Raw genomic sequence first — 106,503 nt, 5'->3', positions numbered from 1 at the left:
CACAAAGGCAAATATTAAGAAATATCCTGCCACAAAAATCAAATAGTTCAGGAGAAGCTGAGAAAGTGAAAACAGCATAGAGTCTAATTTAATTGCCACTCATTGTGGGGAACCATTAGGTATTATCTAAATAAATGGGGAAAAATATAAATGCAGGTAAAATTACAAAAATAACAACCAGAAAACTACATCTTTCTTATCAATAAAGATAAATTATCATTTAACAATATAAAGTATTTAATAATAATAAAAAATACTAAATTTTATGATACATATACAAGAAATACACCAAAATCAAATAGAGCCAATTTTTTTTAAATAAAATGGTCAACAAATACCAAACAGACAAATGCTAACAAATGAATTATCAACCTACTTTTATTCTGTCTTCTCCTTGCTTATTTTTTTAAATTCCTTTTTAAAATTTTGTTTAGATACTTTAAAATTACTCTTTTCATATTATTTTCTCTAATAATTCTAACCTTCTGGTTCTGTTTTTCGACATTTCTGCTGTTTCTATCACAATATCTATTTTCCTTGAGTGTTTTCTTGTTGGTGGTGTTCTTTTCTGGTTTTTGTTTGTTTTGTTTGTTTGTTTTGGTTTTGATTGAAAGAAATACAACAATGGAAGCTCACACTACTGCAGGGTGCTTCTCCAGATTTTGCTTATCACTCATAATTCTACTTTTATTTACTTTTCAGTTTCCTCAGTTAGTTGCTTATTGTACTTTTCATAGTTGTAGTTGTAATCAACATGTAAGATAGGCTACAGGGAGTTTATCCTGCCACAAAATACCGGAAATCCATCATTTTTTTCTTAAAAAAAGTCATTTTGAACTCGTGATTTGTAGGAAGGAATGCAGATTTAGAGGCATACATTTTCCATGACATGGAAAAATCATTTAACAATGTTAAGTCTCTATTTCAGCAAATACAGAAAAGATACGATTCACAGGACAAGAAAACTGACAGTTAACAACTTACATGGAAAGGCATTTCGACAAATAATATAATCCATCCTACTCCTAAGAGAGGAAAATTTGTATTAATGAAACTTCTACCAGGTATCACTTTCACCTCAGTTAATCCACGAAAATTAAGTCAGCAACGTTTTGTGATAAACCATATCCAAAAGAGTTGATTGATGAAATGTCATTAATAGAACAGCAGTTATCCATCATTCAGTAAAAATTCATCTATCACCCATACACCAAACTTAATTCCATCTTATACAAAGCACATACACTACACTGAAAACTGTCAACTTCTGATGATCTAAAAATGTCTCTTCTATGACCATGTGATCACACTGAAATAAAGAATACAGAAAATTCATAGATGGTCAGTTAAAAAAAAAGATTCCACGAAGCAATAAACTTTCCTTAAAAATGCCAAAATAATAACATAGACTGCATAATATAACACTCATTTTACTGACGTAATCTGTTGAGGCATTTTGTTAATCAAATACTTTCTTTTATTTATACTCATAAATGTCATACTAGAATTACACATTTTCTAATGAAATACAAAAGCATAAAAGAATCATATTCATAAGTTGATTTTAATCATTGTCTCGAGTTCAATATTACAAACAAGTGTAATTATGGTACAAGTACAAAACAAACGGTGATTAAAGCATGTCAGAAAACAGATGTTCCTGCATACAGATGGACAATCCAATGAACACTTCTCAAATAGAAAACAGCTATTTACTCCTTACTAATGAGTGATATAATTATTTATCATTAATGCAGCTTGGTTTTTTAATGTCTCCATGAAGAGCTTAAATATAATTTTCCTAAAGATGCATTTGGGCCGGGCGCCGAGGCTCAGGCCTGTAATCCCAGCACTTTGGGAGGCCAAGGCAGGCGGATAACGAGGTCAGGAGATTGAGCCCATCCTGGCTAACATGGTGAAACCCCTTCTCTACTAAAAATACAAAAAAATTAGCTGGGTGTGGTGGCGGGCGCTTGTAGTCCCAGCTATTCGGGAGGCTGAGGCAGGAGAATGGCGGGAACCCGGGAGGTGGAGCTTGCAGTGAGCTGAGATCCCACCACTGCACTCCAGCCTGGGTGACAGAGCGAGACTCCGTCTCAAAAATAAAAAATAAAAAATAAAAATAAATAAATAAATAAGAAAAATGATGTATTTGGATGGTTAATGTATTTTTAATGTATAATTATCTATTGTAGTTAAAAGATGATCAAATATGCTGATTCACTCAGTGTCTATGTTTTAAATGCAGGACTTAAGGAACAATTTGCCATAAGGCACCAACTTATTGTTTTCTTTTAAATTATATATCTAACACGCATACACACACCCACTATATATATACAAAACATTAATAATGATGAAAATTTTGAGAATCATGAAGAATAGTATATATGTAATACATATATTTTTTTCACAAGAGTTTTCCAACTACTCTACTTTTTTTTTTTAGTAGAATACATTAGATACTACAAAAGAAATGAAAACAAAATGATGTGGAATAGCATGTAAACAATAGAAAGAAGTTTTTGAAGATTGTTACAACACAGCTTCCCTAGCTAATAATATCTGAGAAAACCTGCACATGTGGCATATATGTGTAGGTACCTTTTAGCATATACAATGGATTTATTAATATTTCTTCATTGCATTGATGGGATGAATATATAAAATAGTAAGTATAAATACCTAGACCTTTGCTTGGTGTATAGTAAACATTGTGTTAAAATAGAACTCTTCTATCTTTCTACAGAAATACTCTATGCAGTGATTACTTCTGGCTGTGATACATAAAAACAGGAAAATCTCAATAGAGAAAAAATATGTATTCATGATCATGATTTGGATTTTTCCAAAGAACAAAAACTATGAATTGGGTTGCAAAGATTTCCTGTTAAGACAACAGTAGAAATAAAGACATGGAGTAGAAGATACACACATTGAGTAGGTTTAACAGGCCTAAGCAAAAGATGCACATAATGAAACATCAGGAGAACAGACTAGAAATTCCTCTAAGCCTGTTGTGAGAGCCAAAGAAAATACATCTGGGTTTGACTGTTGATAATGAGGAATTTCTGAAAGGTTGACCTATAGAAGTTCTGAAAAAATGCTTCTAAACAAACCAGATTCCTTTGTCAAATAGATAAGGGAAATTATGGATATGTAATGCCACTTTAGAAATTTCAAATGCACATTAACAAGCAACAGCAAAAAGTAAACCCCATTTAACTTTATTTAACCTAGATTTTATGAACTTATTTACTAAGCAAACTCTCCCATCTGTATTTCCCTACTTGTAATACTTATTAAGAATCACTGTTCTGGTGTCGTTGGAATTTACTTAGAGAAATGCAGTCTAACCTCTGGTTTAAGAAGCCAACTCTGGCAGAACTATCAATTGGAAAAAAGGAGAGTTTAGATGCTAGGAGGCCATTATAAAGCTCACTTGAGAGCTAATCTGTGCATGACTCTGACAGGAGAAAATAAAATTGAGAAAAAGGCCTGCATTGGAGGCAACAATCCTTGGAATGTGATTGACCGTAGATAATAATGAATGTGGAAGACCCAGAACAGACTTTAAAATGTTAAGCCCAAATGACTGTCTGACAGGTGGTATCTGTAATGAAAACTGGAAAGTCTGGAAGGAGAACAAGATTCTGAGGAAAAGACTAATTTTTTAATGTGTTGAGTTTGAGGGCCTGCTTTGGAACTAACGGGCAGCTGAAGATTTCATTTCATGTCAAAGAAACCTAATTTAAAATCCAGCAAGTACTAAACTCAGAGCTAAATGTGAAAGACTGAAATATGAACTTGCCCACCATGTTAGAGAGGTTTATGACAGCTCAATGCAGAAATGCCTCTGAAGTGGGAAAATCTATAATTTCTCTGAAGAAGCACTGTCTGTGCTCTGGAGGTCAGAAATTTCCTAGACTCATGCCCTCTTTAGAGCAGATCCAGAAGTCTTTTAGAAATGAAATGTTGGACATGCCCATATGCCCTCTGAGCCTGTCCTTTTTGTCAGAAGTCATGCAGAGACCCAAATGTCAAAAAGGGACACCTTGTTTTGTTGATGCACAAGATTGTGGCATTCCAGTCTCTTTCTGAAAATACATTATTGGATTCTTTGCAGCCAAATTCTTTTTTTTTTTTTTTATTCTGTTTTACTTTTCTTTTTTTTTTTTCTTTTTATTATTATTATTATTATACTTTAGGCTCTATGGTACATGTGCGCAACGTGCAGGTAAGTTACATATGTATACATGTGCCATGCTCTTAATAAAAGTTTGGTATTGGAGACTAATATTCCATGAAGAATTACCTAAAGCATGAGGAAATCATCCCTTTAGATAAGTGGATTTTTTGCTTTAATTTTTAAATTGACACATCATTGTACATATTTATAGGGTATAGGGTGATATTTTGATTAGATCCGTGTTTTATAGCATGTTATGTAAAGCTTCTGAGAAGAGTTAGGGAGCATCTTAGAAAGCAAAATGGAGTCTGTAAACAGACATGTAATGAATACTCAGCAAATATTCATGCACTCCCAGATATTTCAGAGACTTCCAGTTATGTTGGGATCACGTGGAAAGATCTAAGAGACTCTGAGGGGAAGTGCCATGAATCACTCTGGGGCTAAGGCAATAAAAAGCCCCTGCCTCATTCCAAGTTCTCTCCTTTTCCACTGCCAGTACTTTGAAGGTTACGTGCAATGTGTGTTATAGGTTAAGGCTAGAGGAGTTTATTCTGACTGACATTGAACTTTATGGGAGCAACCAACAAATTTTGGTTTGGTTGAGCCACTGAGAATTCAAGCTTAGTATCTTCTGGTTGCTGTTGCTGTTTACCAACACAGTGGGATTTCTACAGGGCTCAAGCGGGCAGAGAAATTCCATGTGAACCAGAATGTCTCATGCTGGGCTTCTGTATAAATTGTGCTGATGAAAAATGTTAAGCAGATAAAAATGTTAGAAATTCATTGCTCCACACTGTATCGAAGGTATTTTTGTTTCAGTTGAAGCCATCCTAAAATTATATAATTAGTTCATACTATCTTCAATAGAATTGTTTTTACTGAGTTGCTTTTTGATGTTATACATGAGCCTTTTGTAGTTCACAACTGAATTCATACACAAATGTTGCTGAGTCTATTGCCCACCATGTTAGAGAGGTTTATGAGAGCTCAATGCAGAAATGCCTCTGAAGCGGAAAAATCTGTCATTTCTCTGCAGAAACTATTGTAGTTTTAACAGAATGAATGATGGAAAATAATAATATAGAAAATCATATGAAGGAGTATGGAAGATGGGGCACTATTAAAGGGATTATTTGATGGCAATAAGGATGAAAATGTGTCATTGAAATTCTTTAGGTTTCACATAGAAATTGCACCAGTTTATCCCGGCAGACATATTGTTTAGAAGTGTTTAAGAAAAGAAATCTCTGAATCATGCTTTACATTGTTTTAGGTCATGGGAACTAGTAAACATGTTTCACTATGCAGACTATTAGTCAACATTTAGATCATGCGTTTCAATATAGAATGTCAAATTGTGAGAGGAGAATGAATAAATCTAATTGTTACAGTCACTCAGCTGACATGCTGAAGTGCCTGGAAAATTTCTCACATGAATAATGGATGAAGAGTCAAAGAATGATTCGTTTGGGGAAAAGAAGATCTGCCGGGTTTTGGAAAGGGTGCATGTATGCATTTAGTAGTGTTTAGTGTGGTAGCTCTATGATCCTGAACTTCACATATTTATTGGGCTGCCATGTGTTAGGTGGAAACACAAAACTGTCATTTTTTTGTAGGACAGAAAAGGCTGAATACTGACAATTTCATATGGTTCCACTTAATAGAATAGGAAACAGAGTTATCTCTGAATTGTTTATCTAAGGTAGAATTTGGGGAAGTACTTAGAATTTATAAAAATTAAATTTTAGACTAAAATATATAGATATATCTAGAGTTGTTCAAAAATGAAAATAGAGCTGAAATATCAAGTGCTATAATGGAGTTCATATAAGAATTCCATGCTTTATATTTGAGGTTGGATACGTGCTTTTTCTTTATCCCTTTCATTTATATGGATCTAATCTTCTATAATGTTTAAAACATTTTGATAGAGATGTTCTTTGGTGTTCTTTTTTCTCTTGATTTAAAGATCTGCTTTACAACCAAACAGCAAGATTAAACAAAACAAAACAATGCCCATGGCTTCATGGTCACTGTACGCATTTAGAAAGGCCTCGTGCATGACCTATTATGGTCATCTGAAAATTCTTTGTAATTTTTTATCAAAGGGCTCTACATTTTCACTTTGTACTGGGCCCTGACAATTATGCACCCAATCCTCAATCCATGGTCTTCTTAAATTCACATGCAGATTAGAATTATAAAGGTACATTAATTCTAGGCCATCAAAGGCTAGCTTATAACTTTCAAATTACATTTGGGAATTGTTCTTATATAACAGCATTTATTGCTCCAAAGATCATTATGTAATAACTACTAAATAATCTATATGAATGTACATTTGGGAAACCATGAAAACTTTCTCAAAGAGCTCTGCTGTTTTAAGTAACAACCATGAAATATTTCCAAAGGCATAAATAAAAATAATTACGACAGAAAATCTGAGAGACAAAAAGAAAATCTATGACAACATACCAATGCAATTTATTGAAAATAGATACACATGAAACAAAGAATAAAGAACAGCAGGAAAATGTGCCACTATTGTGGTTACAGCTTCGAGGCAACACATTAAAATGCCAACCAGACACAGGTGGCAACAGATGTATCTACCACCAAAAAATAAAGTTAAATTAAATCAAGTCAAAAATTTCAAATGAAGTAACTGTTCAATGAAAATGAAAAAGAATAAAAATCACATCTGCTTACATGGCAATGAAACATGAAAGATTCTGCTAAAAGTTTATGTTGAAAATTAAGATGGAGGTGATCTATGCACACTCATCCAAAAATAGAAAACAAGGAATTAGTGGACCAATGCCAATGTAAATTTTGAAAACCTGAAAAAGAAGAAAATTAAGATATGGTTGATAGGTTCTCTACAATATAGCAAGAAAATTCTGCCCAAATTCTAAAGGATACAAAGTCTACTCAATTTAATAACAAATGGCACGTTTCTTTTTCTTAAAAACATATGCATCATCTGTGAGTGCATTTTCTACTTTAGGGACCATTTGAATTAAAATCCTGAAGTTCTTATGAATGTTTTAGAAATACATACAGTAAATGAATAAAGCCCATAGTTATTTAAGGATAACATTTAAAATTATTTACTAAATGTTTACTATTAAAATAATAGTACATGCCGTCCAGTCATAATCAAAAAAGCCAAGGTGATTATGGAGTATTGAGGCTGAAAAGAACTAGATCTAAACCAACCTATTCTGGACTTCACCGTCAAGGAAAAGAACTGAGAGGAAAATTTTCAAAAAATACTTATACTTGTGAGATTGGTGATGAGAAACAATCTGTGAAATATTGCCATTTCTCTGGAGTAAAAATTTTAAATGATTGATTAGCACGATGTCCCTTTCTCTTCACACTCACATCTTTCTGATTTGCTCCTCACATCTCAGGCATGCTGGGGCTATAATGTCTTTCCGTCTACCTTAGGTTTACTATTTTAAAATTGATTTTTGATGTTGTGAACATGAATTGTGTATTAATACAGGAGAATGGGGTGTGTATTTCTGAAAGTCCAGAGTTGTAGGGGCAAAGAAGAGATTTCTGGAGTCCCCTGCGTGCCTGCTTACAGAGGTTTCCTTCCTGATATTGTCAACTTCCAGAATTCTTGCTCTGGCTCCATTTTAAAGCCCTGACCACAGTTAAGTGTCTTTTCCTGACCCTCATTTATACTACCATGAAGCTCCTTTGTAACATGAAATGTGCAATGTGACCAATTGTTGGCTGTCCAGACAAACATATGTTAGGACTTTTCACTCTGGCTTCATGCTGAAACATCATTCACATTTAGTAAAGGAAGGGGCACTCTGTTAAACTCACCACATTCTTTACTTTCTGGAGTCATATAGAGATATTCCACTAAGTCCTTTTGCTTGATCCCATAGAGACCATCCTATGAAAACTGAATTAATATGAAAGCAGGTAGAGTGAATATTCATTTAAGTCATTTACAACAACATCCAATAGTGTCTCCAAGTGGAACAGATATTTAGAGACCAGTTTGGCAGGAGATAGGATGGGAAAAAGAGTGGCTGATGCATGCTGAGAAGTAGTAGGAACAATCCAGTTTTTTAAATATTGTTCTTCTTGTTAAGAGTCTGTTTATCAGGTTAAACACAGTCAAGTGATCACTCAGTCGAGTCTAATAATTCAGTAACTGAGAACAGATGGAGAATACATGGATATGTGTCTGTGTGTACACTCACATGCAAAATCAGTTGCCCTGACTTTATCTTACTTACATCAATCTATTTATTGATTTTGATAGGAAGAGTATGTATTTTAGATACCTCAAGAATATCTGCTGAAATACTTCCATATTCTTGCCTTTTGAAGAATCTTTTTAAAGGAAGAAAAATAATTATTAGCAAAGAATCCACATTCCCAGTGGCTCCATTTTCATCTCCTTAATCCAGTGTTAAAATTCATGGCTTGGGAAAAGTGGGATGTTTACAATGCCTTTCTATACCATTCATCTATACCATTAGTTTTAATAGCCTGTTCACTTGAACAATTTCTAAGTATGTGGTAAAAGAAACTAAACTAAAATAATAATGCATTATATTTGAAAACATCAGTATCCTGTACACAAAACTTCCATAAGTAGTTCTTCCTAGATTGAAACTAGAACTAATCCATTTCCAAAAAAATCTATATTTTTCTGAAGACAAAAAAAAATGTTGCTACAGATAATTGCCATGGGCTGCAAATATTCTAATTCATCCAATATTTCTCTCTTGTTGCATGTTGTATAGATAAATATAATGCATCAATATTAGGATAGCATATATTTTATTAAATGTTAATGCAGAATTCTAAATTTTCTAGCATTCACAGAAAAGCAAGCTGCTGATAATAAGTAGTATTTAAAGAGAAATCTTATCTACTACAATGAATTGAGAAATCCAGGATATTAAGACCACAAAAATGATTGTTTAGATGATTTAATTATAGCACAACAGGCTTTTCTGCTGATAGTTATAATTATGTTTTAATAACCCAATCTCAACAAACATAACTACAGTACAAATGATGAGCACAAAAATCCATCTCATTTGTAGCTCAGACTAGTATTTCAAATGGAATTTCTCTATTAGTAATTTAGTCTGATTTTTATAATTCATTAGAATAAATCAATAACTGACTTAGAAATCACTTCTATGATTTTAAGTATTTTCCACAGAAACATTAACAATACCACAAGCATTAAAATATTGAGAAATGTTTGTATATGATGATGTCAGTGGATATTCCTTTCCTCAGCTAATAAATTCTAGTATAAAGTTTTCAGATCTGTACACAAAAATGGATCATAAAAATATAATCATGGTAGAAACTATGTAGCAATTTTATGAATGTGGAGAAAGAGTTCAAATAGTACTTTTCTACTGTACTGTGTCCATGCAAAGCTTCATTCAAACAAACAAAAACAATACTGAATTCATTATGTTACAATCTTTCAGGACACTGCATTTGTTCACTCTCCCCTATCTCCATCTCTAAGGGACAGATATAATTCCCCACTCCTTGACTTTGATCCTTGCTGTGTGACTTTGCTTAAGTCAAAGGGGTATCTTAGAGGATTTAAGGCAACAGAAGCCTGGCATGTTTTTGCACAGGCAGGTTGCACTCCTGACTTTCGCCATAACAATAACATGCTTCAAGTACCCGGGAGGGCTGAGGAGGATAACAAATACATGGAACAGATCTGGACACCAGCTGCAGCTTCAAGCCAATGCTAGCCAAGCCCAGCCTAGATCAGCTGAACTGTGTCTGACCAGAGGTGCACGAACAAGAAAGGCAACGCCGTGGACCTGGGCCAGATGGGCAGCTTCTACATCGGCCTGGGTTCCCGCCTCCACTGCAACATCTTCTCCTACGACTACTCCGGCTACGGTGCCAGTTCCGGCAGGCCCTCCGAGACCAACCTCTACGCCGACATGGACGCCGCCTGGCAGGCCCTGCGCACCAGGTGAGGGCGGCCCTGGGGGGAGCTCAGCCTGGGCACACCCGAGAGGGGACCAGGTCGGCGGCCGAGGGGAGGGTCGGGCTTCCCCGGGAGGAAGGTGGGCGGCCCTGCAGGAGGGGAGCCACAGTGGACGCATGCGGCCAGAGAACCGGACAGGTGAGCTCAGGCGCGCGGGTGCAGCCTCCACACGGCTGAGGTGTGGCCAAGAGGTCCCCCCACACCCTGGCCTGTGGAGCCAGGCTCCCTGGGATCCCCTGGCCTGAGAACAAGAAGGGGCTGAGCTTGTCACAGGGGCGTGGACACCACGCGGCGGGAGGGGGTGGGTGGTGTCGGGGGGTCTGTGCACGTGTGGCCGGGAGCCCACGGGCCGAGGCAGCACTTGGGGCCAGGTGAGGCGAGGCTGCTGCATCGAGGTCCCGAGGCCTGGTCCATGAGGCCCTGTGGCTGTGGAGATCGGCCATCCCGGGGCAGAGCCTGCAGGTTCAGGTGCAGACCCCCAGCACACACCCGAGGTCTGGGCCAGCCTCGATTCCAGATCCAGCCCTCCTAATCATCCAGGTCCCCAGCCCTGCGCTTGCTTGGGCCCTTCTCTCGTGTTTGAGCGCCGCCCGGGCCAGTGCTGCTCTGGACCAGAAGACCCGCGTGGGCCTCTGGAGGCCTTTCTTGCTCGCCACCCACTGGGGCTGTCTCGTCCTGGCCCTGCCCTGCCCAGCCCAGCCCAGTGGTCTGACCCGCTCCTGCAGGGGCCAGGCGCAGCTCTGAGAAGTCAGAGACGCTGGGGAGGTAGGGTCCTCATTGCCTTGGCGATATCCCAGGCAGTCCCTGCTGTGGGCCTGGAGCTGGGTCCCCTGCACCACCCTGGCTCTGGGGGGCTCCCGGCAGTGTGGGGCGCTGAAACCAAGCACCACTTCATGCAGCTTCCTCGGCCCCCTTCTGTCTCTACTTCCCGGGGCACCGGCAGAGTCACATCCACCATGGCCAGCTCTGAGCTCTGTCTGCTCGGCCTTCTGTCCTGCTGCCGCTTTGTCCTGCAGGAACCTCGGCCCAGAGCCGTGAGGGGGAGGCCAGATCGCACTCAGGGCCTCCACTGAGGATGTGTCTTGTTTGATTGTCTGAGTGGTGACAACCAGGTGGCAGCTGGGGCTCCTGCCTGGAGCAGGTGACAGGGCTGGGCTGGCTCAGCACACTACTGGCCTTGGCTGCCAGGGAGCAGGCCAGGGAGGCTGAGGCAGAGCTGGGGCCACAGGCACAAGCCAGGCAGCATCCTTTGGGCCATGGGTGAGCAGTGAGCTGTGGAGTGCTGCCAGGAGGCTGGGATTCCAGGCCAAGGAGGGGGACAGCCCTGCTGGTGGAGTCCGAATGCCAGGCAGACGGGACGCACACCTGCCCATGCTCCTGCCTCGCAGGAGGGCATCTGCCTAGGATCAGAGCCTGGAGCGTGTGGGAGAGTTCTGGGGTCGCGGCATCGACTGGGTGGCAGGTGGGTCCCGCGTGGTTGGGACTGGGCACGAAGAGGCCTTGGGACTGGTGCTGGATCAGCTGGGCCAGGGGCCGCACACCAGTGACCTGGGGGTGGGGGTGGCCCTGGGTGGGAGCTGGTGGTGCTGAGGTGGCCGAGGACTTGTCCACTCCCAAGAGAAGGCGCTGGTGGGAGGAGGTGCTGCCCCCGCAGCCGCCACCCTCGATGCTGACCTGGGTTGGGCTGGCACCTCATTGGGCATGGGACTCCGAGAGTCCAAAATTGGGTGGAGACATCTGGGGACACAGCTGCCTGAATTCCTCATGGCCAAGGGGGTGGGCAAGGGCTGCAGGGAGGAAGAGTGTACCCTGCCCCGGCCAGTGTACCAGGAAAGGCTTTCTAACCTGGGCAGGAAGGCGTGAAGCATTCAGGATGTGGGGGAGCACACAGTTCCCAGTGTGCGCCCAGGAGTGACCAGGAGAAGGAGAGGCGCCAGGGCTTCCCCTACCTTAGCCCGAGGGGGACTCCCTAGCCAGCATCCAGCAGATCCTGGCTAGGAAACGCCAGTGAACCATAGCGCCAGGGAACAGGACCAGGCCGCCGGCTCCGCCCACCGCTGCGGTGTTGGGGGACTGGGGGTGGCCCTTTGGACTGGTGTGGAGCCTGGGACTGACCCACTGACTTGGCTGAGCAGGGAGACTGGAGAGTCGCATCCGGAGCTGGGCCCGGGGACGCCCGCTGGCGGGAGGGGTGCGCGCGAGTCGGAGGCCGCGGCTGACCCTGCTCCGGTGCCTCCAGGTACCGCATCAGCCCGGACAGCATCATCCTGTACCGGCAGAGCACCGGCACAGCGCCCACGGTGGACCTGGCCTCGCGCTACGAGTCCCCCGCGGTGGTGCTGCACTCGCCGCTCACCTTGGACCTGAGCGTCGCCTTCCTGACACCAAGACGACCTACTGCTTCGACGCCTTCCCCAAGTGAGCAGGCTGGGGCGGGGACAGGGGCGGTGACGGGGATGGGGTCGGGGACGGGGGCGGCGCCCGGGCCGGGCGAGGTCTCACCCGCCCCACGCCCCTCCCGCAGAATCCAGAAGGTGTCCAAGATCACGTCGCCCGTGCTCATCATCCACGGCACGAAAGACGAGGTGATCGACTTCTCGCACGGGCTGGCGCTCTACCAGCGCTGCCCCAAGGCGGTGGAGCCGCTGTGGGTGGAGAGCGCCAGGCACAAAGACATCCAGCTCTACAGCCAGTACCCGGAGCGCCTGCGCCGCTTCATCTCCCAGGAGCTGCCAAGCAGAGCGCCTAGCAGCCGCCGGGGCCCCAACCGGCCGGACCTCAGCAATGAGGCGGCCCCCGGACCTCATCCCGCACCGGCCTCCCAGGGGCTGCATGTGGACCCCCGGGGGGCCCGGGGGATCCCGCCCCGACCCAGGGGCCGTGGACGATGTACAGGCAAGAGAGCTACGCACTCCTTTCCTTTCGGAAGTAAGAAGAAAAATCGTGAAAACGGAAATTAAAGATTTAAATTTTTTTTAAAAAACACAATGTTTATTAATATACCCCAAAGTTTTTTTTTTTTTTTTGAGACGGAGTCTCACTCTGTCGCCCAGGCTGGAGTGCAGTGGCGCGATCTCAGCTTACTGCAGCCTCCGTCTCCCAGGTTCAAGCGATTCTCCTGCCTCAGCCTCCCGAGTAGCTGGGACTACAGGCGCGTGCCACCATGCCCGGCTAATGTTTTGTATTTTTAGTAGTTACGGGGTTGCACCGTGTTAGCCAGGATGGTCTCAATTTCCCAACCTCGTGATCCGCCCGCCTCGGCCTCCCAAAGTGCTGGGATTACAGGCGTGAGCCCACCGTGCCCGGCCGTTTTGCACAGATTTTTTAATGCAAAATCATGGTGGCAATGGGTAATGGCTACCAAGGTGCCCTCGTTCAACAATCCTCTTATTCAGTCATCACATCTGCTATGTGTAAGCCATAATATCTTCTAAAATGAATTATAACTATATTCTAATTGTTATTTCACTAAGTAATCTCTGCTAGTTTAGTCTCTATTTCATCTCAACGGAATGCCTTCTGAGTTCCTATAATTGTGACTAATTCTCTGAGACGACATCAGAAATATCACTATAAACTATGAAACCTACAAAGGGGATTCCTCTTTTTCCTTTTTATTATAAAGATGCTTTTTTGTTTGTTTTCTGCAAGCAAGCATGGTCTTAATCAATTTTGTATGCCCATACCTAGGAGAGCCCCTGATTCATAAGACCTCAATAAGATTTGTTGAATAAAGTGCAAATATGATTTTCAGCTTTCCCTCACCACTTTCTTCAAAACAGACTAGTTCATAACTGAAACAGGCATTGTTTCTAGAAAACAGTCACTCCAACTGATCCCCTCGTTTAATCATTTTTGTACTGCCTGAATCTGTCATAATACCTGGCACGCAGTGGGTAAGTAATCAATATTTGTTCACTGAACTAATAGAAGGATGAGTGAATGGAACAATACAGGCATTTTAAAATTATAATTCAAGATTGAAAGCATATTACTTGTCATTAGAGTGATTTTAAACAGTTAAGTATATGATAATTAGGAAGATTTACTTTCCTGCTTCATTTAAATTTTAAATATAGTGATCAAGGTAATTATGATTTCCATTCATTTATTCAATAAATGTATATTTAATATTTTTTATCTCACATGATAGATTGATACTGGTCAAAGACATCACAATGGTATTATACATAAAGATTTGTTTTAAATTTATAATATCTTGAAATTTTTCTCTTGTTAATCCACAAAGTATATTTATAGGTTGGGAAATAAACTTTTTAAGATGTTAGATAATGATATTTTTATTTTCTATTTTATCTTATTATTATTATTTTTGACACAAGATCTCACTATGTCACCCACGCTGGAATACAGTGACATAATCATGGCTCAGCACAACCTCAACCTCCCAGGCCCAGGTGATCCTGCTACCTCAGCCTCCTGAGTTGCTAGGACAACAGGTGCCTGCCACCTTGCCCGGCTAACTTTTTAATTTTTTTTTTTTTGGTAGAGATGAGTTTTCACCATGTTGCCCAGGCTGGTCTTGAACTCCTGGGCTCAAGCAAAATGCCAGCCTCGGCCTCCCAAAGTGTTAAGATTGCAGGCATGAGTCACCACTATGGGGCAGATAATGATAGTTTTTCAAGAATCGGTAAAACATTGTCCTTCAATGAATTAGTGCAGAAGCATGAAAAAAATCTATTATGAGCAAATCTGTGAAACAGACATTGAAGTTAGTATTCTAATAAGGCTTTGTGCTTTTTGATGACATAAAATAATTGTGCTATGACAATACAGTTACTTAAATGAGAAGTATGAATAACTTGCTTTGATATGTTTGTGGTATGTTTCACTTATTTCTTAAGAAGGGAAATTATTAAATTGAAACTATATATGTAAAGAGTGCATATCAAGTATTTTAAAAGCCTGAAGAATTAGGTTTTCATTTCAAGAATTATTAAGTGTCTTAAGAACATATTTATTTTCTAGAAATATTGAGACTCTTCTTGTGTAATGTGATTCTTTTAAAAATTTTGAAAGGATTTTCTTATTAAATTAAAAATGAATGTATACAGTAAGAAGCTACTAGGATAGAGTGAATTTAGCAGCTATCTTGCTTTGTTATATGTCTTATACATTAAAACTATATTTTCATAATTAAAAGCCAAGCTCATTTGCTTTCATAAGACTAAGAGAAAAGGAGTATTAAATGAAGTTAAATTAGATTTTACCATCTTCTTAATAAATTTCAGGCCTGGTTTGATAATATATTCCCAGATACATAATTTAAAAATGATCCTTTGGCCGGGCGCAGTGGCTCACGCCTGTAATCCCAGCACTTTGGGAGGCCGAGGCGGGCGGATCACGAGGTCAGGAGATCAAGACCATCCTGGTTAACACGGTGAAACCCCATCTCTACTAAAAATACAAAAAATTATCTGGGTGTGGTGGTGGACGCCCATAGTCCTAGCTACTAGGGAGGCTGAGGCAGGAGAATGGGGTGAACCCAGGAGGCAGAGCTTGCAGTGAGCCAAGATCGCGCCACTGCACTCCAGCCTGGGCGACAGAGCAAGACTCTGTCCCAAAAATAAATAAAAAAATATGAATTTAGTGACAACTAGTTATAGTTTGGAACCTCATTTGTGAAATAAACCATATTTCAAAATATTTTAAGCAGAAATACATTTAAGTTTTAGCCTATAAATTACCAGAATTTGTCCTAGCCACCTAAATAAAAAATATAAAAGTTCTACATTTTAATCTCCTTTCAACACTTTATAACCAGAAAACCCAGCAGATAAACAGCTGAAGTCTTAATGGGAAATGATAACATATAAGATCAGCAGCATCTGCATAAATCAATTTTTATCCAACACAAAATAATTACATACGCTTTAATCAAAAAGAAATTACCAATGGCCAACCCCAATCCCATTACTTTCAAAAAAAAAGTCCTCAAACATTCCTTTCCAGTTGAATGTACACTGATTGAAATGGTTGTTTTATACAGACAATTGATTTTTTTAAATGAAATGTCTAATAGGGAATTCAGTGCATTACACTTACCCATTCCAGACAGCAGCCTTCCATTGAATTTACTCAGACAAACTAATTGCTGAATTAGTTGACCATGGAAAGTTATTGAGGGCATATCCAGCACTTTCTTCTGAACCAAAACTAAATCTGTTTTGGTCAGTACTGCATTGCTATTCAAAATCAAGAACTGTTCGTCTCTCTGGAATATAGTATCATAAGCCTGGGGAGGTGACAATGTTATGTAATGGAGTTGTGGGGAAAGGAGTGAGTGTTGTGGCATTTCCCTGATCAAGGGAAAGAGTCTGTATTAGTTCACAGAATCAGCTGACATGCTATGCTCAAAGAATTCACAATTAGCAATTGACCAATCAATTTTGATTAACTCATTCTGTATGACTATCACAGGCTATTAAAAATAGGAAAGTGTGTTTCTAAAATGTGTTTCATAACAAGTGATTTAATGATAAAAGCTTGGACAGTTTTCAGAATTCAAAAATTCTGAGATACTAATATCTTTAAAAACTCCTGTCGTGTGTGTGTGTGTGTGTGTAAACACTACCTGTGTAATCATCTATTGAGATTTAAATTAGAACATTTTCTCAATGTATCACAGTTCTAAAGTTACTATTTATTATATTGGTATCCTAGGAACAGAGTGAAAAAAGGCAAAGAGGTAATTTACCACAGTCTTTTTCTGCTAAAATCAGTGTCTCTCATCTCTGCCTGAATCCACTACATTGTGATTACTGAAATACATATTATAGAATATCTACTTATTTTGTGGATTTAGGCAATGATTATGATTATTGCTTTTCTCACATCTAAAAATCAAATTTATATTATACATGAAGACATTTTGTAAAGAAGTTTTGGTCTCTATAAAAATGAATACTTAATAGAAATGTAATATTATTTTGTGTTATTTTAATTGTTAAGTTTAAGAAAATAAAATGTTTTTTAAATCTATTACTTTTAACAACACTGTAACATTTATTGGTTTTGGAATAAAATAAATCCAGAAAATTGCTGTGATATTACTTTTTATGTTTCTTATTGAAAGTAGGTCAATTAATTTCTAAGCAATGGGGCATTACAATTGTCAACTAACAGTGCTCAAGCAGTTAGGATTTTAACTGCTGACATTTTCTTTGAAAAATGATAGATGTCATTTAGTGTTTAAAGATAAATTGCTGCATAACTGTGACTTTTTTGCTGATAACTTTGCCATAAGCAAACATAACACGACCAAGAAGTTTCAAAGTAAGTTTGCTAGGTGAGCAAATCTAAATTAAAAAGGCTCTCATATTTCCTCAATCAGATATACTAAGATCAACCAAATGTTGTTTTCAATCTATAGTATGAAAGGGCAATTGAGTCTGACTCAAACTTCTGAAAAAGTTAATGTTAACACTTAGGAATATGTCTCCCTGTAGGAAAATTTTCACTGGCCATGGGCTATACCACATTTATCGCAGGTGATTTTCAAAGGGACAAATATTGCCCATTTCAGAAACAGGTCTGGAATGCAGGAAACTGCCAGAAAGTAACTGTGAGAGTTTGCGCAATGGCTGACCTGGAGGAAGATGTCAGAGTCACAGATGGAAAAGGGAGGTGCATGACTCCCCTCTGTTGCCAAGATTCCCAGTCTCAATTCAGAAGGATTTGCAGAGGGGGTGAAGGAACATTGAAGTTTCTGAGATATTCCTTAAGGACCAAGCTATAATCCAGTTATCTATTTACATCAGATCTCAGCTTTTTTTTTTTTTTTTTTTTTTTTTTTTTTTTTTTTTTAGGAGGGTGTGGGAGGGGATGTGTGCAGAACATACATATAGGGCTTGCCCCAAATGATGAAATAAAATTGTGTATGCTATGACCTCTCTAGGAAGCCTCTAAACTTTTCTTATAAATTGTCTTCTAACTATAATATTTCTTTTGGCCATCCTTGGAGTACTCCCAGGTGACACACAGCTCAGGCTAACATTTCTACAGGACTGCTACCTTGATCTCTGGAGAGTCCAGTGATGTTCCATACCAATATGTCTCAGGGTCTCTGCTGACCTTCCACCCATACCCTTAACACGCAGAGAAAGCTGACACTTTCTGTTAGCTCTAATTTTCCTTGAAAAAAAGTGGCAATATGTATCAAAATACAATTATTAGTTTCAATATGTAGAACGTATTACAAGAAAAAACAGATGCCAAAAACATTTTATGTCTACTGATATTCCTATTAGTCTTTATTATCATGAAAAACTGGTCACAACCTAAATATCCAACTTTAGGTGACTGGGTGAAGTAAGACTGTAATCTTTCATATGATAGAATAATATGCCAGCACTAACAACCAGATAGCAGACTATTTAATGCCATGGTGAAGTATTTGTTTTGTGTGGTCAGGTGAGCAGTTCAGATCATAAAATCAAATGTGCCCTATGATCTTATTTTTTAAGTAAAGTACTGATGTATTTATATGTATAATTAAGTATAGAGAAAAGCCTAAATGGCTTCTCTTATAAGTCTTCTCATTGTTTTATAAATGGTATGAATATTTATTTTTCACTTTTTCCATCGTATTTCCTAGAATAATAAAATTCAATTCCCTCTGATAAGCATTCATTATTCTTTTTTTTTTTTTTTTTTTTTGAGAGGGGGTCTCACTCTGTCTCCTGGTGATAGAGTGCAGTGGCCTGATCTTGGCTCACTGCAGCCTCCGCCTCTTGGGTCATTATTCTTACAGTAAGAAAAAATGAATGTTACTAAGTATCTTCTCTGTCCTAGATCAACTAAGTATATACAAGGTGCCAAATACATTTAATAAAATGTTTTATGCACTCATAGGTTTTTGCAGTACAATTTTTTTTGTATGATTCCCTTGTCTTATCTCCACCAATAGTTTTGGTGTGAATTTATACTCTAAAGGAAAGGTGACAACCTTATACAATCTCAGGGCTTAAATACTATCCATGTGCTGATGCTTACAAACATACACCTCCAGTTGTGTGGTCTCTCTGAGTTCTGCACATCCCTCTTGGGTATCTAATAAGCATCTCACAGTTAACAAAACCACGGATTTCTAATCGATCTCAGGGACCCTCCGCCAGGCCTGCTCCTCTCTCAGAATTCCTTTTCTCACTTAGTGACACTATCATCCCACCAAACCTCACTATCATTTTTCTTCTGTCTCCCAAATTTCCAATCCATTAACAAATCCCAATAACCCCGCTTCCAATATTTGTGTAAATCTATGCACTTCTCAGCTTCTCCACTCTTATTATTCTAGTTCCAATTATGTGGTCTTCTGTCTGTGTTACTTTCTTTTTTCCATTCTTGTACGCAGGGTCCAGTTTTCACAGTGAAGTCCTCGTAAAACATATATTAAATTTTGTCAACTTCTCTTACAGTTTTTTATTTATTTGTTAAATTTGTGATGTATTTTTATTTATTTATTTATTTTGAGAAGGGGTCTTGCTCTGTCATCCAGGCTGGAGTGCAGTGGTGCGATCTTGGCTCACTGCAAGCTCCGACTCCTGGGTTCAAGCGATTCTCCTTCCTCAGCCTCCTCAGTAGCTGGGATTACAGGCATGTTCCACCATGCTGGGCTAATTTTTGTATTTTTAGTAGAGACGGGGTTTCACCATGTTGGCCAGGCTGGTCTCAAACTCCTGACTTAAGGTGATGCACCCGCCTCAGCCTCCCAAAGTGCTGAGATTACAGGCATGAACCACTGCGCCCAGCTAGTTTCTGCTTACAGTTTTAAAATGACTTCTTAGTCTATTTAGGAGAAAATATAAACTCTTTACCGGAGCCTACTGGACTCCCCAAAACATGATGTATGTTTATCTCCTCCCTTTAACTCACTCTGTTTTAGCCGCCTGGCCTTCTGTTCTCTGAGTAAAATAAACTTATTCCTGCCACAGGGCCTTTACACCTACTTTGCCTTCTGCCCCAGACACAGTTCTCACAGGTTTTCCCATGACTCATTTCTTCTCCTTGTTCAGTATCAACCCAAACATTTCCCCCTGAGTGGCCTTCACCAGCACATTCTTCTTAAATATCTTTCCTTACCTCATCCTGTTTGGTTTTGTGTATAACAGGTATCAGCTACAACACTGGTTTTATTTGTTTGTTTACTTTTTTCTTACAATGGAAAGCCCATGACAGCAGGGTTGTGTCTGCTTTATTCACAACTTTAACCTCAGTGCCTGTGCAGAACAGGACCATACTAGAAACTCAGTGAGCATTTGTTGAGTATTTTGAATGAATTAATTCTTAAAACATTAAAAAGTGCCATTTTCCAAGTAAAAATCTTTATCTACTTCCTTAAGGACTCTAACTGCCGACAATTCAAGGTAGAAATGAGGTTCCGATCAATGGCAGGCCGAGAAAGGCATGTTTGGGTGAGTGTATGCAGGCAATTTTTGCTATTGTGGCTGATTTACTTCTATACACTTTAATACAGGTATGTCCCTATTGTGAGACACGGCATTTTTCATAGTAGAAAGGTGGAAGCCAACTTAATATTATAATAAAAAATAAAGTAAATTTTATACAAACACTAAGAAGTGATCATCTAAATCTACAGTTTAGAATCTGAAACATATTCCTATGTTGACATCTTCCATGGCCCTACTCCTAAATTAATAAATTCTGACTTACAGAAGGCTATTTTCTGAATCCTTTCATAGCTGACATTGTGGTGGGTGCTGTTAGCCATCCCTTGATACTGACAGTACAATGGCCATCCCTGCCAGGGCACGCGTACATTATCAGTAGTCAAAAGTTTGGCAAAGTAGGCCGGACACCATGGCTCATGCCTGTAATCAGCATTTTGGGGAGACCGAGGCAGGTGGAGCACCTGAGGTCTGGAGTTCGAGACCAGCCTGAGCAACATGGAGAAACCCTGTCTCTACTAAAAATACAACAAAAATTAGCCAGGCCATGGTGGCGTATGCCTGTAATCCCAGCTACTCTGGAGGCTGAGGCAGGAGAATCGCCTGAATCCAGGAGGCGGAGGTTGCAGTGAGCCAAGATCGCGCCATTGCACTCCAGCCTGGGCAATAAGAGCGAAACTCCGTCTCAAAAAAAAACACTTCTCTTCATCTCCAGGAGAGCAGTTCATGAAAGAGCATATTCTTAGACATTAAAGGTGAATGTTTCAGTGACACCTGTGCAAGATAGGACTTTCTGCTGTCCTCTATAAAAATCTAAATTTCTATCATATAATTCTAGCAGAACTTAAAAGGATAGGCCTCAAAGGTAGCATTGCATTTGATATTCTCTTGCAACCCCAGAATGAAACTTAAGCATGAATAATTGGAGATCTGCACACTCCTATAAAGAATAAAGAATGGGACTCAAGTTCACACAGAAGTTAAAAAAGAAAGGCAGGATGACTTCCCTCTGCCACCTTGAAAAGGCTTTGAACCCTACAAAACAAGAAATGGGGAGGGGGGGTTGCTGAATGGGTAATAAATATATGAACCCTCCTCCTAAGGGTTTTTATAATCCTTTCTATCTTGGGTATCCATGTGTTCCTCTGTGAATGTGTTTTCTTAAAACTGCACTTCTTATGGAACAGCTCCATCCTTATTATCTGTAACAGGGTTTCTGTTCTGCTTTCATCATGTATATATCTTAGAAAAACAATCTGAACAAATGTCCAGTTAATATGTGTATTTATGTATTTATAAATTATATGTATGTGCTATTGCACTAATATATTACATATTTTATATACCTTACTACAACCAAAGAAATATAAAAGAATGAGATGGAATAAATATATACTTAAGGTCTAGTTTTTCTTCCTCCACCCTCTGTGGAATGCTTACTCCACTTAAGACACCCCTAAGATTTCACCGTGTCCTCACAGTGAGATTGTACTCACTCTTCAATGAGAGGAGCTGATGAATATTAAAGCTCTTTTGGTTTTATTATCAATTATGCACTTGAATTTTCAAATAATCTAGCTGTACATATCATACTACAGTGGATGATACTGTGAGGTACCAACTGGACCAGCTCAGCAGAGGCTGGGAGGTTTAACTCATCAGTGGTCATGATACCACTTTTCTCTTAGACTTTTCCAATAGAATTTATTTTTGGTTTTGCCAGCCAGGGTGAGCGCTTGTTTTCTATAGGCATCAATGGCAGAATAAGCATTGTTGCCTCACAGAAGGGAGAAGTCTATGGTATTGGACACCAACCCCCAAGTCCTTCTTACATATCCTCTCCTTGACATACAGGGACTCTTGTGAAAAATGGAAACCCAGGAACTGGCTCTGCATAAACTTAAGCTTTGTCTTTGCAGAACAATTAGGAGAAGCCTACTACTGACTCTGGAATATGTTGCATGCAATAAAAACTCTGTACTATTTAGGTATTGTTTCTGGCCCACGATACTAGAAATAAGCATCAACTAGCCATACAAAGTTTTACTTAGGAAAAATGAAAGTATACTCAAATATAAATTTTTATAAAATGACTATTAACTAAAAAAAAAATAGCCTTTCTTTCCCCAAACATCAATAGATGCAGAATGGAGGGTAATATTTACAACATGCAACATCATGTTTGGTTGTAATTAATAGACTATTTCAATGAAATATTATTTTGATAAATATGTTCATGCTTCATTTGCCATGTATTAAAAACAGCAATACACACTCACTTGATGAAAAATATTATCAAAGATAAAACAGAAGTATTTCATAAACAACCATTAGGTAGATTATAAGATAACATATAAAAGGTGATATAGGAAATAAATATTAGAAATACATATTATTCATCTATGACCTAACTTGTATTGAAATGCTGCAAAAACCTTCATAGCAACATTCAGAGAATTACCTGAAACATAACTCTGGCATCTTCTATGGTCTTCTATGTGCTTTCTTTAATGGTCACAGTGATTCCCATGTTCAAACTTATTCACTGAAGACAACGCGTGTCCTGAGATTCTCATTATTGAAATGCTGAGGCTGAGGCCTGCTTTTCACATATACACATTGTCCAACATTAAAATACCATTGCGTATTGACTGCATACAAAAATCATTAAACTAAATATTTCCAAAAGTCCTGATACAAATAACGTGTTACAATATTTTAGGTAGGATTATCTGATAGGATTAACAAATTTATCAAGTATAACAGAAAGTAACCACTTATTATTTATTATTGGCTATACCAAAAAATATAGGATCAGGACTTACCTGAATGACATGCTTCAGTTTGTCAATAATCTGATTTATCACAGGATCAGTTCCTTTGACTATGACTTCAGGATTTCCAGACTGGGCTTTGATTCCATTTCCAACCACACGCTGAGTATGACTAGCAAAGGGAAATGTGAAAGATATATGACTTAGTACCTGATCAGAGTATTATCTGCCACAGCTATCTGAACATAGTTGAGGTCAGAATTTCCTCCTTTAGAGAATACACCAATGTATTTTTTTCTTGGAACAGAAAATGGCACAGCTATAATGTTTTTCCAGGTAAAATGATAAAATGCTTATCGTGCCATTAGATCATTCTAAAAATAGTGTTATTCTCTCAATGGATCCAACCAAAAATTACTTGTTTTTTAATACTACTTAACAATATGCTACAAAGAGTTAACATATATCTCACTTTATTACCAGTTCTTGCTGAATTATACATACGTCTGTACCCCTGTTGTCTGGGTCAGCTTATTTTATGCAGTCCCAATATTATTTTTTAAATATTAGGCTACTATATATGTGTGTGTGTATATATATATGGAATCTATATATAGAATTTATATATAGAATATATATACTATATACATACAACATACATAGAATATATGGACAGAATATATAGAGAATATAGATATAGAATATATATAGAATATAGATATAGAATGTAGATATATAGAATATATATACACACACATATATATATTTCCTAATTAGGTCCTTCAAGAAATAAGTGATTAAACTTTTTAATAATGATAGTATCAATTGGACATGATTAAAATAATATTATTAATAAACTTTTTGATTTTTAAAATAACCTTGAACCCATTTCTTTTTGTAGGCATAGAGAGATTATCCATTAGGGATCTGGCAGTGTACACCAATAACAAATAGTAGAAGGAAAACAATTATATCTACTTTGTTAATGTGTAATAGTATTCTTTATTTTACAAAAATAAAGTTATATATAACTATATATAATATATAATATAATATATATCATATGTAAAAATATATATAACTGTACAAGTCAATATCATAAACTATAACTGTACAAATTAAAATCATCAAATTTATAAGCAACTAAAATGTGCAAAGTATTTCCTAAGGAGAGGAAACAATCCGCTTTCACCTAGGTTCGCCTAAACAAAATCTGGTAAATCATGTGGTATGTAAAAGGGTCATTTCACAGGTGGTCAAAGCCATTTGAAATTTCACTACCTAAGGAATTCTAAGGAATTAATAAAAGTATTTAAATTCATTAGTCACAAAGATGTCTTCAGTGTATGCTATATTCCAAGTCCTGTACTAGGTCTTTAGGATTATAAGAAGGTGTAAGGCTCAATTTTTGTCCTCATAATGCTCATTACTTAACCAAGAATGTAATATATTAATTAACTCATTCATTTGTATGTTTATTCATTACATTTTATTACATTTAAAAAACTATAGATTTCAGCCATATACTCTTGTTTGTCTGACAGAATAGTGTAATATAAACACAACTGAACAGTTAAAATACAACATTATAAAGTAGCTGGAAAGAACTGCACGTGCCGGGTGTGAGGAAAGATAAGACAAGTGTAGATATTCTGGATATAGAGAAGTCCATTTGGACTCACACACTAGGGAAAAACTAAAGGAGAAGTTATAACTTGAGGTAGCCTTGGATATATTGAGGTAAGAAGAGGACATCTATGGTATGGTTAATGAGAACTTCAGGGCCAAGGATGTCATCCCAGCAAGGAAAACGGCAAAGGTACGTGAACAAGGCAGACAGGGAGAACAGACCTCTATTTACAAAGCAGAGAGTACAAACGGTGGAAAGCAATGGATAGAGGGCCACACCCTGAAGATTCCACCCTGAATGTTGAAGACTCTCCACTGAGTGATATCATGGGTTCTGGAGATTCATAACGGGGAAGTTGGCAGGTGGGTGTGGAATAAAAAAACTACATGTTTGGTACAATGTACACTACTCAGGTGACAGGTGCGATAAAATCTCAGACTTCACCACTATAGAAATTATCCATGTTACCTAAACCACTTGTGCTCCAAAAGCTATTGAAGTAAGACTTTATTTATTTATTTATTTTTATTTATTTATTTTTTTGAGACAGAGTCTGGCTTTGTCGCCCAGGCTGGAGTGCAGTGGTGCAATCTCGGCTCACTGCAAGCTCCGCCTCCCAGGTTCACGCCATTCTCCTGCCTCAGCCTCCCGAGTAGCTGGGACTACAGGCTCCCGCCAGTATGCCCGGCTAATTTTTGTATTTTTAGTAGAGACGGGGTTTCACCGTGTTAGCCAGGATGGTCTCGATCTCCTGACCTCGTGCTCCACCCGCCTCAGCCTCCCAAAGTGCTGGGATTACAGGCTTGAGCCACCGCGCCCGGCGAAGGGAGGGGAGGGGATCATCACACATTGGGGCCTGTGGGGTTGGGGGGGTGGGGGGTAGGGGAGGGATAACATTAGGAGAAATATCTAATGTAGGTGACGGGTTGATGGGTGCAGCAAACCACCATGGCACGCATATACCTATGTAACAAAACTGCAGGTTCTGCACATGTAACCCAGAGCTTCAAGTATAATTTATGAAAGTATAATTTATGAAAACAAAACACTATCATCTGAGTCATTTGTTTGCTTACTTTAAATATCATAATACTTTTCAGCAAAAAATATTATCACTTTAATGTAACTTTCGTTCCCTATATTTGAGCAGAGTACTGCACGATCCATAAACACCCTCTGAATTTTCTACAGTAATGGAAAAAATCTTTGAAAAAAATAAAAGAAGGTTCTATGTTTGAGAATATGGCTATATGAAAGGGGTTTCAAGAAATATCCAGTTCTTCCCAAGACGATGTACTTCCAGTGACCAGTTTTAAGAAGTGGAACAGGCCGGGCATGGTGGCTCACGCCTGTAATCCCAGCACTTTGGGAGGCTGAGGCGGGCAGAGCAGGAGGTCAGGAGATCGAGACCATCCTGGCTAACACGGTGAAACCCCGTCTGTACTAAAAATACAACAAATTAGCCGGGCGTGCTGGCGGGAGCCTGTAGTCCCAGCTACCCGGGAGGCTGAGGCAGGAGAATAGCGTGAACCCGGGAGGCGGAGCTTGCAGTGAGCCGAGATCGCGGCACTACACTCCAGCCTGGGCGACAGAGGGAGACTCCGTCTCAAAAAAAAAAACAAAAAGAAGTGGATCGAACATTTCCTAACGAGGTCCTTCAAGTAATAATAAGTGATTAAACTTTTTGATAATGATAATATCAATTGGACATGATAAAAATAATATTAATAAATCTTTTGATTTAAAAAATAACCTTGAACCTACTTCTTTTGTAGGCATGGGGGGAGCTTAGAGTTAAGTATTCTAGTATCCGTTAGGGATTTGGCAGTATACATCAATAACAAATAGTAGAAGGAAAATAATTATACCTGGGTCTCATATATATATACATATATATATATAGAGAGAGAGAGAGAGAGAGAGAAACCATCTCTTAAATTACCTGTAGCACCACTATGTTATTCTTTACTCTCCCAATACCCTAAGTAGATTGCACATGTGGCTCTTTTATTAATGTGTTGAATATTCATAATGATAATAAATAATACGAATAAATAAATTGATAAGTGCATAACTATGAATTAGGCATTGCTTTACTCTATCTGGAGATTTCAATTCATGATAAACATCCTTTAGTGACCATGAATAAGAAACTCATAGACCTGCATTAGAGAAATGCAAATCTAAACCACAATGAGATACCATCTCACTCTAGTTAGAATGGCGGTCCTTAAAAAGTCAGGAAATAACAGATGCTGGAGAGGTTGTGGAAAAATAGGAATGCTTTTACACTATTGGTGGGAGTGTAAATTACTTCAACCATTGTGGAAGACAGTGTGTCAATTCCTCAAGGATCTAGAACTAGAAATACCCTTTGACCCAGCAATCCCATTACTGGGCATATACTCAAAGGATTATAAATCATTCTACGATAAAGACACATGCACACGTATGTTTATTGTGGCACTATTCACAATAGCAAAGACTTGGAACCAACCCAAATGTCCATCAATGATAGACTGGATTAAGAAAATGTGGCACATATACACCGTGGAATACTATGCAGCCATTAAAAAAGGACATGAGTTCACATCCTTTGCAGGGACATGGATGAAACTGGATACCATCATTCTCAGCCAACTATCACAAGATCACAAAACCAAACGATGCATGTTCTCACTCATAAGTGGGAGTTGAACAATGAGAACACATGGACACAGGGAGGGGATCATCACACATTGGGGCCTGTGGGGGGTGGGGAGTAGGGGAGGGATAACATTAGGAGAAATATCTAATGTAGGTGACGGGTTGATGGGTGCAGCAAACCACCATGGCACGTGTATACCTATGTAACAAAACTGCAGGTTCTGCACATGTAACCCAGAGCTTAAAGTATAATTTAAATAAATAAATAATAAATAAATAAACTCATAGACCTCAAAGTATGGGAAGGCTAACTGACTATGGCCACTTGCTGCTTCACTCTAAAATCTGTTTCTGCATCTGCCCCTCAGTCAATGACTTAGGGCCGCAGGGTAGCTAATGCAGATCCCTCTTTAGGAGACACAGTGCTTCTCTGAGGACCACTCTTGGCTCAGGATTCCCTGAAGCCTTTTCTGACCCTTCCTTAGACTGTACATTACGCTCCAAAGCTTCCACTCAACCTTCCTTTCCTCTTTCCTTCATTCTAGGTCAGACTTGCCTCATAACTGAGAGCTCTTCCAGGCTTACTCAGCTTCCTCTCCATTTTCTCTCATAGGGATTTCCCTTAATAAAATCCTCTTGTGTTTAACTCGTTTTCAACATCTACCTCTTGGAGGACCTGGACTAACCCACCACATAATATTTGTATTATAATTACTTCCATTCTACAGGTTGAGAATCTGGGATCTGGAGAAGTTAAGTAACTTAAGTTACTCAAGTAAGGCCACACAGTGTATATAAAGTGTGCTGCAAGGAGTTAAACCCAGGGAACACGTGCTCCAAAACAGAACCATCAACAAGCATCAATCCTGCAACCAACTAATAAAAGGTAAAGATACAATTAGCTTGGTGCAAAATGTTATTTTTTCTCTAATTACATTTTCTAAGGTTTCACTCTTTGTAATTAAGAAGGGATGCATGATTTTCATCAAAACTCTCCTCAGCAAGCGGGTGTGGTGGCATGCACCTGTACTCCCAGCTACTCAGGAAGCAGAGGCAGGGAGATCACGTGAGCCCAGGAGATTAAGGCTGCAGTGAGCTGTATATTGACAATGTGACCATGAGTATAAAATTCATAGACCTCAAGCCTGGGCAACAGAGCAAGACTCTGCCTTAAAAAGTAAAACTAAGCAAAACAAAACAATCCTCCTCAACAAATGGTTGCATATAACCAGCTAAACAGTAATATAACAGTTGTTGGCAGGGTGAGAAGAAACTAGCAGACTGTAGGTTTGTCATACGGTTTTTCTGTTTCTCCAGAAACACAGATATAATATAGGCAATGAAAACTGAGACTCATCTCTTAATTTCAGTTAAGCTATTAATTGATTTACATCATTTACTTATAGGCCAGAAAAGTTTTTCCAAAGGCAGGAATGTTGTTTCATGTCAATCTGAGGAATTGCTTTTGTTTTTGTTCTTAATGATCACAGTTACTAATACAGTAAAATAATATTTAGATAAAATACATTAGAATTATAGCTGATCAAAAATCTCATTCCAAGCTGTTATACTGTTGAATATCTCACGATCACTCTTCTTATGAATCATGTAAATAAGGAAAAATACTGCAAAGTAGACACACATTACTTCAAATGAAATATGATTTAATAAAATCAGTTATTCTTTGCCAATTTTGTAATGTTCAAAATAACCACAATTGAAATAGTGATACATACACACCGGAACAGTTCAAATGAAAAAGAGAAATGATACCAAGCGTTGGCAAAGATGTGGAGCAACTGGAACTCTCTCCCAATGTGGATGGAAATGTAAGCTGACAGACACCACCATTTCCCATGTATGCTAAATCTAACCATATTCTATGACCCTGAGCATATACCCAGCAATATTTGCCAAAAGACAAATACATGAATGCTCAGAGAAGCACCATTCAAAATAACCACAAACTGAACATTATATTTGTATAATGATGTAGTCTATAGCAATGAGAACTAACAAATTACAACTATATGCAAAAAGATTGACAAATCTTATAAACTAAATATTGAATGAAAGAAGCAAGATACAGAACATATTCTATGATCTAATTTAATAAAAATTGTAAAACTCATCAGTTATGTTCCAAATCACCATAAGAGGTACCTTATGAAATAGTGTCTAGAAGAAGTAATAATACAAAATTTCCTGATTTGAGTACTGGATACAAAGAAGGGCTAAATTTGTTTAAAAACAAAAAAAGTATTAAGCTGTACAGTTAAGATTTGGGTATTTTACTGTTTGTATGTATTTTCAGCCTCAGAAAATTATGTTAAAAAGTCTTTATGCTCTTTTTCTTAATATATTTACAATACACAAATTTTCTTTTTTTTTTTTTTTTTTTTATTTTATTATTATTATTATTATTATTATTATTATACTTTAGGTTTTATGGTACATGTGCGCAATGTGCAGGTAAGTTACATATGTATACATGTGCCATGCTGGTGCGCTGCACCCACCAACTCGTCATCTAGCATTAGGTATATCTTCCAATGCTATCCCTCCCCCCTCCCCCCACCCCACAACAGTCCCCAGAGTGTGATGTTCCCCTTCCTGTGTCCATGTGTTCTCATTGTTCAATTCCCACCTATGAGTGAGAATATGCGGTGTTTGGTTTTTTGTTCTTGCGATAGTTTACTGAGAATGATGATTTCCAATTTCATCCATGTCCCTACAAAGGACGTGAACTCATCATTTTTTATGGCTGCATAGTATTCCATGGTGTATATGTGCCACATTTTCTTAATCCAGTCTATCATTGTTGGACATTTGGGTTGGTTCCAAGTCTTTGCTATTGTGAATAATGCCGCAATAAACATACGTGTGCATGTGTCTTTATAGCAGCATGATTTATAGTCCTTTGGGTATATACCCAGTAATGGGATGGCTGGGTCGAATGGAATTTCTAGTTCTAGATCCCTGAGGAATCGCCACACTGACTTCCACAAGGGCTGAACTAGTTTACAGTCCCACCAACAGTGTAAAAGTGTTCCTATTTCTCCACATCCTCTCCAGCACCTGTTGTTTCCTGACTTTTTAATGATTGCCATTCTAACTGGTGTGAGATGGTATCTCATTGTGGTTTTGATTTGCATTTCTCTGATGGCCAGTGATGGTGAGCATTTTTTCATGTGTTTTTTGGCTGCATAAATGTCTTCTTTTGAGAAGTGTCTGTTCATGTCCTTCACCCACTTTTTGATGGGGTTGTTTGTTTTTTTCTTGTAAATTTGTTGGAGTTCATTGTAGATTCTGGATATTAGCCCTTTGTCAGATGAGTAGGTTGCGAAAATTTTCTCCCATTTTGTAGGTTGCCTGTTCACTCTGATGGTAGTTTCTTTTGCTGTGCAGAAGCTCTTGAGTTTAATTAGATCCCATTTGTCAATTTTGGCTTTTGTTGCCATTGCTTTTGGTGTTTTAGACATGAAGTCCTTGCCCATGCCTATGTCCTGAATGGTAATGCCTAGGTTTTCTTCTAGGGTTTTTATGGTTTTAGGTCTAACATTTAAGTCTTTAATCCATCTTGAATTGATTTTTGTATAAGGTGTAAGGAAGGGATCCAGTTTCAGCTTTCTACATATGGCTAGCCAGTTTTCCCAGCACCATTTATTAAATAGGGAATCCTTTCCCCATTTCTTGTTTTTGTCAGGTTTGTCAAAGATCAGATACTTGTAGATATGTGGCATTATTTCTGACGGCTCTGTTCTGTTCCATTGATCTATATCTCTGTTTTGGTACCAGTACCATGCTGTTTTGGTTACTGTAGCCTTGTAGTATAGTTTGAAGTCAGGTAGTGTGATGCCTCCAGCTTTGTTCTTTTGGCTGAGGATTGACTTGGCGATGCGGGCTTTTTTTTGGTTCCATATGAACTTTAAAGTAGTTTTTTCCAATTCTGTGAAGAAAGTCATTGGTAACTTGATGGGGATGGCATTGAATCTGTAAATTACCTTGGGAAGGATGGCCATTTTCATGATGTTGATTCTTCCTACCCATGAGCATGGAATGTTCTTCCATTTGTTTGTATCCTCTTTTATTTCCTTGAGCAGTGGTTTGTAGTTCTCCTTGAAGAGGTCTTTCACATCCCTTGTAAGTTGGATTCCTAGGTATTTTATTCTCTTTGAAGCAATTGTGAATGGGAGTTCACTCATGATTTGGCTCTCTGTTTGTCTGTTATTGGTGTATAAGAATGCTTGTGATTTATGATGTTTGATAATCACCACGTTGTACTGATTTGCTGTCTCACTTCACTGTTTGATATCAACATATGAAAGTAAAAATGCTATTTAGGGGATAACTATTATCTGAGCACTAATAAATTAAATGCTATTTTAAGCCAACAACAAAATTGTTTGGGGTACAATTTTTATTTAACCAACTTTCCATTATAAACATTATAAAATTCTGAAAGATCCTAGAATCTTATATAGCTTTCTTGTATTTTTTCAAATGTAATTGACACCAGCATGAATTAAATTTCATATTTAAAAAGCTTCTGACTACATTACAACATAATTTAAAATTACTTGCAAGATATGATAATTCTAAGATTACCAACATATCATGCAAATGAAACACCCAGGTACTTCCTACCAACACATGATATAATAAAATCCAGAAGAACTTCTGAATTAGAGTGTAGTAGTTGCCTAGGGCCATCATACCTAATTATCACACACTTGGTGGGTTAAGAGGACAGAAATATATTCTCTCATAGTTCTGAAGCCTGGACCTCTGAAATCAAGATGATGGCGGGGCCATACTCCCTCTGAAGATCCTAGGGAGGAATTCCCCCTCACTTCTTCCCGGCTTCCAGCAGCTCCTGGCAATGCTTGGCCTTCTTTGATTTATGACTGCATAACTCCAATTTCTGTCTCCATCTTCACATCACCTTCTCTGCGTGTGTCTTTTCCTGTATCTTATAAGGACATTTACATTGGATTTAGGGCCCACCTTCATCCAGGATGACCTCATCTCAATCATTGGGTTAATTATATCTGCAAAGACCCTACTTCCAAATAAAGTCACATTCTAAAGTTCCTAGTGGACATAAATTTTGGAGGTACGGTATTTAAATCACTACACAGAACATGTAAAGACAAAAATCTGGAAGCTACCTGAATGAAAATGGATATTCCCTTGAACTTCAACAAAATCATATTCTATTTTTCCATGAGAAACATTTTATTACTCTAAATATTCATATTTCACAAGTACACCTCTTAAATTATAGCTTGGCCTTAAGAAAAATAATTAGCTTTGGAAATTATCAGTACATGATATCTAGTATTTCCTATATTTTTAATAACTTCTACCTCTTAGCAAAAATAAATAATGCAATGGACAATTTCTGTGTTCTAAATTCACACACACAAACAGGAAAGGCACTTTAAAAATGATTTGTTCTCTTTCAAAGCAGAAGCCCAACCACCTGCTCTGAATCTAAAAGTTTCCCGAAAGCAAAGAAGGGCTAGTTTATTATGAAGGTGTTGATAGCTGATTCTGTGGAGACTCACACAGAAACAAAGAATAAATTTTAATCACACTTAATGGCAATGTGATAGTAAGGTTGTGACAATATCCAAATATGACTAATGTCATTGAATTAACTACACTCAGGCTTAGCTTAGTTGTCCAAATTTATTACAAATAGCTCAAAATAAATAATTAACTCTTCTGTTTTCTATTTATTTTTTGTTGATGCTTAAGAGTAAAAAGGTATTTCAACTGAAATTTTTTTTTTTTAGCAATCAGTTCTCTTGTTTTATCACCATAAGACTGTAAACGGCCATAACAGCTCACTGAATCTAGCACTGCCTTCAACAAGAAATGCACCTAGAGCAGGAATATAGTACTTGGCACTCATCTCTAGGCCTATAACCTAATAGATTTTTTTGTCTGTCTTTGGTGACAGTAACATAAATTTAGAGCTGGAAAGGACCTTAGAGGTCCTCTAGTCCCACCCAAGCATCTTTTAAAACAAAACAAGTGTATTGGCCTGGTGCAGTGGCTCACGCCTGTAATCCCAGCACTTTGGGAGGCCAAGGCGGGCAGATCACAAGGTCAGGAGATCGAGACCATCCTGGCTAACATGGTGAAACCCCATCTCTACTAAAAATACAAAAAATTAGCCGGACATGGTGGCAGGTGGCTGTAGTCCCAGCTACTCAGGAGGCTGAGGCAGGAGAATGGAGTGAACCTGGGAGGTGGAGCTTACAGTGAGCCGAGATTGCGCCATTGCACTCCAGCCTGGGCAACAGAGCAAGACTCCATCTTAAAAAAATAAATAAATAAAAAAATAAAGAAGCATGTTTATTTCATCGTTTTATACTTATACACTGTGTATTTCCAGAAAAGCCTCTGAGACAGCTTAGAATGAAAGGCACAGACACTACAAAACAAGGGCAAAATGACAGAATAATGAAGAGAAGGAGGTGACAATTACATGGGACAACCTAGGGAAGGAAACACTACCCTTCAGCCTAAAATTTAGTCCTAAGCCTCTTGTTCTCAAAGGCCAAAAGGAAAACCAGAATTCAAATAGGTGTCATTAGTTAATAAAATAGTATCTGCATATGTCAGCAGCTATTTTTTGGTAACTCTAAACTCTTCAGCAAAATATATATGTCTTTAAGCAACACACAATGGACAATATAATAAAAATAATCATCAATAGCAATTTCAAAACTTTTAAAGATGTAAGTACAAATGATCTTTTCTTATGGGATGCTTTGTGAAAGCTGCCCGCATGATGGTATTTTAAATTACATGATGTTAAACTGCCTACATGATGGTGTTTTATTGGGACCTGGTTCTATGACTTGGTGAAGAATGTAACCTCTGAGAACTTAGAAGAGTGAATGGTTAATACTTCTCTGAACTTTTTTGTTTTTAATTGATATTTTATTTTATCCCTCATAGACAATATATATTCTGGGAAATATACTGAAGTATAGTAAAAAAGGAATCTCAGGGTTAAAATATTGCGGTAAATGACAAAGCAGAGGTTGTGTCTGAAGAACCATGTGGTCGCACTGCACCACACAGCAAACAGAAATATGGGTGAGCACTTTACCAGCAGATAAACACCTATGAGAGAGGAAACAGCAGTCACAAGATGTGTTTTAACAGAGAGATATTTAATTAAATATTTTCTAATAAACTGATTGAACCTACATTTAATGGAATTTTTTTCCTTTCCTCACTTTCGCAAATGTGTGTATTTTTATAGAGAACATGGTTTTACAGATGTAATTTTCAGACTTTAAGTCAGGCCCATCACCAATGCTCTATGAATTGGATGGCCTTGATATGTGGTCCATGTATTTTTGAATCAGGGATGGGAGCCGTCAAATGAGTCAAAAGCTGATTTTTGTAGCTTTCATTATGAACACCTCTCTGGCTGCTCTTCTTTTTGACTTTACCAAACAAACTAGTTAGTATTCTTAAATGCAAGGCATATTAACATAAGAACTAAATAAATTTTTAAAATAAACACACATACACACACACACACAGCACTCTCTATATTTTTAATTTCCACTTAAATAGCAAACAAGCTGTGTTCATAGGCCTGTGGAAGAAATATGAAGTTTGAAAAGATTTGTAAATAACTTTTTCTTAATGAAAATAACTCTGTAGTAATTACTGTTTTAAAAAGCCATTAGAATTTGAGCATAACACAGTTTCAATCGTGTCTCTATTCCAACTTAAAGTCCTGTCCAATGATTCTATCTTATGGTCTATTGAATCACAAAATAAAAAATTGTATATTTTAAAGTATTTGATGAAGGAGGAGGAGGAGGGAAGAAAGAAGAGGAGGAGGAAGTGGAGGAGTTGGGAAAATAACTAGGATTCCTGTTCTTGCCTCACCTTAAGTACACTACAGCCAAACTCCTGCTACAAAACAGTCCTCAGACAACAATCCTCGTATGTAACAAAATTTAATTTGTGTCCACTTATATATATGAGAAAATTGCTCCTCCAGCTATGTCTTGGCAAACTCGGTTACACAGAAAACAGCGGGACTTGGTTCCATAAAAGTATATGTGCCTAGGGACTTTTAGATTCCTAATAGTGGCAATCACCCAACAAACATATTTGGCTGACTCAGTATAGGAAAAATGTGCGTACACAGGATTGCAGAAGACCTCTGAAGTCCAAATAGAGTGGAATTTTCCAGTCTAGATGACCTAGAGATTCCACACGTACAGAGACACTTGGCCAATCTCTCCCTCACCCTTTATACTTCCCCCATTCTCCTCTCTCAGTCCTTTCATGATTTCTTCCAGGTCCGTCAGTGTTTATGTACTCTGTCCTCCCTGTCTGGAAAGTTCTACACCTTCAGACCCTTTCCTCAGTCATCTGTACTAAGCTTACAAAGGGGGTTTACAGATGTGATTAAATTAAGGATCTTAAAATGGGGGGCCTGGTGTGGTGGCTCACGCCTGTAATCCCAGCACTTTGAGAGGCTGAGGCGGGCGGATCACGAGATCAGGAGATCGAGACCATCCTGGCTAACACGGTGAAAACCCGTCTCCACTAAAAATACATAAAATTAGCCTGGCGTGGTGGCGGGCGCCTGCAGTCCCAGCTACTCGGGAGGCTGAGGCAGGAGATGGCGTGAACCCGTGAGGCGGAGCTTGCAGTGAGCTGAGATCGCGCCACTGCACTCCAGCCTGGGCGACAGAGGGAGATGCCGTCTCAAAATAATAATAATAATAATGATAATGATAATAATAATTAGCAAAAACCTCAATAACTTTTGTACTGGCCTAACATTTGTAAAGAAACTATAAGCAAGTTCACAAAAGTTAAAACAAAAAATCAGCTATGAGAAACAAATATGAATTACATCACTAACTGCTGAAAAGAAAGACTCTAAGACTGAAATTACCAAAAAAAAAAAAACTCAGCTGAAAACAAAACAAAAAATCAAACTCTATTACTCTATTCTATTTCCATTAAGTGTACAAACTGTTCCTGTAAGTTTAACAATATTAAAATGTACAAAGATTAATAAAGTAAAAATCAAAGTCTGTTTCTAACATCATTGATTTCCCATAAAGTAGAATTTAAAGGAAAAGGTATCACATGGAAAACAATAAAATATTTAATATTACAAAGCAAAACACCAAATGAATGTCACATTTAATTGTGAAATCATTAGCATGTTTTTCCGTTATGACTTATTAAAGATAAAATTTGAGCATTATAATGTATAAGATTTTTTGGCCGGGCGCGGTGGCTCACGCCTGTAATCCCCGCACTTTGAGAGGCCTAGGCAGGTGGATCATGCGGTCAGGAAATCAAGACTATCCTGGCTAACACGGTGAAACCCCGTCTCTACTAAAAAAATACAAAAAAATTAGCCAGGCGTGGTGGCGGGCACCTGTAGTCCCAGCTACTCAGGAGGCTGAGGCAGGAGAATGGCGTGAACCTGGGAGGCGGAGCTTGCGGTGAGCCCAGATCGCGCCACTGCACTCCAGCCTGGGCGACAGAGTGAGACTCCATTTCAAAAAATACAAAAAAATTTCCCGGGAAAGAAAAGCCCAAGACCCGACGGCTTTACTCCTGAATTTTACCAAATATTTTTAAAAGAACTAATACCAATTCTACCCAACCTACTGTGAAAAATAGAGGAGGAGGGAATATTTCCAAACTCATTCTACAAGGACAGTATTACTCTGATACCAAAACTGAAGACACATAAATAAAAAACAACAGGCCAATATCCCTGGTGAGCACTGATGCAAAAATGTTCAGCAACACGCTAGCAAACTGCATTCAACAACACATTACAAAGATCATTCATCATGACCAAGTGGGATTTATCCCAGGGATGCAAGGATGGTTAAACATATGCAAATCATTATCATCATCTCACATCAAATCACATCATATCAATAGAATGAAGCACAAAAACTGTATGATAATTTCAATTGATACTAAAAAAGCATTTGATAAAATTCAACACCCCTACATGATCAAAGCCTTCAGAAAACTGTATAGAAGGAACACACCTCAACATAATTAAAGCATATAGAACAGACACTCAGTTAGTTTCATATTAAATGGGGGGAAACTGAAAGCTTTTCCTCTAAGACCTGGAACAAGAGAAGGATGCCCTCTTTCATCACTGCCATTCAACGTAGTATTAGAAGTCCTAAGCAAGTCCTAGTTAGAGCAATCAGTCAAAAGAAAGAAAGAAGGGGACACACAAATTGGAAATAAAGTAATCAAATTATCCTTGTTTGCAAAAATTAGTAAAGACATTACCAAAAACAATAATAAGCCACCATAACTTATGAACAGATACAAAATTTAAAAATATATATTAGCAAATCAATTCTAGTAATATGTAAGAAATATATAATGATTAACTGTGGTTTACTGTGATAATAAAAAGTAATTTTAACATCCAAAAATTAAGCAATGTATTTGAACTGATCAATAGCATTAAAAAGACAGTTCCATATAGTGATCTGAATAGATGTAGAAAATTCTACTGACAAAATTCTATAAGTATTCTTGATAAAACGTCAGAGTAGACCAAGAATAGAGGCAAACCTTTTTTCTATATTAGGCAGGAGCATCTACATAATCATACATCAAATGTCATACTTAATGACTATATATCGAATGTGTTCTTCCTAACATTGGGAACAAGGCAAGTATTATGCCCCTGTAACTTTTATTTAACATCGTACTGAGGTTTGAGCCAGTAGTAAAAAGCAACAAAAAAGAATGAAATACAAAATTTGGAAGAAGAAAAAACAGCCATAGAAATCTTTATGCACAGACAACACAATCACTTATGTACAAAATCATAAGAAATTTATAAAACAAGACATAAGACCAATATGTGAAAATAAATTATATTTCTTTTAAAATTGTGCTTGCTAACATTAAAACATAATAAAATGTATACAATAATACCATCCTGAAAACTACTAAGCATTTCTGAGAAAAATTATATATGACCTAAACCCATGTTCATAAATTAGAAGACTCAATCATGTTAAGATGCCAATTTTCTATTTGGTTATTAGATTAAATTTCAATGAAAATCCCATCTGCTATTTGGAAAAAACTGATAGGTTGTTTTTAAAAATTTATATAAAATTTATATAGACATGCACAAGACTTATAATAAAAAGATAAAAACCATAATGAAGCATAAATTGGGAGAAATTATTATTCCTGGTTGAATACTTGTCAAAAGCTATCCTGAACAAGACAAAGCAACATTGGTGTAAGGGAAAATGAATACACTAATAGAGAAGAATAGAAACGTACAAATACATATTTGATCATTCAATTTAAACAAAGGCACCAAGGCAATTCAAATTGGAAAGAAAAATCTTTCTAATAAATGATGGAACCACTTCCTAAGTCAAAAAAAAAACAACTAAAAACCTTAAGCCCTACATCATAACACATAAATTAATTTCAGGTATATAATAGATTTAGGTGTATGGTCTAAAGCTATAAAAATTCCAATATAAAGCACAGGAGAAAATCTGCCCCATCTTCAAGAAAAAAATATTTCTTAGGACATAGAGAACAAAAATGTATATTCACAAGGTTTCTTTACAAATGAAAAAGAAATAATTATAAATATTAAGAAAATAAAAGAGCAAGCTACAGACTAGAATAAGATATTCAAAAATATATACCTGAAAAAGAGCTTGACTACATAAAGGAATCCTACACATCAATAAGAAAAAGATATCCTAATGTCTAACTTGAACAGATGCTTCAAAAAAAAGATATACAAATGGCCAAGATGCACATGAAAATACACCTAACATCTTTAATTGTGTGTAAATACAAATTGAAACCACAGAGTTACTAATTGTGGAATGCAAAAAAATGACAACACTAAATGATGAACATATGGTGAACAACTCAACCTCTCATAATTTGCTGATGGAAGACTACAATAAAATACACACTTTTGAAAACTAATCCAGTTTCTTACAAAGTTCAACATAAAAATATTTCATCATTTATCAATTACACTCCTAGGCCTTTACACGACATCAACTGAATGGGCACAAAAAGACTTTTACATACCTGTTTATAGCAGTATTACTGAAAGTAGTAGAAACTTTGAAAAAAATCAAATATTCATCCAAAAAAACCCAGATTTTTTAAAAAAAGTATATATCTACACAATGGAATACTACTTAGCAATGAAAACAATGAACTACACAATGGAACTTAACAAAGAAAATAATGAGAAACCAATACACACAACATGAAAGGATCTCAAGAATATATATTAAACAATAATAGTGAGACACAAAATATACAAAGTCCAAGAACAGACAAAAGTAATACATGGATATAGACTTCAGAAAGCACGTTGCCTATTGGAGCTGGGAAATGACTGAAAGTGGACAAAGGGAACTTTCTAGCAAGTAGAAATATTGTATATCCTGATTTAGGTTTTGGCTACATGAATTTATATATATTTGTCATTGAATTATATATCTAAAATCTATGCGTTTATATACAATTTCCCTCAATACATAATACATAAAAAAACTAAAATTGAAAACTCAGTACTAGATTGAATGATCAAGAAAATCCTAACATTTAAGGTATAGGTCATGCCGGCATCAGAGATCTAGAGTAGCGGAATTGATGTCATCAGAGTTAAGGCATTTTGAAATACCATGAAACTTGACACCTGTATCATGAAAAAACATCCTGCTTTCTATTTCTTATGTCCTGACAGTAACTTGTTTGGTCGTATTAATCAAGGATTTGATTCTACATGTTAATTTCATATTATTAGAGAATATTGCCAATTTTGCTTCTCATTCACATTTCCATTTAGAATTTCACTATTTTTTCATAGTAGTAAAGTACAATGCTTCGTATAAAATAGGCATTATGACTAATTTTCCATATCTCTATAATGTCAGGAACAGACTAATTTTATATGCATGTTTGAATGTAGATTGCCATGGTTGTAATGGCTAGTGGGAAAGTAGACATTTTACAGATATTTTAAGGTAGACTAAACAAAATTTCTTTGCTTAGATATGACTATTCTCTTAGGAGCTGAAAAGCCAATGAAAGTTGAAGTTGTACCTGTTCTTTGGTTTCATTCCATGGTTACTAGGAGCTAGTTAGAAAAGCATGTTAAAACTCACCTGTACAGAAGATAAAGTCTGTCAACATCAATTAGCTATTGTCTTTATCAAATTTCACCGTGGCATTTTCCAAAATTTAGACTATAAAGTTTCAAAACAGGATTAAAAAATTTAAATAAGGCTGGGAGCCGTGGCTCACGCCTGTAATCCCCGCATTTTGGGAGGCCGAGGTGGGCGGATCACGAGGTCAAGAGATGGAGACCATCCTGGCTAACACCGTGAAACCCCGTCTCCACTAAAAATACAAAAAAATTAGGCGTGGTGGCGGGCGCCTGTAGTCCCAGCTACTCGGGAGGCTGAGGTGGGAGAATGACGTGAACCCTGGAGGCGGAGCTTGCAGTGAGCCGAGATTGTGCCACTGTACTCCAGCCTGGGTGACAGAGCCAGACTTCCATCTCAAAATAAATAAATAAAAAACTAGAAAGAATGAATCAGACAGACCAGGCGCAGTGGCTCATGCCTGTAATCCCAGCACTTTTGGGAGGCCGAGGAGGGCGGATCACGAGGTCAGGAGACGGCGACCATCCTGGCTAACACAATGAAACATTGTCTCTACTAAATATACCAAAAAAATTAGCCTGGGACCTGTAGTCCCAGCTACTGGGGAGGCTGAGGCAGAAGAATGGCGTGAACCCGGGAGGCGGAGCTGGCAGTGAGCCAAGAACGTGCCACTGCACTCCAGCCTGGGCGACAGAGTGATACTCCTTCTCAGAAAAAAAAAAAAAATTCAAATGAGTATATTTTAAAAATAGTAACAGAGATGCTTCAATTTAATTACCATCAATTGGCATATGCAATGAGATTGCTATTTAATACATTTATTCACATTTCCAGGTAAAATAAAATAGTTAACATCTAGAGAATAGAAAAAAATCAAGTGTGACTTGAAAGTGCAGAATTCTCATTTTAACCATCATATGTTAAGTCTAGAGACTAAACTATTTTTTAAACAAATGTTGAAAACATGTTTATTAACAGTATAAATTTGAGGGTTAGATTTCACATATATATAAGTGAAAATAAGCAATTGAAACATTTCAGTTTATTAAAAATTAATTTAATTTCTAGTGTGATTGGATGAGGGAATACTTGCTTATTTTTGCCTTTCTTGGTTGAAATGTTCAGTATCTTTTAAAAATCAAAACAATGGAACTCATGGAAATAGAGAATGGAAAGTTAGTTACTAGAGGCCGGGAAGGGTAGTTTGGGGAGGGGGAAGAAGAGAGGAAGTGGAAATGGTTAATGGGTACAAAAAAAAAACAAACAAATAAAACTAGAAAGAATGAATAAGACAGGCCGTGCGCGGCTCATGCCTGTAATCCCAGCACTTTGGGAGGCCCAGGCGGGTGGATCAGGAGGTCAGGAGATTGAGACCATCCTGGCTAACAGTGAAACCCCGTCTCTGCTAAAAATACAAAAATAAATTAGCTGGGCGTGGTGGCGGGCCCCTGTAGTCCCAGCTACTGGGGAGACTGAGGCAGAAGAATGGCGTGAACCCAGGAGGTGGAGCTTGCAATGAGCTGAAATGGCGCCACTGCACTCCAGCCTGGGCGACAGGGTGAGACTCCGTCTCGGAAAAAACAAAAACAAAAAGAATGAATAAGACCTATTATAGTATTTGATAGCTCAGCACGGGGACTAGAGTCAAGCGTTCAATTGTATATTTTAAAATAACTAAGAGTTTAATTGGATTGTTTGTAACACAAAGGATAAATGCTTGAGGGGATGTAGACCCAATTTCCCATGATGTGATTATTACCTATTGCATGTTTGTGCCAAAATATCTCATATACCCCGTAAATATATATACCTATTATGTACCCACAGAAAAAATAAAAAATGAAGAAATTTTCAATATATTTATTTGTTCTGAAAAAGTTAAAATGTATTGTTGTGATTGCAGAACTCTCCATACTATAAGTATTTATAGAATAATTGGTTATAGCACCTCTTTTTTTCCTGCTTGCTCATAGAACGTTGCTACCAATTCCAAGCTCAAACCATGAAGGGCTTGGAAAGCCACGGAGTAAGTGCATAAATAAACCTCCTAGGCTGGACGCGGTGGTTCACATCTGCAATCCCAGCACCTTGGGAGGCCGAGGCAGCCGGATCACAAAGTCAGGAGATGGAGACAATCCTGGCTAACACAGGGAAACCCAGTCTCTACTAAAAATACAAAAATTAGCCGGGCTTGGTGGCGGGCGCCTGTAGTCCCAGCAACTCGGGAGGCTGAGGCAGGAGAATGGCGTGGACTGGGGAGGAGGAGCCTGCAGTGAGCTGAGGTCGCGCCACTGCACTCCATCTTGGGCGACAGAGTGAGACTCCGTCTCAAAAAATAAGAAATAAAATAAATGGATAAACCTCCAACAGCAGAGATTTCAGGAAAAAAAATAACCATAGTAAAACTGGAAGACTTAAGGAAAGCTATTTATGTTACTCTGAGGAATACAAATCAATAAAAGTTCATGGCTGAAAGGTTCTCATTGGCTGGAACATACTGGTAGCACAGTAATTTCAAAACCCAATGTAGGGTTTGCCAACCACAGCACATTTTCTGATTGTATCCAATAAAACGTTATGACCTAGAAACGGTTATCTCTAGTGTAAATTTCTTGAATGACTTTATTTTTTATTCTAACAGGACTAAGCTGATATCAGGACATTTTAAATAAGGTTTCAAAGAACTGTAAAATGCTTTTAGGTTAAATATTTCAAAGTCAACTTCATGAATGTTGTTGTTGGAAAGCACACTCATCATTCAGAGGTATGAAGAATAATACAGACAATAACTTGATTACCTTTCTAGAAGTTTGTTAAATTTTCCATTTTGAGAACTCCAACAAATCCTCTGTTAATTATTTAGCCGCATCTAAACCAATGAAAGCTGTTGTAAATCTCTCCATGCTGCAATGCCAGTGTAAAGTCTTCTTGTGTCTTGGTATAAAGTCTTCTTGTGTCCTGTGTCAGGGTAATCACCTTTCTAAGATGTACCTTAATTTTCCATGCTGATTTAAAAAGTTACCCTTCTCTAAGTGCTGCTGATCAATGTATCTGCCACATCAACTATGATATTTTAAATGAAAAAAGAAATAAAATTCTTCCAGTATAAAGTCTCATCCACATCAAGCATTATACCCCCAGATGAGAAAGAGAAACTCCAAAAGAATAACTTGAAAAGTTAGAGACTGAGTATCAAAGTTCTTAAAGACACCTTTTAGTTTAATATCAACTTATTATTTCTATAATTTTTAAAAAATGCCATTAATTTATCATTTCATACATTGCTCAGTCCATGAAAACACTTGTACTTACCATTCTGACGGTATACAAGGGTGAAAACTGTTAATGAAAAGTTGCATATATAGATGAATAATACTAATAAACTACCACTCTAGAATGTAAACTACACAACGGCAGAGGCTTCAGTTGTTTGGTTCAGTGCTGTTGTTCTGAAGCCTAGAATGGTGCTTGTCCTAGAGTAGGCACTCAGCAAATGTTTCATAATGAAAATATCTGAAATGAAGCTCTCCAAGTTCTGCATTATCTCATAAAAGTATAGGCATGCCCCACATAACAATGTTTGGCTAACGACGGATCACATATACCACAGTGGGTCCCTTAAAGTTATACTGGAGCTGAAAAATTCCTGTTGCTTGTTGAGGTCCTAGCTGCAGTATCATTACAGCTCAAACATTATTCACATGTTTATGGTGAGGCTGATGTAAATAAACCTAAAAAGAGAAGACGAACTCCCAAGAAAATACACAGTGATGGGTGCAACTTTTGCAGAGCTCAACAAGCTCCATAAAAAGTTTTAAAACATGGACACCAACAGCAACAGATTTTCCTTAATAGAGAGAAATGTTCATGATGCATTATTTGCTTATAAGCAAATCTATAAGGAGAGAAAAAAAAACAATAAGTAAACCACCATGGACATATTTCTAAAAAAGCGACACCTGGGATCTCCAGGAAGTATTTGGAAAGAAGGTCCTGTTATCATGGGAGATGAAAGCTCCGTACATGTCATTGGCCCTGATGAGCTTTCAATGGAATAAGATGTGGAAGTGAAAGACAGTGATATTGACGATCCTGACCGTGTGTCCGCCTAGGCTACTGTGTGTGTTTGAGTCCTAGTTTTTAACAATATAAAAATATAAACAAAAATAATTTTTTAAAATTAGAAAAAAGCTTTTAAAGTAAGAATATAAAGAAAGGAAAATTAAAACAATGTTTCTAACGTAAAAATGTCACAGTGAGCAAAGTTAATTTTTTACGTAAGAAAGGAAATGTTTTCTAAATTTAGTGTAGCCTAAGTGTACAGTGTGTATAAAGTCTACAGTGGTGTACAGTCATGTCTTTGGTCTTCACATTCACTCACTACTTACTGACTCACCTAGAGCAACTTGCAGTCCTGAAAGCTCCGCTCATGGTAAGTTCCCTATGTGGGTGTATTTTTTGTTTACCTTTTGGATTTTATTTTTACTGTATTTTTCCATGTTTAGGTCTGTTTACATACACAAATACCTATCATCGTGCTACAATTGTTTACAGTATTCAGTACCTCTGGGGCACTGGCTGTATCTTGTCTCTAAATGAGATGTGTTTAAAACATTTTTTCTGCCAGAAGCAATACTTACCTCCATGTACTTGTTCAGGGGTCAGCTCAGACCTCACCTGATTGCTCAAGCCTTGATTATAGGCCCTTTTATGTCAATTTGTAATGCCTTCCATATTCTTTATTATCATATCACATTTTGTTTATAAATTCACTTATGAGTATCCTGCAGAAGGCTCAACTCCAAAGGGGCAGTTATGTGTCTAGCTTCTATTTCCCGCACTCAATATTTCTTCAATGTATAAAAAATTACTATTCATCATCTCATGAATTGTTAATAGTTAATAAGGATAGAGCCCCAAACACAAATAAATACCAGGAAATGCAAACAACACAAAACAATTTTTTTCTTGTATAGATCAATGGTGGAATCTAAAATACAACAATCACATTTTTTTCTATATATCTAGAGACATATCTAACAAATGAAGCTTGAAAAGTCACAAAGGAAAAGCACTGGCATTCGTGTGAGGTTAGACTTCTTAAAATAGACCTTTGAACAAAAAGGAAGAGGATCAAATTCTATAAAATATAGATGAGAATATTTGAAGCTCTTCATGAAAATATGACATACTGTAATCTAGAGACAATCCTAAATGTTTGAAATACAATAGAATAGGGAAGATCAGACTTCTTTTCAATGAGTATAGGAAACATGTCTTTTATTACATATAGGTGTTGCAGAGGGCAGCATTAAATCCCTTTAGTGGGTTTATCAACCTTGATGTTATTGACAGTTTGAATCAGAAAACTCTTTGCTGTGACAACCAGAAATGACTCCAGACATTAGCAAATGTCACCTGAGTCACTTGAGGGGTAAAATAGCCCCGGGTTGTTCTATAGGTTTCAGGTGGATTTGGCAAAAAGCATGGATGTCAGAGATATAGTGATGGTTTTATTATCAATTTAATGATACTAATTATCATCAATTAATGATATTAATTATCATTGGTTATCAAAGGTTAAGCATCGTTAACCTTTGAAAGTGAGAGTCATGGTATCTCAACCAAATACTAGTGTTGTAACTTACTTTCTTTTTTTTTTTTTTTAGACAGAGTCTTGCTCTGTCACCAGGCTGGAGTGCAGTGGCGTGATCTTGGCTCACTGCAACATCTGCCTCCCAGGCTCAAGCCATTCTCCTGCCTCAGCCTCCCAAGTAGCTAGGATTACAGGTGCCCACCAGCACATCCAACTAATTTTTGTATTTTTAGTAGAGATGGGGTTTCACCATGTTGGCCAGGATGGTCTTGATCTCCTTACCTCGTGATCCACCTGCCTCGGCCTCCCAAAGTGCTGGGATTACAGGCATGAGCCACCGCGCCCGGCCCGTAGTGTTGTAACTTTCAAACAATTATTGATCCAAAAAACCTCCGTTGAAAGATACAAGTAATCAGCATTTAAAAGATTATAATTAAGTGCCAGTTTCATATACTGGAAGGGAGAATAAAGAAATCTCAATGCCTGACTCATCTTTGCCTCTACTCTGTGAGACAGCGAACAATATCCTTTACAATTTTTTCCCTCACTTTTCTCATCTTTACATTGAAGGTATGAATTATTTCTTAGTCCCATAATAGCTCTAATATTCCATGATCATATGATATCATTTTGTGTATATCAGAGTTAGTAAAATAAAAATAACCACTCTCTTCTGATACAGGCATCATAATGTACCACAACTGATATTAAGCATAAAAAGATTTTTATAAATTATGTAATTTTTGGAGGTTTACCTCAATCTAAAGCTCAATAGCCATTATTTGAAGGTATCTGAAGTTCTATTAGAAACTCGTATTTCTTTGAGTTAAAGCAACTCTTTTCAATCTGTGTTCTATGGACACTCACGAGTATACATTAAAGGGCAGTAAGCCGGCAAGGCTCTAAACCTCCAATAATTCAAACAGAATATACAAGCTTTAATGATGTTACTTACTGAGGTGTGGCCAAAAAAACCTCTGAATATAGAATTTGGCTAGATATAAAAAAACACTAGAAGGTATAAAATATATTTTTAAATGTTCATAGAGCTATCAAACCATGTGTGGTTTATAGGCAATGGATGCAAATTCACATATTTTTCTTTCCAAGGCAGCCTTCTGAGGAAGGACAGTGCCTCTATAGAGCAGTGTCTGGGATAAACAAGCCTGGAAAGTCAGACACAAAGCCCTGGTAATTCTGAGTGTAGAAATATATGTCATGTCATCATACTAAAAGGGCAGGGAGCAGTGTGCAAAAATTACATGGTTTTGAAACAGGCATGTATGTGGAAACCCAGCAGAAGCAAATGCATTCTTTACTACGTCAGAAAAAGAGCCATAGGTTTGCAGCACACAGGTAGAAGGAAGAAGTTGCAGAGCTACTAGGATAAGCTAAAGGGGCTGACCACCTCCTTTCAATAAGCCAAAACTATTTTTTCTATGGCAGTTGTTGATCTGCCCTCTCACCTCTAAAAATAGTTCACTTTTAAGGATTCTGGGATTCAAGATGATAAATAAAATACCAGCAATCTATATTATTAAGTTGTAGAATTAACCATACTGCATGCAATATATTTTCAGGAATATCTGATTTTTTTAAAGTTACTCATTATACAAAGCTAAAGTTGTCCTAACTTGTAAATTATTGCATAAAAATTGACTTTCAAGTCCATAGAACTCCTAATGAATCAATGTTCAGAATGTCCCTGGTTCAGAAGCAAGATGATGCTACTCAGAATCTATTGGAAAGCTTTGCTACTATGGTTTAAGAGATTAATTCAAATATTGTATTTCCCAAATATAGTTAACAACAGATATACCTCACTTACGAAAGAAGCTGAATCACTTTAAAACATCCTCTTTTCTACCCTCTTCTTTCTTCCCTTCTACTTTCTCTTTCTCCTCCATTTCCACTTTCTGGTCTTCTAACTCTTATAGGCCCACCTCCCCCAGAAAACCATCCTTTAGGCTGGAGCCCCTCCCAGGCCTATTCCCATAGGTATCTCTCTCCCACCGCATTTACCACAACTCTCCCTCACTACTATAGGTTTCTGTGGACAGGATTAAGCCCACTTACATTTTAAATTCCTAGTTTCTACCACTAGTTTTTGATGTGCAACAGCATCCAATAAATATTATTTCAATCAATAATTAAATAAACAAACTGTTGGCCAGATTTATCCAACATACGAACTGAGAAGACACACTACAGCCTCACGCTTTCTTCCTAATATTGTAGAGCAAGTTATGTTTTCAAGGTGAGAATAAGGGACAAAATTGGCATTCACATGAAAACTGGCATTCAAATGCATGATCTGGAATTAGTTCCAATTAATAATTATGATTTGTGTATGAAAAGTTTAGGACTGAAAAGAAGCAGCCCATTCCATCACTGTGAACTGATTTCATCACTTTCCAAAGAACAGAAAATTACATGACGTGATTACACAATAACAGCCAAGGGTCACGTCAATACCTCACTATTAAAAGTATTTTGCTCAACTAAAATGATGTTTTCCAAAGCGATGGAGAGTACAGCACTCAAGGCTATATTTTCTACTATAAGACTATGAAGAATATTCTTCAAAAATTAGATTTATGGTCACTATATGTATTTTGAAAATAAAATGAGTTAAAATTTCCTGTCAAAATACATCTTACTTTAGAAACTAATCTCAGAGGTCATTTAACCAGGAGATGTAATTTCTGATTATACAACCAAGAAGGATAAGGAAAGTTTTGTTTTATTATTCTATTTCTAAATAATCCTGTATCTCTTTCCTGTAATATTTACTAAATATATATTTTAACCAGGGATGAGGTTTCTCATTATTCTTTTGATATTAATTACTTCTTATTCTTAGGTTAGAAATTTGGAACCAAAGTAGAAATATTACATCAAATCTTACGGAAAAAGAACACTTCTCCCCTCTAAATCAGAAATGTAACACTCAGCAGCTGAGAGGAAGTAAACCATGCCTAATTCTATGTCGTTGCTCTTTGACAGAATTTGTTTTTCAATCAAACTCTATGATGTACTTACAGTAAAGGCCATAATTTCTCTAATCTGTGTGTATATAAATATATATACACATATACATAATTATAATAAAGGTACATACAGAAACCTATTTAATGGCCATCCTTAAAGGAGTCTTTCAAAACTCACTACATTTAGTAATTATTACTAATCATCAATGATGTTTTCACACCCATTTCAGTTGCACAAAATTATAATAAAGCATACATTCTCTCTTTGAACTTAATCTTCACTCCAACAATCTAATTTTTTCCCATTAATATTATCCATTTTCCCAAAACCTCTTCAATTCCCATAAACATTGAGAACTGTTATCTCACCCTAGAGTAACTTCAACATTTTCTGTAGAGGATTTGAGATGAGATTGGCCAATTTGATGAAAAGAAATGGGAGAATACTTGAAGGAGAAATAACCACTGACAATACTTGCAGAGGTATCCAAGTAGGTAGAAATTACACTGAGTTCCTCCTTCCTTTTGTCTTCAGTAAAGAGCCATTCAAAAGCCAATGATGGAGAAGCCTACTCATACTACTAATTACTTCTCTCGGTGAACTTGCACTTCACAAAAGATCTAAAGCTGCTCAGCTTATTATAAAGGTATACTTGATCATCAACTTCAGTTTACCTGCTTACATCAATTCTAAGGAAATACTAAGTTACTAATCCATGACCAATAAAAGAATGAAAATTTCAGTAAAACCCTTATGTACAACTCAAAATTGTTACACTGGGAGAATCAGGTTAAACTAGCATTTAATATGTTACTATGATGGTATATTAGATGCTGTTTTTTTCTTCAACATAAAGCATCCAATTTAGGATTATATGTTAATTGAAAAGTTGTAAAATGAATATGACTGTATATTAGAACCTGCTGTGTTTGTGTGATTTAGTAGGTCATATGGGCATGCCAGGGTATACACTAGGTGACATGTCAAGTGTCTTACAGCCGTATAGGTACTTTTCAGATCATGTAGAGGGAGCCCCACAACGCCTTCTGCAAACAAGAGTTTCCCATATGTTCATTTAATTTGCACGGATTTCACTATATGCCTTTCTGCCAAGAGGAAAAACAATGGGATAGGGATGATGTAAATGATGATGGTTAAAGCCCCAGTTAAAGTATTAACTATGATCCAATTTTAAGCGTGATCTAATAATCCCCTATGAGGTACCTACTATTATGTCCATAAACAAAATAAATCTAGGTGCCTAAACAAATAAACTCAAGTCACAAAACATATTTTTCCTTAAATAGGAAAAAAAAATAATGCATGTTTCAATTAAATAACTATCTTTGTTTCTCTCTTCTATAATATGCTTCTCCCTGCACAGATCTCCCCCTTCGCCCCACATAATGCTTGAAAGGTAACTCTTGGTTCAGTACTCAATCCTTTAAATGTTAATCCGACTGGGCCAGTGCACCTAAATAATTAATAAATGTCCTCTTAAACCCGGTGAGTCTATCTAATTCCTTAAAAATCCCGCTACAGGATTGCAGGTGTGAGCCAGTGTGCCCAGCCCAATTCATTAATCAGAGAGGAATAGATGGGCCTGGCATGGTGGCTCACACTTGTGATCCAGGGACTTTGGATGGCGGAGCACTGGGGATCACTTGAGCCTAGGAGATCCAGACTGGCCTGGGCAACATTGTGAAACTCAGTCTCTCTTTTTTTTTTTTTTTTTTGAGGCAGACTTTCGCTCTTGTTGCCCAGGCTGGAGTGCAGTGGCGCGGTCTCGGCTCCCTGTGGCCTCTGCCTCTTGGGTTTGGGTGGTTCCCCTGCCTCAGCCTCCCGAGTGGCTGAGATTGCAGGTGTCAGGTGTGAGCCGCCATGCCCGGCTAATTTTCTTTTCTCTTTTTTTTTTTTGGTACACACATGGTTTCTCCCTGTTGGTCAGGCTGGTCTCAAACTCAGGACCTCAGGATATCCACCCACCTTGGCTTCCAGGGGTGCTGGGATTGCAGGCATGAGCCAGCGCGCAAGGCACAGTTGATTAATCAGAAAGGAATAGATCGGCCTGGCTTGGTGGTTCATGCTTGTGATCCCAGGAGGTCGGACCGCCGAGCGCGGGGGATCGCTTGAGCCTAGGAGTTCCAGACTTGCCTGGGCAACATGGTGAAACCCGGTCACTTTTTGTTTGTTTTGACGTGGAGATTGGCTCTTTTTGCCCAGGCTGGAGTGCAGTGGTGAGGTCTTGGCTCAACGGGCCTCCACCTCCCGGGTTTGGGTGGTTCTCCTGCCACAGCCTCCCGAATGGCTGGGATTGGACGCGTGAGCCACCATGCCCAGCTCATTTTGTTTTTTGTTTGTTTTTGTTTTTGTTGTTAGAGATGCGGTTTCTCCATGTTCATAAGGCTGGTCTCAAACTCCCCAGATCAGGTTATCCGCCCGCCTCGGCGTCTGGAGGTGCTGGGATTGCAAGCATGAGCCAGCGCGCAAGGCCCAATTTATTAATCACAAAGGAATAGCGCGGGGGATCACTTGAGCCTAGGAATTCCAGACAGGCCGGGGCAACATGGTGAAACCTGGTTTCTTTTTATTTTTTGTTTTGAGGCAGTTTCGCTCTTGTTGCCTGGCTGGAGTGCAATGGCATGGTTTCGGCTCCCGGTGGCCTCCGCCTCTTGGTCCTGGGTTTGGATCATTCTCCTGCCTCAGCCTCCCGAGTGGCTGGGATTGCAGGCATGAGCCACCATGCCCGGCTAGTTTTTTTTTTTTTTTTTTGGTACAGACGGAGTTTCTCCATGTCAGGCTGGTCTCAAACTCCTGACCTCAGGTTATCCACCCGCCTCAGACTCCCGGGGTGCTAGCATTGCAGGTGTGAGCCACCGGGGTGCTGGGATTGCAGGCATAAGCCACTGCGCCTGGCCGAATTGTTTAATCAGAAAGGAATAGATGGGCCTGGTGTGGCGGCTCACGCTTGTGATCCCAGGACTTTGGATGGCGGAGTGCTGGGGATCGCTTGAGCCTAGGAGTTCCAGACAGGCCTGGGCAACATGGTGAAACCTGGTCTCGATTTTTTTGTTTTGTTTTTGTTTGTTTGTTTGTTTGAGGTGGAGTTTGGCTCTTGTTTCCCAGGCTGGAGTGCAGTGGCGCGGTCTCAGCTCCCCGCGGCCTCCGCCTCTCGGGTTTGGGTGACTCTCCTGCCTCAGCCTCCCAAGTGGCTGAGATTGCAGGCATGAGCCGCCATACCTGGCAAATTTTGTACTTTTTTTTTTTTTTTGGTACAGACGGGGTTTCTCCCTTCGTCAGGGTAGTCTCAAACTCCTGACCTCAGGTTACCCCCGCGCCTCGGCCTCCCAGGGTGCTGGGATTGCAGGCATGAGCCACCATGCCCAGCTTTTTCTTTTTTAGTAGAGACAGTTTTCTCCATGTTGGTCAGGCTGGTCTCCAACTCCCGACCTCAGGTTATCCGCCCGCCTCGGCCTCCCGGGGTGCTGGGATTGCAGGAGTGAGTCACCGCGCCGGGCCCAGTTTATTAATCAGAAAGGAACAGATCGGCCTGGCGTGGCGGCTCATGCTTGTGATCCCAGGACTTCGGATGGCGGAGCCGGAGGATCGCTTGAGCCTAGGAGTTCCAGGCCGGCCTGGGCAACATGGTGAAACCCAGTCTCTCTACCTCTTTTTTTTTTTTTTTTCTTCTGAGAGGGAGTTTCGCTCTTGTTGCCCAGGCTGGAGTGCAGTGGCAGGATCTCGGCCCCCCGCAGCTTTGACCACCCGGGTTTGGGTGGTTCTTCTGCCTCAGCCTCCCGAGTGGCTGGGATTGCAGGCGTGAGCCACCAGGTCCGGCTACTTTTGTATTTTGTATTTTTTGGTAGAGATGGGGTTTCTCCATGTTGGTCAGGCTGGCCTCAATCTGACCTCAGGTTATCCACCCGCCTCGGCCTCCCGGGGTGCTAGGATCCCAGGCATGAGCCACCGCGCCCGGCCGAATTTTTAATCGGACAGGAACAGATCGCCTGGTGTCATGGCTCACGGTTGTGATCCCAGGACTTTGGATGGCTGAGCGGTGCGAATCGCTTGAGCCTAGGAGATCCAGACCAGCCTGGGCAACATGGTGAAACCTGGTTTTTTTTTTTTGAGGCAGAGTTTCCCTCTTGTTGCCCAGGCTGGAGTGCAGTGGCGCGGTCTCAGCTCGCCGGGCCTCCGCCTCCCGGGTTTGGGTGGTTCGCCTGCTTCAGCCTCCTGAGTGGCTGGGATTGCAGGCATGAGCCACCATGCCTGGCTACTTTTTTATTTATTTATTTTGGTAGAGACGGGGTTCCTCCATGTTGGTCAGGCTGGTCTCCAGCTCCTCACCTCCGGTGATCCGCCAGCCTCGGCCTCCTGGTGTTTTGGGATTGCAGGCGTGAGTCACTGCACCTGGCCGGAAACCCAGTCTCTTAACGAAAAAACAAAACAAAACCCACAGATTAGCGGGGCCTGGTGGGCCCTGCGGGTAGTCCCAGCTACTCTGAAGGCTGATGCAGGAGGATTGCTTGAGCCCAGGGTGGAGGTGGCAGTGAGCCATGATGGCGCTGCTGTAGTCCAGACTGGGCGACAGAGCGGGACTCTGTCTCAGGAAAAGAGAAAGGAAAAAAGAAAAAAGGAAGTACATAAAATTGCTGAATCAAGGAACAGCTTGACAGTATATTATTGAGAGAAATAGAGGCAAAGTTTACCAGACACCAATGTTCACTTAGTGGAACTGCAGGTGTCCCCAGACAGGAGGCCGCTACTTTTCCAAAAGAAACCTATTATTGACCAAAAAAAAAAAAAAAAAGTTGGTTTGTTACAATATACAAATGGCTGAACTTTATATAGCCACTACCCTCTTTTAGCACTGCTCTAAGCCTTTTCCTGCTCTGAAATAGCTACTATTGTTACTTCCATTGTAGAGAAAACAGATGCGAGAGGTTGTTGTGCAAGGACTAGGGAAACTGACTATGAAATTGACTTGTTGTTAGTTTCGGACTTAAAGGTTCTTCCTGCTCTGCTCTTTACATTGCCACATTTTAGTTAACATACCTCTTAAAATACCGGTCCTTTCTGTATTTGGAGGGACTCCTCTTGCATTTTGAAGTTTTTTTTTACACTAAGCATTTGGTCAGAAAATCATCTGCATTTTATGTCAGTTTAAGTTTAGACATTGTTCAATTAGGAATGTAAATATGAGCAAACAGTTATCTGATTGAAATAGATAACCTAGAAAAAAAATCACTTATGAGAAAGTCAAGAAAATGTGAACTCTGGATTTGTGACTATTTTCAGAATATTAATTTTTTGGTATTTAATGGCATTGTGAATATATTTGTTTTTAAAAATTCCTTGTCTTCTACAGATACATACAAGGTAATTTAAAAAATGATATGATGTATAGGTTTTATTTCAAAATAATTAAGAGGAAGAAGGAACGTATATAAATGAAGTGGGAATATAAATGAAACAAAACTGGCTGTGGCCAGGTGTGGTGGTTCACACCTGTAATCCCAGCACTTTGAGAGACCGAGGCAGGTGGATCACATGAGGTCAGGAGTTCAAGACCAGCCTGACCAATGTGGTGAAACACCATCTCTACTAAAAATACAACAGCTAGCCGGATGTGGTGCCGGGTGCCTGTAATCCTAGCTACTTGGGAGGCTGAGGCAGGAGAATAGCTTGAACCTGGGAGGCGGAAGTTGCAGTGAGCCAAGATCACACCACTGCCCTCCAGCCTGGGCAACCATAGCAAAATCCCACCTTTAAAACAAAAAACAAAAAAACAAAAACAAAAAACCTGTCCATGCCATGAATGAAAAATTGTTGATGATGTGTATATGTAGGGCAATTACGTTATTTTTCTCAACTTTTTTTGGGTTTGAAACTTTTTATTGAACACATGCACATGTCCCTTGATAACTGGGGCTGCTTCCCCATTATTCTTGTAGTAGCCCTTCTGATTTTCACTTCATCTTCCGTCTTAGAGATTCTGGATTTTTCGTGTGTGTATGTGTGGCAATTTCAAGTATGTCTTTGCAAGGACTATCCAGCATGTCTGCCTACTCAGCCATATTATCAGAAACAGAAATAGTTTCCAGATTCTGTTCTTGTCCTGTTTAGACTTTTTAAGTTCCAAGAACAGTCACCTTCCACCAGACACTCTGATGTTGGAAGACAAAGCATATTTTGTAAGTGGCATGGTTTCTGGGCTCCAATTGAGAAGAGAGTCACAGCTTTCAACAATCCAAAAATAGCTTACTGTGACTCACCATATTTAGAAAGATGGAGATTATTAAAAAAAGAAAACCTTAATTTACTATGTGACCTCTAAGTATCTCGGCTGAAAATTGTAAAGATAGAAAGGTAAATCAAAAGATACAGAGACTGTAATCATGCACTTAATGAAGTGCTAAATCAAAATATATTTGGCATATGTGAAAGAGTTTAATTTTATCCCATTTTTTACTAGCACTATAGGTATTTGCAAGTACATACAAAACTACAGTGTTACATATAAACTACCAAAAAGGAACTTAAGAAATGAGACTAATCTAGCAACTTTATTTAAAAGTTTATCTTAAGGGAATAATTAAGGATGTCCATACAAAAGGATTTAGCCATGACATGAGACTGTTCTTCCTGGCAAATCAATGGAAATTATTAAATGTGCAAAAGGGAACTGTTGGGATAAATTGTAACACCTTCATATGATCGTATATCATAACCTTTTTAAATGATATTGAAGAGTTGCATATATTGACTTAAACACATATTCATAACACATCACTGAATAGGAGAAATACGGGCCAGCAGAGAACAAAGAGTTGGTCCAATTTCTACAAAAAAAAGAAGACTAATAGCATGACAGCTGGGAAGAGGGACTATGTCAACGTACGTGTGTATATGTATATATATGCATAGCAAGTATGAACTTGAAAGGATATATATCAAATTGTTTACACAGATTACCTCAGAGAGGTAAATAACCGGCCTTTGGTGTTCTGTGTTCCACAGACTCTGAATTTTCTTTTTTTTATTTAAATAGAGACGGGATCTTAGCCAGGAGCAGTGGCTCACACCTGTAATCCCAGCACTTTGGGAGGCTGAGGAGGGCGGATTGCTTAAGGCCAGGAGTTCAAGACCAGTCTGGCCAACATGGCAAAACTCTGTCTCTACTAAAAATTCAAAAATTAGCCAGGTGCAGTGGCTTATGCCTATAACTCCAGGTACTCAGGAGGCTGAGGCATAAGAATTGCTTGAACCAGGAGGCGGAGGTTGCAGTGAGCAGAGATCGCACCATTGCACTCCAGCTTGGGCAACAGACCAAGACTCTGTCAAAAAATAAAAACAAAACAAAACAACAACAACAAAACAGTAATAAAGAGAAAATCTTATGGACAGAAGCAATGTCTCATGCCTGTAATCCCAGTGCTTTGGGAGGCCAAGATGGGAGAATCGCTTGAGGCCAGGAGTTCAAGACCAGCATGGGCAACATAGCAAGACCTTTTGTCTACAAAAAGTTTAAAAATTAGCCAGGCATAGTAGTGCATGCTTATACTCCCAGCTACCTGGGAGGCTGAGGTGGGAGGATCACTTGAGCATGAGAGTTGGAGGTTGCAGTGAACTGTGATCACACCACTGGGAAGCCATGACCCCATCCCTGCCTCCTTCCTCTGTCCTATGCTAGCAATAAATGTTTCCCAGCCACAAATAATTATTAGAACCTCCTCCCCATGTGCCACCTCCAACCACCGCTAGGTATGATACAGGGGCGGCCCTACCCTCTGGAATATACAAAACCTTACACGGACACAATATATACACCGGGGAAGGGGGGCCACCCCAGCAGCCCATGCCCTCGCCTGGTCCACAGTTAGCCCCACTGTCCTGCCTCAGCTACCTCTCTGAATAAGAAGATTGGAGCCCCCCCGAGGGAAAAGTTGCTATGATGAGAGTAAGGAGGCCTCCTCCAAACAAACCAACTCCACCAGCCTCTGGCTCTTAAATAACAATCATCATCATCCAGAAATTTAAGGACTCAGCTCTGGTCAAGGTGGCAAAGGGTCTGTTTGTCTTTCCCAGTAGACAGTAGAAAGCACACTGTGTATGATTTCAGTTGTTTTAATGTCACAGGACATAATCCCAAAAGTCCCTGTGGACCTATCTCTTCTGTTTTTGTCTGCTGTCTCTCTGTTGGTCAGGGTAGTTTCTATTTTCAGGTTCACCGGTTCTCTCCTCTCTCCTTTCCACTCTGTTGTAGAGCCTGTCTACTGAGCTATTTATTTCAATTCTTTCATTTTGTTTTGAAATTTTATTTGAGATGGAATCTCGCTCTGTCACCCAGGCTGGAGTGCAGTGGCATGATCTCCGCTCACTGCAAACTCCACCTCCCGGGCTCAAGTGATTCTCCTGCCTCAGCCTCCCAAGTAGTTGGGATTGTAGGCGCCTGCCACCACACGTGGCTGATTTTTATATTTTTAGTAGAGACAAGGCTTCATCATGTTGGCCAGGCTGGTCTCAAACCCCTGACCTCAGGTGATCTGCCCACCCTGGCCTCTCAAAGTGCTGGGATTACAGCTGCAATTATTTCATGTTTTTATTCCTTTTTTTTTTTTTTTTAAGACAGAGTCTCGCACTGTTGCCCAGGCTGGAGTGCAGTGGTGCCGTCTCAGCTCACTGCAAGCTCCGCCTCCCGGGTTCACGCCATTCTCCTGCCTCAGTCTCCCAAGCAGCCGGGACTACAGGCACCCGCCACCACACCCGGCTAATTTTTTTGTATTTTTAGTAGAGACTGGGTTTCACCGTGTTAGCCAGGATGGTCTCGATCTCCTGACCTCATGACCCACCCACTTCGGTCTCCCAAAGGGCTGGGATTACAGGCGTGAGCCATCGTGCCTGGCCTCATGTTTTTATTCTTAAAATTTTCATTTGATTTTTCTTTATGTCTTCTATTTTACTTCTATTTTTCTACCCTTTCTTTTGATTCAGGCATTCATGTAATTGCTCACTGGGGCCTTTTCATGGGATGTGCTTTAAAATTCTCTTGTTAGAGAGCCCTGGGTGGTGGGATGAGCGTGGAAAGTCTACGTCCCTGCCCGCTCCTTAGCTGAAGGTGGTGGGGATGAAGCCACATTTTTTTCCTGTGGTGTTTTCCTAGAGTTGGGTGGTTACTGTCTGAAAGTTTTCTGGCTTGTTGGGCTGATCCTTTACTGGGGCTTTTTTTTTTTTTCCTCTATTTCCATTACCATTTCCAGGTTGATTCTTCTTCAGTGCCAACTATAGAATACATGAGATGACAAAACCACCCAAGTCCCAGGGGCCTTAGCCAGCCTGCCTTTCTCCATCTTTCATATTCGTCTTATTTTTGTTTGAAATATAACTTCCAGGATTGTTATCTACACTTAATAGGAGAAGCAGAGAAAGGTGTTTACTCCATTTTGTCTGGAAGTGGAAGTCCATTATTTTTATTTTTTAAAGTATTTTATTTTATTTAATAATCAGCAGTACTAGTAGTTTGACAAAGCAGAAAGTGCATGCGTTTCCCTTTCAGTGTTAACTTTGAACACCTGGCTGTCTCTCTCCATGCATATTTGTGTAGATAAGTGTTGGACATTGTAGTAAGGTGAAAAGAGAGTTGAACAGATGAATGGATGAAGAGACAGAAAGAAAACTGGCATTGCTTAGTAATAAATAGATTTAATGATATAAAAAAATTAATGTTACTCGAATTTAAAAAGAAAAATTAACTAGAGAACTAAAGAAATTGCTGTTCTTCAGGAGAACTATATTGAACAAGAGAAAATTCTTGTTTTGGAATATTTCTCTAAGCGTGAAAGAAAAAAGGTAAGCCAGTTATGAGAGACTCACTGTGTTTGTGCCCACATGATTAGACATCAACCTTGCTTACGTTTCTTCTCCCTCTCTTTTGTCCTCTATGGACTGCTTTTTAAAATGTTGTAAAATTATTTTTACTTTGTCAAGATTTACTTATTTAAATTTTTGTCTGGACCCATATTCCTGTAACTGTTTTTGTCAATTTAACATTTAAATTCTCATTATATCATGTGTTCTACATTGATCAGTTAAGTGGTTCCAACCACCCTCTTACAAGGACAAAAAAGAAAAATATGTCTGGTCTTAACAACAATGCAGTAAGCCAAGAAAGAAAAATAAAATGTATAAAGATTGGGGGAAAAAAAACAGCCCTCATTACCATTCATCCAGTAGTAATTTTATTCCCTAGTTCTTCATTGTGATCCTTTTTTCTTGGGTGGGGGGGGGGGTGGATTTAAGTATCAAGTAGTTAAAATGTTCTCTCAACCTGTGTCTTGAATAATGAGAAGAAAAGTGTTCTTCTCTTTGTTTTTGCATGTTTGAGAATCCTTACTAAATTTATTAGCTCCATAAGACATTTTTGTTCCCAGAGTAATTCATAGCTTTTCGTCTCTCTTTTTAAAAAAATCATGTTGGGTGGTGTGTGCATTTCATTAAATTCATGTCCTTATTGAATTACTCTATAGTGCAAGCATTTTTAGAAGATTTCTTGTATTCCTTGGATCTTAGCTTTCCCAGAATGTGTTCTTCCTTTGATGTTTTTCATACCATGTTCTTTCTGTCCTGTACTGGTGTTATTTATGTGCATAATGATAATGACAGGATCCTTTTTAAAAAATATTATTGATCCTAATGTGGCTGGTTTTAGCCAGAACTCTAATTGGCTGTGATTAGTACAGATGGGTTCTTGTAGACACTCCTCCAAAAATATTTGTGGTATTTGTCTTCTCTTGTAAGCTGCATCTAATGCATTTGATGCTGCATTCTCTGTTCCTTTTTAATAGCAGTGGCCTTGGGGTGGGGGGTGGGAGAATCTGTCTAAGAAAACCTTTAGCTCTTTGTTGTAGGCCTGAAGACTGTTTTTCCCCATCTCAACATTGAATAAATAATCCTGGGTTCTCATTCTCCCAACTCTACACGTTACCTCAAAAATTGGCAGGCCCCCGGCAGCCCCTCCCAGTGTCTGCAGGAGAGTAGTGTATAAGGGCTTCTGCTCTTGATGGTGTATTTCCTTGATTTTTCCTCTCAAGCTGCGTACTCTACCTGTATCTCCCCATCTTTTAACAATGCCTATTAAATGATGGCCCATCAGCATTGTTACTGTCATTCCTAAACTGATTTTCAAAGGATTCTTTTTTTTTTCTATCAGAGATAAATCATTTAGGAAGAGATCATTTGAACATTCTTGTTTATAAGCTGAAGAAGGGTTTCCAAAGATGAATAGTTTGAAGATTGACAAAAATGGGGATGATTTGTGAGAGTGAATGCCTGGAGAGTATCAGAGAACACCCAGAATGTACAATAAGAGGATACATGGAAGGGCAACTTTTCCTTTGAGACAGGAAGGGAAAGACATATGGATGAAATGAATGAATTTATACAAGTTGGATTTCCTCTCGATGGCTTCTTCTTCAGGTAACCACAAAGTCTGAGCACTGTCAAAAATAATTCTTGGGCCAGGCATCGACTCTTAGTGGATTGCCTGAGCTGAGGAGTTTGAGACCAGCCTGGGCAACATGGTGAAACCCCATCTCTGGTAAAAATACAAAAAAAATTAGCCAGGCATGGTGGCCTGTGCCTGTAATCTCAGCTACTTGGGAGGCTGAGGCACAAGAACCAATTGAACCTGGGTGGTGGAGGCTGCAGTGAGCTGAGATCCTGCCACTGCACTCCAGCCTGGGTGACAGAGCAAGACTCTGTCTCCAAAAAAAAAAAAGGAGCATGGTGGCCAGTGCCTGTAATCCGAGCACTTTGGGAGGTCGAGGTGGGTGGATCACCTGAGGTTGGGAGTTCAAGACCATACTGGCCAACATGTTGGAAAGTTGTCTTTACTAAAAATACAAAAAATTAGCTGGGTGTGGTGGCGGGCATCTGTAATCCCAGCTACTCAGGAGGCTAAGGCAGGAGAATCGCTTGACCCCAGGAGGCAGAGGTTGCAGTGAATCGAGATTGCACCACTGCACTCCAGCCTGGGCAACAAGAGCAAAACTCCATCTCAAAACAAAAACAAAAACAAATATAAAAACAAAACAAAACAAAAAACTTTCTGTACATCTCCTCAACCTTTCCTGTGACTATCAGCTTTACACATTATGTCAGGAACACTTTCTGGATAGCTAATAGAGGGTGAATATGCTTATATTTTAAGAGCCAGTGACATTCAAGGATGTTGTTGTAGACTTTACTGAGGAGGAGTGGAGACAACTGAGCCCTCTGCAGAGGAATCTGTACAGAGAAGTGATGCTGGAGAACTGTAGGAATCTAATCCATGTGGGTAAGAGCCATTTTCTTTTGTAACTGAAAATCTTCCTATTTGAGGCTCTTTGCTTTTTCAGTTATTAGCAGCCATGAGTCTTCATAGCATTTTATTCTGCTGGGCTTTTATAGTCCCCAAAACCAAAGGTTTTACAATCTAGTTGGCCCTCAAGACCCAAGATGTTCCTAATACATTTTCCCCCCAGGTAAATTGTCTTTATTTTTAAAGAGTTGATATTAGGAGCTTTCTATGCTACTCTTCCCTTAAACCTCACAGTAGCCGTCATTCAGTGAGCCAAACACTAAGGGGTTAGGGCCAAATTTTCAGATATTTTCTCTTTCTTTCCCCATGGGTGGGCTGTCATCCTTTCAAAGCCAGTGTTATCTCCCAGCTGGAGCTAGAAGAGGAGTTGTGGATGATGGACCGGGCACCCCAACTTGTCCAGTTGAGAAATAGAAGCATGAAGTTCTTGGAATTGGTCAATGAAGAAGGCATTTCTTACAATGTTTTCTGAGGAATTCATCTCATAGTCATATCTGTTTTCACTTATTCTTTATCTTTCTATCTTGTTAATTTCTCCTTCATATTTCTCGGAGGAAGATGTGTGCTTCCTTAACTAAGTTCACACTTCCTTTTGTTTGCAAACTTCCTTCTCTTCTTTTCTCATCCATCTCTTCCCACTCGTCTCTTTTCTGTGGCATTGCAGGCATGATGACTCCTTCTCAGTCCCGCGTTCTCAGCTTTGTCTTTCACAGCCTCCTTTCCTTAGTCATTTAGCTTTTCATGGCTCTTTCACCCAATAAATAGAAATACACATATTGTACATTGTCAGATCTCACTGCTTCAGAGCAAGATTTGATTAAAACTTCCTAAAAAGGGGTTTAGCCACATGTATCAAGAGTTTTAGTAATACCCTTTTAGTCATTCTTCTGACAGGATCCCTGTCTAGTAGATATCATAGAGGTCAACAATGAGTCATGAATAGTTCTGTTCCCTTGGCATTGTAAGTAATTGATTTCAATATCATGGCATTGTTTCTGCAAATTATGGAATACATAAACATTGAAAAATTATTATGTTATTAGAAACATGATATTCACAGAAATTGCCAATGATGCGGATAGTACATTATGTAAAGAAAGTAATCTATGAATTTTAACTACACTTAAATTTAGCAATAGAGGGAAATACATAAATCAAATAACACTTATTATACATTGACTCTCCTCCCACCTTTAAATGCAGTTATTATGATATGCTATTAAGTGTAACTTTTCTCCTTATTTTGCACCCAGGCATTTCCTAAGACTTGCTATTTCTGTCTCTCTTTCCTACTTCAGTGTACTGACATCCCTGTATATTTTGGTTCTTTCGCCCCCATTTGTTCAACAAACATTTATTGGGCACCATGCAGGAAAGGATGTAAAGGGAGGACTCCAAGATGTTGAGGGTAGAGTTTGCTTGTGTTGAAGCGGCAAGTGATTTTTCTTTCCTTCTTTATTCTCTTTCATTTCTTCTAAACTTTCCACAATGGACATATTTTCGTTTAAGAATCTAACAAACAGAAAGAAACACTCTGTATGATATATACAGTTACTGTGTGCATTTTTCCATATTTCCTTCCTGATTAAATTTCTTTTTGCTTCTCAACCATTATTTTGGTTTCTAAAGACTGTCCTTCTACTGAAATTACTTATTCAGAGGCAACCATTAGATTTCTTCTAAAAATAGGCTAGCCTTTTTCCAGTTTTCTTCATCTTCAGTCTGTCTGACTTACTTTGCCATTTGATTTTTGACTTTGGGTATAATAAAAATGTATTGTGGAAATTTTAGAAATTACAAATAAGCAAAAAATAAAATTTGAAATCAGTGGTCTCATGTCTTGGAGACAGATAGCTCATGGGCATATGTTATGTTGTATTTATTATCTAATATCTAGAATAATCATTAGTCATCATATAAAATAACTGATCGACATTTAGTTTTATGGTTTTACCATTACTGATTAAATTAGGTACCTGGGATTGAATATTTAGGTTATTGCCAATTTCTTCCTTTTATAAATGATACAGATTTAAACATCCTTATAACTGTCTTGCACATTTGTTCCATCAGAGCTTAGTATAAAATTCTTAGAAAATGAGCTTTTTGCAGCAAAGATTATGAATAATAATCACTTAAAGTTTTTGTTAACATGTTGTTGATTTTTTTTCAGAAGGGCAGTACTAGTTTGTTCACCTATCCCTCAGTCATACCTGCATGTGACTGAACACATTGCAGTTCATGGTTTTTCATTACATTTTTATTACTGCTGAATTTTTACATTTTTCAATGTAGTTACCCTTTACTTTTTATATTTTATAAATTGTCTGATCTTCTCATTAGCCCATTTTTTCTTATTAATGTGAAAATATGTTTTCAGGATACAGATCTGCACTGTGCAGTACTAAAGCATTTGGCTCTTGTGGCAACTGAAACGTGGGTAGTTCTCATTGGGCTATGTTATGAGTATAAAATATACCCCAGATTTTGTAGACTTAGTAAGAAAAGAAAGACTGCAAATTATCTCAATATTGTTATGCTGAATCCTTGTTTAAATGATAATATTTTGGATATATTGGGTTGAATAAAATATATTCTTAAATTAATTTTACCTGTATTTTCTTACCTTTTTTAATGTGGCTACTGGAAAACTGAAAAATAAATGTGTGCATCACAGCACTTGTGGCTCTCGTTATATTTCTGTTGAAAAGCACTGATACAAATAGTCAATTCCTGTATATTTTGACTACTTTTGCCTTTTAGCTTTTTTGAATTCATTATTATTACAAAAATAAAACACACTTGATTAAAACATTCAAACTATACAGAAATTTTAAAAAATACAAATCTGCTATAAAAAATCCTTCATCCCTCTGCAGTTCCAGTGATAGCCAGTGTTAAGCCATTGAGTATAGAATCTGGGATATGTTTTGCTTACTGTAAGGTTTGTGCATGAAGCCACATTATCCCTAATTTGCTACCCTCAGCCTGCAGTTACCAGAGGACTAAAAACCCAACCCTATCTTCTGAATTATTCCTTCCCTACACCTAAGTTGTATAGGCCACTTAGCCTCATGAGGATTTCTAAGTTTTGAAAAGTAATGGCCTTGTTTGTTTTTTTTTAGAAGAAAGTTATTTTATTATAATACACCATTTTGTTTCTAATACAGTAGTGAAACACTACTTATTTGTGCTAATGACACCAAGTTGAGTCTTCTACTCATCTGGGGCTTTGCTGATGCTAAGCACTGTTGCGTGCTGTTAAAAATGATGGTTCTGTCTTACCAAGAATTTGTCCTAGGCTCTAGCTAACTGCTAACTTAGTTGAAGTGGTATTGTATTGGTGGTGACTACGTCTTGTGCATTGGTTGGTATATTTAGTTTCTTTATTCCACAGGGATCTGTTGTTCAATGTGGTTGATTTAAATTACAAGCTTTAATTTTGTAATTTAAACAACGCACATGCACATGTGTGCTTATAAAGACAGAAGTCTGCTATTGGTCAGAATCATGTAGACTGTGTCACAGATAAGGAAGTACCTGCTATTGGTTGCTTCATTACTATGGAGAAGACCTTGCCAAGTAAGTGAAACAGGTAAGGGATGGGTTTAAGGTGCACAGTTGCCACTGTTGCACAGGAGAAATACCAGGTTTTATGTGGACGATGGGAATTTGGATTGAGCTGATAATGGTCAGTCTAGGAAAAGTTCCCCTAATATTCTTCAGATTTTTCTTATTGCATCCTTCACAAGTTGTCTCAATTATTGGTCAAATCTATTTTTTTCTTCCTGATTTGAGATCCCATCTTTATCAAGTGCTGTATTTTCATTAATTCATTCAAGAAATGTGTAGTGAGTCTTGCAGCTGGAGATACAACATTGAAGAAGACCTAAAAAGTGCTTTCTTTCGAAGAGCTTACATTTGATCTGGGGTAAAAGGGTGCAAAAATATGGAGGAGACAAACAATAAATAGAACACTGGGTATTGATGACTGCTTTGGTGAAACCAAAATGGCATATTATGAGAAAGTGACTACAGTGAGTGACTACTCAAGACTGGGTGGTAAGGGAGGGCTTTTTCAGATGGTATCATTTAAGGTGAAGCATGAATGACAGAAAGGACCCGGCCCTTCAAAAACCTAGTATAAGAGTATTTCAGATGCTAAGGCAAGAGTAAGCTTTGCGAGGGTGGTACTTGAGTGCTAAGAAGTGAGATCCAAGAGATAGAGAGGGTTTGGGTCTCATAGAGCTATGGGAACCAAGGTGAGGATTTTGAGATAGGAGGGAGACATCTGGATTCTGGGGAGGCAAGAAGATCCTCAGGAGACCTTTTGGGATAGTCTGAGTGAAAGATGATGAGGGCTGGTGCAAGAGTGGTAGAAGTGAAGACAGAGATAAATAGATTTAAGATACAACAGGGCAGGGTTTGATAAAGTTGACAGGAATCTTCAATTATTAAATGTAGGAAGTAAGCTAAGAAAGGGATATAATACTTCGAAGGTTTTGGTTTGAGTAAGTGTGGGGATAGGAGTGAAACTGACAGAAATGGGGAAGAACATAAGAACATGTTTTGGGAGCTGCAAATCAAGAATTCTGTTTTGCACGTATTAGGTGTGAGATGTTCATTGTACATCGATATGAGTGTGTCAGATAAACAGTTGGGTAAAAGGCCAGAGTTCAGGAAAGGAGCAGACATGGAGATGAATTTGGAAGTCCTTGTGATATAGATGGTAATTACAGCCACAGTACTGGATGCTAAATGAAATAAAGACATAAGAGGGATTCCAGGACAGACCTGTGGGTCAGCCCATTTGCCTGGGCCTTCTGTTATTCTGGGTTACCTATAATCACTAGCTAAATTTCTTGACATTATTTCTTTTGGATCTTTATGTGTATATTTACCTTTCACTTGATTAAAAAACCTGCAGAAGCTTCGCATGGCACTCACAGGAGGTGAAAACACCTCCTGTAATTTCAGGGCTCTTTGTAAACTGGCCTTCCATAATCTAGCCCTGTTCCATCTCAGTCAATCATCCTGACATCCTCTGTGGATACACTTTCTTGTGTTTGAGCCTGTTATGTGTCTTTCATCTTTTTCTCTTCTCTTAGAGTTGCATTTAGATTCCATTTTCCTCATGAAACATTTCACTTCTTCAGTCCAAACAGACCACTCACATCTCTAAACTATTACTGTAGTTACTGTCTTACATTGAAATACTTACTATTTTTTATTTTCACACATTATAATAAACATGCTTTCTTTTCAATCCTAAAGAAAAGTTATTTGAATCAAATATACACATGGCTTACAATCATACATAGAAAAGCTCAATATCACTGATCATTAGAGAAATGCAAATCAAAATAACAATGAAAAACTCTATATCTAAATGGCCTAAGCATCCTTTTAAAAGACAGAAATGGTTGGAATAGGTTAAAAACAACAAAACTACATGCTGCCTTTAAAAAATGAACTTTAAACATAAATTCACAAATAGTATAGACAAACATGTTTGAAAAAGATACAGCATGCTCATCTAAAAAGAAAGCTGGAGCGGATATATTAATAACAGGCAAAGTCGATTTCAGAACAAAGAATATTGGTAGAGGTAAAGAAAGAAAAATGATAGAATCATCTCAACCGATGCAGAAAGGCATTTGACAAAATGTAACATCAATTCCTGCAAACAGTATTAGAAAGCACCTTCCTGAATGTAATCAAGGACATACACAAATAAAAGCAACAGTTAACAGCAGCTGACATTATTCTTAATAGTCAAAGAATGAATGCATTCCCCCTATGTTTAAAAAAAGATGGATGCCTCTGTTCTATTCAATAGTATTGGAGTTTCTAGCCAATGCAATAAGGAAAGCAGAAGAAATAAAACATATGGAGAATGGCAGGAAGAAGTAAAACTATCTTTGTTTGCATATTATGTGATTGTCTACATAGAAAATCCCATGGAATTTACCAACAGGCTGCCTGGCTTAGTGTTAAAGGCGTGCCCAACACATACCCAAGAGGCCCTTGGCAAAAACTGGGAGACTTTGCTTCCCAGTGTTTAGGGAAATCTCTCCAATAGTTCCTGACTGCTAAGCGAACTGATCCAGGACTTTATTACAACAAAAAATACAGACTTTACAGATTTAGTTCAGAAATAGGACTAAAACAATGCTAAATAATCACAATAACAAAACCTGGGGCAGGTGGGCAAATCTGATTTCCAGAGTTGCCACGTAATTTAAAGTGTCCAGTTTCCAACAAAAATATATTAAGAAACATGCAAGTAAATAAGAATATATGGCCCAAAGGGGTAAAAGCAGTCAGTAGAGAACTGTTGTTGAGGAAATCCAGACATTGGACTGACTAGACAAAGACTAAGTTGGCTATTTTAAATCAGTGACTTCAAAGAGCTAAAGGAAACCATGTCAGAAGAACTGTAGGAAAGTATGAGGGCAGTGTCTCACAAAATAGTAAATATTGGATCAGGAAAAAGAATTAATCAGTTCTAGGCCTAATACCTGGGTGATGAAATAATCTGTACAACAAACCCCCATGACATAAGTTTACCTATGTAACAAACCCGCACATTTACCCTTGAACTTAAAGTTTAAAAAAAAAGAAATAGAAAATATTTTTTTTAAAGAACCAAATAGAAAATCTGGAGTGGACAAGCACAATAACTGAAATGAGAAATTCACTAGATGGGCTAAATAGCAGAGTTGAAGAGTCAGAAAAAGAATTAGGGAACTTCAACTTAGGTCAAGTGAGATTATATAATTAGAGTAACAGAAAGAAAAAGATAATGATTGAAAACTTCCAAAATTTGATTTTTTAAAAACACCAAAAGCTCAACAAATTCCAGAAACGATAAACTCAGAGATACCTCATGATAAAAAATTTGATAGACCCAACATCATACAAAGTATGTTCCCCAACCACAATGGAATAAAATTAGGAAACTGACAGAAGAAAAGTAGAGAAATTCACAAATATGTAGAAATTAACCAACACACTATTCAAAGGACAGTAGGTCAAAAAGGAAATAACAAAGGAAATCAGAAAATACCTATAGATGAAGAAAAAGAAAACACAACAAAACCTATGGGATGCAGCTAAAGCAAGTGCTTAGTGTGAAACACACAGCTGTAAGCACCTATATGAGGAATAAATCACCAACATTTCACTACAAGAAAGTAAAAAAGAAAGGCCAACTAAACTCAAAGCAAAAACATGGAAGGAAATAGTAAAGATTAAAATAGAAGTAAATACATTGGAGAATGGGAAAATGTAGAGAAAATCAACAAAATAATACTTTGTACTTTGTAAAGATTAGGAGAATTGACAAACTTATAGTTGAGACTCACGAAGAAAAGTAGAGAGAGCAAAAAAAGAGAGAGAAGGAAGGGGAGACAGAGCTGGAGAGAGAGAGACAAAATATTTAATTACTACAACTGAGAATAAAAGGACATTATTGCTGACCTCAGATAAATAAAAGGGTTACGAGGAAATAAAATTAACAATGGTATTACAACAAATTAGATAACATAGATGAAATGGAAAAATTGCTAGAAACACAAACTACCAAAGCTGACTAAAGAAGTAATAGAAATTTGATCCATAAATCTATTTTGAAAAAGTTTGGCCGCTTTTTTGAAAAAAAAGAAATATGATCTAATCATTCCGTTCTTAAGGATTTAGCCAAGAACAATATATGTTCATACAAAGATTCATATATTAATATTCATTGCAACTTTATTTTAATAGCCAGAAAGTGGAAACAACCCAAATTTCTATCAGCAATTGAATGGATGTGTTATATTCATACTTACTACTAAGCAATAAAAAAGGAATGAATCATTGATCAATGCTACAGTATAGATGAATCTGAAAATAATTAAGCTGATGATAGAAGACAGAAAAAAGTACACATAATGCATGATTTCACTTACATACATTTTAAAGAATGCAAAATTTCACAGAAAGCAGATGAGCGATTATCTGGAGCTAAAGAGTGGGACAGGGATGAGTGGAAAGAAGGAATTACAAAGAAGCACAAGGAAAGTTTTTGGGGTGATTGAAATGTTTGTATTGTCCTGATAGTTTCACAGTTATATACATAGGCCAACCTATCTATCAAACTGTGCACTTTAATTATGTTCACTTCATTGTATTTCTCTTGTGCTTCAATAAAGCTGTTTAAAAATGACATATGCATGATTTAATCAGTAGCTATAGAAATGCTCTTTTCTGTTGTTGTTGTTTTTGTTCTTTTTTTTGGTAGAGACGGGGTTTTTCCATGTCGGTCAGGCTGGTCTCAAACTCCCGACCTCAGGTGATCCGCCCTCCTTGGCCTCCCGGGGTGCTAGGATTGCAGGCCTGAGCCACTGCGCAGGGCCCAATTTATTAATCAGAAAGGAACAGATCGGCCTGGCTTGGTGGCTCACGCTTGTGATCCCAGGACTTCGGCCGGCCGAGTGCGGTGGATCACTGGAGCCTAGGAGTTCCAGGCCGGCCTGGGCAACATGGTGAAACCCGGTCTCTCTTTTTATTTATTTATTTATTTATTTATTTATTTATTTAGAGGCGGAATTTCGCTCCTGTTCCCTAGGCTGGAATGCAGTGGCGCGGTCTCGGCTCCCTGCTGCCTCCGCCTCCCGGGTTTGGGTGGTTCTCCTGCCTCAGCCTCCCGAGTGGCTGGAATTGCAGGTGTGAACCCCCATGCCCGGCTTTTTTTTTTTTTTTTTTTTTTGCTAGAGACAGGGTTTCTGCATGTTGGTCAGGCTGGCCTGGAGCTCCCGAACTCGGGTGATCTGCCTGCCTTGGCCTCCTGGGGTGCTGGGTTTGCAGGTGTGAGCCACTGCGCCCGGCCCAATTTATTAAGCAGAAAGGAATTGATCGGCCTGGCGTGGCCCCAGACTTCGGACGGCGGAGCGCGGCCGATCGCTTGAGCGTAGGAGTTCCAGACCAGCCTGGGCAACATGGAGAAACCCGGTCTCTCTTTTTATTTTATTTATTTATTTTATTTGAGGCGGAATGTCCCTCTTGTTGCCCAGGCTGGAGTGCAGTGCTGTGGTCTCGGCTCGCCATGGCCTCCGCCTCCGGGTTTGGGTGGTTCTCCTGCCTCAGCCTCCGGAGTGACAGGGATTACAGGCGTGAGCCACCATGCCCGGCTTTTTTTTTTTTTTCCTTCTTTGGTAGAAAAGGGGTTTCTCCATGTTGGCGAGGCTGGTCTCAAACTCCGGACCTCGGGTGATCCACCCACCTCGGTCTCCCGCGGTGCTGGGATTGCAGGTGTGAGCCACCGCGCCCAGCTCAATTTCTTAACCAGAAGGGAATAGATCGGCCTGGCGTGGTGCCTCACGCTTGTAGTCCCAGGACTTTGGACGGCCGAGTGCAGATGATCGCTTGAGCCTATGAGTTCCAGACTGGTCTGGGCAACATGGTGAAACCTGGTCCCTTTTTTTTGTCTTTTTGAGTGGAGTTTTGCTCTTGTTGCCCGGGGTGGAGTGCAGTGGCGCGGTCTAGGCTCGCCGTGGCCTCCGCCTCCTGGGTTTGGGTGGTTCTCCTGCCTCAGCCTCCTGAGTGGCTGAGATTAGAGGCAGGAGCCACCATGCCCGGTTTTTTTTTTTTTGTTTTTTTTTTTTGGTAGAGACAGGATTTCTGCATGTTGGTTAGGCTGGCCTGGAGCTCCCCACGTCTGGAGATCTGCCCTCGTTGGCCTCCCGGTGTGCTGGGTTTGCAGGTGTGAGCCACTGCGCCTGGCCCAATTTATTAAGCAGAAAGGATTAGATCGGCCTGGCGTGGCTCCAGACTTTGGACGGCTGAGCGCGGCCGATCGCTTGAGCCTAGGAGTTCCAGACCAGCCTGTGCAACAAGGAGAAACTGGTCTCTCTTTTTATTTTCTTTATTTATTTTATTTGAGGCAGAATTTCGCTCTTGTTTCCCAGGCTGGAGTGCAGTGGCGCAGTCTCGGCTTGCCGTGGCCTCTGCCTCCCTGGTTTGGGTGGTTCTCCCGCCTCAGCCTCTCGAGTGACTGGGATTACAGGCGTCAGCCACCATGCCCGGCTTTTTTTTGTTTGTTTGTTTTTTGGGTACACACGGGTTTTCTCTATGTTGGTGAGGCTGGTCTCAATCTCCGGACCTCGGGTGATCCACCCGCCTCGGCCTCCCCGGGAGCTGGGATTGCAGCTGTGAGCCACTGCGCGGGGCCCAGTTTATTAACCAGAAGGGAATAGATCGGCCTGGCGTGGTGGCTCATGCTTGTAGACCCAGGACTTTGGACGGCCTGTGCAGATGATCGGTTGAGCCTATGATTACCAGACTGGCCTGGGCAACATGGTGAAATCTGGTCCTTTTGTTTGTTTGTTTTTGAGTGGAGTTTTGCTCTTGTTGCCCAGGGTGGAATGCAGTGGCGTGGTCTCAGCTGGCCGTGGCCTCTGCCTCCCGGGTTTGGGTGGTTCTCCTGCCTCAGCCTCCCGAGTGGCTGCGATTATAGGCAGGAGCCACCATGCCCGGCTTCTTTTTTTTTTTTGGTAGAGATGGGGTTTCTGCATGTTGGTCAGGCTGGCCTGTAGCTCCAGACCTCGGGTGATCCGCCTGCCGTGTCCTCCTGGGGTGCTGGGATTGCAGGTGTGAGCCACAGCGCCCGGCTCAATTTCTTAATCAGAAGGGAATAGATCAGCCTGGGTGGTGGCTCAGGCTTGTAGTCCCAGGACTTTTGACGGCCGAGTGCAGATGATTGCTTGAGCCTATGAGTACCAGACTGGCCTGGGCAACATGGTGAAACCTGGTCCCTTTTTTTTTCTTTTTGAGTGGAGTTTTGCTCCTTTTGCCCAGGGTGGAGTGCAGTGGCACTGTCTCGGCTTGCCGTGGCCTGCGCCTCCCTGGTTTGGGTGGTTCTCCTGCCTCAGCCTCCTGAGTGACTGGGATTGCAGGCATGAGCCACCATGCCTGGCTTTTTTTTTTTTTTTTGGTAGAGACAGGGTTTCTGCATGTTGGTCAGCCTGGCCTGGAGCTCCCCACCTCGGGTGGTCTGCCCGCCTTGTCCTCCCGGGGTGCTGGGGTTGCAGGTGTGAGCCACTGCGCCCGGCCCCATTTCTTAAGCAGAAAGCAATAGATAGGCCTTGCGTGGCTCTGGACTGCGGATGGCCGAGCATAGCCTATCACTTGAGCCTAGGAGTTCCAGACCAGCCTGGGCAACATGGTGAAACCGGTCTCTCTTTTTATTTTATTTACTTATTTTATTTGAGGCGCAATTTCGCTCTTGTTGCTCAGGGTGGAGTGCAGTGGCGGGGTCTTGGCTCACCGTGGCCTCCGCCTCCCTGATTTGGGTGGTTCTCCTGCCTCAGCCTCCCGAGTGGCTGAGATTACAGGCAGGAGTCACCATGCCCAGCTTTTTTTTTGCTTTTTTTTTTTTTTTTTTTTTTGGTACAGACGGGTTTTCTCCATGTTGGTGAGGCTCGTCTCAATCTCTGGATCTGGGGTGATCCACCCGCCTCGGCCTCCCGGTGTGCTGGGATTGCAGGTGTGAGCCACCGCGCCCGGCCCAATTTATTAACCAGAGGGAATAGATCAGCCTGGCGTGGTGGCTCACGCTTGTAGTCCCAGGACTTTGGATGGGCGAGTGCAGATGATCGCTTGAGCCTATGAGTTGCAGACTGGCCTGGGCAACATGGTTAAACCTGGTCCCTTTTGTTTGTTTGTTTTTGAGTGGAATTTTGCTCTTGTTGCCCAGGGTGGAGTAGAGTGGCACGGTCTAGGCTCACCGTGGCCTCCGACTCCCGGGTTTGGGTGGTTCTCCTGCCTCAGCCTCCCGAGTGGCTGGGATTACAGGCAGGAGCCACCATGCCCGGCTTTTTTTTTTTTTTTTTGGTAGAGACGGGGTTTCTGCATGTTGCTCAGGCTGGCCTGTAACTCCCGACCTCGAGTGATCCGCCCGTCTTGTCCTCTTGGGGTGCTGGGATTGTAGGTGTGAGCCACTGTGCCTGGGTCAATTTATTAATCAGAAGGGAATAGATCGGTCTGGCTTGTTGGCTCGCGCTTGTAGTCCCAGGACTTTGGACGGCCGAGTGCAGATGATCGCTTGAGCCTGTGATTACCACACTGTCCTGGGCAACATGGTGAAACCTTGTCCCTTTTCTTTTTCTTTTTGAGTGGAGTTTTGCTCTTGTTGCCCAGGCTGGAGTGCAGTGGTGCGGTCTCGGCTCGCCGTGGCCTCCGCCTCCCGGGTTTTGGTGGTTCTCCTGCCTCAGCCTCCCGAGTGGCTGGGATTACAGGCAGGAGCCACCATGCCCGGCTTTTTTTTTTTTTTTGGTAGAGACGGGGTTTCTCCATGTTGGTCAGCCTGGCCTGGAGCTCCCCACCTCGGGTGGTCTGCCTACCTTGTCCTCCCGGGGTGCTGGGGTTGCAGGTGTGAGCCACAGCGCCTGGCCCAATTTCTTAAGCAGAAAGCAATACATAGGCCTGGCATGGCTCTGGACTGCGGACGGCCGAGCATAGCCTATCACTTGAGCCTAGGAGTTCCAGACTGGCCTGGGCAACATGGTGAAACCAGTCTCTCTTTTTATTTTATTTACTTATTTTATTTGAGGCAGAATTTCACTCTTGTTGCTCAGGGTGGAGTGCAGTGGCGGGGTCTCGACTCGCCGTGGGCTCCGCCTCCCTGATTTGGGTGGTTCTTCTGCCTCAGCCTCCCGAGTGGCTGGGATTACAGGCAGGAGTCACCATGCCCGGCTTTTTTTTTCTTTTTTTCTTTTGGTAGATACAGGGTTTCTCCATGTTGGTCGGGCTGGCCAGGAGCTCCCGTCTTCAGGTGATACGCCTGCTTGTGCCTCCCGGGGTGCTGGGATTGCAGGTGTGAGCCACTGCAGCCCTGCTCAATTTATTGATCAGAAAGGAATAAATCGGCCTGGCGTGGTGGCTCACACTTGTAGTCCCAGGATTTTGGACGGCGAAGTGCAGATGATCGCTTGAGCCTATGATTCCCAGACTGGCCTGGGCAACATGGTGAAACCTGTTCCCTTTTTTTTTTTTCTTTTTGAGTGGAGTTTTGCTGTTGTTGCCCAGGTTGGTGTGCAGTGGTGCGGTCTCCGCTCGAAGTGGCCTCCGCCTCACGGGTTTGGGTGGTTCTCCTGCCTTAGCCTCACGAGTGGCTGGGATTACAGGCAGGTGCCACCACGCTCGCCTTTTTTTTTTGGTAGAGACGGGGTTTCTGCATGTTGGTCATGCTGGCCTGTAGGTCCAGACCTCGGGTGATCCGCCCTCCTTGGCCTCCAGGGTGCTGGGATTGCAGGTATGACCCACTGCACCCGGCCCAATTTATTAAGCAGAAAGGAATAGATCGGCCTGGCATGGCTCTGGACTTCAGACAGCACAGCGCGGCCGATTGCTTGAGTCTAGGAGTTCCAGACCGGCCTGGGCAACATGGTGAAACCGGTCTGTCTTTTTATTTTATTTGAGGCGGAATTTTCCTCTTGTTGCCCAGGCTGGAGTGCAGTGGCGCGGTCTCGGCTAGCTGTGGCCTCCGCCTCCCTGGTTTGGGTGGTTGTCCTGCCTCAGCCTCCCGAGTGACTGGGATTGCAGGCGTGAGCCACCATGCCCAGCTTTTTTTTTTTTTTTTTTTTTTTTTTTTGATACAGACGGGTTTTCTCTATGTTGGTGAGGTTGGTCTCAATCTCGGGACCTCGGGTGATCCACCCGCCTCGGCCTCCCAGTTTGCTGGGTTTGCAGGTGTGAGCCACTGCGCCAGGCCCAATTTATTAACCAGAAGGGAATAGATCGGCCTGGCATGGTGGCTCACGTTTGTAGTCCCAGTACATTGGATGGGCGATTGCAGATGATCGCTTGAGCCTATGAGTTGCAGACTGGCCTGGGCAACATGGTTAAACCTGGTCTGTTTTGTTTGTTTGTTATTGAGTGGAATTTTGCTCTTGTTGCCCAGGGTGGAGTGCAGTGGCACGGTCTCGGCTCACTGTGGCCTCCGCCTCCCGGGTTTGGGTGGTTCTCCTACCTCAGCCTCCCGAGTGGCTGGGATTACAGGCAGGAGCCACCATGCCCGGATTTTTTTTTTTTTTTTTTTTGGTAGAAACGGGGTTTCTGCATGTTGGTCAGGCTTTCCTGGAGCTCCCAACCTCACGTGATCCGCCTGCCTTGTCCTCCTGGGGTGCTGGGATTGCAGGTGTGAGCCACGGCGCCTGGCTCAATTTATTATTCAGAAGGGAATAGATCAGTCTGGCGTGGTGGCTTACGCTTGTAGTCCCAGGACGTTGGACGGCCGAGTGCAGACGATCGCTTGAGCCTTTGAGTTCCAGACTGTGCTGGGCAACATGGTGAAACCTGGTCCCTTTTGTTTGTTTGTTTTTGAGTGGAATTTTGGCTCTTGTTGCCCAGGGTGGAGTGCAGTGGCGTGGTCTCGGTTTGCCGCGGCCTCCGCCTCCCGGGTTTGGGTGGTTCTCCTGCCTCAGCCTCCCGAGTGGCTGCGATTATAGGCAGGAGCCACCATGCCTGGCTTTTTTTTTTTTTGGTAGAGACGGGGTTTCTGCATGTTGGTCTGGCTGGCCTGTAACTCCCGACCTCGAGTGATCCACCCGCCTTGTCCTCTTGGGGTGCTGGGATTGCAGGTGTGAGCCACTGTGCCTGGCTCAATTTATTAATCAGAAGGGAATAGATCGGTCTGGCTTGTTGGCTCACGCTTGTAGTCCCAGGACTTTGGATGGCCGAGTGCAGATGATTGCTTGAGCCTGTGAGTACCACACTGTCCTGGGCAACATGGTGAAACCTTGCGCCTTTTCTTTTTCTGTTTGAGTGGAGTTTTGCTCTTGTTCCCCAGGGTGGAGTGCAATGGCACTGTCTCCCCTCGCTGTGGCCTACGCTTCCCGGGTTTGGGTGGTTCTCCTGCCTCAGCCTCCCGAGTGGCTGGGATTATAGGCAGGCACCACCATCCCCGGCTTTTTTTTTTTTTTTTGGTGGAGACGGGGATTCTGCATGTTGGTCAGGCTGACCTGGTGCTCGCGACCTCGGGTGATCTGCCTGCCTTGGCCTCCCGGGGTGCTGGGAATGCAAGGGTGAGGCACTGTGCCCAGCTCAGTTAATTAAGCAGAAAGTAGTAGATCGGCCTGGCGTGGCTCTGGTCTTCGGACGGCCGAGCGCGGCTGATCGCTTGAGCCTAGGAGTTCCAGATCAGCCTGGGCAACATGGTGAAACCGGTCTGTCTTTTTATTTTATTTATTTATTTTATTTGAGGCGGAATGGCCCTCCTGTTGCCCAGGCTGGAGTGCAGTGGTGCGGTCTCGGCTCGCCGTGGCCTCCGCCTCCCGGGTTTGGGTGGTTCTCCTGCCTCAGCCTCCCGAGTGACTGGGATTGCAGGCGTGAGCCACCACGCCTGGCTTTTTTTTTTTTGGTAGAGATGGGGTTTCTGCATGTTGGTCAGCCTGGCCTGGAGCTCCCCACCTCGGGTGGTCTGCCTGCCTTGTCCTCCCGGGGTGCTGGGGTTGCAGGTGTGAGCCACTGCACCCAGCCCAATTTATTAAGCAGAAAGGAATAGATAGGCGTGGCGTGGCTCTGGACTGCAGACAGCCGAGCATAGCCTATCACTTGAGCCTAGGAGTTCCAGACTGGCCTGGGCAACATGGTGAAACCGGTCTCTCTTTTTATTTTATTTACTTATTTTATTTGAGGCAGAATTTCGCTCTTGTTGCTCAGGGTGGAGTGCAGTGGCGGGGTCTCGCCTCGCCGTGGACTTCGCCTCCCTGATTTGGGTGGTTCTTCTGCCTCAGCCTCCCGAGTGGCTGGGATTACAGGCAGGAGTCACCATGCCTGGCTTTTTTTTTCTTTTTTCTTTTTGGTAGATACAGGGTTTCTCCATGTTGGTCGGGCTGGCCAGGAGCTCCCGTCCTCAGGTGATACGCCTGCTTGTGCCTCCCGGGGTGCTGGGATTGCAGATGTGAGCCACTGCAGCCCGGCTCAATTTATTGATCAGAAGGGAATAGATCGGCCTGGCGTGGTGGCTCACGCTTGTAGTCCCAGGATTTTGGACGGCCAAGTGCAGATGATCGCTGGAGCCTATGATTCCCAGACTGGCCTGGGCAACATGGTGAAACCTGTTCCCTTTTTTTTTTTTCTTTTTGAGTGGAGTTTTGCTGTTGTTGCCCAGGTTGGTGTGCAGTGGTGCGGTCTCCGCTCGCAGTGGCCTCCGCCTCACGGGTTTGGGTGGTTCTCCTGCCTCAGCCTCCCGAGTGGCTGGGATTACAGACAGGTGCCACCATGCTCGCCATTTTTTTTTTTTTTTTTGGTAGAGATGGGGTTTCTGCATGTTGGTTAGGCTGGCCTGTAGGTCCAGACCTCGGGTGATCCGCCCTCCTTGGCCTCCGGGGTGCTGGGATTGCAGGTGTGACCCACTGCACCCAGCCCAGTTTATTAAGCAGAAAGGAATAGATCGGCCTGGCGTGGCTCTGGACTTCAGACAGCCGAGCGTGGCCGATGGCTTGAGCCTAGGAGTCCCAGACCGGCCTGGGCAACATGGTGAAAACGGTCTGTCTTTTTATTTTATTTATTTATTTTATTTGAGGCGGAATGGCCCTCTTGTTGCCCAGGCTGGAGTGCAGTGGCGCGGTCTCGGCTAGCTATGTCCTCTGCCTCCCTGGTTTGAGTGGTTCTCCTGCCTCAGCCTCCCGAGTGACTGGGATTGCAGGCGTAAGCCACCATGCCCGGCTTTTTTTTTTTTTTTTTTTTTTTGATACAGACGGGTTTTCTCCATGTTGGTGAGGCTGGTCTCAATCTCCGGACCTCAGGTGATCCACCCGCCTCGGCCTCCCGGGGTGCTAGGATTGCAGGTGTGAGCCACCGCGCCCGGCCCAGTTTATTAACCAGAAGGGAATAGATCGGCCTGGCGTGGTGGCTCACGCTTGTAGTCCCAGGACTTTGGATGGCCGAGTGCAGATGATCGCTTGAGCCTATGAGTTGCAGACTGGCCTGGGCAACATGGTTAAACCTGGTCCCTTTTGTTTGTTTGTTATTGAGTGGAGTTTTGCTCTTGTTGCCCAGGGTGGAGTGCAGTGGCACGGTCTCGGCTCACCGTGGCCTCTGCCTCCCGGGTTTGGGTGGTTCTCCTGCCTCAGCCTCCCTAGTGGCTGGGATTACAGGCAGGAGCCACCATGCCTGGCTTTTTTTTTTTTTTTTTTTTGTAGAAACGGGGTTTCTACATGTTGGTCAGGCTTTCCTGGAGCTCCCAACCTCACGTGATCCGCCTGCCTTGTCCTCCTGTGGTGCTGGGATTGCAGGTGTGAGCCACAGCGCCTGGCTCAATTTATTATTCAGAAGGGAATAGATCGGTCTGGCGTGGTGGCTTATGCTTGTAGTCCCAGAACTTTGGACGGCCGAGTGCAGATGATCACTTGAGCCTTTGTGTTCCAGACTGTCCTGGGCAACATGGTGAAACCCTTTTTTTTGTTTGTTTTTGAGTGGAATTTTGCTCTTGTTGCCCAGGGTGGAGTGCAGTGGCATGGTCTCGGTTCGCCGTGGCCTCTGCCTCCCAGGTTTGGGTGGTTCTCCTGTCTCAGCCTCCCGAGTGGCTGCGATTATAGGCAGGAGCCACCATGCCCGGCTTTTTTTTTTTTTTTTTTTTTTGGTAGAGACGGGGATTCTGCATATTGGTAAGGCTGACCTAGTGCTTGTGACCTCGGGTGATCTGTTCTCCTTGGCCTTAATAAAGTAGTTTAGAGTTGCTGGTGTTTATATCTGCTTTAGTTCAGAATGAGGAGGCTAGAATTGGTTTGCAAGCAAGTTGAATACTGGCCTTTATTACACAGGAGGCCACCTAAGTACTGTAGCAAGGAGGGCTTTACTTTATGGTACTACTCTTTGGCACAAACATACAAATGTAGTGTTGTTCTGGTTCTCCTAGATTGGTTTGTTGAGTGTGTTTTGTAAGGAGCCTTATTTTGCCCGGTGGTCAATGCCTTGCACATGATGCAAGATCTTGAATTCCAAAGTGATTGAATTCTGTAAGTAATTGGGACCTGTTGTAGATTCTTTGTTAAAAGTTATTTTTCAATTGTGATACAATATACACAATATGCCTTCTTAACCATTTTAAGTGTACACTTCAGTGGTATTAAGTACATTTACATTATTGTGCAAACATCGTCTGGAGAACTCTTTTTCACCTTATGAAACTGAAACTCTGCACAGTAAATGATAACTTCACAGACTCGGGCGGTGGCTCATGCCAGTAATCCCAGCATTTTGGGAGGCTGAAGTGGGAGGATTGCTGGAACCAACGAGTTAAAAACCAGCCTAGGCAACATAGTGAGTCCCTGTCTCTACAAAAGATACCAAAATTAGCTGGGTGTGGTGGCCTGTGCCTGTAGTCCCAGCTACTCAGGAGGTGGAGGTAGGAGGATTCATTGAGCCCAAGAGGTAGAGGCTGCAAGGAGTGTGATTGCACTAGTGCACTCCAGCCTTGGTGACGACAGACTGAGACCCTGTCTCAAAAGAAAAAAAAAACAATTATAATGTCCCATTCTTCCCTCCCCCCTCAACCCTTGGCAACTAGCATTCTTTCAGTCTCTGAATTTAACTGTAGGTACCTCATACAAGTGGAGTCATAGACTGCATTTAAAAAAAATTTCACAACATAATATTTATTATCTTAATCATTTTTAAGTGTACAGTTCACTAGTGTTGGGTGTATTTCACATTGTTGTAAAATACATCTCCAGAACTTTTTCATCTAGCTAATCTGAATTAATGTACTAATTGAATAACAATCCCCCTCCCCCTACCACCAACCCTGATAACCATCATTCTGATTTCTGTCTCTATGAATTTGATTACTCTAGGTAACTCATATAAGTGGAATCATACAATATTTGTCTTTTTGTGACTTATTTCATTTAGCTTAACGTCCTCAAGATTCATCCGTGTTACAGCATATGATTTCCTTTTTGTTTAAGGCTCACTAATATTCCATTGTATGTATATACCACATTTTGTTTATATATTCATCAGATCACAGACACTTGGGTTGCTTTCATGTTTGGCTTTGTGAATAATGCTGCTATGAACATGGGCATACATATATATGTCTTTGAGACTCTGCTTTCATTTTTTGGGGGGTGTATACCCAAAAGTGGAATTGCTGGATAAAATAGCAATTCTATTTTTAATATTTTGAGGACCCGCCATATTGTTTTCCACAGCAGTTGCACTTTTTTTAATTTTTATTTTTTATTTTGAGGTAGGGTCTCTCTCTGTCACTCATGCTGGAGTATAGTGGCATGATCATAGCTCACTGCAGCCTTGAACTCCTGGGCTCTGGTGGTCCTCCTGCCTCCGAGTAGCTAGGACTATAGACATGCACTACCGTTACCTGGCTGTTTAAAAACAATTTTTTTTTTTTGTAGAGATGGGGTCTTGCTGTGTTGCTCAGGGTGACCTCAAACTCTTGGCTTCAAGAGAACCTCCTGCCTCAGCCTACTAAAGTGCTGAGATTACAGGAGTGAGCCACCATGCCCAACCACGAGTTTGCATTCCTGCCAACAGTACAGGAAGGTTCCAGTTTGTCTATATCTTCCTCAATGCTTATTTTCTGTTTGTTTTTTAATAGGAGCTATCCTAAGTGAATGTGAGGTGTGTAGATTTTTTTTTTTATCAGAGTCGGGTTTTAGCCCAGCTTATCTGCTAGCCCTTTTTGAGAAATGTATTTGCATGAGGGAGTAAAGCATAAGGCCAGCTAGGAGGTAATTGCATTGACTTAGAGTTGGGGTAATGAGGAACTGGTTCGATTGTGGTGGGACAATGTGATTTTGAGAGGTGATGGAAAAATGGAAATAATTTATTCAAATTTCAGAAACCGAGAGAAATGACATGAAAATGACTTTTACATTTGAATTTGATTGTAATAGAAATGTGGAAGTAAAGGGAAGGAGAGAAAGAATAACTTACTGTTCTTTAGCATTTTAGGTGATGGGAATATTGTTGTGGAAATAAACGCCTGTAAGGGCAGCTTGAAATATGGGAGCATATGACAGCAAGAAAACAGGTCTGGAAACTTGTTTTTGTGAGAGTCAATAAGATGATACAGGTCATAGTATTTCTCTTTGAAACATTTGTTTTCTTTTGAAAAAATAATCTGATAAATTTTTCCTTCTCAATTTTTTACAGCTCTTGCAAGCTTAGGATATGGAAAGAGCTGTGTGTTGTTCAATTGTGCAGCCTGAGTAGCCAAATTGCAGCAGAACAGAACCTGGATAATGATGAAGGATTGAAAATCGCTGCTAAGCATTACCAGGTATGCGGAAAAGTAGTTACTACAATAATGATCGACACTAAATTGGATTAAGTGGAAAATAATTTGCATTTAGGTTTATAGATACTTCTATGCAACAGATGTTTTTTTAAATGAATGCACTTTTAAAATGAATTGATTCTTACTGTTGAAGCCCTTAGATAAACTGTCTATAGACCAGGTCTGTTATTCCTCATTGTTTTATACGCAGCACCTAGCACAGTGCCTGGCACATAATAGAGGCTCAATAATTGTTGGTTGAAGAAATTATGAAATGTCTGAGATTTTGTCTCTGGCATTTAGGGTAAATCCATTTTAAATAAATGACCTAATTAAAAAAATTTGTACGTTATTTTCATATGTTTTCTTAGAGTGAGACACACTTGAAATTTCACTGATGTTACAAAAATAAAGACAAGAAATTGGCAAGAAAATAAAATTTTAACTTTGAGACTTGTGGAGAGGTCATATTTAAATGTGGTCCGACACATAATGTTCGTAAGTTGCCTAATCTATTTTACGTACTAATCATTTACTAATATGGCATGTTATCTTGTGGCAGTTTTTTTTATTTCATTTATTTATTTATTTTGAGACAGAGTGTTGCTCTGTCACCCAGGCTGGAGTGCAGTATCTCAATCTCGGCTCACTGCAAGCTCTGCCTTCCGGGTTCACACCATTTTCCTGCCTCAGCCTCCTGAGTAGCTAGGACTACAGGCATCCACCACCTCGCCCAGCTAATTTTTTTTGTATTTTTAGTAGAGTTAGGGTTTCACCGTGTTAGCCACGATGGTCTTGATCTCCTGACTTCGTGATCAACCCGCCTCGACCTCCCAGAGTGCTGGGATTACAGGCGTGAGCCACCACGCCCTGCCAGCAGTTGTTTATTATTTATTCAGCTTTTTTTTTTTCGGTTAAAAGAACAGTAAATGATTAGTGATAAGTAATATATATAATCATGTTGTCATTTTATATTTCTTTCTAATTTACAAAGTGTTTTCATGTACATTATTTGACTCTCAGATAAACCTTGTGATGTATGTCATATAATGATAATGTCATTCCCATTTTACATACGAGGAGACTAAAGGTCAGAAGTCTTCATAAAGCAGTCCATTTGGGTTTCAGTAGTTCTGATTCCAAATTTCATGTAATTCCAAATGTCCTTCCACTGTTTCACCCCCAAACCTCCCATGAAATTTGCTTGTCTCAGAGCTAGTCTGCTTTTTCCTGTTGTTTATGTTAGGGGAGAGGTGAGTGATGCTATTCTGAGAAAGTAAAAGGAAAATATACCTTAAGCAAATAACATGCTCCAAATTGTGGCTTGCCTTACAGTTTTGAATGGGCATAGATGACAAACATAATGCATACGCTATTTCTTTTTGAGGCTATACATGGCAAATATTTTAAAATGTGAAAACGAGCCGGGTGTGGTGGCTCAGGCCTGTAATCCCAGCACTTTGGGAGGCTGTGGTGTGTGGATCACGAGGTCAGGAGTTCCAGACCAGCCTGGCCAACATGGTGAATCCCTGTCTGTACTAAAAATAGAAAAATTAGCTGGGTGTGGTGGTGGGCGCCTGTAGTCTGAGCTACTCAGGAGGCTGAGGCAGGAGAATTGCTTGGACCCAGGAGGCGGAGGTTGCAGTGAGCTGAGATTGTGCCATTGCACTCTAGTCTGGGTGACGAGCAAGACTCTGTCTCAAAATAAATAAAATAAAATAGAGTAGTGAAAACGAAGTAAAATGTTATTTAGCTTTTGGTTAACTGTAACTCAGTTAATTGGCATATGAGATTTTAGAAAAGTCATTCTGAATTATGAAAGAAGCATTGCATTCTGTGAGGGTTCACAGCAGGGCACCTGGTATCATGGAACGATAACTGGTGGTATTAGACCTAGGTCCTTGTCTAGGCTGCTTGCCACCCAGAAGCTTTGTGTTGTTGGGCAAGTTCTTTAACCTCTCTAGTACCTCCAGTTCCTTATCTGTAAATGAGAGACTCAGACTTTGATCCACTAGTTTACTAAACAAGTTCAGTTGTTCATTCCTAGCAGATACTCTGGTCTTATAATACTTAATGACTGCAGAAACATGCTGTTCATTTTAATACATTTGACTTTGAGTTTTCTCTGTGTTGTCTATTTATCTAACTCATGACACCTTTTTTTTTCTTTTTTGAGATGGAGTCTTGCTCTGTTGCCCAGGCAGGAGTACAATGGCGTGATCTTGGCTCACTGCAACCTCTGCCTCCTGGGTTCAAGCGATTCTCCTGCCTCAGCCTCCCAAGCAGCTGGGATTACAAGTGTGTGCCACCACGCCCAGCTAATTTTTGTATTTTTAGTAGAGATGGGGTTTCATCATGTTGGCCAGGCTGGTCTTCAACTCCTGACCTCAGGTGATCCACCCACCTCAGCCTCCCAAAGTGCTGGGATTACAGGCGTGAGCCACCGCACCCTGCCAACTCATGACACCTTTAGATCTCAGACTGATTTATTTCTTTTTCTTAGTATAATTTGTTTCATAAAAGCAAAGTTATTTTAGTATTAACAAAATATAGTTGAGATGAAAAATCTGATGGGGAACATTTCACTAGCGAGCTCTGAAGGCCAGACAGAAATCACTAGCAATAGGTAGTAGTGCTGTTCCTCAGAGGACCAGGTGTATGTACTATTTGGGGTGTCCCCTAACTACTAAACTACTATGGCATGTTTAATTATATTTGAAAGATGAATTTGTTTGGGACCAAAGCAAGAGCATTGCAGTACTAAAAATATTTTAATGTTTATCCCTGCCTCTATTCTCATGTTAATTTTGAGGAAGTGTATCTAAAAATAGCTTAATCAGATTGTTCCATTAGTTTACTTTGTTTTTCCTTGTAATTTACTTTTAATCTTTGTTAAATCTCTTGTTACGCTATAGAGTTTTAGAAAGATAACCTTATTGTCTGTAGGTCAGATGTTTTAGATTGGTTTTTCATAATACAAAAATTTAAATGTATTAACTGTTCACTGAGTTAACATTTGAAATGCCTTTTATGTGTAACAGTAGGAAATTAAGTCTTGCTGAGTTCCTATAGATTTTAAAGAAATTCTTTTTCCCCCCTTAGTTTGCTAACGGTGCCTTTTTACATATTAAAGAGACAGTTTTATCTGCCTTAAATCGAGAGCCTACCGTGGACATATCTCCAGATACTGTTGGGACCCTCAGTCTTATTATGCTGGCACAGGCTCAAGAACTACTTTTTTTTTTAAAGCCACAAGAGGTAACTCCAATTTTTCTTTTCGTTGCATGTGAAAAGAAGTGATAAGGCTTTTAAATTAAGAAAGTGGTTAGACTATAATATGTGCAATGTCGAGCTTTCCTTCTTGAACTTGATACATGGATTATGGAAAATTTTCAGCTATCCTTTTCTGAATTTGTAGCACAAATGCACATTTAAGAATGTAGGCTGTGTTTGAAGTCATGAAATGGATCTTTGGTAATTGTCTTTAAACACTCCATTCTGGAATAGTATTTATGTATGTTTTTAACATGTCAAACATTTATTCACAAATATTTATTGGGTACTTACCCTGTGCCAGTCACTGTTCTAGTTTCTGGGTAAACGGAGTTAGAAAACAACCTTACATTTTCGCGACAGGAGAGATGATAAGCAAGAATTAAGTAGACAGGATAATCTCATAAATAATTGCTATAACATTTCAGAAATAATTGCTATCAAAAATAAGAAAGAATTATATGATAGTGGCTGGTGGTATGGTGATGGGATAGGGATGTAGGGGAAGCTGGGTTAATTTTAGATTCATTAGTCAAGAAGGCTTTCTTTCAGGAGGTCCTCTTTAAAGTAGACCTAAATGACAAGAAGGAATGATCCAGGCACAGTCCCTGGCCCTGGGAATGAGGGAAGAAGAATAATTCTTATAAGGCATATAAGTTAGCATGAGAGATTGAAATATGGGCTGAATACATAATATGGGCTGAAATTGAAAATAAGAGGTTAAGTTATCATGTGGAAGAAATAGGAATTGGAATACTTTTTTCTTTTAAAATAACAGCTTATATTGAGATAGAATTTATATACGCTAAAGTTCACCCTTTCTAAGTATACAACATAAGATTTTTAGTATATTCGTAGAGTTTTGATTACCACTATCTTATTTTAGAGCATTACCATCATCCCAAAAAGAAGCTGTGTACCCATTAGCAGTCACTCCTCATTCTCCTTTCCCCCACTGCTGGCAACCACTAATCTATTTTGTCTGTTTTAAATTTTATGCGAAAATGTGATTTCATCAAGAAAGATGTTTTAAGATGTGTGTACAAACGTGTGATCTCAGTGTTTATACTGAGACATGTCAGATTAGCTTATATTTATTTTAATTATAATGGTCAACTTCATATTGTATTCCAGATAAAATGAAAGATGCCATCATAGCTAAATTGGCTAATCAGGCTGCAGATTATTTTGGTGATGCTTTCAAACAGTGTCAATACAAAGATACTCTCCCCAAGGTCAGTTATTGTTTTTATAAACACTTGCTTACTTTGCATGTGAAAATATTTAGACTTTTTTGTGTATAAGAAGCAAGTTGAAACTTATAAAGAAATTTGAAGTTTTAATAGAGTTATCTGAAGTATATAGTAGAAATAGTTTTTTTTTATTTAAGATGCATGAACAATTCTTTTATATTTAGGGATGCTTTTGTCCTTACCTTTTACTAAACTTGTTTTTCCAAGTTAGAACTCTTTCTGGAAAATGTTGACCATCTGTTTTCAATACTTTTATCAAATCAAGGCATTGTGTAGTTCTGAATCATTGGTGATTTGGTACAAGCATGTATACTTGAGCATGTTGATTATTCACAGTTTTAATTATTGTCCTGTTTTCTTAAAGATGAGTCTTGAAGTGCAAAAACAGACATAAAGAAAAAAGGAAAAGAAAACTTAACAAATTCATCTGATACTTTGATTAGAATTCAGTTTTGGCAACAGGGATAAAAAATTGGGCTGCTAATGGACAGCTAAGGAAAAGCAACCATCTTAAACTACATATCACAGGAAGTATAATGTTTTAATGTGAACCTTTCTGAAGTGACAATTGAAAAGACTATTCAGTGATGATCATTTGTTAATGACAAAGGAAATCACTAGTAAATTTGGAATGATTAATAAAGAAAACTTAAAGATGGAGTGAAATATATGTTTCAACTACTTCCTTCAGAAATGTTCAAGGAATTAGTTTCATCATATGGTATCTGTTACATGATTTTTTTGGTAGGGGAATTTATTGATTTATAAGTCATATTCAGGAATCTTTGTACATTAAAAAATTGCAGACAACTTGGGGGTGAAGTAAAAATGCACATAAGTGCATTAACGGTACTTATTACTCAGAAAATGATCAATAAGGAATTAATGTGACGATTCCTGGGGATTTAAGATACACCAAGAACCTAACAGAAATTTGCCCAGGACTCTTGGGTATTAACAGCCTTCCTCTTAAAAAGAGACTTGGGATCTCCTCTCATGTTTTTTTCCTCTGAAAGACCTCACGTTCAGCTGCACAGTGTTCCGTTACATCCTGTTGGGCCATTAGTTCAGTCCTGTCATGGAGAGAAGAAAGTCACCTACAAAGACTTGGAAGCTACCTCTGCAGCATTGCTGGTACTCCTTGAAAATCTCCTGTTTCAGAACCAAGTTGCTCCAGCCTTACCCTGAGAACTGGCATGAGTGTAGTTTGAAATTTAGATGTCTTTTATTTTTTCCTTTTTACTAATAAAGCTCATAAGGTGTTTTCATATTCTAGTTAAAAACTGAAATGTCTGCAAGTAGTGATCCAGGAAGGTAGGAAATTATTCCCTGGGAGACAGGAAAGCACCCAAGGTAGTAATTCAGTTTTTGATTCTCTTACATTTTGTGTTTAGATAGTGATTGTCTAGACTAATTCCTTGGATTTTCTTAATATCATATACTTCCTAAAAGCAGTGAGGTTACAGGTTAGATTTTGACATTTTGGAAGAGCCACTACTAGTATAATTGCTTTCCTGCTTTATGTCTTTGGATCTTTTAAAATTAAGTTTGCCTGGAATTATTTTCAAAACAAATAGGCAAAATAACAGTTTATCATTATCATTGTTCATATACTTAGTGCATTTGTCTATGATATGTTTTTGAGTATGTGATACTGAAATATTAGTGTATCTATGATAGTAAATCATTTTTATATGGCTAAAATCATCTTTAGTAAGAAACCTCTTAGGATATGAATTTAAGTGAGAATTAACTGTCTTTTTTTTTTAAAACATGATGAAACAGTCATCTATAGAGCAACTTCATTGGTATATGTGAGTAATGATGGTTTAGTTAACTCTACAGGCTGGGTAAGGGCTCATAAGAAAGCTTCTAAAGCCCTGTGCTTGATGTTCCTCTGTGAGTGTCCATTCTACTTCTCTTTCTAATAATGCATGCTTTTCTTTCTTTTTGTAAACAAAATGTTGACTTCACGGATCAATTAAAGAGAATTATAAAAGCCTAAATTGGCTTCAGTTAACAATTAAAAAAAACCCCTTCAATTGGAAGAAAAAAATTTAATTCATACATTTCAATCCACACAAAATCATGTCGTCTTCTCTGTTTACACCTAATGACTAACCTTAATCTCTAAGTCATGAATGGGGTGATTGTAATTTCTGTCTTCTTCTCCTCTTTCTTCCTGCATCCCATGTTGTCTGTGGTGGTTTGTGTGGTTGGACTCTCCCCTGGTCAGTATTTTATTTCCAGGAGGTGTTCCCTGTCTTGGCTGCCAAGCACTGTATCATGCAGGCCAGTGCTGAGTGCCATCAGTCTATCCCGGCAAAACAGCACAAGACATTTGGAGAGGAAATTGCAAGGTTACAGGTGAGTCTCTTGGTAATAAATATTTAAGTAACTAACTTGGGTCTCTCTTTTTTTCCCTAGTGAGATTTCCAAGTTTGCCCATAAAAACCTTTCCCATTCATCACCCCATCAGCAGTGACAAGTGATTGTTTTTATCTTTAGACTTTACTGCATGTTTTTTTGAGGTCTCATATTTTATCTAAAAAATTGATGCAAAATTTGCATTCAATTCTCTTTTTTATCCATGTTTATTTTAATGTAAAAATAATTCTAAATTCATTGCCATCTCCAGATTGTTTTTATCTTTAGACTTTACTGCATGTTTTTTTGAGGTCTCGTATTTTATCTGAAAAATTCATGCAAAATTTGCATTCAGTTCTCTTTTTTATTCATGTTTATTTTAGTGTAAAAATAATTCTAAATTAATTGCCATGCTCCAGGAGTATGTGTAGTGTTTAACTTGTGGCCTGGTCTTTGTCTAAACTGGGGCATATACTTCCACAACTTGAGGAGGACAGTGGAGAGATGTGTGTGCATATATATATATATATCTTGTGAACAGCCGAGTACCTTCTATGCAGTTGTGTTCATACTGTTGGCATTGGGGTTATCAGAAACTTGCTGTGACATTATGGCACCTGAGGCAACTTGCCAGCAGGAACAAGAGCTGTTTGTACAAGTTGTTTGTGTTTTGAGTATTGGTAGACAGAGGATAGAAAGATGACTTATGGCATTTGAGTTAGGGAAGTTTAAATATGTACTGATTTTTAGAACATACTATGGATGTCTTGGTTTATTTTGTGCTGTTATAGCAGAATACCACAGACTGGGTAATTGATAAAGAACAGAAATTTGTCACAATTTTGAAGGCTGAGAAGTCCAATATCAAGGTGCTGCCACCTGGTGAGGGTCTTTGTGCTGTGTTACCCGTGGTGAAATGTAGAAGGGCAAGGGAGTGCTAGTGAGTGAGAGAGAGCAAGAGGGAGCCGAACTGCTTAATGAAGCCCCTCTCTTGATAACTAGCCCTCTCCCATGATAATGACATTAATCTATTCATGAGGGTGGAGTCCTCTTGACCTCATCACCTCTTATTATGCCCCCACGTCCCAACACTTTGGGATTGGGAACACATGAACTTTGGGGGACACGTTCAGACCATAACAATGGAAATGTTGTTTAGGAGGTTCAGATTAATTAATTAGCCTTTTCGTGGGAAAACATCTCACAGTGACCAAATCAGAGAAAGACTTTTTTTAAAAAGAGTCAAACCCAGATTTGTCTGGGGCTTCACTTTGATTACAGTAACTTAGATTCATATATAAAAATGATGCTGAACAAGGAATTTGTGGGAAGGATTCTTTTTTTAAGGCTAGCATATTTAAATTATAAGTTTAGTTTCTTTATTTTCTGGTTTCTGGGACTATTAGATTTAAATAAGCCCATATTTAGTCTCTATAAATCAGTCAGAGAAAGAACTCCTTTTGAAATTTAATCTCATTTCTAAGTACCCCTGAAAAAGGAAACTATTTCAAATTCACACAGTGGGAGGGAGGTAAAAACTTTTCCTCAGTTATAGACACATAGATTTTGCAGCTTTAGTTTTACAGCTTTAGTTAAAGGTTAAGGTTAAGACAGATGAGTGTGATGGCACCTGCCTGTAGTACAGCTACTTGGGAGGTTGAGGTGGGAGGATCGTTTGAGGCTAGTAGTTTGAGGCCAGCCTGGACAATATAGTGACACCCTTTCTCAAAAAAAAAAAGTTAACACAGAACACACTCACTGATCCATATTTCAAAGGGCAGTTATTCTTTCCAGTAGGCATGAAATATTTTTTAATTGATTTACACTCCCAAGAAGGCAAACAGAACAGACAAGAAGTTGACCAATAAACCATATTGGCTGTAGTTTGTCACTCAGTAGAGTATAATCCCCCATGATGCTGACAGAGATCTTAGGAGGTCACACTCTTAAACCAACTTTCTAGTTATGGCTACTAGCAAAGAGAAATAACTTATTGGTCCTGTGCAAACCAGAAATGAAAATAAAGTCACAATCAGGAGAATCAAAACAATAGATAAAATGGCAACAAAGGTAAAATTACTGCTTGGAATCACTTCTGGGGCCAAGAAAAGTTGTACCTGTTGCACTTCTTGAACAGTGCAGTTTATGTGGCCCCAGAAGATGGATCTTCTTGGTCATCTTGGTGGATCTTCAAAGATGGTGAAATACAATTTTCAAAAAGATATAGAAAAACACACACACATACACAGATATAAAAACATGACTCACATAGAATGACTACATGTCAAAGATTTATTTGACTCATTAATGAGGGACCTAGCAAGATTGTAAATCTGATTTTGTACAAGTATTGTTATCTTAGTTATGATACTAGGTTGTAGGTATTAAGGAGATTGTCCTTATAGAATACTTGCTGATGTGTTTAGGGATGAGGGCTCATCACGTCTAACTTCAGTTTAAGATAGTCCTGCAATAAAAGAAAAAAAGGTACGTGATTTTGTGTTTGTATGGGAAAGAAATAGATAAAGCAAATGTGGCAAAATGGTAATTGTTGAACCTAGATAATTATTTTGTGAGCTTGAAATTTTTCAAAATTGGGAAAATAGGTATATATAAGGTTATATAGTTCAATTCCTGTTCCTCTTTTTCCCTCTATCCTGTTCCCCCATCCATTATTCCCACTGCCCCATAGTTAATTTCCATTAATTTCTTGTCTTTTTTTCTTTCTTTGAAATCGAAGCAAATATATACATATACAGCACACACGCATTGCACATTCTCACTTCTCATTCTTACTGAAGTGCTGGTATGCTATTAATATATACAGTGTTGTGTACCTTCTTTTCTCATGTAACAATGTATCCTGGAGATCTCTTCATCTTAATTCAGCAATAGGGAGACCATCCTTAGAGCTGCATTGTACTTCACTGTGTGAGCCACAGTTTATTGCTGTCTCCTATTGCTAGATACTTGAATGTTTCCAAGATTCACTATTATAAACAATGCTACAGTAAAAAATCATGTACACAAGTTATCTTGTACTTCAGCAGGTGTCTTAGCTTAGGCTGCCATAAGAACACCATAGACTGGGTGGTTTAAACAACAGAAATTTATTTTCTGATTGTTCTGGAGCCTGGAAATCCAAGGCCAGGGTGCCAGTATGGTCATGTTCTGGTGAGATTTACAGATGGCCTTTTCTCTGTATCCTCATATGTTGAACAGCAAGAGCAAGCCCTCTGGTGTCTCTTCTTGTAAGGGAACTAATGCCCTGTGAGGCCCCACCTCCATGACCTCATCTAAACCCCATTAGTTTCCAAAGGTCCCATGTTCAAATACCATCACATTAGGAGTTAGGGATTCAAAATACGAAATTTGGGGAGCACAGTCCCTTACATAGCAGCAGGTATATCTTAAATAATTTAATAGAAATGGGATTACTGATAGCAAAATATAAATACATCTGTAATTTGTTATATATTTAGATTGTTGATCCACTTGGAATTTATCCTGATGTGTGGTGCTAGGTATGGATCCAGTTTTAAAGTCTTCTTCCAAATGGCTAGCCAGTTGTCCCCACACCATTTATTATAATAGCCTTGTTTACCTCACTGATCTGAGATTCTGACTTTATCACACATTAGATTCATGGTATATATTGGGATCTATTTCTGCTTTTATTGTTTCATTGACTTGTTTATCTGCTCATACTCCAGTTCCATATCATTTTAGTTATACTTTAGACTGTTTTAATGTCTGATAGGTATTATCTCTCGTTTTTTGAATTTTCCTGCCTGTCCTTGCTTGTTTCCTGAATTTTGTCATTTTCTGGATTTTCCTGACTATTCTTGCATATGTTTCTTCATATGAATTTTCTTTCATTTAACTATGACGGAAAATATATATAAAAGTATAGTTGTGTAACTATGATGGTCAGGCATATATAAAAGTATGAATCATTGAATTTCTGTTACCCAACTTAAGTGATTATGAGTATTTCGCTATTTTGTGTTTTAGCTATTTCTCCTTTCCTCCTTATTTTTTTGGAGTATTTTACAACTATCTCATGTATCATTTCATTCTTAAGTTTTTTAGCCTGTGTCTCTAAGAGATAAAGATTTAAAAAAATTAAAGAACAAAAATTTAAAAAATGAATTTTGCTAGATGGGTCATTATCCCAATCTAGCAAAATTAATATTAATATGAATTAGTAGTTAATAGTCATAATCCAGTATTATCTACATGTAGTTTAGTTCTCCCTGATTTTTTTCTCAGGGGTCTTGGTTTGTTCAAATCAGGATCCACACAAAGTCCTCACTTTGCATTTGATTGATATGCCCTCTAAATCTTTAATTTGTAACAGCCTCCTCCTTCCCAACTTCTGTGTTGAGTTTTCTTCACTTTTTCTTGTTCTGTATGTTTTTTACTATGATTTCTGTGATGTCTGTTTTCCCTTTTGCTCCTTGTATAAATGTCTCAGTCTTGCTTTCTTAAATAAATTTATATTTTTCTTTACTTTTGTGAGTTCTGTCACTTCCTGTTTCATATTCTTTTGCTATTTGGCTATCACTCGCTCTGGTTTGGGCCATCCAGTCCTCTGTTCTTTTGGTACTGTCATTGTGTTCTTAAGTGTTTTAGTTTAGTTTAGTTTTTAGCATGCTGTTTTCATCTACTTTGCGGCACTATTTCTTTGGTGAGCTTTCATCGTCTACTGGAAAGATGTACTGCTTGTTTTCAGTTTTTTCCTTATGTTTTTTTTTGTATTGAGAGATGAGTTGCCTTTTCAGTTACTTATGTTTGAATGAGATTGATTTTGCTGGAGGTTCCTCTGTGGGGAAATGGGCAGGGTTAGCTTTACAAGCATCATTGTGTTAAGGGATCCCTCCTAAGGTCCACTTCTCTGGCTCTTAAAGCCTACCCTGGATTAGGAAGAATCCCACTACCTCTGTACCTGTGCTTCCCTGAATTCCTCACAGCCTTTGCATTTCAAGTTGATGCATCTACTTTTCGGGTTTATATTTTGCTGGCATTTTCTGAGTGCTTATGCCCTTTCTTCTCCCTCCCTACTTTTCTGTTGTCTCTTTCTGCTTCCCCTAGAAACCCTGTCTTTTTAGTTAATCTGTCTACTTCTCTTTCTCAGCAGCTCTCTTGGGATGAGGCCCCTCAGCATCACATTTTTTTCTGTGGTCCCCTGGTGGCATGAGAGGGGCCAGTTGGCTTTGCCTTTACCATCACCTGGCAAGGTTTTCTCATCCTGTTTTGTTGTTTTCAGATTTGCTGAAAGTAGTTTGAACTTAGGGTGGCAGCCTTGGCCCTTCCCTGTCTTCCCCTCTGTGTACAGAGCACCTGCGGTTCTGGTACTGGTGTTTGCTATTTGGGGGAGGGTTCAACCACATTTACAAATCAAATTTGATTTACAAATTTAAAAAGTGATTTAAATTTGTGCAATTTCCCATTTCCTAGTTTACACTGAAGGGTAGCTTTTGTTTTATTTTGGTTATCTTTCTCTAAGCATGATACCAGCTTTGGAGGTTAAGATTTGTATCATGTTAAGGAACTATAATGTCTATTTTACTAAGATTTTAAAAAATCAAGAATATTGAATTTTATCAAATACTTTTTCAATATCTATGGAGAAATTTGATTTTTTAACTTATTATTTTGGAGAATTATATAAGTAGATTTTCTAGTATTAAACCATTTTTGTATTCTTGTAATGTTGGTGTTTTAGACTTGCCTTATCTCTTCATCTGGTCATTTTATAGATGTAGATGCTTTCTATATGCCTGAGAATATAATATATTCTCTATTTGTGGAGTCTAGTGTTCTCTATGTCTGGTAAACCAAACCTGTTAATTGTGTTGCTCAAATCTTCTGTAATCTTACACTTTTGAAAAATCTGGCCCAGCCATTGCTGAGACAGAGATGTTAAAATCTTCCACTTTGATTATGGGTAAATGTATCAATTTCTCATTATAATTGTTGATGTAGATACTATTACATGCAAAATATAAGAAATTTTACATCTTTCTGGCAAACTGGCAAATATTAAAAGATCATGTGTTATATTTATCCCTAATAATGCTTTTGGCCTTATTGTCTATTTTATATGGTGTCACTATACCTAATACCACCTAAATTTGTATGTGGCTTATGTTCATTTTTTATAAGGCCAAACTTAAAAAAAAATTTCTTACTGATGTTGACATGTTGTTCACGTCCTGTGTTGTTGGATAATTTTTTTCAGATCCACCGTTTCACTGAGAGTTAGGCCCTTTGAGGTTCCTGCCTTCATGTGAAGGAGTGAAAGAGGTGCATCTCAATTCTCTGTGTTGTGTGGTTTCAAGACCCTTGTTTCAGGTCTCCATGAGGGCCTTTAATAAGTTTTAACTGCTAATTTTTTGGATATAGAAATAACCCAACAGCCAGACAGGGCACAGTGGCTCATGCCTGTAATCCCAGCACTTTGGGAAGCTGAGTTGGGCAGATCACTTAAGATCAGGAGTTGGAGACTGGCCTGGCCAATATGATGAAACCCGATGTCTACCAAAACATACAAAAATTAGCTTGGCGTGGGGGTGCACGCCTGTAATTCCAGCTTCTTGGGAGGCTGAAGTGGGAGAGTTGCTTGAACCTGGGAGGTGGAGGTCACAGTGAGCCAAGATCGCGCCACTGTGCTCCAGCCTGGGTGTCACAGAGTGAGACTCTGTCTGAAAGAAAGAAAGAAAGAAAGAAAGAACCCAACAGCCAGCTTTCTTCAATGTCAGTTTATACTGATTGGCTCATGGATTTCTTTTATTATCTTGATAATTTGCCTGTGTGTTTATAGGGATAGCTGTTGGTATTATCCTTCAGTTTTCAGGTATTTTGTGATCGGAGAATTTCCAGGTAATCCTGTCAGCCACATTGCTGGAAATGCAGGTCTTTGAATTAAAGATTTTTTTGTTGAAACCAATGCTTAAATATTTGGTGGGGAAAGAGAAAGAAAATCATCTCCCTCTTTTTTTGTTGTTGTTGTTGACATTTTTCTTTTTAGCGTGCAGCAGAACTGATTAAAACAGTGGCATCTCGCTATGATGAATATGTTAATGTGAAGGATTTTTCTGACAAAATCAATTGTTCCCTTACTGCAGCAAAGAAGGATAATGACTTCATTTATCGTGATCGAGTTCCAGACCTTAAAGATCTAGATCCTATTGGCAAAGCCACACTTGTGAAATCTACCCCAGTCAATGTACCCATCAGTCAGAAATTTACTGGTATGTCAGTTATTCAGACACACTTTAATCTCATTTTTCTCTAGTTTACTGTGTTTTCCTAGCTAAAAATCACATAATTGCTGTTGTATGCTTTGAATATAATTTGTATTCATGTTGTTTAAGATGAATATGAGAATAAATATTGTATTGTGTCAGTGCAATGTTAAGATGGAAAGTAAACAATAATAAAGCATATGTAAAGTATACAATAGTTAGAAGACTTGAAACTGTGTGTTTGATTAACACTGTAGCACTTGTCATTTTGTTAACATTTGTTATTTAAGATGCTGCCATTAAAAATAAAGAAATATGGCCGGATGTGGTGGCTCACACCTGTAATCCTAGCACTTTGGGAGGCTGAGATGGGTAGATTGCTTGAGCTCAGGAGTTAGAGACCAGCCTGTGCACCTGGCGAAACCCTGTCTCTACCAAAAAAAAAAAAAAAATTAACTGGGCGTGATGGTGCATGCCTGTGGCTTTAGCTACTCTGGAGGCTGAGGTGGGAGGCTCGCTTGAGCCCAGGAGGTGGAGGTTGCAGTGAGCTGAGACCGTGCCACCATACTCCAGCCTGGGTGACAGAGTGAGATCTTTTCTCAAAAATAAATAAATAAATAAATAAATTAATTAATTAAATAAATAAATGTAAAAATAAACCACAAAAATATTTCTTTTTTTTTTTCTTTTTTTTTTTTTTTTTGAGGCAGAGTCTCACTCTTGTTGCCCAGGCTAAAATGCAGTGGTGCTATCTCCCTCACTGCAACCTCTGCCTCCCGGGTTCAAGTGATTCTCCTGCCTCAGCCTCCCAAGTAGCTGGGACTACAGGTGCCTGCCACCATGCCCAGCTAATTTTGTGTTTTTAGTAGAGATGGGGTTTCTCCATGTTGGTCAGGCTGGCCTGGAACTCCCGACCTCAGGTGATCCACCTGCCTCGGTGTCCCAAAGTGCTGGGATTACAGGCATGAGCCACCATGCCCGGCCTATTTCTTTAAACATGTAAACTTCTGGAGTGGTATTTGTATGAGATAAATAAATGTTATTATATTGTAGATGTATACAAATGTATACAACAGATGGTAGCCTCTAGCTGAGATCCCAAGGAGAATATTCTGTTACTGAGAAAGGGTGATTATATGTTTATTTAGCAAACACAAAGAGTTTACCATGTTCCAGGCACTCTTTAAGCACTTTACAAATATTAGCTCATTAGTTTTCACAAGTGCCCTGAGATGGGTACTGATATTATCCCTATTTGATGAGGATACTGATGCACAGAGTGGTTAAGTAATTTCCTCAAGGTCACATAGCTAGGAAGTGTTGGAGCCAGAAATGGAATCCTGCTGCCGTGACCCATTCAGTCAATTTTTTTTTTTTTTTTGAGACCGAGTCTTGCTCTGTTGCCCAGGCTGTGGTGCAGCGGTGCAATCTCAGCTCACTGCAACCTCCGCCTCCTGGATTCAGACGATTCTCCTGCCTCAGCCTCCCCAGTAGCTGAGACTACAGGCTCCTACCATTACACTGGCTACTTTTTGTATTTTTAGTAGAGATGGGGTTTCGCCAAGTTGGCCAGACTGGTCTTGAACTCCTGACCTCAGGTGAGCCACCTGCCTCAGCCTCCCAAAGTGCTGGGATTACAGACCTTAGCCACTGCTCCCGGCCCCTCATTCAGTTTAATCAACAAATGAACAGCGTCACTGAAGATCCCTCAGACTCAGTGATGAACACATCTGAAAAAGTTAAAGAAAATTAAGTTCAAAGAAGAAACTTTTCATTGTCACCATTGTCCGTGAATGTAGTGATCTAAAAATTCTCTTTATCATTGTGCTTTAAATAGTTATTTCATTTTGATCTTTAAATGTCAATAGACTATTGATATTTTGATCTTTAAATATCAAATATGTATGGACTATGTGAATATTGGAAAGAAAATATGAACAGTCACTTTTACAGTTTGGGTTTTTGTCTTAAAATTTTGTTGTAATTTCTCTTCCTAATTTTAGATCTGTTTGAGAAGATGGTTCCCTTGTCAGTGCAGCAGTCTTTGGCTGCCTGTAATCAGAGGACAGCCGATTTGGTAACAGATCAATTGCTCAGATGAGAGAAGCCACCACTTTGGCAAATGGGTAGGTAGAGCTTAATTTTAGAGCCTAAAGTTTTCTGTTTGGTTGTTCTTTAGTTTATGAACATTTTAGTTTCTGAGCTTAGAGCTAAATGTCAAGAGTATATAAAATAGAAAATGTAGACACACACTTACAACTATTTTTGGTGGACACTGTATTTATGAAGCTTTAGCAAATATAGTTGGAAGAAATTATAGAAACAAGGTGAGGATATTTGACTAAAAATTTGTATTTTAAGAGATATTTATTTGGGGGAAATGAGAAGTAGAAATGAACTCAGATACATGGTACGTTTAGTGTTCTGAACCGATTTTTGTTTCTGATGGATTGAATACTAAGAAAATAATTCATTGGTTTAAAAAAATTGTAGGTATATTTTGCACACACAAAATACGCCTATTCTAAGTACACAGTTCAATTATTATATGTATATGTGTGTGTGTGTATATATATATTTTTGTTTTGTTTTGTTTTGTTTTGTTTTTTGGGACAGGGTCTTATTGTCACCAGGCTGGAGTGCAGTGGTGTAAACATTAAACATGGCTCACTGCAGTCTCAACCTTCTGGGCTCAGGTGATCCTCCTGCCTCAGCCTCCTGTGTAGCTGAGGCCACAGGTGCAAGCCACCACACTTGGCTAATTTTTTGATTTTTTTAAAGAGACGAGATCTCACTTTGTTGTCCAGGCTGGTCTTGAACTCCTGGGCTCCTGGTCTTGAACTCCTGGGCTCAAGTGATCCTCCTGCCTTGACCTCCCAAAGTGCTGGGATTACAGGCATGAGCCACCGTGCCTGGCCATTTAGTTAGTTTTGATAAATGTGTGTACCCATGTAACCGGCACTATGATTAAGATAGAGAACATTACTGTTACCCTGAAAAAATTGTCTCATGCCCCTTTCCCAGTCCTTCCTCTTCTGGCCCCTGGCCACTATTGATCTGCTCCCTGTCTTAAATTTTGTTTTACTTTTTATACAGTTTAAAATACGTGTAATCATTCTAGCATATACATATACAGTACTTACAGTATGTACAGTATACACTTAGAATGTGTTTTGCTTTTTTTCACTTAGCTACTGTTTTTGAGATTCATCTATGTTGTGTGTATCAATTTGAGTCTTTTCTATGGCTGAGCAGTATTCCATTTTATGGTTATAGAGCAGTTTGTTAACTCTTTCACCTGTTAATGGACATTTCAGTTTCTATGAACATTCACATATAAATCTTCGTGTGGACATATTTTAGTTCTCTTGGGTAAATACTTAGGAGTGGAATTGTTAGGTTGTGTGGTTAGCATATTTAATTTTATACGAAATTGCCAGGTTGTTTTCCAAAGCGGTTGTTCCATTTTATATCCTATCTGCACTGTTTGAGAAATACAGTTGTTCTGCATCCTCACCAATACTTGGTACTGTCAGTCTTTTTAGTTTTAGCTACTTTAGTGTGTGTGTAGCAGAATCTTACTTTAATGATTTAATTTGCATTCTCCTAATTACTAATGATACTGAACAGCTTTTCATGTGCTTACTAGCCATTCATATCTTTTCTGTAAAGTGTCTATTGGAATCTTTTTCTCAGTTTCTAAAACTGAGTTTTTCTTAATATTTAAAAAGTTCTTTACATATTCTGGATACAAGTGCTTTGTCAGATACATATAATTGAGAATATAGTTGACCCTGAACAACATAGGGGTTATGGGTGCTGACCCCCCTGCACAGTCAAATCTGCATATAACTTCTGAGTCCCCAAAACTTAAGTACTAATAGCCTGCTGTTGACCAGAAGCCTTACCAATAACATAAACAGTCAATTAACATATATTTTGTATATGTATTCTATAGTATATTCTTATAATAAATAAGCTAGAGAAAAAATGCTATTAAGAAAATCATAAGGAAGAGAAAATATATTTACTATGATTAAATGGAAGTGGATCATCATAAAGGTCTTCGTCCTTGTCTATTTCATGTTTGAGTAGGCTGAGGAAGAGGAGGAAGGAGGCTTGGTCTTGCTGTCTTGGAGCAGGCGGAGGTGAAAGAGGTGAAAGTCCACATAAACATGGACTCACATAGTTCAAATCTGTGCTGTTCAAGGGCCAGCTGTATTTCTCTCGTAGTTGGCTTGCCTTTTCAAGTTTTCAGTTTTGATTAATGCATGGATTTTACCATCATTTTTCTTTAACAAGAGAGGAATGTAAGTTTACTCTAGCATATGATAAACAGGCAGTCTGAGATTTTACAGAGCTTGTTTTCTGAGGAGTTCATTGTATTACATCATTTCATTTGCCTTTTTGTCTTTACATAGTGGGTAGGGATATTGACCTCCCTTCCACATCATGTAAATGAAATAACTGAGGAATTGTTATTGTGCTACAAAACTGAGAACAGATGAAGATTCTGTAATGAATACTTAGATCATCTATTTTTGTTGACATTTTGCCTAGGTGATGTGAAATTATAACTACTGATTCTGTTGAAGGAGAGCAAAAAAGAAAAACATAACTATTTTGTGTATTGTTTCTGACTTGTTAGAGATGCTATAACAATCAAAAGTATAAAAGATTGCTTTTTTAGGATAGAATTTTTGACTTTTAATTACTTAGACTGAAAGAAGTTTGAACTGTAAGCCAACGATACCTAATATATTTTAATGCGGTCATAGTTTTTCTTATTTTTTGGCTTTTTTTTTTTTTTCGAGATGGAGTCTCACTCTGTTGCCCAGGCTGGAGTGCAGTGGTGAGATCTCGGCTCACTGCAACCTTCGCCTCCCAGCTTCAGGTGATTCTTGTGCCTCAGTCTCCCAAGTAGCTGGGATTATAGGTGCTCACCACTACGCCTGACTAATTTTTGTATTTTTAGTGGACATGGGGTTTCACCATGTTGGTCAGGCTGGTCTCGAATTCCTGACCTCAGGTGATCCCCCTGCCTTGGCCTCCCAAAGTGCTGGGATTACAGGTGTGAGCCACTGCACCAGCCTATTTTTTGGCTTTTAATTCTGAATTGTGAACTTAATTTTTTAATGATTTTGGTTTAATTTTATCAATCACTGATTTTTTTGTTTTTCTGTTAATCTTTGCTATGTTTTTCATTGATAGGGCTTATCCAGTTTTTCTGGGTGCTAACTCCATTGCTGTTGATTTGGTTATAGAAGATTAAATTAAATAAAGTAAATATTGATGAGGAGTTAAATTGTTTTAGACTTCAATATAACATAGTATCTCATTTTTTCAGGGTGCTAGCTTCCCTTAATCTTCCAGCAGCAATTGAAGATGTGTCTGGAGACACTGTACCTCAGTCTATATTGACTAAATCCAGATCTGTGATTGAACAGGGAGACATCCAGACTGTTGATCAGTTGATTAAAGAACTGCCTGAATTACTGCAACGAAATAGAGAAATCCTAGATGAGGTATGTTTTATAAGATTTGCTTTTCAAGTATAAACACTGTGAATCCTTGATGTCCAGCAGGGATTGGGACTGGACACTTCCTCATGCTAGTGTTCACGGTGTAGTTAGTATTCATCACTTTGGTGAATTTACTGTGGCCCAGAGCCTTCTCTTTAGCATAAGAGAAATTCTGGTTGAGTGAGAATGGGTTTCATTCTTATCTTAAGGGTAAGTGAGTACACATTAATGAAACTCAAATGAGCACTGTGTAAAACTAGTATACTATGAGAAATCAACTATCATACAAACTGTTCAGTCTTTGTAATTATTGATTTATTTGATACATAGCATGTAGCAAGATTTTTCTTTTTAATTTAATTTGTCTTAACCTGGAAGGTTAAACCCTTTAATTTATCCCTAATTTCTTAAAATATATTAAATATATTTATTTTATATTTTTTATCTTATAATTCCAATATCTGTAGTTTTTGTGAGTTTGATTCTACGATTTGTAATTTTTGCTGATTCTTGGTTATGGTGGCTTGTTTTCTGTTGTGTTCAGTTTTTTTGTTACTGTTTTTTAAAACTTTAAAAAATAGTTTCAGATTTACAGAGACTTTGCAAATTTAGTGTAGAAAGTTCCTGTATATTTTTCACCTAGCTTCCCTGAAAGTTAAAATCTTATGCGGTCATGGCACATTTGTTAAAACTAGGAAATTGACATTGGTACAGTATTATTACTCAGATTTTACCAGTTACTCTACCAATGTTCCTCCTTCTGTTCCAAGAACCAGTACAGAATACTGAATTGCATTTAGTGTTCAGTGAGTTTTGATTGTGCATTCATATTTCCTGTAATTTATTGGTGGAAATTCATTGAGATCTGGGTTTAAGGTGAATTCTAGAAAGAATTTGTGTTTGCTTCTGCCATAAAAAGGCATTATATACCTGGCACCTCCTCAAACTTGAGGTTTTTTCCTTTCTTTTATAATCTTTTAATTATAGTAGTAATTTATCTTAGGACTTTGTGTCACACAGATAGTGTGGTTTCTAGTCCCAAGTTCAGGCTTTTGATCAGGAATCTCAGATAATACTTCCTTTTTTTTTTTTTTTCTTTCTTCTTTACAGCCAAGATCCAGACAGGCATGTTTTCTTCTGTAGGGCAGTTTTCTGTTTTAACTTGAGAATCACCTATTTGGAAGTATACCAGTTTGAGGGTGGAGAGTGCTTTTGATCTGACCTCTCACCTTTTATTGTCCCTACCTATGTTTCTTCTTGAATTTTCTAAATTCACAATCCAAGTCAATGGTGAACTACACAGCTGGTGAACTATGGATGGTGGGCCAATGCTGGCTTGTGGCCTACTTTTGTGTGGTTCGCTAGTTAAGGATAATTTTTATCTTTTTTAGAGCATTGTCAAAAAAGAAGAATTCTGTGTGCCATAGACTGTGGCCCAGAAAGCCTAAAATATTTACTCTGTGGTGTTTGACAGAAGTTTGCTATTCTTTGTCCTAAGCTATCAGGGATTGTGATATATTGTTGGTGCTAGCACTGTGTCTACTGGTAGATTAGTATTTCCTTGTGTTTCTGGCCCCCAACTATCCTGTCATCTTATCTACTCGTTAGAAGGCACTTAAAAATATATTAAACATAATTTTCTGTTTGTTGTATTGGAATGAAAGTCTAAATCTTTTATTTTTTAATGTAATCAGTTTTCCCCTTTGTTTTGTTTATGGCTTCTATTTATTTATTTTAATCTTAAAACTCTTTTTAAATTGATATATGGATGTAAATAGTCTCTTATTTATTCTTCCTTTTTTTTTTTTACTGAGAAACGTGATAGCTAATTCAGCCTTAAATTTATAAGACTTTTTGTTAAATGCATTATAACAGATGTCTGCAAGAAAAAAGTCGATTTATATTCTAACCTAATATTCCCATCTCACCAAATTCTCACTTATATTGTGTATGAACATTTATTAAATGCATTAAATATTTTATACCAGAAATGACATTTCAGGGTTCTTTTTGCTTCCTTTTAAAGTCATTAAGGTTGTTGGATGAAGAAGAAGCAACCGATAATGATTTAAGAGCAAAATTTAAGGAACTCTGGCAAAGGACACCATCCAATGAACTGTATAAGCCTTTAAGAGCAGGTAACAATGTGTATAAATGACCTTCATTTGAATAAATTCCCAATTTGGACCCACATTTTTGCTTGATTAAATTAGGCTCAGTTGTAAATTCATTTTTACCGAAACTGTTTTTCCTCAGTTTTAGTATAAAGATTTTTAAAGTTCACAAAAGTAATCTGCCAATTGTCAGAAGTACAGATTCTTAAGAAGGGTATAAAGTGAAAAGTTAAAATGGTCCTCCAACTTTCATTTTCTGTTCCAAGCTCTGTGCATACTTTATTTTATTTATTTATTTATTTATTTTTGAGACAAGGTCTTGCTCTGTCACTCAGGCTGGAGTGCAGTGGCAGGATCACAGCTCGCTGCAGCGCCAACCTCCAGGGCTCAGGCAACCCTTCTACCTCAGCCTCCTGAGTAGCTGACACTGTAGACATGTGCTACCAGGCCCAGCTAATTTTTGTATTTTTTGCAGAGACGAGGTTTTACCATGTTGCCCTGGCTTGTCTTGAACTCCTGGGCTCAAGTGATCCACCTGCCTCCATTTCCCAAAGTGATGAGAGATCAGGCTTGAATCACCATGCCTGGCCCCTGCGCATATTTTAAAAACACAAATGAGAGCATATTGCATTTATGGCTTTGTAATTTTTTTTTTCATGTAGTAGTGAATCCTGGGTGGTAAAAAAAAAAAAAGAGCTTTAAGTTATTTTGAGGCCAAATTTATGCTTCTTAATAATTTGATGATGAAGATTTTGTGCTTGCTGAGGTAAACGCTGTTGTCATGGTGGCTGGAGATTAGTTTTATTTATCTTCGTAAAAAGTTTGTATATTATTGAGATTTTTCTAAAAATCTTTTTTTTAAGTCACATTGCTGTTTTGAGAGAGGAATACTTTTAAAATAAATGGACCAATTTTTGGAGAGAATGATTTCTTCCTACATTCATGAGTTGTAGGAAAAGATTAATATTAATTAGCTTTTATTTGGCAGATAGTAACCACCAAATATATCTTAAGGTATAGCTATGCTTTTCATTTTATAAGTGATTTTGTCATCTTTCCAAAAACGAGAACACAAAGACTGTTAGGAGCTGTTTTTATGATTAAGTGAATTGGGGTCTATAGAAGGGGAAGATAAGTAAAGTTGGAGACTAGAACTCAACATCTAACCAGCCTATATACGTTGCTGTTAGAATCACTTCTGTGCTCTGCAAACTTTTATTTTCTCCCCGAGGGAACCAACTTCAGAACAGTTTTAGATAAAGCTGTGCAAGCAGGTGGACAAGTGAAAGAATGGTGCCCATCTCATCGTGACCCCATCGTACTTTTGTGTAAGCCAGAGCCTGAGCTGAGTGCTGCCATCCCTTCTGCTAATCCAGCAAAGACCATGCGGGGCAGTGCGGTGAGAAGGGCACTTTGATGTGGGTTGTCATCTGCTTAAGAAAACCACATTCAAGCCGTTTTATATAATGAACTGCCAATTTCTTATTGTCATCTTTAAAAAAATGCAGAAATAAATTGGGGTTGTTACATTTAAAGTAGTATATAGACTGTGTAATAGGTAATTATACTAGTATTAACTATCCTGTAATAGTAACTTCCATTTATTGAATGCCCTTTATTGAACTAAATTTTAGATACTTAATAGGTCAACAGCATTTAATTTGGGTTTTATAAAAGAGAGAAGCTTGGAAGTATGGAAATATGGCCAGATACACAAATTCTTATTTCTTCCGTTATTCTGTACTCCCTTCCACCTTGTTTCCCAGGACTGCCTTTGAAAGGAAGATTGACAAGGCGTGCATGTTAGTAAATGGATAGCTCCATCATGCTGTTTCTATGATGATAGGAAAGAGAAAATTGAATAGTAGGGCATCGGATTTGGAAAGTCCTAAAAGAAGAGAAAGTGCAAGTATAATTTAGTGGCCTATCACGGGGAGGTAGGGTAAGTTAGTAGGAAAAGATAGAGGTCCCACATCTCTGCACAGGAAAACAAGCCAAAGGGCAAGAAATACTGCTGAAAAATTCTTGAAAAAAGTGAATTTCCTGGGATAGTAAGTTCTGAAAAGTATGAGTTTTGTTCCTTATTTGTCTTTCCGTAGAAGCATTTTATATATTTCATATATTTATTCCAAGACCCACGGGATATCTGCTCTGTGTAAGGCACTATGGTAGGTACATTGGAAAATTAACATACAAATTATACACAGGCTTTACCCTCAATTTATGATCCATTGTGGAATATTAGTCATGTACAAGGATGACTGTGATATAGGGAAGAAGTTTAAAAATGCCACAGAGAAAGTATAGGAAGTATGCTATGAGGATTTAGATGAAGTACTTACATTTCAGTAATTTGGAGTAGTTCTCTTCAGAAGCTTCTTAAGAGATTGGCACATTATGAGAACAGAGTGGATAGGCAGAAAAAGTAAAGGTGTAGGATCGGAGAAGGGCTGAGTAGTGGCTGTGTCTAGAGAGTTATCCGAGGTACAGAGGATCTGCAAACACAGCTTTTACTCCTCATTTCTCGTGACAGAAGGTTTATAGACATGTTGAGAATGGCTGGAATCTGTTTGTTTATTTATTTATTCACCAA

General features: G+C 39.3%; 2 pseudogenes; both read left to right on the top strand.

Moving 5' to 3' along the window:
* Positions 1-5,631: 5,631 nt before the first annotated feature.
* On the top strand, positions 5,632-13,162 carry LOC129028706 (alpha/beta hydrolase domain-containing protein 17A-like; annotated as a pseudogene).
* A 4,526-nt stretch (positions 13,163-17,688) lies between these two features.
* On the top strand, positions 17,689-106,217 carry LOC129014570 (programmed cell death 6-interacting protein-like; annotated as a pseudogene).
* The last annotated feature ends 286 nt before the right edge of the window (positions 106,218-106,503 follow it).

The sequence above is a fragment of the Pongo pygmaeus genome, chromosome 16, assembly GCF_028885625.2.
Source record: "Pongo pygmaeus isolate AG05252 chromosome 16, NHGRI_mPonPyg2-v2.0_pri, whole genome shotgun sequence".
Classification (NCBI taxonomy): domain Eukaryota; kingdom Metazoa; phylum Chordata; class Mammalia; order Primates; family Hominidae; genus Pongo; species Pongo pygmaeus.
This window is presented reverse-complemented; position numbering and strand designations above follow the sequence as displayed.